The sequence below is a fragment of the Parasteatoda tepidariorum genome, chromosome 4, assembly GCF_982258835.1.
Source record: "Parasteatoda tepidariorum strain Cologne lab strain chromosome 4, Ptep-v5.0, whole genome shotgun sequence".
Taxonomy (NCBI): Eukaryota; Metazoa; Arthropoda; class Arachnida; order Araneae; family Theridiidae; genus Parasteatoda; species Parasteatoda tepidariorum.
In genome coordinates this window covers 98,604,789-98,747,405 of record NC_141758.1, presented here as the reverse complement: position 1 = coordinate 98,747,405, position 142,617 = coordinate 98,604,789, and the positions used below count along the sequence as shown (strand labels likewise).

The following is a 142,617-nucleotide window of genomic DNA, read 5'->3' as shown; positions in this document are numbered from 1 at the left end:
ATTGTGTTTGATACACGAAATACTAACGATTACGTTGTGAGCCTTAAAATACGCCGGAAGCGGTGAAACAGAAGTATAGGCAGTAAAGAACTTGCAGTGCACCCTAGTGGAGAAAACAGTATCCATTTGTGTATAAAAAAGAATCGTCATTTGAAGACGAGTCTCTTCAAAACGTCAGAATCGTAAAAAAAGAAGAAAAAAAAGAATCGGTATAATACACTTCAACACTTCTTACCTTGTCAACAGGGCCGGGATAGCCTGATCGGTAGGGCGCTGGGCCAATGTCCGAGAGTTCGTGGGTTCGAACCCCACCGGCCGAAGACTCCCCGTGTAGTAAAGTGACTGACACACGTTAAATCTGTAGAGTCTCAAAAGTCATCCATGTTCCCATAACAAATCAATACCTATGGGGGTACTGGATTGGAGATCGATCGTTCTCTGATTCAGGTCAAAATTATGATCTGTGGATGAATGAATGTATGAATGGGTCCGCCATATAAACGGGTGTGACGTACGTGTGGCAGAAGTCGAATTCTTGGCCACAGATGGCGCCACTGGAAAACGAGAACAATCGCTTCCCTTCTGCCTAAACAGGCATACGTCAACAACAACCTTGTCAACAATATGCAAACATCAAAATTCAGACCTAAATGATAATTTGCGCAAGTTAATAATATTATACTGGATAATTAAAAGTTTATAATTAATAAGGTTGAATTTCAATTATAAAATTTTAATATTGATGAGTTTAGAGATATTATTAAAATTTAATGATTTTTTTAAAAATTCTTTATTAAATATTGGAAGACTTTTTTGTCATGGATTTTCCCGAATAGGATTTTCACATGGTGAAAATATCAATTTAGTTCGCAAAGAAATGTTTAATAAATTTATTGACAATTATAACATACAACCAACTCAATGATTCTATACAGAGTTTAATTACATTAGTTAGATATCCATTTTTTTTTATTATTATCAAGTTTTAGAAGGGTTCGTAAAATTTGTTTTTTTTTTCAATAAATAAACATTACTGCAAATTCTTTTGATTTTATTCATTTGATAAAACCGTATTTAAATAAGTCTTTTCAGAAACATTAGAATTCCTTGTAATTAGTTTATTTATATTAAATTTAAAATCATTTCCTTTATTGTAAACATCAACAATTCAGATATCTTCTTTTTTTAATACTTAAATCCAAAAAATTAATATTATCGTCATAATTACGAAGAAAGATTAATTCTTCGGGGTAAATATTGTTTAACAAAATTGCATAATTTTGAAAATTAAAAATAATTAAATCAGCAATAAATCTGAAATATATTAAAAGTATAATTTTTTTTTCACAATAGTATAAAAATAAGTTAGCTAAGAGTGATGAAAAATTAGATCCTTGTGAAATTTCATCAATTTGTATTAAAATATGTTTCCCATTGTAAAGATAATTATTAACCCACTGCATGTAAAAATTAGTATTTTAACCTGCAATCTTCTCCGCATAGCAAAACCGGTAACAAATGTTAATAGATAGGAGAATAGTGTATAGGGGAGAAACATTCTTCCCAGTTTTGTCCATTTTGAAAACTGCCAGTGGGTAAAAAAGACAAATATTAGTCAGAATTTCCCAATAAACAAAATCGTAATTAAGGCTACTTTTATAATCATAGTAATAATTCAAAAGAAGACCTTTTAGTTTAGAAAGGGGAATGTTATTGAAGATATCTTGGAAATCATTGTGCGCAGGGCCGGATTAACCTATAGGCACACTAGGCACATACCTAGGGCCTACGAAATTCAGGGGCATACGAAAAACTTGGGAGAAAGAAATTTGTTGACAAAAATAATTTAGCTTTAAAAACAACAAGTGTATTTTGCACAAAATTATGAAGATACAAATAAAAATATAATATTTTTCGGTAATAAATTATTTTGCAGAATCTTATGATCTAATATATTACTTTTTTGCAATTTTTGGATTCAACGAAATCTTGTATTATGCTGTCGAATTCCAAACTACGCAAAATGTCGTATTCAATAGACATAAGTGCGTAAAATCCATATTAATAAAAATTTAAAAAAAATATGCAAGAAAATTTTAGCATATATTTTGAAAAGAGGGGAGGAGTGGGGGAAGGAAGGGAGGGCCCAAAAACGGCTCTGCCTAGGGCCTACGAAAGGTATAATCCGACTCTGATTGTGCGTGATCAAATCAAAGAGACTCTGTGTGTTCTCTGCGTGTACTTGAAGGCTATATTTTGCTTTTACATAAACCTTTATTTTTCAAAGTTTGCCCCATTGATTACTTCAAAAAAAGTCAACACGAATCAAAGTGATAAAATTATTTTGGCACAAGGGGCTGACAAAATAGTTTGAACACAAGACGTCCTATCTGTAATGTCAACGTTCCCTTCCTAATAGAAGAATATAGCACGTTACAACTGTGCATAATGTTCTACAACTTTTCTTAATGTAACCCATGTGTATTAAGTTCAAATTTATTGTTATGATGTATTAAATTACTACACCAAATTGCGAGATTATTGACAAGTTAGGGGCTTCACCATGATGCATAATGGTTCCCAGATGCACCCTTCGCAAGTTGAATATAGTACCGCAGTATGGTATGGAGCACCAAACAGCTAATCTTATGAGTGCGGGTTCGATTCCAGCGGAGTTTTGTTGTATCGTATATAAATCGAATGGTTAATTAAGAACCTTTTATATTTACTTTACTTTTTTTACATTTATCATTACTTTTTATTGCAGAATTAATTTTGGTTTCAGTTTTTTTTTGCAGTATGGTTATTATTCGCGATCGCAACACTCGAATACGCCATCTGGGGAGAGACCGGTTTCATGCCTTTAGCCCTTCTCCCTTCCCTCCTCTCCTTTTTTCAGTTGTATAGGAATGTACTACGATACTTTCCCTTTTCTTAATACTTTTCCTTTTTATATAATATAAATATTTCTTAAAATTTCCATGATACTTTTCTTTAGAACTATGTTTAATGTAGTTTTCAGTTCCATATAGTTTTTCAAGTTAAAAGATTTTAATCTATATGAAAATCAAGAGAGAAACTAACATACTTCCTTCCTCTATGACTTTCCACACGCTAATGGGGAAAGCATGTGAAGTGTTGCCATAGGAAAAGAGTTCTGCTCTACGCCACCTGCAGCCCATTTCGATCGCCAATAGCAAAATATTTTTTATTATCAATCTCAGTAACCTTTTATCTTTACTTTACTTTTTTTATATTTATCATTACTTTTGATTGCAGAATTAATTTTGTTTTCAGTTTTTTTTTTACAGTATGGTTATTATAGCAAAATATTTTTTATTATCAATCTTAGTATTCTCCTTTATAAAGAAAGCCTCTGGTCACTAGGAAAGCTTTCTGAAGATTTTTTTTGTTATCTGCATATATTTAAAAGCCTATACTTTTGCCTTTAGTTTTAAAACTTTGCCAACAGTTTTAAACCAATAGTTTTAAAACTTTGCCTGATTCCTTATTGCATTATGAGTAAACACGAGATTAAGCCTTGAAATATAGAAAAATTATTTCCGGCGCACAAAAACTAAAAAGTTCAGCCAATCATTTTTTTTTTATATTCTTTGCGTATACATAAAAGCATATACAAAAAAGCATACATTTTCTGTTTATTTTTAGGCGTTACCCCATTTGTTATATCAATATAAGTAAATATTAGAATAAGCAGAAAAAATATAGACCAATTAGTTCGGTTATATCAATCTTTTATTATTTAATTAAGTCAATCTTTTATTTATTATTTTTTTTAGCCCTCTGCTTGTATGTAAAAGCTATATTTTACTTTTATATTAACCTTGATTTTTAAACATTGCCGCATTTATTATTTCGAAATTAGTAAATACAAGGCAAAGCAGCAAAATTATAGAAAAATTAGTTTCAATACAAGGGGGCCTCATTGTATTGTTAATTTACTCATTGTATTGTCAAATACTCAAAGTGCAAAAGGTTAATAAATGGCTGTATTTCAATGAAAATTTTTTTATTGGTAAATGTTTTTTAAATTGTGCTTAAATGCTCAAGACCACACAATTAACAATTGATTGCATAATTTCAGTGAAGTGTCATCATTTACCTGATATACTGGTCTACTTTTGTTTCCTCAATTCTGAGAATTCTTTTGGCTACTTATCCTTCGAAATCCCAATTTTTGGCAATCAGCACAAAAGTTTATGGAAGCTGTTTGAGTGTTTGATCCACGGAACAGATAGCCAACTTAAATATTAATAAAGACTGCATTCAAATAAATTTTAAGGGTTGTGATGTTTTTGTGTAAACTATTAATGAAAGAGCCTGCGTTCTATAATATTAAACTTTTTCTGTTATTATGGATAAAGTTTGAAGGAAGATTCAGTTTGTGCAATTATTCTATTTTAATTATCGTTGATATGCTGTGCATAAGTATAAGATTACTTATTTAAAATCTTTGTTATAATTGAACATTGGAAAGTAAAACAAGGAGGAAAATGGAAAGTGTAGTAGATTGCAACCTAGCGCGTCCTCAAAATTTTAAGAAGTTGTTGCGCTTTTGGTGTACAATTTTACAGATGTGTGTCTGTGTAATTTATAAGACCCCATTCATTAGTAAGTACAATACAAATTTGATTGTCTTATATAAAGCAAAAGGTAAGAACAAATATTTCATATGCAATTCTAAAGATAATAATTTAGAGTACTTAAGTATAAAGCTTTACAATCATTATTAATGTTAAATACTTGTACAGTGAAACCTGCCAAGTTGACCACTCTTGTAAGTTGGGCACCTGCATAAGTTGACCTCAATTATCAAGAACGGAATTTTTCCTATATAATATAAGGAAGCAAAACCTTTGTAACTTGACCACCTGTCTATCTTGTATGTTGACCACTGAAATAAGTCAATTTTGTCTAGGAGTATTATGGAATTCTATTCTAAAACCCTCATAAGTTGACCAGAAAAAAAAAATCAGAAAATTTTCTGCCATTTTGGCAATGTGTGTTAAAATTTCACTTGTTTGGTGAAATAGTGTAAAAAGCTAATCTAAACCCTTTTGTGAGTTGACCATCAGGGGAAACTGTAAAGGGTCAGCTTTTGACCATTTCTTTCATCCGTTCCTTGAAAACAGATATGTTAGTTGAAAAGTTGCTCTTCCAGTCGCAATAGTGAGCATTTGAATAAATGAATGCTCTGAAATATGCTTTGATCCTTTATTTATGGTCTTTGATCTTCAAGGGTAGTAAATAAATTTTAAAGTGTTCAAATAATTTTAGTTTGTTAAAGTTTTGAAATTACATGTTCTCGTGTTCTGATATTTTAAGAAATTATATTTATTAAGCGCTTCACATGCATAACTAACAAAATAATTTTTTTTTTAAAAATTAGTTAAATATAAGAATTATATGTATCAAATTGAAGTTCATTCAGGTTTAAACGCATTTCTTAAGATATTAATTTGCATATTTTCTGAATAAATTTTTTAAGTCAAATAAAAAAAAAAAAATTAATTTATAGCAGCGAAAAAGTAAACAATGACCCACCCCCTCTATAAGTTGGCCACTTGTCTAAGTTGACCACTAAAACAATGCACCACAAGCGGTCAACTTACACAAGTTTTACTGTATTTATTACGAGTTATTGCTTTTTGGTGGTTATTTTTTAGAATTTAATTTATAACAACTAAACTCTAAGAATTCCATCATACCATTTTTTATACATTTAGATTGGCTATGTAAAAATAGATTCACTTCTAAACAGTGCAAAATCCACAATTGAATGCAAATGTCGAGACAAACATGATTATATGATTACATGATAAACATGATTATATGATTAAATGATTATATGATTATTTCAGAATTTAATTAAATTAATTATACTCTGGAGCTTTAGTAGTTAGTCATTTTCTTCTATTGCATCGTAACTGAATCGATTTACAACTTAATAACGCTCTCCTAATAAAAATTTGTATAATTGATATAACTTACAACACATTTTTTTGAAATTATAATCCAGGATAAAAATATTCTAGGTTAAGTTGATTAGTATAAAAGTTAAATTATTAAGTGTTGGTAATTTTTTTTTTAAAGCTTCCGTGTGATAAATATAGATTCTAAGGCAAATTATGTTTATTTTATTTAATAATAATTGAAACAAATTTTAAATGTAACATACACAATTTTTTACATCATCTTAAAGTATTTAATTTTACATGGCAAAATACAAAATTCGAGTGAAATTGGCTGAATAGTTCCTGAGTAATCAAATTGCAAAAAAGCTGTATATTTAAAAGTCGATTTTTCAGAAATTATTCAACCGATTTCTCGCTAGTTTTGTATTTTGCCATGCAAAATTAGATAATTTAAAATTATGTAAAAAATTGTAAAGCTTACAATTTAAAATGTCTTCGGCTATTATTAAATAAAATAATAAAAAATAATGAAATTTAGTTTTTTTAGAAATATCTTTGGGGTAAAAGAATTTCATAATTGTGTATAAAAATTTTTCAACTTGCTTAAAAATTTCTTGAGATACGCAGAAAGTAAAATTAACATTAAGGGGTCCAAAGTTTGGACTGCTCTCCTGAACAAACTATATGGACCATAATTCGAAGATTGCAGTTACCCCCTACATTTCGGTGGTGAGAAATCCGAATTCGTCGGGAAAAAAATTGTTTATTCAGAGAAAGTACGTTTTTGAGTCTGATTTCGGAACTTAAAATATCGTCTGCACTTACTAATTAGCTTACTAATTAGCTGTCCATGTAAGTTGATCTGATTTTGCTACTCGCTTTATAGTCCCCTTTTTAATGCTTTTTTCTTTTTCTTTTATTTTATTTTCTGTTTTTACATGTTACTTATTTTCACTTTTTGTGACCTATTTTACTTGTTGTTATTTTTATTAAACATTTTTTTGAGTGCTCCTCACACTATTGTATTAATATATTTTGCTTCGGCTTTATTGATACAATATCAGAAAGCACTCTGTTTTGCGGATATAATCGTGTGGGCTGAAGAAAAGATTATATCTTTTTTTTTCCGTCTCTTTTTTCTCCGGTTTTTTAAATAAAATTTCACCCTTTTTTTTATTTTATTTTTTAAACTGTTGTTTGTTATTTTTTTACTTATTATTTCCCTCCTTTTTTTTCATTTGTCTATTATTTTTCTTTGTTTTATTCTTCATTTTGAACATATATATATCAACGAGTAACCTCTGTGATATATATATAGCATAATAGATAAATACAAACAAACAAAAATTAAGAAAAATAACAATAAATACATATATATATGTAAAAGATGGGATGCCTAATTTCAGTCTGTAATTTAAACTACAACAATTACGTATTTTCAATGTTTTTTTTATTTTACTTTTTCTATTTTTAATTAATTTTTCTTCCTTTTAAGTGTTTTGTTAATATTTTCCAAATGACTTTTAATAGCTACATTTTTTTCATAGATGGCAGCACTGAAATGCCAATCGCCTCATATTTTTTCTACCAAATACATATACTTTTAAAATCATTTTGTACTATTTAAGCTATAGGCACTGTCTTTTATTCACTTCTTGGCAATTAATTAATTATTTCGCTCTCTCACACATTACAATAAAATCTAGAATCTAATTGATTGAAAAAATTTAACAATCCATGTGACTGAACGGATAGTCGCGTTCATTTTTGTCTAAAAGAACCAACTAAAGTGATAATAATGTATTTAAAAAAGACCACATAGAGTTGAAACATTCATACACATTTTAATTAGGTAATAATTAACAGACTTATTAGTGTTACCGGAATCGAACTCGTAAAAAGAAAGGTTTTCAATTTTATTGCAAATAATTTAAAATTTCTGCAAATTTAGCAAACTAATTTTGTTTTCATTTATGAAAAAAGAGTGGGCTTTTCCGTCAGTTTTTGTGACTCAAGGATTTTGGAAAAACTCTAATTGCTCTATATACCAATTGTATTTACCTTTAATTTCATTTTTTGCATCAGTAATTTTTTTATCGTTTATCTGGATTTTTTTCAGTGCAACAATTTTTTTTTTAATTCTGATTTCGGTTCTCACAAATAAAATCAAAATAATTAACCAAAATTTTTATTTTGGATTTTAAAAAGTTAAAAAAAGTTTTTTGGGTGTAAACACAATAAATAAACCAGTAGGTTATAGAATGATCTTACAAAATATATCACAAAATAAAATTATTCCGAAATGGGGATTTTGTTTGCCAACCGAAAGTTTTTAAACTATGTATTACGAAAAATATTTCTGCGAAGCATTTTTGAGTTCTTCGAGAACGACTTTTGTTTTTCACGAACTTTTCATTCATCCATTATTTTAATTATGTAAAAAGTCTAACTTTAATATTATAATCTCGAAATTGTCAGTTTAAATTTTTTCCAAAAATTACAGTTATGTCTATTTTTATTTTTTAAAATTTATTTATTTTTAACTTGTTATTTCATTCATCCATTTATTTTTGAAAAAATTAATTGGATTAAAATTAATTATTAATTGAGAAATTAATGTAACTTTTTTTATATAAAAATTAATCTGTGACAACTTGCTCTGGAAAGGTTCGATTTATCGCAATTACCCCGGTGTCTTTTGATATGTTAAACAAAACTATAATAAACTATTTAAAACAGCATTATTATTAACTGTAGACTGCATTAAAAATAAAAAATAAACAGTTAATTTCGGTAAAAAGTTTTATAATTTTATATACTTTATACATGAAATGGACCTGGTAGGTAGGGCGCCGGGCCCATGTCCGAGAGTTCGCGGGTTCGAACCCCTCCGACCGAAGACTTTCCGTGTAGTAAAGTGACTGATGCACGTTTAATCTGTCGAGTCGCAAAACTCCTGCATGTTCCCACAACAAATCAATACCTCTGGGGGAACTGGATTGGAGATCGATCGTTCTCTGATTCAGGTCAAAATTGCGATCTGTGGATGAATGAATAACGTATGGTGTGGCAGAAGTCGAATTATTGGCCATAGATGGCGCCACTGAAAAACAAGAACTATCGCACCCCATCTGCTTAAACAGGCATACGTCAAGAACAACATGAAATGGAACGGCAAAATCGAATTGTCATTTTCAATGATATAGGAATTAGTTCAAGATATATAAATTAAATAGTGAAGTGGTTTTTGGTTAAATTTGAATAAATAAATAAGCGAAGTTATTTATTTATTCTTAGGAATTTAGTTTTAAGTTGAACATTTTAGTTTAATGTAAGTATCAGAAGGTTTTATCTGAAATATTAATAAATATTACGGGATTGATATCCCCACTTCCTCTCCCCCTGCTTCAATGTACTGTTTACTTTTTTGTTTTTGTTTTTTTACTGTTTCAACTACTGAGAAGGGTAATAAAAAATGTTTTTATAATTTAGTAAGAGCCTTCCAAAATATTAAAATCAATCAAATAATATCTTTAATATTTGTGTTAATTTCTTTATAGTTTATCTGGGTGCGTAGGGTTTTTAAAAAGTGCTTAAAGGTGCTTATTTTCGATTTTCGTTTTTTAGAAGCCCTTAAAGGTGCTTTTTTCATTGGGTGTTTTCAAAAAGTGCTTAATTTTCCCTTTTCCAAATTGATATTTTTCCTTTACCTTGTTGATTTCCGCTACGAATTATGCAGAATGACACTGTTAACATTGTTCTATTCAACGTTTTCACAATTAATTAAACCCCAATCTATTTCGATGCATCGTCAGTCCGTAGCGTATGAAAACGCCATTCGATTTACATGATTCAAAAATTTTGACTTGACGGTTAAAACCAGATAAAACCGTCAATTGTCAAAAATTTTTCAAACCTGCTTCATTACGATATTTTTTTAAGTGCTTAAAATATTATTTGAGTCCTTGAAAAGTGCTTAAAGGGTGCTTATTTTTTGTTGAATAATTTGGTTACGCCTCCTGTTTATATGCTTTTTCTATGCAGAAATTTTAAAAACAACTGCTTTACTTTTGTTCTGTTTTATATAAATTTTTATTTTCATAACAAAATCTTTAGCGCCTGTGCGACTTTTACAAGCATTCCAACGTAAGAAATAAAAATAAGATTATTTAATAAAAATTTTGAAAAATAATGACGCTAATAATTTTTTTTTTTTTGAAACTTTTAGTAAAATTACTTCAGGCGAAATGTTTCACTTCAGAATGTAGAAAGAAGACATACAGTTTTCTTCGAATTTTTTTTTTTCGGCGGGTGCACAGTGGGCCAGAATCCAAGGTTTCGTGATCAAAATTACTATTTCGATAAAATTTGTTTAAAAAATTTGGGGGTTTTCATTTAGGGGTTTTTATGTGTAGGTAAATTGAATTCAGAGTTGAAATTTTGAAATACGCTAAAAATCCCCCCCCCCCCAAATGGCGGCAGAATTATGGCGAGCGAAAATAAAATAAAAATAATATAGTACGCTTAAATAATTAAATATAGCAATGAAAATATAATAATTTTCGTAATTTTACATTAAAACTGAAAAGCAAATTATATTTCCGAAATAATGTTACAAAATAACGTGGAAACATGAAAAAAAAAAAGATAATTTTTGTTTTTCGGTATATTTAGACCACCTTCGCGTACGGGCAAAATGGGGCAGGTTTCTTCGAAAGAAGAAACATCAAAGAAGACGACAAAAAAAACTTTACCTAATTAACTCGGGAAACTTTTTGGAATTAAGTTTCGAAAGTCATTCAAACATTGTAAAGTGTCAAATGATGAGATATAAACTATAAGTTTGTCAAGAGTATTAACTAATCCAACAAATTGAAAAATTGTACTATAATTTTAGACTATTTACTCTAATAAAAATGTAACAGTAAGGTGAAATTCCTATATATATTTCTGAAATAAAAATTTTAAAGTTATATTTAAAAGAAAAATTTTTAACGTATTTTTCATTACATTGTACTCTCGTCGGCCCAAAAAGTAAATTATAATGTTTGAAATGATTATGAATACTTAATTTGGGCGATATTAAAACTGCCTACACATGTTTTAGTTGAAAAATTAATTTTTAACTTTTGGCCAAAGATCATGGTCTTCTGGAACGCACGAGATAATGAAGTTTTGCAGACGTAATGGTCCGCATAAACTTCCGGAGCAACCGGAACTTATTTCTTTTCTAACGTATTTACTTAGGCTGATTCAATCATCGCTGAATAATATGAAAAATTCATTTTTAGGAAAAATACATAAAAGTTAAATAAAGGCTCTTTGAATGCATAAAAGTTAAAAAAGAAATAAAGGTTCTTTGAAGTGTGTTTGTTTTTAAAGTCTCTAAATATCTCAATATAAAGATCTATACTCAAACATTACCTGGAATTACTTCAGATATTATTACACTATCTTTTTTTAATTTTTTTTTTTTAACATGGGCTACATTTGTTTCTACTCAGTGATGAAGCCAATGGCCCATGTTATTCCTCTCCTGAAATTTTGAGTTTAAAAAAATATATAATCTCAACAAAAAGAACTTTTCTGTATATATTTCTTAAAATTTTTCCAAAGATAATTTTTTTATCTAATATATAGAGTACAGTACAGAACCCGTTATCCGGAAATCAGAAAACCGGAAAACCAAAAAACCGGAACGAAATTCGATAAATTTTCCCGCAATTTTTTTCAAAAAAAATTTTTTTTCCTCATAAGATTTTAGGATTTTTCTTTCTTTTTTGAAAGATGTTTACCTTACTATCATTTCAGAAATAATCATTAGTGTATTACCTCATCGTTTTTTCTTATTTTTAAGATTATTTCCAAATATATATAGGGCAATTCCATATGTGACGGAATGACATTTTGACTTGCATGATGACAATTAATTGAAGTTTCTATGCATCTAATTTAAAATAAACATGATTTTTTCTCATGCACATCATTATTATTGGTATAATGTGATTCATAAACTAAAAAAAAAGAATTTTGTATTTTTTTTATTTTTAATTTTATGAACTTTTTACTTGTGTGACGGAATGACATTTTGGCAACCAAGCTTTCGGCATGCCGCTTAGAACTGGTAGTTTCTGTGAATTTTGCAACTATTATTTTCCTGAACTATTTTTTACTTTTAGTATAATGTGTAAGCAATGTAAATTGTGAATTTGGAAAATTAACCTCAGGTTGGTTAGCAGTTATTAACATCTATTTGCTGTGACGGAATGACCGTGACGGAATGACAAAAAGTTTAGTGGAAGAAAGTCTTCATTTAAAAAATGTTTTATTAATATGTAAATGATAAACAGAATGTAACAGATAAACAGAATTAATATTTACGTAAGAATCAGTTAAAATTTCAACAATTTGAAAATTAGGCTGTCTCAGAAGAGGTTTTATATCTAACTTGCCAATGTCACATCTTATCTTCGTTCTCAGGAAATTTATGCATAAATCAATTTTTGTCCCATGTTCTTTAAATACTTTAACATCTAAATCGTCTTTGTTTATCAAAGTAATTTACGCTGCATATAAATGTGCCTTCCTTTTTTTCGCAGTATGGGACAATGATTAAAGAGCCGACCGCATATTCCTCAATCATATTTTCCATTTCCTCTTCAAAACAGTGGCTTTTTAAATCATACACTTGGTTTTGGTTAAAATTAGAAAGCATTCCAATTTTGATGATTCGCTTCTCAACTACACGAGCATCTAGTGCAGGTCTCTTGCTCCTGGCAATGCTAATGTAGCAAGTGTCTTTTGCCCTCTCTTAAATAGAATAGCTGGACAAAAACAAAACTTCAACGATTTGTTGCTTCGACTTTATGAAATCATAAAATTCTTTTACATATTATGTGCCGTTTTAGAGCAGCCAACATCTTGTTTGGCCTTTTAGAACAACATCACAATTACATGGTATTTATAGGTGCATGTGCTGTGAGGTATTAATGAAATACACTTAACAAAAATAAGAATAAGAACAAAAATGAGATAAGACACACTTTACATCAATATATGCTTCTTTATGAAAAGCCTCTTTTAAGGCCATAAGTACATATATTGCGTCTGCACTCTTCGTTACTCTGTCAGAGTTTGTATTATGACTGAATCCTTCATACTTGGGGTACTTGTAACTAACATCATCTTGACAGTAAAATTTTTTAACCAAATCAAACAGCTCATCAACATTACTTTTCTCACTTAGTTTCTTTTGAGTTCGATGTTAAATACTTCTAAATAAAGACTGAATTAATTTTTTTACCTCTATTGGTGATTTTGGAAGTGAGTGTACAATTTTTTTTATGGTGAGTGTACAATTTTTTTTATTGGCTTTACCAAGACTCTGCAGGAATTTGTATAGGGAATTTAAATTATTTGTATGTGAAGAGATTGGTAGAATTTGATTTTTTCTTTGTTTACACAATCTCTGCACAACAGCGTTTGCACTTCTGAGTTTTTTAAGTCCAACTTTTGTCGCGGAAGCTTTCTTCTCTGCCTTTCTTTCTCTGTTTTTTTTCTTCATCATATCATAGGGATCTTGGTCTTTTTCAACATTTTATCTGTCTTTCAACAGCTGTTTTAGCCATTAGGTTGATTGAAAAAAAAATTATTCCCTAGTTTTTGACTAAGCTTCTCAAGGACTCGTTTTGTCATTCCATCGCCGAAGATGTGTCATTCCGTCACGCTAATTATTGGAAGTTAATAATCAAATGCATAGAATTTTACAATTTCTCATTGATTCTTATGCCACATCAGCTTTATATTCCAAAATATATACATTTTCATTCAAAAACGCAGTTGCTATTTAAAAAAATATACTAAAACATGTGACGGAATGACACAAAAAAAAGTTACTTTTATTTAATATATTAAACTTAAAATGACTTAAAGGCTATGTTTTAAATGTTTAACTTTTGTACTATATGCATATTTTTATCAAAATATTGCAAAAGAAAGATACATTTCTTTTATTTTATAAGTATTTTTCAAGAAAACAATTTGAGCACAAATGTGAAGAATTCACTTGTCAGCCATGTGATTACTTTAGAATGCTGCCAGATTCAAAAAACTTAAAATTATCAAAAATTTAACAGTGGACTTTGGCTATTTTTGAACATATTTTTAAAATTAAAATATGCAATTCATGAAAAAAAAATTTCACTTAAAAGTTGACAATCTCGTGGAATTGCCCTATATATATTTTTTTTAGTTGTGTTTAACACTAAAAAAACGGCTTTTTGTAGCGATTCAGAAAACCGGAAAAATCAGTTATCCGGAATAGCGATAGTCCCGATCTTTCCGGATAATCGGTTCTCTAATGTATTATTATTCTTTAAATTTTAAGATTTCATCAAGCGTAATTTAAAATAAAATTGGTACTTTCCCATAATGCAATGTAAAATTTAAGGTAATATCTAAATATAGAAACATTGACTTTTATCACTAAATAATTCAGATTCGTGTGTGCTATGTTTGACATATAAAAAATAAAGTTACTTTTAACCAGAGGTGGCATTTTGTGTGGCACACAAACTCAATTTAAATTGAAAAAAAAATTTAATAAAAAATAATTAGTTAAAATTAAAACAATACGGAAATCCCATTAGTGTTTGTATCCTTGTAAGGTTTCTCCTTATTATTTGAAATTGTAAAATTGTTTCATTTAAAAAAGAAATAAATTAAATGCAATTTTCTGTTTATTATTTTCTTGCTCATTTAAATATATAAAATTGGCGAGTAAAAAATTGTTAAATGTTAGCCATTGTTTAAATTTCACTAGAAACAATTCAATTGCCAAGATTTTAAAGATAACATCTGTGATATCGATATATATAGTTCTCTTACACGGCGATAAAAAAAAGCATCATTACAACTCTCCGAATGGCAACGCTAGAAAATCAACCAATAATTGCCGCTAAAAATGTCACATGCCAAATCTAGTTTGGGTGGCTCAACATATAGCGCTTCTAAAAACGGAAACGGAAATAACCAGCGTGTAGAATATTATGTGCTTATGCGCATCGTATTTTTTGTTAAACAATTTATTTATTATATATCAGTTTATAGATGGTAACGAGAAGAGTTTCGTGGTTGCTATGGTGACTAATTAGAAGGTAAATTGTTTTTTTGAGTGAGTGTGAGATTTGTTTTTTGGAACTGCGATGCTGTAATTTTATTGTTTAGTTAATAAACCTTCCTTTTATATTAAACGTGATAGTAGTTTCCTTAATTATATGATTCCTTGGAGTTTTATTTGAGGTCAGTTTATTTTGTATTTTTTGACAAGAGCGAGCATTCTCACCAAACGAGATTTCTTCCGAAATTCAATGTTTTGTTTATGCAGGGTTTTTCCATTGCAATTTCTCTTATTTAAATTTTTAATAGACTTAATTATAGCCAAAATTTTAACCTTTTTAAAGAGATATCAGTTTTAGAAATTTTATCTTAAGATTTTATACTATAGCACATTTTTAATAGGTTTAACGAATTACATGTCATTTATTTGAATTCAAATTTATTTTAATGACTTAGTATTTACTAAAAAGATGTAATTTTTTTTTTAAAAAAAAGTTGTTATATGGATTTGAATGATTGTTTTGAATTCTTAGAATTTTGTGCATTTGCAATATACCTAAGTTAGTGGCGAGCGAAGCGAGTTTGGCTTGCTAAGCAAACCATATAAGATTGCGTAGCAATTTTCGGGGGTTGGCGAGCGTTAGCGAGCAGGGGGCACAGCCCACTAGTTTGATAAATTATTTGATCTAGAAAAAAAGTTACTGTACGTGTAATAATTCAATGAACAACATTAACACGGTAGCACTTATCGACTTGACATAAAATGTATATTAATAATCGCCATGTTCAATATTTTTTACACTAAAAGTGGTGCACAAAATGCTCAGTGTTGACCACCCCTGCTTTAAGCAATTAAACTTTCTAACGAAAAATAAAATAAGTGCATTTTAAGAAAATTTGATGAAATAGCATATCTCTTGTTTTGAAAATAAAAGAAAGAAAGAAAAAAAAATATTTCCATTATGAAATTTTATTTTTGGAAGAAAATAAAATTTCTGTTACAAATTGACAATGAAGCCTCATTTTGCACTTCTTTTAATGTCATATCTAAAAGTTACAAGTTTTAAGCTGTGCATGTTTTTAGAATGCCATGAATAAGTAGTATATCTGCTTGGTAAATATATTTTAACTTGATATTCAGTTGCTAGAGACCAGTGTCTTTTAAAAACTTAATTCCATTTCATATTTTAAACTTCAAAGTAACTCCCCAGAAAAAGGATCAGACAACTGAATATTATTATATAACAATTTTTTCTTGCTATCACCATTCAACTTGTGATAATAGGAAAAGCTCATTTCGATTTAATAAAAGAGATTTTTAAATTTCCAAACAACAAACGTTATCAAGATAAGAGAAAACGCCAACAATGTTTGGAAATCTAATGCAAAACATAATAATAAGAAGGCTATAGCGATGTAGCGGAAGTTCGTACGGACCGGGTGAAGTTACTTCCGCTTAACAAGCTGTTTGTTTATTTAGAATACCTTAGATTTCTTGTCTTCTGGATTGGGTTTAAAACTAAAAGCGTAATTGAAGTTGTAAAGTAAAGTTGAAAATTGGTAGATGTAAACCCAAAAATTGGGTCGGCTGTTCGGCGACGGTTATATATATACGATACAGAGCCCGTTATCCGGAAATCAGAAAACCGGAAAACCAAAAAACCGGAACGAAATTCGATAAATTTTCCCGCCATTTTTTAAGAAAAAAATTTTTTTTCTCATAAGATTTTAGGATTTTTCTTTCTTTTTTGAAAGATGTTCACCTTACCATCATTTTGGAAATAATCATTAGTGTATTACTTCATCGTTTTTTCTTCTATTTAAGATTATTTCCAAAAAAAAATTTTTTTTAGTTGGGTTTAACAATAAAAAAACGGCTTTTTGTAGCGATTCAGAAAACCGGAAAAATCAGTTATCCGGAATAGCGATGGTCCCGATCGTTCCGGATAATCGATTCCCTACTGTATATATAATTTACATTCAAAACGAATTGAATGAGAACTGTAAGACGAATATCAGCTACGTAGCTGCGAAAATAATGATATACGAAACAAAACACTTCTTGACAGTTAATAGTAAGAGTAACCATTTATTTTCTTCTGACTTTTCCTTGCTGAAAAGGAGTGCAATAAGCAAAGTACATTTCCTTAGAAAAATACGAGCCGGGTTTCATCTAGACATGAAATCACTATATTCTTTAATTTATTGTGAGCACTTTTGTTCCGTAGATGAAACAAATTCCGATTCAAAGGCAAAATGGATTAAAGAAGAAAAAAAAGAATCTGTGACTAACACTAATATTTAAAAACTTTGACAAATTAATATACGTTCGAATGAGAGAAAAAAATCTTTATATTACTGAAAAAATGAATTAAAAAAATATTTCAACAGCTTTATAATTCTTCTTAAACATAAATGTCAAACAATTGCTTAGAAATATTACATTTATACGGTTAAAAGTAAATTATACCACTAATTTCTTTTAACTTTAAAGAAAAAAAGAACTAAATCAATTTTTTTTAATTTGTAAATCATAAACGAACCATATATGGGTGATTCTTAGGAAACATGACAATTCGGACCAAAAATTTCTTCAAATTTAAAATTTTCAAAACATTCTAATTTTTTTTTTTTGTATATTTATTTAGTTACATTTATCAGTTATCTTACAGACAGCAGTGTAGTTTATTGAGATTTGCTTAAGAAAAAAATAAAATAGAAATTCATTACATTTTGAATGCCAGGAAAATGACATATTAGCTTAGAAGTTTGAAAAAACAGTCATTTTAAGCTATTAGTTAGTAACAAAATCTAAGCCTTCAATGTTAGATGGACCATGAATTACTTAAATTGATTATTTTATCTACTGTAGAAAGAATCAAAAAATTTGTTGCTGATACGTACAGAATAAAATTGTGTAAAATAATTAATCATTAAATAGAAAAATAACTTTGATTACATTCAATCTTATTACAATCATGCATAAACTTGGTATTAGCTTTCCCTCTTAGCAGTATTAGCAGTTAAAAAAAAATTTCTGGTTAAATGTCCTAGCCTTGACCAAAGAATACTTGAAGAATACCTTCTGATCTTTGTTCGCCAAGGTCCTAGCATTCATAAGCCAGGAAAATGACAAATTTGCCATTTTATAGCATATAACTTTACTTTACTTTAATAGTTTGGCCTATGACGTTTATATTCTGCAGAAAACAACAGGATTATTTTAAAATAACTCAGATAAATCTATGTAGTTTAAGTTATTAATGATTTCAAGAAGTCAGGATAATGACAACACAAAAACCTGCTCACCTTGAAAACATTTTTGAGATAGATTTTGAACCATAAAGTTGGTTCTTTATTCATGCAACAAGACATGTTCAGATAGGAGGGTATCTAATCAATTTATTAACATAAGATATTGATTGCTGGCTCTATCTATTTTGGTTATACACCACTAAATAAAGGTAGCCAGGAAAATGACAGATTTTCTTGTGACAAACAGATTATTGACAGAAAAAATTATTTTAAACGAAGTTTTTGTAAATAATACCCTCTGTGTATATTCTAGAAATGATTACAAAGGTTGAGATAAAAAAAAATTAGATATTGAAATATTTATAGGAAGTTTTGAAGCTAGTTTTTATTGGAAACATTGTTTGTGACATGCCAGAAACTTGAAATTTTGAAATTCAATTAAGTTTTTTAAGTATACAAAATAGTCGATGCTAGTTGGTTGGCGTCGTATTGAATCATATCTCATGGTGTGCTTGAATAGTCTTTGATATCTCTATGTCATTAAATGAATATAAATCTTCTTCTGTAGGGTAGTTTAAAAGGTGAAGGCCTACAACGACTGCAGGGCAGTTAAAAATATGATATAGTGTGAGTTCCACATTAAGACAGTTCCCACAGTTTTGATATTTTCTAGTCCCATTTGCAGAAATTTTCATGTTTTTCATGTTTTGTTCTTAATCTGATGCTAGTACTAGGTTATTTTAAAATGCTAACAGCAATGCTATTTATTAATTTTTTTTTAAAAAAACTTCTTTTAATAGTTTAGTATTAGATCTTGGTGCAAGTGACTGTAAATTGTCATATTTCGTGAGAATCACCCATATCTCTTAGAATACTCTCAAATAATGGTAAATTAAATCTTTCAAATAAAATTTGAGAACTTGTGGCCACTAGATGCAGAAATAGGTTTTGTTATAATTTCATTTAAAGTTAAGGAAGGCGATAATGGCGTCATCTGAAGGCCGCAGAATGTTCTTGCCTAAAAATGGTAAAGGCTGGGTTTTCTTAAGATGAAAATTAAGGTCTTGATATTACTCAGTTTTATTATTTCAATTATTATATTGAATAACATGAGATGTTGTGCAATAAAACGCTCTAAAAACGAATCAAATTTCATAATTTTGAGTGACGATTCTTTCCTGCTATAAAAAGTAATATTTTTGCTGTAAGAGGCCAACTTAGGGTGCGCATATTATTTCATATTGACTACTGATTTCTATGCAGAATTAAACACATAAGTGATTCCTCAGAATAAAAATAAACATTTTTCAAATATTATAGACAGAACGGTAGAGATAATTTCCAATATATGGCCTTCATAGATCAGTAAAGAGAAAGATTTAAACTATTGATATCTAAATATTATTTCCACATGTGGCATTATGCCTTTCCATTACTCTATCTGAATCTAATTGTGAGGATCACAAAATGTTATCACTCTAATATTAAATTCGTTTGTTCTAAGAGAATTTGGTTGGTAGATACTTTATTTACGTCGGACTAGAGTTGCACAATGGGCTAAGGCTGAGGACAAGCTCGCAACTAGATTCTTAGCTAGCAACTTCGATTCCAGCAATGAAACCTAAGCCCACCACAGGATTAGGACTTCTCTAATAAGGATGAAACAGGATGGGGTGTCAAACGTTGTGAGAACCACTCGTAGGGTCAGCAAAGGGGGAGGTAAGCATTAACAGATTTAAGAAGATTTAGAATGCAGAGAGCCTTATTTTTCAAATTGCTCTTGAGGAATGGAAGAATTTACCCCGACCCGCCCTTAATTAGGGCATACGGGTAAATGTTTATTAAAATTTTAAAAAAATCCAGAAAACAGTACAAACATAAAATACATAAAATACACATCAGACATGGCAACAGCCCATGAACATGGCGGGCGTAGAGCAGCTAAAATCATGTAAGGTGATAAACATTAAAGCAGCAATATATTAAAAGTGTCAATTAAAAGAATAATTTAAAAGAACAATTTAAAAGATAAACGTGCAAAATTTACAAAAGAAACATTTAATTTAAATTACATTAATTAAATTACATTACATTTAAAAACAGTACTTTTAAAACCAATTAAATAGTGCAAAAGTAAATATCAATAAAATTGGAGCAAGTAAAAGAAGAAGAGTTTATAAAAGACATAGTAAAAAAAAAAAAAAAATTAGACACCCAAGCTGGAAGGAACAAACTCCGAGACATTATAGACCGTCCCCCAATACATCCTCTAAAGTTTGTTTAATAATCTTTTTCATGATATTTCTACAAGTCAGGTTAGCATAGCATTGATGTTGACCAATATTATTAAAGTTATTGCCCCGGATTGTCTGGAATTGAGAATAATTCATTAACAAGTGATCAATAGATTGATATTCACCACAGTAATTGCATTCTGGAGTTTTGTGGAATAATTGCTCTTGAGGAATATAACATTTCTTAAAATTTGTTTTCGTGGGGTATCTATTTCAATGAGGAACGAAAAAGTTGTTTAAAAATTAAAGCGCAGCCTAAGCAGTGACTCGTAAGATGAACTATAAATTTTCAACCCCTAATGGGTTATTCCTCATACTTGACAATAATTATAAACTTTTTGTAGATTGTTATTGTTACTTGTTATCTACGAAAAGAAGGGGGAAATTCCGTGAAAAAGGTAAGTGAAAATGATGATTTCAATAACCTTGTCCTTTTGTTGTCACCTGCCTACCTCAGAAAAAAATACGACTTGTGATAAATCTTTCTTCTACCAACTCCTGTAGAGATAAAAGAGTAAAATATCAATGGAAATTGTAAATTAAAGCGCCTTACAAGATCTCACCTTCATAAATCTGCACCCCCTTCAACTGATTCCGAAAGCGTTGGAATTGTTGAATAAACCTCTTTGTTTTCCAGAATGTTATAAAAAAAAATATACCTCGGTATTTCGGGATTTCCCTTCCTTCCCTTTCTCTCTTCTGATTTCTTCTTCTCTTTCCTTTTAATGATTTCTGCTGTCAGGAAGAGGACATTGTCCAACCAATCCAATATAGATTTCGAAACTCTCTCTGAGATTGAGATGCCTGATATATCGATTAAGTCGGAGAAGATTGTCATCCAGCAGCCAGAGCCACAACCAGGTAAGAAACATAACTTTGGAATTTATTGAATCCATTGAAATTTAAAAAATTTAATCCCGGAAAAAATATTCTTTGACGTAATGTATTTCTCCCAATACTTGATCCAGGAGTTACTTGTCTTCTAGATTGGGTTCAAAATTACAATGCTACGTAGTTAAACATTAGTAGTCGTAAACAAAAATTGGATCTGCTGTTGAACGGCGGTTATAAAAACTTGAAAGAAAGTTAGACCATGGTGCAATTTTAGATTCAAAGAAGCAATATTCAAAGAAGTCATATTTTTAAATTTCAACTTTTCAAGAACTGTCGAATAAGTCAGACTTTTTATTTAAAATGACTTGTTTATATTGCAAAAATTTACTTTTCTTATAATCGGAACTTCTTTTTTTGACTATTATTAAAAAAATAAATCATTTTTAAAATTGATATTTTGTATGGAAGTAAACTGTAGACGAATAAGTTTGTAATTGGATGCAAAAAGTTGATTCGCTCAAATAATTCTACAGATGTGGCTCAAAAAGTGTAATTAACATTAATGACCACATCAAATTTTGATTATGCTGTTGGATCCTGTTTTCCAGTTTGCGACTACCTTCCATATATTTCGACAATCAAATGTCTGAATCTATTGAAAAAATGATTGCTTATTCAGAGATGCCAGATTTCGTTACTCAATTGTAGCACTGATCAGTTGGCATGATTAAAATCAACCCCTTGAGCTATTAAGAGCGTCATATAGTTCGTTATAATTGAACCAATAATTAATAATAATTATAATTCAACGTCATGCAGGTTTTTTTTAAAATTATTTTTATTTATTTGTTGTTTACAGAATAACACTGAGTTCGGTGCGGAATTATTAATCACTGATATCGCTGGAAGTCTGAAGGTTTTGTGATTAACCCCGCTTTAATGAACTCTTGGATATAGTGAACACACGGTTATACCGAATGTTTTTAGAGGTCCCGTCTGAACTATTACTTCGCACTTCTACAGTGAACAGCTAAGAGATTCGTTTATAATGGACACTTTTTTGTAAATATGTTAAATAAATGTTACACAAGTTGTAATTTATGTGATTGGTTCAGTAGAATGTTAAGCACAACTCCATATTTAAGATGATGTGATACACATTATAAAGAAGTGTTTAAAATTAATTATTTCACTAAAAGGAATAATCCGAGGCACATGGGAGAATGAATCGGTTGTACAAAAATTCAAACTTTTAAGCTCAACTTTTTTTTCAAAAATGACAGAAATAAAAAGAATGGCGAAAATTCAAAAGATAAACGGCTAAAAATGTCGTTATAGTAAGGCAACTTCTTCGTTATATTGAGAATATTTCGAATGCTATGCAAGAAAATTTCGCTGTAGAGAAACTCAATATCTTTCGGGAAAAATTCATTTATGTACTATTTCAACTGTCAACAATGCTCCTGCAAAATGCTAAAGAATATTTTTTGGATAAATTTGTTGCTGGGTTCATAAACGGTTTACTATATCGGGGTTCAACTGTATTCTGCTCTGTGACCAAAATTGAGGTAGGATAGTGTGTGAAAGCGGTATTTTCAAATCCTCACAGAGGTGATGTCAGACCGCTGCTCTTTTGTGTAACTCTAATATGACTTTTACTAAGGATGAAGCATTACTATAGATTCCTGCGTCAAATAACCCATTCTTAAATTACGGTAAATCTTGGTCTTGATGAAACTAGACAAGAAAATAGAACAGATTTAATTTATTTCTAATTATGCATTTTTGTAATAGTGAAACTTGCCTATAATTTTGGATCAATAACAGCAAAGTAGGCTTGATTTAACCTGAAATTCATGTATGCGTACTTTAAACTTATCAACTTACTTTCGTTTATGTAACGATATAACCTTGCAAGCTAAATTGCGGTAGCAGGAGCTAATTTTCCGATGACAATCCAAGCTTCAATCACCTCTTTAACAGATAAAAGTAAAATTTATAGGCATTTTATCAGCAAATCGAATTTTATCGTCAATCGATATTCCAGCTACTTTAAGATAGTTCTTAAAACTCAAATTTGTAAATCGTGATTTGTGCTGGATGACGTTTCCTCTTCTTCTGACCAGCAGAATTTATCGCGAAATTATCGCCATAGTGAATTATTTTTTATCAAAATTTCCAACTTCTTTACAATTAGCTAGAGCATTAAAATTTAAATGAAGCTCCGTGATGGATGGCATTACATGTTTCAACTGTTTCCTGATCGATAAAAGTATATTTTATCGTTATATTAGCGCGAATTAGAATTTATTGTCAATCGTAATTCCGAGTAGTTAGTAGACACAAATAGAGCTTCGTATTTGGAAAAAAGTTGTACTGTTGCTAATAAATATTATTATTTTTTTTATTTATACATTTTCTTTGATTAGATAACCGAAAGTGAACCAGAGTGTGTTTCCTTAGACTTCAACGCTTGAGATGGCCGATGATATTTCAGTGTTAAGATTAAAACTAATAATTTGATGAGAATCCAAAAAAAAAAAAAAAAAAAAAAAAAAACACGTTCAATTATTTCAGATTAGTAGTGCAACATTTTTAGTTGATGCTCAGATAAATTTAGCTGAGGAACTGAACTTTTAGTTTTCTTATAAATTAGGAGAAAAATTATAAAACATGTTAATAATCTTAACCTAGATAGCACAGTTTCCAGATAGCAACAAATATGTGACAGTCACGGAGATTCATTTGTGAAATCACATGTGACCTCGGAGATGACGATGTGACGATTTTTGAAGATTATTATGTCCGCCTTTGGGGATGTCACTTTTTGACGTTATCTAGACATCAACATAATTCACCAAAATGAGAGATTCAACTGTCGCAGTGCTGTCACCATCTGACTAGGATGTGACATATTCACGCCTCAACTTAGTCACACGGTGACCCTATCGAGACATAAATGTCAGTGTTTTGTCACATCGTGACAATGTTGAGGCGTGAATAAGTTCTATTTTTGTCACATAGTGACCCAGTTGAGACGTGAAAATGTCACATCTTTGTCACATGATGATCCAGTTAAGACATGAATAGGTCACATCTTCGTCCCTCGATGACCCTACTGAGACGTAAATTGTCACAGTTTCGTTACAGGGTAGTTCTCATTAATTTCGCCTTTGAATGCATAAATATTCTTTTTCCGATGGCCACCTGTGTTAACATCCGTCAATTCAGGCATATACAGGGCGATTTTGTTGGCCTCTCTTTCAGGGGCACCATATTAGGTGGGCCAACGTCGCTCCCACAGTGAGGACAGATAGCATAAAGAAGGAAAGAACATCCATGCTTTGTCCGGGATTCGAACCCAGAACCTTTCTGATGCAAGGACAGTTCCCTGCCCCCTACACAGGCCGGTCGGCGAATGCATAAATATTCTTTTTTCTATTCCATTACTATTGGTTTTAAATAAGTAATTTTTTCGAAACACGTTTAAAAGAGTTAATATAAATAAAATAAAAGTACGTGGTAACATAAAAAGCATAAATTTGGTGAAGTAAACCACGCGTGCTACCACGTAATGTTCATTGAATTTATCTGACGTAGCGAATATAAAATAATTAAATATTTAAATACGTGCAATAAACTATTTTTGATCAAATAGAGCTATAAGCTAGCAATTATCACTCATGTTATCTTTAAAATGCGTGAAAAATTGAATCGTTAAATTTACAACAATGGTTCACTCTTAGCTAATCAGAAAATTCCATTTCGTTTTTCGCTCATCACGCTTGAACGGTTTGTCATAGAACGTTTTTGTGTCGACAGTGACCTTCCTCGTGCTTTGAACTATCTGTATGACAAGTTTCATAGCTTTCGGTTGGATGGTTTAGGAGTCTATAAAGAACACAGACATTCATTTATATATATACTAGCTGAATACCCGTTCTACGCACAGGGTTAAAATATTTATAAGTGGAGGTGGAAAAAATTTGTTTCAATTCGAATTCATTGAAATATTAATACACTATCTTAGCTACCACTAAAAGAAATATTTTTTGAAACTCAGGAAAAACCGTTGTAGAAATTCTTATCAAAACCAATTAAACAAGTACCATAATACCAGTAATACATATTACTGTCAGTGATACATATGAATTAAGTGTCATCTGTGAAGGGCAATTTTTTACGAATTTCTTAAACGAATTCCTCATTAATCTTTCCTTCATGAACTTGGCTTTTTAGCACATAACTCATTTTGTTTTATTTCAATTAATTCACATCATCAACATTAATTAAGCACTAATGTCAATAATAATATTCAGATTTTTACCGTTACCCGAAACGCGAATAAGTATTTTTTCTCCTTTTTTTTGCTTTTTAGTTCAGAAGTTACTTTGTTTATTTTAATTAATACATTTAACCAACATTAATTCAGCATAATTGTCTTCAATGATAGCATGACGATTTCTTACGGTTCTTCTAGTACATATCTTATTTCTTTTATTTCAATATACATACATAACCTTAATTAATTAAGCCTCGTTGGAGTCTATCTTTTATGTTTCTCCTGAACAATTTAGTACTCCTTTCCCATTAATTTTGCTTTCGAATACATAAATATTCTTTTTCCTACTCCATTACCGTTGGTTTTAAATAAGTAATTTTTTTCGAAACACGTTTAAAAGAATTAATATAAACTAGGAGGCTTCGCCTCCTGCTCGCTGGCGCTCGCCAACCCCCGAAACTGCTTTCGCAGTTAATTTCGGATTGCTTCGCAATCCGATGCTCGCTTTGCTCGCTCATTGGATACGTTCTTAACGTCTAGCTTTTGTATATACTTTTTTGAACACTGAAGTTCCGAAAACTTTTCACTGTAGAAAATTCTAAACCTGTGCATTTCAATATTAATTAGAAATTGCAAACAGTTCGCATATTTTTCTTTATCACACTATTCTAAATTTCAGTTGTTGAGAAAAGTAACTGTTGTAAGTTTTGTTTTAAAGTCTTTAATAATTTTGTGAGATAATTTTGTGAGAATTTTTTTGATAACTCGGTGAGAATTCGCCCGATTAGACATATGATGCTCACTACGTGCTCTTGCGCGCCGAAGTCTATCAATTAAAACGTATTAGCGTTTTATATAATATAGATTAGCCATATGATGCTCACTACGTGCTCTTGCGCGCCGAATCATATCAATTAAAAATGAAAGCTGTTGCCAACGCGAGAAAAGAAATATCATCGGTTTTATTGATACATACGTATTAGCGTTTTATATAATATAGATAATATAAAAGCGCGTGGTAACATAAAAAGTATAAATTTGGAGACGTAAACTACGCTTGCAACCACGTAAAATTCATTGAATTTATCTGACATAACGAATATAAAATAATTAAATATTTAAATGCGTGAAATAAACTATTCAAATAGAGCTATAAGCTAGTAATTATCACTGATGTTACATTTAAAATATGTGAAAAATCGAATAGTTAAAAGTAAAACAATGATTAACGCTCAGTCAATCAGAAAATTCCATTTCGTTTTTCACTCATCCCGCTCGAACGGTTTGTCATAGAATGTTTTTATGTCGACAGTGACCTTCCTCGTGCTTTGAACCAAGTTTCATAGCTTAGGACTCTATAAAGAACACGCACACATCCATTTATATATATATATATATATATATATATATATATATATATATATATATATATATATATATATATATATATATATACAGGGAGAGAGACAGTTGAGATACTTCCGCGGCCCACTGACGAGATAATTTTGATAATCAATGGTAATTTTTTTTTGTTTCTACACGACATACTCCGCAATAGAGATTTGGACAGACGCACGTCAAACTTGGCAAATGTGCAAACAGTACGAAAGTGTAACTGGGAGGTAAATACGGGACTTTTCAGAAAAATAAATAAATTCATAAACACTTTTGGCAACTTATCGTATTGAAGTGGGTCGGAAAGCACAGAGATAAGTGAATTCTTTTTTCAATTCCGCTAGCCATTTTGTGAAAGCTCGGTAAGTGAAGAGCACACTCATAGATAAAGCATCACGAAATATGTGTCTGACATCACATTTTCTACTACTTTACTTTTAGACGCTCTTCACACATAAACCTCCTCTTTCATCAAATGAAATCACCGATGCAGCACTTTTTATTTTCTCTAGTTTTTCACCCAATAATGAATTAAGTAGCATTTTTAATAACATTTACAGCATTAATATTTTTTAGCGTCACTCTAAATTTTTTTTTACCTATTTTATGTTACGTAATTATTTTATCATTATTAGCATTTTGAATCTAACTACATTCTACGCCCTTGGAATTATGTATGGATACATATACAGTGTGGTTCATATACAACACCCCCCTGGCTTTTTTTAAACAATTAAAGAGGTACAGAAAGACAATTTTGTTATAATTTTTTTATTAAACATATTTTTATTGAAAAACAAATAATTAAGTAATTATTGATACATAACAATTAAAAAATTGTTTAATCAAACAAGAATTGTAATCATCTTGTTTGATGTCCAAATCTGTTTATAACTTTTTCAGTGAATTCTGAGTCATCTTTGATTATTTTCTTATGCACACTGAGCATGCAAAAACTTGGCAGATATCTAAGCTGTATTTTTAAATTTAATTTAATAAAATACAAGTAATATTATATTTTCTATTAGTTATTTAGTTTAACAAAGGTGTACTGAATTCTCACAACGGTTAGACTTCATCAACACAATAAATACCGATGTTAAGCGTGCACAAACACATTAGTATATGAAACTACTGTTTGTAGTTATTTGTGTTTCAAAGTCAGTAGCTATGCCAGTGCCATCAATACAGTTTCTCGTGGCAAAACTTGCAAGTACAAGAAATTCGTACTTTTTTTTTAATATCTTGTTAACAACAAAAAAAAATTTAATAAAAGAATAATTTAAAAAAAAAAAAAAAAATTTGGGGGGGGGGTAGTTTGTTAGAGTTTTGCCCCCCCTTTTATATTATTCTGGCGGCGCCTTTGCTAGATACATTACAGATGCAAGTTTACGATAGCTTCGTATCCAAAACTTTACACAGTAAAATGGTTTTTAAAAAAAATTTCGTATGACGACGATTTAATAACACTGTCATAAATTTATAGGATTAGTGACAACCTTGTAAAAACAACTGTTGTTCTCTTGAAATAAATAAATAAATAAATAAAGACTAATCTTAAGTAATACGACAACAATCACATTAGCTTCTTCTTTAGCAAAAGGGGAAAAAAAGGAATTGTTCAGGATATAAATGAGTTGTTTTTACGTATGTTGTAACTGAAGATCTAGATTTAGACTTAGAGGTTGGGCTGGTCTAAGAGCAGGGCACATCGCCCAGAGGTCTATTGTACCCAAACCTGAAATGATGATTTACAAACAAGCTTATAGCTAAAATGAAGTTCAGCAAACACCTGACAAGAAGCCTTACTGCAATGTTGCCCTAAACGCTCAAATCTCTGAGCAGAATTGACCTCACAATTCAAAGTATATGTCGTGATGTCTACTCTTCAAGATGACAACATCGACAAAGAGGATTAGATTCAATACCAATTATGTATAGGTGTGTCCTGAGGGTGTATCAGTGTCCAGGGAGAAGACCAATGGCCTGTTCCTGTTTAGCTTAAGGGGCTCATTTTGACGTACACTAGAACAGTCACGATTCAGATCTTTAGCTTGTCTCTGACCATCCGAGTTGCCCTACTGCTTATGGGCTGTTTTGCCATAGAGCTTGAATATAGATGCCCTGTAAACAGTTGTTGTAGTTCATTTAGTTCACACTAGAACTGCACAATGGCTATTGGCGACGGTCTGGGAAACATCCCTGAGGATGATCCGAAGACATGCCATCGCAATTTTGACCCTCTGCAGAGGGGATGGCCGCTTCGGTAGCCCGACGACCTGCACGAGAAGTCGAGCACTTTACGGTAGAACAGTTTAACGAGGACCCATACCGCACACCCTCGGTCCCTACGCAGGCTGATCCAAGTGGTCACCCACCCGCACACTGACCGTAGCCAGTGATGCTTGACTTCGGTGATCTGCTGGGAACCGTGTCTTAACGATCAGTCCACTGCGGGACGACTTTATTTAATAGTGTATCTGAAAATAATAAGTTAAATTTAATGGCTTTTGGAGTTACTTTTCTGCTTCGCTAGTTTGCCTCTACGTAATCACTACTGCCCCAGAAGAATAAGAAATCTGTTTGTTTGCTACACAGACAAATTCGAAATTAGTAAACAAACCTTAAAATGTTAAATATGCGTATAAATGATGTAAAAACTAAGTTAATAAAATTTATTTTTTAGAAAAAAAAAATATTTCGAATTAAATATGCAATTTTGTTAGCTTGCGTTGTAAAATTTTGTTACACTATTTAAATCATTTTGAATAGTGCTAAACGGTTTTTACATTGTCTCAATTCATTTTGTAAAGATTAATCAGACAAATAATTAAAAAATTACAGATTCACCACTTTGATCAGCCTGCGTAGGGACCAAGGGTAAGCTGTATCGGTCCTCGCTAAACTCTTCGACAGTAAAGTGCTCGACTTCGTGCGCAAGTCGTTGGGCTACCAAAGCGGAGGAGCCATCTCCTCTGCAGAGGATCAAAATTGTGATGGCATGTCTTCGGATCATCCTCTGTTATGTTTCCCAGACCGTCGCCAATAGCTCATTGTGCAGCTCTAGTGAGACGTAAATAAAAGTAAATACCTACCTATTATTATTAATTATGAGACCGGGAAGTAGTGAATACAAATGTGTTTTGGCTCATCTGTGTGCAAATAGTCAAATTAATTTCCCAGACCGTCGCCAATAGCTCATTGTGCAGCTCTAGTGAGACGTAAATAAAGTAAATACCTACCTATTATTATTAATTATGAGACCGGGAAGTAGTGAATACAAATGTGTTTTGGCTCATCTGTGTGCAAATAGTCAAATAAATTTCCCAGACCGTCGCCAATAGCTCATTGTGCAGCTCTAGTGAGACGTAAATAAAGTAAATATCTACCTATTATTATTAATTATGAGACCGGGAAGTAGTGAATACAAATGTGTTTTGGCTCATCTGTGTGCAAATAGTCAAATTAATTTCCCAGACCGTCGCCAATAGCTCATTGTGCAGCTCTAGTGAGACGTAAATAAAGTAAATACCTACCTATTATTATTAATTATGAGACCGGGAAGTAGTGAATACAAATGTGTTTTGGCTCATCTGTGTGCAAATAGTCAAATAAATTTCCCAGACCGTCGCCAATAGCTCATTGTGCAGCTCTAGTGAGACGTAAATAAAGTAAATACCTACCCATTTACCTATTATCATTAATTATGAGACCGGGAAAGAGTGAATAGCAATGTGTTTTGTCTCATCTATGTGTAAATAGTCAAATTAATATATTTTTTTATTTAATCAACATATTTAATGGTTTCTGTCAACTGTATTAATCTTTATAATTAATTTTGAACAGTTTAATTTTTTATATTATCAGGTGACAGACATTCCTGTTTTTTTTTTTTTTTTGTCTGACTTCTTTCTCCCCCTTTATTTTAACTCATAAATAAGAGTGACCATGAATTTTGTTTCCTAAAGACGAGCGGGGGGGGGGGGTTTGTTTCATGAGACAGGAAAATGACGTCACACACAAGAGAGAGAGAGAGAGATGGAAGCAAACATGAAGAGATAAATTTAAAGTGGGTACTTGGAGTTTCATCGGTGGGTAGGATTTGATGTGACCGCCCCGCTGATAAAGGAAATTCAGATTGTGTTTCCAATTCATCTTCCATTTCCATGTGATTCTGATTATTACTGCTGCCCCATCATTCTCTGATTAAATAGTTTTGCCAAACCTTTTCTCAGACCCTACAATGCTTGGTGCTTTGCACAAGGGTTTGAGCAAAATGCAATTGGGTACTTGAGCTTCAAAAAGAAGACCTTCATAATCATGTGACCTCTGACGTCAGCTAATCTTTATCAACAAAATGGCGTATTAAGGTTTATCTAAGTTTCTCTACAAAAGTTAGAAGGTTAATTAATAACATGTTTATTAAATATGGAACCGTATCGTGCATCGAATTAGTTGAAACATAATTCTTTCTCGTCTGCTTCTTTTACTTAACTTAGATTTATTATTTGCTTATTTATTTTGTTGTATCCGTGATATATTTTTGCTTTGTGTACCTGGCAACTTCGATACATATATGTTCCACGTGACTTCGTGTGTGTCTTTGAGTTAAGTCTCTGTGTAAATATATATTGAAAGAATAGAAATTTTTGCGAGGGAATTTCGAATGTCATTTAAGAGAATTGAAACTTAATGGTCTTGGCTTACACGAAATAGAATGTTACGAACAGGTGCTAACGTAAACAAATGCCAAATTTCAACGAGCAATCAAGAGCGAGATACTGACACTCCGTCACGGTTTGATACTAAGCAATCACGGTTATGTACTCTTGATTACCTCAATCACAAATAAATTTTGTCGAACTAGGTTTTGAACCAGTTGTTAATAGCTATAAACAATTTTTTCTCCTCAATATTTTAAAAAGGTACAAAAACAAAATTTTATCGATTCCACAGAAAGAAATATTTGACTAAGACATTTTTTTTCGTTTTTATTAACTCGCTTGTATTGATAGAATCTACCAATCAAAATCTTGTACACTATCAACTACCTACAATGCTCAAAGAATACAGAAGCTTTGTCCCTAACGACGTTTTTATTTTTTTTAACTATCATCTGAAAGCTATAAAAAAGAATTTATCACGATATTATCCCCAAAGACCAAAGACAATTTGTCGTCAAAGTTTATTTCTCTTCCAGACTAACTATAACTCTCAAATTTTAAATAAAGCTCTACGCCGGATGACAATCAGCTGAATTACTTTACTAACCACTCATCATCATCATAGTTGGCCAGACAGCCCAATGTGAGCCAATGCCTTCCTCTGAAGATTTCTCCACGACGACTTCCGATTTATCTTCAATCTACAATTCTTTTCATTAATTGCAAAAAAATCAGAGTCAGTCCATCTCAACCGCGGCCTTCCCCGCTTTCTTTTTCCAGTGGGTCTAAAAAGCAGTATCTTTTTTATTGTGTTATCACTCATTCGAAACACGTGTGCGATCCAATTCAATCCATTTATTTTTATGTCTTTAATAATATCAGGTTGTTTATGAATCTTGTGAAGTTCAAAATTAAATCTCCTTCTCCAGTTAATGTTTTCATTTACACCACCAAGTATACTCCGCAAAATCTTTCTCTCAAATATTGCGATACAATTTTCCTCCAGTTTTGTCATTGTCCTAGCTTCAGAAGCGTATGTCAAGACTGGCCGGACAAGAGTTTTGTAGATTAAGAACTTTGTTTTTCGAGAAAGAAATTTAGATTTAATAAATCTTCTCAGCCCATAGACAGCCCTATTCGCCAGATAGAGTCGGTTTTTTATTTCAGGAGTAATTCTGTTGTCAATGGTAATAATTGATCCTAAGTAAGTAAAACTCCTCACTGTTTAAAATCTATAAGAATTTATTTCAAGATAGGGATCTGGGACTCTGTTTTTTGAGAATAACATTTATTACTAACCACTGCATGAAGAATTTATCGTCAATCGAAGATTCAACCTCTCTACGATAAGCTAGAGTGCTCAAATTTTACGTGGAGCTCACTCTCTGATGAGAATAAAAAAAATTCCTAAATGTTCTAAGTTAAATTTACCTCCGTGCTGTCACCCATCCACATTTAATCCTTAACAGACATAAAAACAAAACTAAGGAAAATAAAACTTTAAAAATTACTTTTTCCCAGAGAATAAAAAAAAACATAATAATAAATAAATAAAATCGAAGGCATAGTAGTGCATCACTTATGCAATAAACCACTGAAAATCCTTTCTCCCCCTCCTCTCCTCTTATTTCAGAACATTTTCTGTCATAAAGTGTGGTAAAAATAAAACTGTTTTCTTCTTTTAAGAGTCCACTAGCTAAAAAAAATTTTGATTTCAACATTTTTATTTTATTTATTATATTTCTCTTTTTTTTCAGTATTATTGCATTTTCAGTAATAGATGTTTATACTAAAAACAATTCAATAAATGTTATACATAAAAAAAATTCTGAAAATTAAATTGTTCGAATGACGAATTTTCCGTTTTAATTAGTTTGTAAGCAGTGGATACTCATCATATAACAATTTTTTTTTAAACATTCAAAAATGCATTTTGATTCTTTCAATTTAATAATTTCTGTCTATCGGAAAGTACGGACATGTACAGTGAGAGCAAAAAATTAATTTTACGTAAAAAATCGTTTATGATTGTTTATTTTATTTTAACAATTAATATTTTTTAATAGTTAGTTTTTATTTTTACAGTGGTCGAAATTTTTTTTTAACTACAAGGTAGAGAAAATTTTACATAATGTAAAATTATATTATTTCAGATAAGAAAGTCGAAAATTTAAACGCATAATTAATCTAAAGTTCTTGAATAGATGTTGTTGTTAGTTTACGTCGCACTAGAGCTGCACAATGGGCTATTGGAAAGTCACCGGGTCAGGGAAACATCCCGGAGGATGATCCGAAGACATGCCATCACAATTTTGATCCTCTGCGGAGGGGATGGCACCCCCGCTTCGGTAGCCCGACGACCTGCGTCTTGAATAGAAAAAAAAGTACTATAGTTAAAAAAAAAAAAATTATTTTTTTAAATTAATACTTAATAATAGTTTTGTTTGGTGGATTTCATTCCAATTAGAATAAAGTAAAAACTCGTTTTCTCGCGCAATTCTAAAAAGAAAAGTCTATTTTGAATTATTTTAATATTTTATGAAAACAAATTAATTTTGGTATATTTAATAGCTCATTGATGTTGAAGCGCAAATGGTTTAAAAAAATTTCCATATTATGTTGTAGGAAATTCACACAAAAACTAGTCATTAATTTCGAAGATAAATCGAAAAATGAAAATGAATAATAATTGGAAGGGTAAAAAATATCGACTTACAACATAATATACGACAAAAAAAAATTAATAAAAACCTTTTTTTTTTTTTTTTGAAAACAAAGAAGAAAAAAAACAAAAGTCAAGAATCGGTCTTGAAACGCTTTGATTGAATAATATTTTGATTGGAAAATCGCGAACCAATGATTGAGTCACGTGATGGAGTTGCTAGTTTCTGCACGTTGTGCAACGTGAGCAGAATATCTATATTATAAGTCTATGATGATTACCGAGTCATTTCGCGGCAAGTAAACATCAAATTCTGTTTGTTATTATTTAAAACGTCTCCTAGTTTCGTTCGGCAATTAAACTGAATTTGAAGGCTTTTTTTAAATTTTATTTCGAATGCTCTTTTGAGATTTTTTCCTTTTCTTGCAAATTTGAATATTAATTGACGATCCTTTACGTTGTATTTTTTATCGACTAAATTTTTGTTGAGAATTTTAAAAATGCATATTACGGACGAGAATTATAGTTAAATTAGCTTTTTTCTTTTGTTCCTGCAATGATTATTCTTTTTTTTTCTGTGGCATATACACTATTTTTAAGTATTAATAAAGTTTAACATCTAATTTCACACTATATATTTAATGAACTATAGCTCTAAAATCCCCTATAAAAGTGGGATTTCCCTCGAGCTTTTAGATAGATAAAAGGACCCAATTTGTTTTAAAAACCTACTTTCATTCAAATCTAATTTATATTGCTTCTCGTTAAATGATGTTATTTTTTTTTCTGTGTTCTTTTCAGATAACAGAACAAAAATACGATCTCAAATACAAATTTTTTTAAAACAATGTTTGAACGTAGTGTAGGAAGAGTTTTAAAAAAGATAAAATACAACTGACGCAAATGCGTTTTTCTTTTATCGCACAGACTTCAAATGACATGTTCTCTACCCCAGTAAATCACTTGGATGTCGTCATAATAAACACAACAAAATCACAAGGGTTCAGGTACACATCGCTCTTTTCTAGAACTACTTTTCCCCCTCCCTCCCTTTACACCTTATTATAAATAACAAACACAGATAAATAAGAAACGTAAACAAGTCACCGCACTCGTTATACATACCTACAGCATCATCAAATTTGAAAGAAGAAAAAAAATATTAAAAATTCGATGCACGGGAGATTTTTTATTACTTACTTGTTAAGCAGTGCGAAAAACAAATCCACAAATTTCAGTTGGTTTCCTATAGTTTTTGGTGCCGCAGTGGACTGTTCGTAAAGACACGGTTCCCAGTATAATACCAAAGTCAAGCATCACTGGTTGCGGCCAGTAAGCAGGTGGATGATCACTCTGATCAGAATGCATAGGGACGAGGGTGCGCGGAATCGGTCCTCGTTAAACTGTTCTATCATAAAGTGCTCGACTTCGCGTGCAGGTCGTCGGGCTACCGAAGAAGGGGTGCCATCCCCTCTGCAGAGGATCAAAATTCCGATGGCATGTCTTCGGAACATCCTCAGGAATGTTTCCCAGACCGTCGCCAATAGCCCATTGTGCAGCTCTAGTGCGACGCAAATAACGTACCTACCTATAGCTTTTAACAGGAACAAAGGGGCCTCGCTGGCTTAGCGGTATGACCCGCCAATTGCTGTGCAAAGAGAGCGGGGAGACAGAGGGTTCGAATCCCGCTGTTACCCTGGATGCATCTTCTCTGTATTGTGCTATCTGTCCTTCTATTTGAAAATGGTTTATAAGTCAAAATTGAGCACACAAGCCTGTATATGTATGTAATTCCAATAAACCAATAGTCCCGCAGTGGACTGATCGTAAATTCACGGTTCCCAGTAGAACATCGAAGTCAAGCAACACTGACTGTAATCAGTAAGCCGATGGGTGACCACTCTGATCAGCATGCATAGGGATCGAGGGTGCGCAGTATCGGTCCTCGTTAAACTGTTCTATCATAAAGTGCTCGACTTAGCTCGTTGGTCATCGGGCTACCGAAGCAGGGGTGCCATCCCCTCTGCAGAGGATCAAAATTCCGATGGCATGTCTTCGGAACATCCTCAGGAATGTTTCCCAGACCGTCGCCAATAGCCCATTGTGCAGCTCTAGTGCGACGCAAATAACGTACCTACCTATAGCTTTTAACAGGAACAAAGGGGCCTCGCTGGCTTAGCGGTATGACCCGCCAATTGCTGTGCAAAGAGAGCGGGGAGACAGAGGGTTCGAATCCCGCTGTTACCCTGGATGCATCTTCTCTGTATTGTGCTATCTGTCCTTCTATTTGAAAATGGTTTATAAGTCAAAATTGAGCACACAAGCCTGTATATGTATGTAATTCCAATAAACCAATAGTCCCGCAGTGGACTGATCGTAAATTCACGGTTCCCAGTAGAACATCGAAGTCAAGCAACACTGACTGTAATCAGTAAGCCGATGGGTGACCACTCTGATCAGCATGCATAGGGATCGAGGGTGCGCAGTATCGGTCCTCGTTAAACTGTTCTATCATAAAGTGCTCGACTTAGCTCGTTGGTCATCGGGCTACCGAAGCAGGGGTGCCATCCCCTCTGCAGAGGATCAAAATTCCGATGGCATGTCTTCGGAACATCCTCAGGAATGTTTCCCAGACCGTCGCCAATAGCCCATTGTGCAGCTCTAGTGCGACGCAAATAACGTACCTACCTATAGCTTTTAACAGGAACAAAGGGGCCTCGCTGGCTTAGCGGTATGACCCGCCAATTGCTGTGCAAAGAGAGCGGGGAGACAGAGGGTTCGAATCCCGCTGTTACCCTGGATGCATCTTCTCTGTATTGTGCTATCTGTCCTTCTATTTGAAAATGGTTTATAAGTCAAAATTGAGCACACAAGCCTGTATATGTATGTAATTCCAATAAACCAATAGTCCCGCAGTGGACTGATCGTAAATTCACGGTTCCCAGTAGAACATCGAAGTCAAGCAACACTGACTGTAATCAGTAAGCCGATGGGTGACCACTCTGATCAGCATGCATAGGGATCGAGGGTGCGCAGTATCGGTCCTCGTTAAACTGTTCTATCATAAAGTGCTCGACTTAGCTCGTTGGTCATCGGGCTACCGAAGCAGGGGTGCCATCCCCTCTGCAGAGGATCAAAATTCCGATGGCATGTCTTCGGAACATCCTCAGGAATGTTTCCCAGACCGTCGCCAATAGCCCATTGTGCAGCTCTAGTGCGACGCAAATAACGTACCTACCTATAGCTTTTAACAGGAACAAAGGGGCCTCGCTGGCTTAGCGGTATGACCCGCCAATTGCTGTGCAAAGAGAGCGGGGAGACAGAGGGTTCGAATCCCGCTGTTACCCTGGATGCATCTTCTCTGTATTGTGCTATCTGTCCTTCTATTTGAAAATGGTTTATAAGTCAAAATTGAGCACACAAGCCTGTATATGTATGTAATTCCAATAAACCAATAGTCCCGCAGTGGACTGATCGTAAATTCACGGTTCCCAGTAGAACATCGAAGTCAAGCAACACTGACTGTAATCAGTAAGCCGATGGGTGACCACTCTGATCAGCATGCATAGGGATCGAGGGTGCGCAGTATCGGTCCTCGTTAAACTGTTCTATCATAAAGTGCTCGACTTAGCTCGTTGGTCATCGGGCTACCGAAGCAGGGGTGCCATCCCCTCTGCAGAGGATCAAAATTCCGATGGCATGTCTTCGGAACATCCTCAGGAATGTTTCCCAGACCGTCGCCAATAGCCCATTGTGCAGCTCTAGTGCGACGCAAATAACGTACCTACCTATAGCTTTTAACAGGAACAAAGGGGCCTCGCTGGCTTAGCGGTATGACCCGCCAATTGCTGTGCAAAGAGAGCGGGGAGACAGAGGGTTCGAATCCCGCTGTTACCCTGGATGCATCTTCTCTGTATTGTGCTATCTGTCCTTCTATTTGAAAATGGTTTATAAGTCAAAATTGAGCACACAAGCCTGTATATGTATGTAATTCCAATAAACCAATAGTCCCGCAGTGGACTGATCGTAAATTCACGGTTCCCAGTAGAACATCGAAGTCAAGCAACACTGACTGTAATCAGTAAGCCGATGGGTGACCACTCTGATCAGCATGCATAGGGATCGAGGGTGCGCAGTATCGGTCCTCGTTAAACTGTTCTATCATAAAGTGCTCGACTTAGCTCGTTGGTCATCGGGCTACCGAAGCAGGGGTGCCATCCCCTCTGCAGAGGATCAAAATTCCGATGGCATGTCTTCGGAACATCCTCAGGAATGTTTCCCAGACCGTCGCCAATAGCCCATTGTGCAGCTCTAGTGCGACGCAAATAACGTACCTACCTATAGCTTTTAACAGCAAGAAAAGGACCTGCCTAGCCCAGCGGTATGACCCGCCAATTGCTGTGCAAAGCGTGGAGGCAGAGGCTTCGAATCCCGCTGTTTCCTCGGACGCATGTTCGTGCAGTCCTTCTATGCATTGCGCTATCTGTCCTTCTATTTGACAACTCCTTCTATTTGACAACGGTTTATAAGCCTAAATTGAGCACACAAGCCTGCATATGGGTGTAATTCCAATAAACCAATAAATAACAACGTTATATCCAACTTTGAAATAATGATCTTAAATTTCCTCTTCGGATTCTTTCACCTGTGTCTCATCTAAAATCATGTCTAAGGAGTTTCTCCTGTTCGGATCTCTCGTTTTAATACTGGTAGGACTTTTTTTAACGTTGTAGCCTTCGGTGCTTTTCTAAAGTGCATCAATAAATTTGAAAGTTTTTGAGGTATGATTCTAGGATAGTTTTTTTACTGCACGTAATGATTGTTTCATTGTAAACACGTGTATTTCTCTCTGGCCATTACTCTATGGTTTACATGAAGATTAAGTTTTGTACTCAATTCCATCTCAAGAATTGTTCATATTCTTCAGGAACTAACTGCAGACTATTAATATACAGCTCACAAGGAAACAGCGATATTGCGTACAAGTAACAGTTCAGAAGAAACGCAATGTCATTTACCAGGATAGCAAATCCGGAAAAAGAATCTCGTAGACAATCGATACAGGCCTGGATAATAATAATTTTCATGGGATAAGCTTCAAGCCACTTAGAATAAGTATCGATTATTATGAAGTCCCGCAGTTGTTGTTGTTGTTAATTTACGTAGCACTAGAGCTGCACAATGGGCTATTGGCGACGGTCTGGGAAACATCCCGGAGGATGATCCGAAGACATGCCATCACAATTTTGATCCTCTGCGGAAGGGATGGCACCCCCGCTTCGGTAGCCCGACGACCTGCGCGCGAAGTCGAGCACTATACGGTAGCACAGTTTAACGAGGACCAATACCGCACACCCTCGGTCCCTACGCAGACTGATCCAAGTGGTCACTCACCCGCACACTGACCGTAGCCAGTGATGCTTAACTTCGGTGATCTGCTGGGAACCGTGTTTTAACAATCGGTCCACTGCGGGATTAGTTTATCATGCCAAATTTATGTAAATCTAAATTTTGGATTTTTTTTGTCGCTTACTTTGATTTTTCTTTTGCATGGCAATATTACGAGCTCACATGCAAACTATGGGTACTTTGAGTAAAGCACTTGTCCTCGTCTCGTTGAATTTTCACATAGTCAACACAATTTCGCTCTAGTTCGCCAGTTTTATTTCAACCACTCCCGAGTGTCTCGCATGAAGTTCTTGTTGAAGATGATTTAGAAATTTTTTTGGAATATTAACCCTTGAACCATAAAGTATGCAATCCTCATCCAGATCGTATTTTTCTATCTATTACCTTCTTCCCCATAAAAATCTCTTTTTAGAATCTAAATGTGAACTTGACTTATCGTCAGCCAACCGAAGTAGCTTTTGCGAAATCAGTTCTTGGAAATGTCCCTATTTTAGGAAACTGGTGAAGAGTCGTTCCATTCCTGACTTCTAACTGTTCTGATTTCATTTGGAAGACAAAAAGTCGGCATTTCCATGAAGTTTCCGACATTCGATATCAAATTGGTAAGATTGCAAAATGAGTGCATAATTGCAGTAATCTCGTAGCCGTTAGAAGAAGGCATTTTTTTTGCAAATAAACATGGTTTATGATCTGTAATTAGGGTGAATCGTCTACCCTATAGATAAAGGTAAAACTTCTTTACAGCCCAAATTATAAAAAGAGCTTCCTTATCAATCTGTGAACTATTTTTTGTTCGTTTGTTTGATAAAGTTACGTAAAAATTTTAAAATAAAAAAATAAATAAATAGAGAATGAAATAGCACCCTGATAATTGAAATTAACAATGAACTTACAATTAATATTTAGACAAAATAAGTTTGTGCAAGAAATAGAGTAAAAGAAAAGAAAAAGGCATATGAGAAGTCCGCAATATTTAAGTGAGATAGTGAAGAAAAAAACAACATTTTCAGTTCAATATTTAAGTAAAATAATTATTAAAAAAACTATTAAGGTCAGACAAAAAATTTGCTTGTTTAACAAAATCTGTAGTTAAAACTAATTTTCGTTTATTTAGCATAAGCTCTAATTATAACCAAACATGAAAAAAAAATTAAGTGTAAGAAAGTATATAGTTAGTTTTTATTATGCATGATTAAATAAGACTTAATATAAGTTATTTTGAGTATGTACAGTTGAAATACTTAAAAAGTAATGATTTAGACTTGTAACTAAAAAGGAAAAAGTTCAAATTACTAATTTTATGGCTACATGCATGCATTTCTTTTATTTATAGATTTAAACACGTAAAATTGAATCAAGCTTTTCTGTCAAAAATGTCAATTTTTAAATTTTAATTTTTCAGAGGCGTTAATAAACGAAAAAAAATTATACGTCTTTCTTTTCTTTTGTTTCTTTATTTTTGAAAAAGGCTCATTTATGTTCCTTTTATTGCAAAGAGCAAACTGTTTTATTATGTTGTAACACTTCGCCCCTCGATATTTACTGCACATTAAAAAAAGTTTCAATAAAATTATTAATGTAAAAAAATAAATATAATATAAAACATGCATACACACGAAAAAAAACAATAACAACTTATGTAAATACTTGACGTAACGAGGAAAATTTGACGGCTCCAATTTCGAAAACTAGCTGTAAGTTTCAGTTATTTACAAGTAGCTATCGAAATACGCAATAGATTCCACAAGAAATATACCCTTGCTTTCATTGTTAAGTTCAATAACATGACATAACTTCGAATTATGCATTTTTCTTTTCGGCTTCTTATTCAAATCATGTTCATTTGAAGGTTAAAAACACGCAGACATTCTCAATAATATTTTGATTCCTCGCAAAACAAAGTATTCAAGAAATAGTAAACGCGCTTCCTTGGCGCCGAGCTGCGTTTATTCAAATGAGACAAAACAGATTCATTTTCATATGAATAATTTAAATCTATTTCGCTCACTTAGAATGGCAAATCTCCCCCCTCACCTTTATCACCCCCACTTCTCGTTAAAAAAGAATATGTTCTCGAAATTCCTTTTATTTTCTGCCGACCTAGAATGATACCTTTCTGGGTAAATAATTATTGACCTGTTATCAATGAGAGAGCGTAATTGCGCCAAATCTTCGTCATGGATTTTTCTCACAATAAAGGACGAAATTTAGTCTTACCTTGTTTGATGAGTGACGATGTTTAGATAGAGTGAATTTTTTGACGCCCGATTGGATGACTGCTCATAATATTTCTCCCCCCCCCCCTTTACCCAAATCGATGCACACACATACTTCATTTCAAAATTATTCTCCGTACCGTACAGAAGGCAAATTATTTCCTTTTTGTGTTTAAAATTCGATGGGTTATCAGCACTGGCCGACAGATTTCTCTAACGAGATCAGGACTCCTTTATTGGTCAAGAAATCAAAGAAATCATCCCTCAGAGGCAAGTCTATTAGAATTATTCTTTTATAATCATTATTTTGATAGTAAAAAATTAACTACAATCGGACCTCTATTTAACGAAGTCGCTAAATCCCGATAGTAAGTTCGCTATATGGAAAATTCGTTAAATAGGAAATCACCTTTTGAAATACTTAAACAACAGAAAACAGATTTTAAATTTATAAACCCTAGACATAATTAAAATAGTAATTGGTGCACCTTTATCTTTTAAAGTAGTATCTATTGTTTATTTTACAAATCTTAACAATATGAGAAATCTGCATGGAAAACAAAAATAGGACAAAACATTAACCCAGTGTTACACTATCATGCTACATACATTTTTAACTAAAACAAAAAATCTAAATTTATGTATAAAATTATATCTGCATTTATTATCATAGTTATATATATATATATTATGCGTTCTTAAATTTCATTGCTACTGATGAAATCCGGTAATTTTATCTGAGTCTTTCGTATCTAATGCGAACAAAACTGGAAAGAGATTTTACTGCTTTCTCTAAAAGTTAAGTGGTTTCGAAAATCAATTTCTCCCATAAAATACGTTAACAAGTTTGAAATGTTCTAAATTATTTTGGGAAATAGGGAAAGTGGATCTTAAAGAAAAGTTCGTTAAATAGGAAATTCACTTCGCTATTTGAAAGTTATTTTACGAAAAAATTTCCAAAATGTTCTTGGTTCGTCGAAAAAAATCGTAAAATAGAGAAATTCACAAAATGGAAGTTCGTTAAATAGAAGTTCGACTGTATTTTTAGTTTGATTAATATCTATATTTTATTTACTGATATCATGCAGGGCCCCCGGGCACGGAAATGTTATAACATATCATATTGTTTAAAATCGAACTAAAAAATTACCTATGCATAAAATAAAGCATTTTTAAAACGTGCAATAATTTTAACACATTTTGAGTATAACAGTAATTCAATGTATATAAAATAAAACATTTTTAAAATATGCATAATTTAAAAAAAAATAGAGATGGTTCAGTTGCAATCTTAGAATAATGAAATAACTTTGAAAACCATGAAAGCTAATTAAAATAATTGAATTTTAAAAAAAGCATAAGGGTATAACAAACATAAAAAAATTTAAAAGGTATGAAATATTGTGTCAAACTTAGTTATTAAAACATCTTTCAATGCACATAACCAGTTTAAAAATTGTTGTCCAATATTAATTCTAAACTCTTTCGATTAATACTTTCTTAAACTAATTGTAAATACTAAACAGAGTTGGTGGTGGTCAAACATTTTTACAGACGTTATGATTTAACATAAGACTTGCCCACATTAATTTATTTTACATAGATATTTTTTCAGGAACACAATGTTATGTCAACATTTGCAGAAAGTGAGAGTCGAGTAACTAAACACTTCACTCGCAATGTAGAAAAATAGATTTTAAGTGCCTTTTTAAGTTTTACTGGTGATAAACTACCTATTCAAATTAGTGGCGTGTGTTATGATAATCAATTACTATTCGTAGAAAAAAAAAGCAAAGTATACTTTTTAAACGTTACAGTGGTAGCTTAAAAGAAGAAAATCTTCCTATTATTAGCGGAAATTAACAACCACTATTAAAATTTATTACTCACTTTTGTCCAACTTCAAATCCAAATGTGTATAAATATTTTGAAATTATAATTACGGTAAACAGAACCGTCTTGTTTCGACAAAATAAATCCTATTAATAATTAAACACTTCATCAGAAAATGAATCTCTAATTTACGAATACACAAAAAGGCAAATTTATAATTAAAACATTAAATCAAAGTGGAAAAGCGCCTATAGCAGCTAAAACCGAATCTGCTTTATTTTAATTCAGATATTCAAACAAACAATTAAAGCTGGAAAAAGTAATAAAAAGAAATGAAATAGAATATATGTGTGTTTTTAAGAAAGCACTTCTTCTGGTGACACACTGTCTACAAACACACAGGAGCCTTTCTGTTGTCAGTGGAAAAACCAAAACTGACAGTCCCATTATGGATAGACATATAAAAGAAAATCATGAAAAGAATTGAAAAGCACAGAAAAGTAATGAACCAGCAAACACTACTTAAAAGTACACATAGTAAGACTTAAAAATAAAACGCCCACTTATAAATAAAAATAGTTACAGTTAGAATGGCCAAATCAAAATAAATTATAAATTGCCAAATCAGTAGGAAAATATTACAAATAAATGAAGTGCTGACCCCTATTTGAAAATATTGAATAATGAAACAAAAAGATATTCAATGAGCAAAATCTTTTCACAAGTGCTGCCATCTGCTTTGGAAAAGAAGTCCTAAATTTCACCGCATAAGCCTATTTATGCGAGCTTCAATATCGGCTTTTGAACGTTTTTAAAATATTTTGAATTAAAACATCATAATTATAGTAATTAAAAGGAAAATTATTATTCTTTAAGGTAATCCTCAAAGTTCCTATAGCTGAAAGAAAATCTGTTTTATTATTACAAATAAATTTAAATCTAAGAATTTGACTAATAACAATATTCTTAAAAATCTTAAAGTAAAGGTTGGAAATAAAATGTGTTTAATTGCATTAAATTTAAAATCCCTTCTTTTATCGCATAATCCCCAATGAAAATTTTGTTGTTAAGAATTTTAATATCAAGATCTAAAAAATATGCTCAATTATCTTTTGACTTAGCCTTAATTAAATTTAGTTCTTTAGGATAAATATCATTAATTAAATCAAAATCATTACAATCAAAAATAATTAAGTCATCAATAAATCTAAACCCAATTACTAAATTATGTTGTAAAAATTTATGTTCATAATAATGTAAGAAAATATTAGCGAAAGCACTTGAGTAACAATTACCCGTTGAAATACCTTTAATTTATCTGTAAAAACAAATACCATTAAAAAGACAATTTTCGAAAATGTCAACATTACATAAATTTATCCAGTCCTCTTTATTAACGTCTTAATTAATCAAATAATTATCAAAAATTTCTAAACAAATATTCTTTAAATTGTTGTGTCGGGAAAAGATTTTCAAAATCACATGTAAGAATATTATTAATATTATTGTAATTTAAATACTTAATAACGTCTTGGTTGTTAATAATAATAAAACGCTTATCATTTGAAATAATCTTATTTAAAATAGTATTTAAATAATTAAAAAAGATCGTTTACCGAAAACAGAATTCTAACAATCAGTACTGCAAGTTACAAATCTAAATTTAACTGGTGTATTGTGAAATTTAACTGCAGGAAATAAATAATGGTAATTTAAACTATTGAGTTTTAATCCTATTTTCTGGGAAAAAGCTAAAATTCTATAATCAATTTCTTTTTTGGAATTATTAATTTTGACAAAATTGTTATTGTTTTCATATTCTTTACTCATTAAATGTTTAAAAAAATTTTTGCAAATAAAGCAAAAATTATTAGAGGCTTTATCAACAACACAAATAATAAAATTATATCTCAATTCCTTGATATATTTAATAATATCAGAATTCAAATAAAAACCCTGGTATTTTATATTATTGTTCAAAAAATTCAATTTGAAATTATACAATACATAAAATTTCCATTCACTAAGTCATTCTACTGGCCAATTAAATTTTCTTGAGCATTTTGCAATGAAACAATTTAAATAAAGTTTAATCTAAGCAAAAATGAAATTTTAGTGATTTTTTTTTCTTTGTCTAAGCTTAGTCCCATGAGAAATTTTAAATCCTTATTATTAATTAGGTTTAGTTCCCCGGTGACAATGTGCTAAGGAGCTGAATATTGTTAAACTCATGAATTGGATCAGCTGTTCAACAAAAGTTATAAATTAATATGAAATAAAATAAAATGCTTACAAAAAATATTTGATTGAAAAATTACTCTTAGAAAAAGTTTTAAATGTGAATTTAAATTCAAGAAAAAAAGTCAGAAAAAAATTCTTCAACAAGTTTCAGATAACAAGAAGAAAATACAGATTTCTTCTCAAAATTCTATAAAACTGCAATTAAAAGTTTTGTTGTATATTTTTTTAATTTGAATTTAAACCTAATAAGGCTGGAAAAAATGGGAACTCTGGTTTGCTTTTATTTAAGCTGCAAATAAAAAAGCGTAGGATGTAGTATTTGAACGACCCCTAAAACTGACATGAAATTCTCTCGCGAAGTATACTTTAAATCAGTTTCTTTTAGCGTATTCCTCAATTTTTTTTTTTTTTTTTTAAAATTCAACCCAACTTTTAGGGATGATAATAAAATTTTTCTAGAGCAGTAGTGGCTCGACTAATAGAGCGTTCGTCTTCCAATATAAGGTGAACCAGGTTTGAATCCCAGCGATGGCTGGTTGATACGTATTTCGCACCCAGCTCGCACCGACCATATTGCTGACGTAAAGTATCCTCAGTGGTAGACAGATCAAGTGTTCGAGTCCCCTTACCCAGTGTTTCTCAAACTTATGACTTTTGTGTACCCTTTCTAAATTTTTCGTTGCGCTGTGTACCACTAATAAAAAAATGAATGTATTTTTTTAAAAATATGTTTATTTTTCATATTTGGTACAAAGTTTTGCAGATACTAACCAGCGATCCATATTCTACGTTAAAGATAAAAATTATATTTTATAAAAATAATCAAAATAAGTAGAATTTATAACAAACCTTTACTATAAAAAAATTGCACAAAAGTTAAAAAACACAACTGGCTGTTGACACCACTAATTATTCACTGTCAACTCTGTAAAATATAGCCAATAGAAAAATACGCAATCGTAAATTTTCATGGCTAGCTTTATTTAAAAAAAAAATTTTTTTTTGAAATTTCCGTGTGTTGCAAGATATTTGGCATAAGAACGCGTACCCCCACTAAACTGTTCCCGTACCCCTGGGGGTACGCGTACCACGCTTTGGGGAACACTGCCCTTACCAATAGGCTAAGAGTGGCATATTTTGTGGTTTTCCTCTCCATGTGACGCAAATGCAGGTTAGTTCCATCGGAAAGTCTCAAACGAAGGCGAATTTCTCCTATATACTTGATCCAGAAGTTCCTTTGTCTTCTGAATTGGGTTCAAAATTTCAAGGCTATGGAGTTGAACCTTAGTAATCGTAAATCCAAAATTGGGTCGGCTATTCAACAACGATTATAAAATAAAGTAAAATACAATCCTTCTACAAACACGGATATCACACGGGAGAAAAATATGAGCAACCGTAAGCGGAACCACCTCTCTATCCTCAACTCTAAAAGCGATTACGCTGTACAGAGTTGCCGATAGGGTTGCTTAATTGCCTAAACGGTTGATCGTAAAGGGTTACTATTTCTGTTATTTATCTTAATTTTTGGCTAATATTATATATTTTTTCGCCTGATGCTATTTCTCATAGTTTTTGAACACTGTTAGTAGAAGGAAGGAAAGGAAATCACAGACGTTGTAGAACATTGATTGATATGCGTTAAATTTTGTGCATTTTATAATCTTTATTCACCTGCAAATTAAAAATTCGGAACAATGCACTTGCACATTAGGGGAGTTGCATATTATAAAAATGATTTTTACTGATATGAAAACGATTTTAAGATATTGGAGCATTTAAAAAAAATATTCCATTTCTAAAAGGATTAGGAGGTAAAAGGGGATAGACTTAAGTGATATCGAGTAATTAATATTTCAGAAGTTATTTAGGTTTTATATATAAAAGGGACAGCTTTTATGGTTGGTTGGTTGGTTCTAGTGCCACTTGCCACACGGGCAAGTCTGCTTGGTGAAACCGAGCAAGTTTAAGGCAGAGTGTGAGTTTCTTGTTTTTCAGTGGCGCCATCTATGGCCAAGAATTCGACTTCTGTCACACCGTGCATCGCACCCGTTTATCGGGCGAACCCATTCATACATCCATTCATTCATCCACAGATCGTAATTTTGACCTGAATCAGAGAACGATCAATCTTCAATCCGGTACCCCCAGAGGTGTTGATTTGTTATGGGAACATGTAGGACTTTTGCGACTCGACAGATTTAACGTACATCAGTCACTTTACTACACGGAGAGTCTTCGGTCGGCGGGGTTCGAACCCACGAACTCTCACAGTTTTTATACATGTACCTATTTACGTATCTTAACAATGCAATCTAAGCAAGTGAGGTATCGTTATGATACCTATAGGTATATAGGTATACCTATAGGTAGCGTAATGATACCTATAGGTAGCGTAATGATACCTATAGGTAGCGTAATGATACCTGTAGGTAGCGTAATGATACCTGTAGGTAGCGTAATGATACCTATAGGTATATAGGTATACCTATAGGTAGCGTAATGATACCTATAGGCATCATTACGCTAATTGGAATGATAATAAAACCATGATGTTTGATGTTATAGTTTATAAGTCATAAAAATTTTTAAGATTTCGGGAGTTCTGAGTAAGTACAATTTTTGCTTAAAACAATTTACTTAACTGACATACCTCGGCAATTGAGGCATTGCTCCTAATGTAATTTTTTACGTGAAATCCAATAAGATCAAAATTAATTCCTTGAACTAATAGCCTAAAAGAAATGAAGATTTCGTGCATAAAATACATAATTTTTGATATATCCTTTACAGATAAAATACTTATAGCATAAAAACTATTAGATCTACTATATAGATCTCTTTTTTTTTTTAAAATTTAGTCTAAAAATAATGCCTGAACGTGCCAATATAACTATGTCTTTCAGTTTTATTGCCATATAACTGTTTAATTGATATTACATTAATTGTAATTATCATGAAAAATATCACTTTCACAAAGTTCCATTTTCTAAAAATTGATTTTCAACCACAGAGAGATTGGTTTTGGTGAAATAAATATAGTTTATTATTGTAAAATTTAAAACATTTCTTATTGGTATAATATAATCTAATTTAAAATTAAAGAATTTATTTTAGGACAAATTTTGATGCTATGAGATAATAGCATCAGACGAAAAAAAAATATATATAAGCCAAAAGTTAAGATAAATAACAAAATATGGTAACCCGTTCGGGCAATTAAGCTCTACCTCCATACCGCGAAATTGCCTTTATAGTTCGAAATATAAACTCTTTATCATTTTAGGGTTTAGTTTTTTTATGATTTTTTTCCCCTTTTACATTTTTTGTATGTATTGATATTTTCCTTCGGCTATGCTGGAATATATTAACAAAATACTTGCCTTTTTTTTGTTAGTTGCATACTTTTTTGAAATCGTTCTTTATACTGTTACTTAATCATTTTTTTATTTATTTGAAAATACTAAATATACTCTATATACTATATCAGTGGTTTCCAACTGGCTTCCCGGGGGCCGCATCCGGCCCGTGAAACTTTCTTTTGTGCCCCGCGAACTAAAATATATTAGTTGTCATTTTTTTTAGAGCAATTTTCGTAAAAAATCTATATGGGCTTAAAATACTTTTCTCGTTAATAAAAACCTGATTTCTTCGTTTCTGTGAAATTTATCTTACCAATGGAGCAAAAAAATTATGTCTGAGATTTTGCATCCAAAAAAATATTTATTCAAATACAAAAATAATCGTGTTTGTTGCTCTTTTTGATTTCATTTTTTAGTATTTTGTGAATATAATTTACCATGTGTGTATCAGAAATTTTTTCGAAGAAATTTTCCGATTTAACTTTTTGAAACCACTCATTTTGGACGAAAATGTTTACACACACGTTTGTAAATTTCAAATGTAAATATCTATTCTCTGGTGGTTGCAGCAGACAAACCTCAATTTTGTCATTGAACATTTTGTGTGCTACTATGTAAGTTTTAATACCAACCTTTTTAAAGTTTTATGTCTTAACTATTAGATATCTGTTGCACATTAATTGTTTAATACATGAGTGCACATTAAAGTTATTGTAACCTGAATTTTTTAATATGCAATTAAATATTTTTAAAAATCTACTTCTTATTTTAATTTGTAATTCAACACTTTTGTTTTGTACAACTTGGTAAAAATCTGACAGTAATATTTAATGTTCCTTCAAACATAAGAGTCCTAAATAAAATTTTGATAAAGTTGCGGCCCGCCATTTGATTTGTGTTTTTAATTGTGGCCCCCGGCCTCATGTAAGGTGGAAACCCCTGTACTATATAAAGCTCAAAACAAAAATTTAAAAAAAAAACATTGAAAGGAATTTTCATAATATATATATATATATATATATATATATATATATATATATATATATATATATATATATATATATATATATATATATATATATATATATATATATATAAGGGGGACCGGGAAGTGATGTCGTTTCGGTACATTAAATATTCGTTAATCTTAAAAATCAAATAATTTTTTTCGATCCATTTCAATTCATTTTCGATCCGGCATTAAAAGGGTTTCAGTTAACGAAAGTGACTACATTATTGATTAAAAATAAAATCTTACTAACAAATATCAAATGCACCGAAACGACATTACTTTCCGGTCCTCCTAATATATAGAATGAATGAAAACTGAATTGTAGATTTTTTTTAACACACTTATTTTAAAACTAAACACACTCTGAAAATTACATTAGAAAAAAAGAGTATGAGAAATAGAGCTTAATAAATCATTTATTTAAACTGGAATATGAACTATTTCTATTACAAATGTAACAAAAGCAATTTAAATGTTATCGCAATCATTTTTAGGCTTTTTTTTACACATTTATCAAAGGTTACACAATTTTGAGTCATCGAGTGACTCCTTAACTGCCATTTGAAAGTCTTTTTCGAATTCAACTGTTCTTTGCAAGTCTTTTTTCGAATCATTACCAACGCATCAACCAGTGCATCAGCTGTTCCAGTGTATCAATATTATCCAGCTCATTAATTCTCCCATACATATGAGCATTCTTATTTCCTGCAACAAGTGCATCATCAAGAGTATCCTCCTTACGAGCCATCTTGGACTTCATAGATTCAGTCATCGTTTGTTCTTTGAGAACCTCCTCCCAATCTCTCAACTCAAACTCCGCATATGCCATTTGTTCCCTCAGAACATTGTTCCAATCTCTTATCTCAAAATAATTCTCGTCCTCATTTTCACCCTTCTTAAAAACTTTTGCACTAAAAATGAAAACATGTTTTAGCACTCTTTCATACACTGTATTTACCACAACATTTACCTTTGACTGACAAATGATTTTATATCAATTCTAGAAATGAGCCGCGATAGCTCAGGCGATAGTGTTCGCCTCCCAATGAGCTGAACCGGCTTCGAATCCCAGAGATTGGTACACGGATCATGGGTTAGTGCCCCCTTGCCATCAGGCAAACTGTAGGAGGTTTTTCGTGGCTTCGTGTGGGTTAGTTTCATTGAAAAGTTCTCCACTGATATCCCTAATATATGATCCAGGAGTTTTCTTGACTTCTATATTGGGTTCAAAATTACTAGTGCATAGTTAAACTCACCTTTGTGAACATTATTCGTAAAAGTTAATAGATAACTATAGATTTTAGTTAATATTACGATTGAAATAAGTGTTCTTGTAAAAGTGCACTTAGCTATTTTATTGAATTACTATTTACGGTTGAGTTTAAAATTGAAGTTTGAGCTAGCGTTGATTTTCTATTCGAGGTGAAAAATACTTTTATGGAAGAAAAAAAATAGTTCAATTAATGCTACTATTAGATAATATTACTAATATCTGATACTTACAACTTTTTTCGCAAAAATCTCAGCACATTTGCCATTTTTCTAATAATAGTTTAAGCAACTGTAAAATAATCACCTACAGATAGCACTTAAACTTTAGAAATGATGAATTCCGCTGTAAAACAATGCATGCTATAGTTTGATATGCAGCAACAATTAGTTGGTTCCTTTAAAAAATTTTAACAATGTAAAAGTAACACTAATTGAACAATGATATTGTTATAGATCGAATTAAAGAAACATTGTTGAATACCTAATTTTTGCAAATAGCATTGTTTAAAATTGACATAATTAATGCAAGAGGATAACATGCAAAACATGAGGGGGAACAAGTTCAAAGAGAGCAAGCAATAATCTTACAATTTTGAGGATTTTATTACTTTAAAAAAGAATTGTAAAAAAAAAAAAAAAAATTTAAATATTGGAATTTTTTTAGGGAATTTTTTTTGGAATTGAACGTGAGACGTTCCTTACTAGTATTATATATCGTTACAAATAAAATTGATTTTTTTATGAAATTATGATTACTATTATTTTTTTGTTAGGAAATAATTCATGCACATTTTTTTTTTCGGGGACACAAGTTATTTAAAATACCAGTTTATGAAAAAGGGAATTAAATCTCTGTTTTTTTTAATCTAATATTTGAAACATGCAAATACTTAAATTTTTATTTCGAGATCTTCTTTTTTAATTTACTGTATGCTATTTTAAAAGACAAATGCACCGTTACAAGAGTCAGCCAGAACCAAGTTGATAGCTTTGTCAAACGAAATTTGAATTTTTAAAAAAAATTACGCCACAATTAAGCCGCATTTTTAACAGGCGTCATTTTGTGAATTGCATTAAAATATTTTTAGTTCATTCGATAACAGCTTAGAAGATAAAAAAAAAAATGTGTCAAATTCCTGGTATATTCGACTAAAGTTATCGTGTCAGCTGTGTTATTATTTATGGAAATGTCTTTACCAAAAATTCCTCGAAACAGAAAAAACAACAAAAAAAAGGTAACATTTATTTACAAAAAGAACGTTTTGTTCTCGAATCTTCGAACCATTCCTATTGCATCTTAGTGCGTGAATGTCCGATTATCATATCAAAAGATAATTAAGGTGTTTCCTTTCTTTTATTTCGAACAATAATTTTTCATTTGTACATTGCGCTATCAATAAGCCAACCACACTGACTAAGGTTTGATCGAATGATCAGATCTTCACGTTTTAAGACTCAATATTAATGTTTCGAAAAAGTTACCTGAAATATGTGTTAATTAATTAGTGAATAGGTACTATACTTACGAAATCAGGCACAAAAACGTATTTTTTCTGAATAAACTTACCTTTTTTTGACGGAATCGGATTTCTAACCCCAAAAACATAAGGGATAGCAGCAATCTGGAAAATGTGGTTCCATTAGTTTGGTAGAAGAGCGATCCAAATTTGGATCCTTCAATGTCAACTTAATTTGCGTAATTCACCATATCTCGAGAACTTTTATGGTGCATTGAGTAATTCTTGCACACAATTTTAAAATTCGTTTATCCAAAGGTAATTCCATTTGAAATATAACTTTTATTAAATATTTATTATTCTTCATTATTTTATTTAATAATAGTCGAAAAAAATTTAAATGTATACCTTAAATTTGAAAAAATTTAAGGCATACAACTTTTTACGTCATTTTAAAGAACGTTATTTTAGATGACGAAATACAAAATTTGAGCGAAGTAAATATTTCGTCGAACTTTTAAAATTGAGTCATAGATTGTGAAGATTCGATCATTAGATTAAAGTTATTCAGGGTCGTTCGTTTTTTTTCAATTATTATTTTGCGCACTGTATACATTGTAATAAAAGGTATTTCGTTGTCCAGGATTGTGTGTTAATAACATTTTGTACTCAGATGTTTTTGTGTTGGCAGTAAAATAACGTCGAAACAACGCTAGCAACACGAACACAGCTCTGATACAAAATATTACAATTATTGAAAAATTCACTTTTTAAATGTCTGTTGCAGGTGCACTTTATTATTTTTTTAACTGTCATAAGTGTGGTTTACTTTTTGGAACTCGAGATTGAAACTTAAATTATGAAAAATAACGATTTAAAAACATTATCACCTTTTTTTTCTTCCATTTCCCATACAAATGTCTTACACTGGATTGACTTAGGCCGAAGTTTTCGGCCTCCATTGCATCAATCATTTCTAAAATTTCCATTCTTTCGATATTGTTGTAAGGCTTGGCAAATGTTTGATTCTAAATAGTTTGTTATGCAATGACTCGTCATTGTATTTATTCTGGAATATCACGTATAATGTTCTATTTAAAAACAAATTCCAAGAAAAGAAAACGCAGAAAAGATTTCTTGTTAAAATAATCGTCTGCAATAAATTCAAAATTTTAGCAATCTACTCATTAAAGATTAAAAATAAATATTACCTAGCATATTCTAATAATTTGGACCAGTTAAATTAACTATGCAAATATTTTGAGAGCAATATTTTTTTTAAAATAATTATCATCGTTTAAAAAATGAGCAAATTCTATCGAAGTTTCATTGAAAACAAATTCCGCACAAAAAATCGTTTGCGTATATGCTGGAGATAATACTTAAGCATAACGATTGATAGATTGGGTGAGAAAAAGCGATTACAGTCAAACCTCGTTACTACGAATTCGATGGAACTATCATAATTATTTCATGTTAACCATATTTCACCCTATCCGATATAACATGAAAACAATATAATTATATACCATACAAAATCAGCTTTAAAATGTTTACTAAATGTTGAACTATTTTATTAAAAATAACGAATGAAAAATATAATGTAATTATCAGCACTTTATACATTTTATTTCAACTTAAATAATTTGCAAATGATTTACTTTATTTACAAGCTTATTATCTGTTCTTACATAAACATTTCTGATTTCCTTTCATGTTAAGTGATAATCAGCTTGAAAATTTGATGTTAAACGTGTTAAATACAATAGTAGTTGATTGTTTACTCACGGGAACGCGACATGTTTCATGTAAAGCAGTATTTCATACTAAGCCATTTCGCGTTGGTGAAGTTCTACTCTGGTATTTGAAACATAGTTGTTTACAGTGTCGAACTGTACTCATGACGTTATTTTAATACGTTATAACCTCCATTACCGGAAAAGGAACAACAACCTCAAGATAGGAAAAACAATAACAATTCTGTGGCCTTTAAGAAAAAAGTAAATGAAAGAAGGCAGGTTGTTGCCTTTCACTACACAAACATCCGGCTACCTTAAAATACACACTTGTTTACTTTTTTACACAGGTGAGACTCATTCCTATATAGCGCCTAGTTGTTTTTCCTCATAATAAAGAATGCAACTTGATATCAGTAAATGATTTAAAACTATAGATCTTTCTTTTTTTTTTCCCTTTTCTAAAAAGGATGGAATATCCCAAACGAAATACTTCTGTATTATTTATTTGTACTTTTGATGAGACTGTCCATGCATCACTTATTGCTCGTGCAGATAGCTTGACTCTTTTATTTGTCAACTCTTAAAAATGACTTCGTTGATCCATAAAAACCGAGCTCGTGAGTATGATTTCAGGGGATAGAGCGTTCGCCCTTCAATGAGGTGAACAAAGGTTCGATTCTGGCGATGGCTGGTCGATACGAATTCCGCATCCGGCTTGCACAGACCACGGTGCTGACGTGAATTATCCTCAGTGGTAGACGGATCATGGGTTTGTCCCCTTGCCATCAGGCTAACCGTGGGAGGTTCTCGTGGTCTTCCTCTCCATGTAACGCAAATGCGGGTTTGCTCCATCAAAAAGTCCTCCACGAAGGCAAATTTCTCGTACTACTCGATCCAGGAGTTCCTCAGCCTTCTGGGTTGGGTTCAAAATTACAACTCTACGGAGTTGAACATTAGTAGTCGTAAACCCATAAAATTTGGTCGGTTGTTCAACGACGGCTATAAAATTAAAAAAGTAAAATCGGTAGTGACACGATAATTAAATAACACAAGTGTAGTTTCTTCATTTCGTCAGAATTTAAATCAGGCCTTTCAAAATATGTAGTAGTGGTCATTTTCAACTAAATATGTAACTTCAAGATATGAAATGAAAGCAAAATTTCTAATCCCATTTAATGTATGAATAGGCCCGGGATAGCCTGGTCGGTAGGGTGCTGGGCCCATGTCCAAGAGGTCTTGGGTTCGATCCCCGCCGGCCGAAGACTCCCCGTGTAGTAAATGGTGACTGATGCACGTTAAAATCTGTCGAGTCTCAAAGTCCTCCATGTTCCCATAACAAATCAATACCTCTGGGGGTACTGATCCAGGAGTTTCCTTGTCTTCTGGATTGGGTTCAAAATTATAAGGATACGGAGTTGAACATTAGTAGTCGTAAACCCATGAAATTGGGTCGGCTGTTCAACGACGGTTATAAAATAAAATAAAATGTGTGAATAAAATCTTTAGAAAAAACGTACAAGTTGGCGTTTATTTCTTTATTATACTCTATTAGAGATGATGTAACAGTTATTTTTTACTGTTACATAATCGTCCTGTTTTTTCTGTATTATAACATTTCCAGAAGTCTATTTACAGGGCGAAAGTTAGATTCGAGGGAGTATCGTATATATATTGAAATTAAAATATTTTCGTAGCAAGATTTTTGGCATACAAAGTATGAAAACAGACGCGCAAATGGAGATAAAAGCGCAGAGGACTTCTGTTTTCTGATTCTGGCAATTTTATTATGAAAATATTTTAAATCATTCTTGAAAGTTCCAAGTACATGTAAGTTCATTTGAATTCGCTACTCGCTTTATAGATTTTATTTTGTGTTTTGTTCTGTTTTTTCTTTACATATTATTTTCTGTTTTTTACGTGATATATTATTTACTTAATGTGTTCTGTTTTGTTTCAATTTTTTTAGTGCTCCCAACACTATTGTATTGATATATTTTGCTTTCGCTATATTGATACAATATAATATTAGAAAGCACTCCTTTTTGCGAATATAATCGTGTGAGCTGATGAATAGATTATATCTTCTTTTTTTTCGACTTTTTAAGTTTAAAAAAAATTATAGTATTTTATTTTATTTACTTTTCTTCCTTTCCTTTCATTAATCTGTAATATTTTCTATGTTTTCTCCATATTTTTTAACTTATTTTATGAGTTTTATATACCTGCAGCTTATGCGCAGTAAATAAAACTTATTAATTTTCTTAATTTAATTCTTTTTTCTTTTTATCTTTTTTGTTGTGCTATTTATATATTTACTTCTGTGATCTTTTTCCAGAACGTATACCTGCTCGCTATGTGTTGACTCTGCTTACATTCCTTGGCCTGGGTATCCAGTATACCCAGAGGGTGAATCTCAATGTCACCATCGTGGCTATGGTAGACTCTTCTGTTAATCAGGTGCAAGAAGACAACTACACATCAGAATGCCCAAACCTATTTCTAGATGACAACGACAACGATACTTTAACCACTTTCAAGGAGGTAATTCCTTTTCTTTTGTGTCTTTTGAATCAGGAATTTAAAAATAATCATGGTGGACTCGGTCTAAGCTAGTAGAACTGCTGATGATTTAATTGAAACTGTAATTTAGTGCAAACAGAATAGTCAATTTTAAAAAACATATTCATTTATTAATAAACTTTTAGAATACACCCCAAAACATTTTTCGTTCTTCAAAACAAAACGCCAGTCTCGTTCTATTCTAAAGAAATGAAAAACGCATTTCTTGTTTTTTGATATTCACGATGCAAATTATTTTGTTTTCTTCATTATTTATCTTGCTTCAGCGACGTTTTTCACATTTTGGGCTAAATTCTTTTCGTTTTGTCCGAATCAACAACTGTATTTATAATATTTTCATTCAATACATTTGCAGAGTATTCGTAAAAAAAAAATTTCTAATTTATATACAGGGTTGTTCATAATTCCCTCAGGGGTTTTGAAGCGTTATAGTAAAAAAACGAAGACGAATATGGCAAAAAAGAACATATGAAATTATTCCGAAAGTATTCAAGTTTTAATTTAAGCAGTTGCCGATAGATGGCAGTAACATGTAACACTGAAGCCAGTTGTAGTAAAGAAAAATGGCGTTTACAGGCGGAGGGAATTATGAATAACCCTGTATTTAAAAATATCTATCTTGGCCAAAGATCAAAGGATTATTGTGAGTGATAAATGTGACTATTAAAAGTGGGGAAAAAAATTGTGATTCATAATTATGAAGAAAAAAAAAACCTATTTATGTTATAAATTTTATTTAAAGTATTAAGTAGGACGCCTCATGGATTGGGCTATCTAACTTGCAGTTTTCACTGTGCATGAAATCCGCTTTCCTATTATTTTTACCACCACTTCTTAACCGTTTAGTAATTTTCCCTGTTTTCTACATGAGCATAAAATATTGCCAAAATGACAGTTAATTATAATGTTTAATATTTTTTTTTTTTTTTTTTTTTTTGTCTTTTGATTTATTTATGTTATATTCGTGTGAAAGTTATATTCATGGATTCAACAACTATTCAACAAAATATTTGTTTAGAAACAAAAAATTTTGCGCATGTAATATAGTACATATTTTATTTTTGTTCTGTTTTATTTGTTACTGTTTCCAAATCAAAGCTTAAAACCAGTCTTACATTTTAACTATAATAGGGAAGGGAAGGGAAGATAGAATGTCTCGACAAAAATAGGACAATGTGTAGTCTAAAAGCGGTGATGCACTCGAATTTTATGCATTAATTCTATACATACATATTTATAATTATGTATAATATATGTATAATTATGTATAATATATGTATAATTATGGGTAATATATGTATAATTATGTATAATATGTGTATAATTATGTATAATATGTGTATAATTATGTATAATATATGTATAATTATGTGTAATATATGTATAATTATGTATAATATATGTATAATTATGTATAATTTATGTATAATTATGTGTAATATATGTATAATTATGTATAATATGTGTATAATTAAAAATCGATTTGACGATTTGAAACATTTTTGACCTCCCGAGCTTTGTCTTCGAATGTAGGCTCGATTTTACCACTCAAATCAGCTTGATGTGAAGTCAATTCATTCCTATAACTACTCATTGCGTCCTTTTTCATGTGGCTTGCCAATTTGTAAAGAACATGTAGCGCCATCTATCAAAAGACGATTGAACTACATATTTTCACAATATTGCTGCCAACAAATAATTATGTATAAAAAACTGTCTTTAAATGAATCATAGCTAAAAAAAAAGTGAATCGAAATATTCTTCTTATTAAGAATGGCAATAATAAGTCAAACGATAGCTTTAACGCTTAAATCATTATCAATAATATTTTGTGTTTCATTTCATTCGTTTTTTTTTTTTTTTTTTTTTTTTTTCTTCTTCTTCTTTTTTTCATTTCATTTTTTTCCCCATTTCATTTTTTTTTATTGTTTTATTTTATACTAAATATAAAAATATGAGCATTTTTTGCTCTTATTTATTTAATTGTTTATTTTTATTTATTCGTTTATTATTATTGTTATTATTATTTTGCAATTTCTTAGAATCTTAAGACACTTTTATTTTTAGATATCCTGTTAAAAAAAAATATCAACAAGGGTAAAGTTTTATAAAAACAGGATATAAATAATCAATTTAAAAATATTTTTCCTTCTTAAGATTTTTATTATTAAGACTTATTTAACTTGAGAAATTGTTTCTTGTGTGAATTTTAGGGCCAATACCAATGGAGTCCATCTACTCAAGGTGTTATACTTGGTGCCTTCTACTACGGTTACGTTTTCACTCCTCTACTGGGAGGAAGATTATCCGAGCTCCTGGGAGCAAAATGGCTCCTGGGAGGAGGCATCTTCTTCACTTCACTTCTTACCCTTATTACACCTATGGCAGCTGACTGGGGTGTCGCTGTTATGGTGGCCCTCAGGGTCATCATAGGCGCTGCTCAGGTCAGTTCCCTTCTTCCTGCTTATCTGTATAGGAAACTGGTTATAAAAAATAAAAATAACAAAATTAATGTTTTGTGTTTATATATATATACACAGTTAACTTCAGGAGTTCAATTGATATTTTATAGGGTGTGAATTCAGCCTCTATGTATGCAATGTTCTCGAGATGGGCCCCCACTCAAGAAAGGAGTCGATTGCTCTCTATATGCACAATTGGTCAGCACGTGGGCACCATAGTCACCATGCCCACCAGTGGTTTCCTCATACAGTATGGCGTGGGTGGTGGATGGCCATCCGTCTTTTATTTATTTGGTATGTTCATTTCACTTGCTCATTTATTTATTACCTCTTGGCCCGGTAGCAGAATTTGCAGAGTGAATCTGCAGCGCTGGGTTCATAAATCGAAATATGTATAGGATCTGAACGTAGCCAAACAATCATTATTATTGTGAAAAATATTTTAATCAAACACACATGCAACAATATTTTCAAATAGTTGGTTCTTACAATTATACATAACATTTTTATGTTATTTAAATTTAAATGGAATTTTGTACAATGATACAAAAAAAAATGGAACAAATATTTTTATAGTTGCGCCTGCAATCAAATGTAAAGAATATATTATGTATGCAAGTTATATTTATACCTGCCTATAAGTATCAGAAAAGAAAATTCTGTACTTTTTGTTCCTTGCGGTGTTCTTTAAATTTAGTATTTGTATTTTCGTTAGAAATTAGTTTAGAGATGTTTTAAAAAGGAGTCTCAGCTATTCACCCCTCCATTTGTTTGTTTTCTTTTCAAAAAATGAAAAGAAAAGTTTGAAAGAAAATAATCTGCAAATATTGTTTTATTTGCAGCACCCTCTGGCGTGCTGGAAAGTTAGTACTCTGTTGGTAACCAATTTTTTATTCTTCCTGCGTTTAAGTTTTACTCAGTGTAGAATCCAATTTGTCCTCAAAATTTCTTATTTTACATAAAAATACATCTTGATAATTAAATTAAATTTCATAAATCATAATTAAATTTACTAAAAACTTTTAGCTAGTTTATAAAAAAAATTCAGCGAGTTCATTAAAAAAACTAAAACTAAAATTTTTTTTAAAAATAATACGATAATATTTTTAGTAAAAAACTAAACATCCATCAAGTTTTTACTTCCAGAAATTGTCAATCTAGTTTATGAAAAGACACCTTTACATGAATTAAAAATATAGATCCGAAAATCAGAAAGATAAATTGAAATTTTTATTATTCATTAATCTGTTGATTGACCGCCAGACATTTCTTTAGATATAATTTATACTGAAAAAAGTTAGTTCGATAAACTGGAGTCCAATTAAAGATTATAACACTTTCTTTTATTAGTTTTTAATTTTCTTTTATTTCTATATCTATATTTACTTGTTTTTTACTAACATCTGATACTTTAATAATTAATTTTGCTCCCTGTTCTATATTTTTAAATGTTTATATAGTTTTGAAATTCTCTTGTGATATTTTGTAATTTAATAAGATAAATAGTGTAAGTACATACAAACTATTAATGACATTTAAATGTTTTAAAGGAAAACAAATTACTAGGTTTTTAAAGAGTTAATCATTTTCCTTACATTTTTTTTTTATTTATTTATATATTTTCGTTGCCTCTCGCAACACACGAAAATATCACTAGGCACTTTTCTTTTAAAATATTGTCACTAGATGACAGAACCAAATTCTATTTTCTCTTGAATTTTTTTATTAGCAATGTAAAGTTAAAATTTTCTATCTATAAACGTTGTTAATTTCAATATTTAATTTTCAGCCGAAATAATGTTTGTTTAAAAGTCATAATAAAGTTTGTATAAGTAATTATAATTGTATTTATCGTCATTTTAAATCATGTGAGAATAATACATTAAAAATTAATAATATATTGTAGTGCTGCCATCTAGTGCTAAATAAAAAAAAGTAACGTAAATTAATGCATATAGTAAGATGCAATAGTAAATTTTAATGAGACATTTAATTGACAAAACAATGGGCAAAATTTAGTTCCATCTTGAAATGAATCCACGATGAAATTTTTGTATGTGCCTCTTATCCAGTAATTTATATGTTTAGCAAAATACTGTTTTGATCATTTTACACATCTGAGTATAGATTCTGAGGGAAAAAGCCTCTTCAACATATTAAGTCCGTAGGAGCCTCTTAACTTTTCCAGGGTCTTTTTTTCATAGTTAATTAGGTTTTTTTTTCTGTCTTTCAAATGTTTCAGTCTTAAAATTTAAAAAAAAATTTCGATTATAAGATTTAATAAGAATAAATAAGATTTTTCTACTTTTAATTTATGGATGATTCTACAAATACACATAATTTGTGTCTGATGTATTTCTTTTAATTTTGTCTCAAAATAGAATTATGCACCATTTATTTTTATTCTAATAATTAAGAAAAATAATTTTGAAATTAATTAAGAAAAAATAATTAAGAAAACTATTATTGAAAATTTATTATCATTTTAAAAATAAAAACATGCTATTTAATGAGAATGTCATTAATTATTATTATAATTTAGTTTTACACATTGGTGGCATCAGATAAAATTTATTGGAGCTGGATAACATAGGAGCCTTATCTTATACTGCCCTTTAAATAAATTTTGTGAAGCAGAACTGAGCATCATTGCTCACTCAATAATTTTAGAAAACCTCTTGAATGAATGATCATTGAAACAAATTATTTCTCAGCAGATTTTCTCGCAGCAAGCAGATTTTTTTCTCATCCTACCATAACAAAATTTTCTTCGTGTTTTTCTTAAAATGCATAATTATTTCATTATTAATTGAAAACAAAGTTGCTTCATTTTCATGATGATTGAAATTATCAAAACCTTATTAGTTTTAAAAGTGTATAAAACTAGAATAAATACACATGAGTTAAATCTAAAAACGTGAACTATTTTAAATTTACGAAATTGCCAGTTTGGTGTAAGATCCAATTCTATTATAAAAGAAATTCCACATCTGCTTTATCATAAATTGTTTTAATACAAGCATTTGTTTTCATCCTAAGGAACTTGAAGTGTTCTTACTATAGGTGAAATATTTTATTTAGATTTAAAAAATAAGAATGGGATGCTTGCAAATGACGTAGTGTGGGTATCTTGATCCTGATTGGTTGTTGAAACGTTGCATTTGTTTACGTTTGCAACTGTTCTTTCCATTCTACTTCGAGTAAGCCAAGTTCGTCAAGCAACAATTCTTTTAAGGAGCATATTCTAAATTCTTTCTCCAAGATTTCAGTTCTTTTACTATATATTTAAACAGAGACTTAACACAAAGACAGGCACAAAGTCATGGGGAACATAAACGAACTAATTATGCATTGAAGTTGCCAGCTATACAAAACAAAAATGTATCACGGCTACAATAAAATGTGAGAATATCACTCAACTCTACCGAAACTTTCAGACACTGAATCTGGCAACACCATCGCCGAGACTCACCTGATCAGTCTGTTTACAAACACCGCGTCGATTAGACGCTCATGTCATTCATTCGTAATTTCCATTCTATTTTTATTTACATCAAATAAATATTTTCAGTTGATACCTGTTTCCTACGTATCATTGCTCAAATTAAGCTCTCACTAACAGGTCACGGGCCCAGAAATGGAAATACTAATCAACTAAAATGAGCATTTAAGAACGAATTCGGAAATCGGAAGTGTTGGAAATAACAGAACAGGTCAGTTTCTTTTTCATCACTTGTTCGCTGAAAACACTTCTGACATCGAAAAATGGCTGAAGCAGAAGCAATTAAAGAATTGCAGCAACAAATTGAAGATTTACAGACTCAATTAAATGTTCGAAGAACACCCGTTTCTACGTCAAGTGGGGGACTTCCAGAATCGAAACATCTTGATGGCTCGAACTATTCCGATTGGAAATTTCTAATGAAAAATTTCTTAGTTGATGCTGGACTATGGGGATGCATTGAACCGATAAGAAATGAAGAAATTGATCCAGAATTAGATAGAAGAGCACTGGCAAAAATAAATTTATCGATTAAACCGATAGCGTCAGCCGAAACCAAGAAAGCGAAAACAGCTAAGGAAGCCTGGACGTCATTGCAGAATACCTATGAAGATAAAGGGGTAATTAGAAGAATTGGACTGTATTCATCACTATTTCGAACAAAATATGAAGATTGCTCATCGATGTCAACGTATATTGACAACATAACGAACATCTCGGAACAACTCGAAAGTATCGGAAAGCCACTAGATAGTGAAACTGTTGGCGGAATAATACTTGGAGGACTACCAGAAAAATTCAGACCACTCATTCTAGGAATACAAGGCTCAAACCAAGCCATTACAGTTGATTTTGTCAAAAATTTGCTTTTACAAGAAAATGTGAAAGATTTGTGTTCTACATCGACAAATCATTCTGAAAGTGCATTTTATGGAAAATCCCGGAAATTTGCTCATAAATCGAAGAATAAAGACACTAAAAAACCAAGATGCTACAATTGCAATGAATATGGACATTATAGTCATTCCTGTCCAAAACCAAAGAAACAGAACACACGAAAGAAGGTTGAAAACAGAGAAAATACAGCTGGCTTTTTCACATCTGTAGAATCCAACTCTAAAGATAACCTGCCTACAGACTGGTATCTGGATTCTGGTTGTAATGCTCATATGACACCGAGAGGGGACTGGATACAAAATTTAAAACCTGGTGGAAACAGGAAAATTGATATAGCCAATGGCAACGTGGTTCCAGCAATAGGTATTGGAACAGTGGATATTGCATTAAAAAACAGCACTATCACAGCTAGTGATGTTATACATGCTCCGGAACTCACCACTAACCTGCTCTCCATTTCTCAAATCGCCAAAAAGGGTAAGTCAATAATTTTTGACTCTGAAGGATGTAAGATATTGGATTCTAAAATTATAATTCCAAATAAAAATGTAGTTGCTACTGCATCAGAAAATAATGGACTATATGTGTTAGACACTGCTAACTTTTCTGCATCAACTGCCATACTAAACTCTCAAAACATCTGGCACCGTAGACTTGCTCACTTAAATAGAAGAGATATGAACATTTTAATAAATAAAATGTCCACTGGAATTAACTGCAACACTAATAAATCTGACACCTGTATTACATGCATCGAAGGAAAACTTTCAAGAACACCTTTTCCTAAAGAATCTAAAACCAAAACTAACTGCATTCTAGAACTTGTGCATTCAGATCTGTGTGGCCCAATGCAAACATTGTCTATTGGGGGAGCTCGTTATTTTCTAACATTCACCGATGATTTTTCAAGAAAATCTTTTGTTTATTTCCTCAAAAGTAAAGATCAAGTAAAAGAAACTTTTGTGAACTTTAAAGCTCTTGTTGAGAATCAAACCAACGGTAAAATAAAAACCTTAAGATCTGACAATGGAGGTGAATATGTCAACACTGATCTTAAGAACTGCCTAAAGCTTTGTGGCATCAGACATCAAACAACTGTGCCAAGATCTCCAGAACAAAATGGGACATCAGAACGCTTGAACAGAACTTTAGTTGAGAAAGCTCGTACTATGCTAATTGATTCAGGACTCTCAACTGAACTATGGGCTGAAGCTGTTTACACAGCTAACTACTTAAAGAATAGATCACCCACAAAAGCATTGAAAAACATGACACCTGAAGAAGCCTGGTCAGGAAAGAAACCAAACCTCTCCCACCTAAAAGTCTTTGGATGCAAAGTCATGGTACATATCCCTGATGTGAACAGAAAAAAGTTTGATCCAAAAGCCAAAGAAGGCATCTTTGTTGGATACAGTGAAGAAACAAAAGGATACCGTATTTTTAATCCTTCTACAAAGAAAGTTTTCATTAGTCGAGATGTCATATTCCTTGAAAATGACTTTTTAATTAAAGCAGATGACTCAACGTCAACAGAATCCCAAACTGCAGACATGACTGAAATCGAAAACATTTCCAATCCAACCACAACAGAGGAACCAGACACCACAGATAAGTCTTCAGACTGTGAAGATGAAGATCCTTACAATCAAGACGCAAATAGATACCCGAAGAAAGCTACTGCACCTAACAGAAAATTTTTTAACGATGACTTCATTGTGTATCAAGCAAATCTTTGTAGAGCTCAGGATCCAGAAACTTACGAAGATGCTATGCAATCTGACGAAGCTCAGAAATGGAAAGCTGCCCTGGAAGAAGAGATCGAAGCTCACAAGCTAAATGGTACATGGGAACTTTGTGATTTGCCACCTGGTAGAAAAGCCATTAAGAGTAGATGGACATTCAAAACAAAATTCAAACCAAATGGGAAACAGAAAGACATAAGGTACGCCTAGTAGCTAAAGGATGCTCTCAAAAATATGGAATAGACTATGAGGAAACCTTCTCACCTACAGTCAGAAACAGTTCTATCCGTTTTCTCATTGCTCAAGCAGCCAACTTGGATCTGGATTTAGATCAAATGGATGTTGTAGCAGCATTCCTACACCCAAAACTGGAAGAAGAAATTTACATGGAACTCCCTGACCTCCCTGAATATTTTCCTCACAGATACTGCAAACTGAAGAAATCCATATACGGACTAAAACAAGCAAGTAGAACTTGGTACATGGAACTAGCTGAAACCTTCAAAGACATAGGACTTTCCAGATCGAAAACTGATCCTTGCATCTTTGTTTCAAACAAGAAAGGAAAAATTTTAATAGTTGCCGTCTATGTAGACGACTTGCTGATTCTGTCGAATGACTGTAAGCAAAAAGAGAACCTCAAGACGAAGCTAAAACAACACTTTAAAATGAAAGATCTAGGAGAAGCCCACCACATTCTTGGAATGACCATCACAAGAGACCGTACAGAAGGAATCATCAGTTTAGACCAAAGCACCTATATCAGAAACATGCTCAAAAGATTTAACATGCAAGATTGCAAAGAAACAGCAACACCTTTCCCAACTGATCAAGTACTATCCAAAGAAATGTCTCCGAAGGACGAAAAAGAAAGGCAAGAGATAGGACAGATACCATATAGAGAAGCAGTCGGAAGTCTAATATATGCAGCTCAAGGAACACGTCCAGACATTGCATTTGCAGTGGGGGTAGTTAGTAGATATGCCAACAACCCAGGAAAACCTCATTGGATGGCTGTCAAAAGAATTTTCAGATACCTAAAAGGTACATTATCCAAAAGGCTAACTTTCCGGAAAAATGGACAACTACAAGGTTACACTGACTCAGACTGGGCCAACGACAAAGACGACAGAAAATCAACAACAGGTTTTGTCTTCTGCGAATCAAATTGTGCCATAATTTGGAACTCCAAAAAGCAACAAACAGTCGCCTTATCAACAGCAGAAGCTGAATACATGGCAATTTCTGCAGCATCACAAGAATTACTGTGGATTAAACAACTCAAAGAGGAACTGTTCAACCAAAAGATGGATGCAATAAAATTATACTGTGACAATCAAAGTGCTATAAAGATCAGTACCAACCCCATGCTATCATCTAGAGTGAAGCACATAGACATTCGTCACCATTTCATAAGAGAAAAAGTCGAACTTGGACTGATCCAGTTGTGCTACATTGATTCGAAATCCAATACTGCTGATGTACTCACCAAACCGGTGACTAGTGAACAACTTAAGAAGTTCAGTATTGTATTGGGACTTTCGTGAAGTGGGGGTGTGAGAATATCACTCAACTCTACCGAAACTTTCAGACACTGAATCTGGCAACACCATCGCCGAGACTCACCTGATCAGTCTGTTTACAAACACCGCGTCGATTAGACGCTCATGTCATTCATTCGTAATTTCCATTCTATTTTTATTTACATCAAATAAATATTTTCAGTTGATACCTGTTTCCTACGTATCATTGCTCAAATTAAGCTCTCACTAACAGGTCACGGGCCCAGAAATGGAAATACTAATCAACTAAAATGAGCATTTAAGAACGAATTCGGAAATCGGAAGTGTTGGAAATAACAGAACAGGTCAGTTTCTTTTTCATCACTTGTTCGCTGAAAACACTTCTGACATCGAAAAATGGCTGAAGCAGAAGCAATTAAAGAATTGCAGCAACAAATTGAAGATTTACAGACTCAATTAAATGTTCGAAGAACACCCGTTTCTACGTCAAGTGGGGGACTTCCAGAATCGAAACATCTTGATGGCTCGAACTATTCCGATTGGAAATTTCTAATGAAAAATTTCTTAGTTGATGCTGGACTATGGGGATGCATTGAACCGATAAGAAATGAAGAAATTGATCCAGAATTAGATAGAAGAGCACTGGCAAAAATAAATTTATCGATTAAACCGATAGCGTCAGCCGAAACCAAGAAAGCGAAAACAGCTAAGGAAGCCTGGACGTCATTGCAGAATACCTATGAAGATAAAGGGGTAATTAGAAGAATTGGACTGTATTCATCACTATTTCGAACAAAATATGAAGATTGCTCATCGATGTCAACGTATATTGACAACATAACGAACATCTCGGAACAACTCGAAAGTATCGGAAAGCCACTAGATAGTGAAACTGTTGGCGGAATAATACTTGGAGGACTACCAGAAAAATTCAGACCACTCATTCTAGGAATACAAGGCTCAAACCAAGCCATTACAGTTGATTTTGTCAAAAATTTGCTTTTACAAGAAAATGTGAAAGATTTGTGTTCTACATCGACAAATCATTCTGAAAGTGCATTTTATGGAAAATCCCGGAAATTTGCTCATAAATCGAAGAATAAAGACACTAAAAAACCAAGATGCTACAATTGCAATGAATATGGACATTATAGTCATTCCTGTCCAAAACCAAAGAAACAGAACACACGAAAGAAGGTTGAAAACAGAGAAAATACAGCTGGCTTTTTCACATCTGTAGAATCCAACTCTAAAGATAACCTGCCTACAGACTGGTATCTGGATTCTGGTTGTAATGCTCATATGACACCGAGAGGGGACTGGATACAAAATTTAAAACCTGGTGGAAACAGGAAAATTGATATAGCCAATGGCAACGTGGTTCCAGCAATAGGTATTGGAACAGTGGATATTGCATTAAAAAACAGCACTATCACAGCTAGTGATGTTATACATGCTCCGGAACTCACCACTAACCTGCTCTCCATTTCTCAAATCGCCAAAAAGGGTAAGTCAATAATTTTTGACTCTGAAGGATGTAAGATATTGGATTCTAAAATTATAATTCCAAATAAAAATGTAGTTGCTACTGCATCAGAAAATAATGGACTATATGTGTTAGACACTGCTAACTTTTCTGCATCAACTGCCATACTAAACTCTCAAAACATCTGGCACCGTAGACTTGCTCACTTAAATAGAAGAGATATGAACATTTTAATAAATAAAATGTCCACTGGAATTAACTGCAACACTAATAAATCTGACACCTGTATTACATGCATCGAAGGAAAACTTTCAAGAACACCTTTTCCTAAAGAATCTAAAACCAAAACTAACTGCATTCTAGAACTTGTGCATTCAGATCTGTGTGGCCCAATGCAAACATTGTCTATTGGGGGAGCTCGTTATTTTCTAACATTCACCGATGATTTTTCAAGAAAATCTTTTGTTTATTTCCTCAAAAGTAAAGATCAAGTAAAAGAAACTTTTGTGAACTTTAAAGCTCTTGTTGAGAATCAAACCAACGGTAAAATAAAAACCTTAAGATCTGACAATGGAGGTGAATATGTCAACACTGATCTTAAGAACTGCCTAAAGCTTTGTGGCATCAGACATCAAACAACTGTGCCAAGATCTCCAGAACAAAATGGGACATCAGAACGCTTGAACAGAACTTTAGTTGAGAAAGCTCGTACTATGCTAATTGATTCAGGACTCTCAACTGAACTATGGGCTGAAGCTGTTTACACAGCTAACTACTTAAAGAATAGATCACCCACAAAAGCATTGAAAAACATGACACCTGAAGAAGCCTGGTCAGGAAAGAAACCAAACCTCTCCCACCTAAAAGTCTTTGGATGCAAAGTCATGGTACATATCCCTGATGTGAACAGAAAAAAGTTTGATCCAAAAGCCAAAGAAGGCATCTTTGTTGGATACAGTGAAGAAACAAAAGGATACCGTATTTTTAATCCTTCTACAAAGAAAGTTTTCATTAGTCGAGATGTCATATTCCTTGAAAATGACTTTTTAATTAAAGCAGATGACTCAACGTCAACAGAATCCCAAACTGCAGACATGACTGAAATCGAAAACATTTCCAATCCAACCACAACAGAGGAACCAGACACCACAGATAAGTCTTCAGACTGTGAAGATGAAGATCCTTACAATCAAGACGCAAATAGATACCCGAAGAAAGCTACTGCACCTAACAGAAAATTTTTTAACGATGACTTCATTGTGTATCAAGCAAATCTTTGTAGAGCTCAGGATCCAGAAACTTACGAAGATGCTATGCAATCTGACGAAGCTCAGAAATGGAAAGCTGCCCTGGAAGAAGAGATCGAAGCTCACAAGCTAAATGGTACATGGGAACTTTGTGATTTGCCACCTGGTAGAAAAGCCATTAAGAGTAGATGGACATTCAAAACAAAATTCAAACCAAATGGGAAACAGAAAGACATAAGGTACGCCTAGTAGCTAAAGGATGCTCTCAAAAATATGGAATAGACTATGAGGAAACCTTCTCACCTACAGTCAGAAACAGTTCTATCCGTTTTCTCATTGCTCAAGCAGCCAACTTGGATCTGGATTTAGATCAAATGGATGTTGTAGCAGCATTCCTACACCCAAAACTGGAAGAAGAAATTTACATGGAACTCCCTGACCTCCCTGAATATTTTCCTCACAGATACTGCAAACTGAAGAAATCCATATACGGACTAAAACAAGCAAGTAGAACTTGGTACATGGAACTAGCTGAAACCTTCAAAGACATAGGACTTTCCAGATCGAAAACTGATCCTTGCATCTTTGTTTCAAACAAGAAAGGAAAAATTTTAATAGTTGCCGTCTATGTAGACGACTTGCTGATTCTGTCGAATGACTGTAAGCAAAAAGAGAACCTCAAGACGAAGCTAAAACAACACTTTAAAATGAAAGATCTAGGAGAAGCCCACCACATTCTTGGAATGACCATCACAAGAGACCGTACAGAAGGAATCATCAGTTTAGACCAAAGCACCTATATCAGAAACATGCTCAAAAGATTTAACATGCAAGATTGCAAAGAAACAGCAACACCTTTCCCAACTGATCAAGTACTATCCAAAGAAATGTCTCCGAAGGACGAAAAAGAAAGGCAAGAGATAGGACAGATACCATATAGAGAAGCAGTCGGAAGTCTAATATATGCAGCTCAAGGAACACGTCCAGACATTGCATTTGCAGTGGGGGTAGTTAGTAGATATGCCAACAACCCAGGAAAACCTCATTGGATGGCTGTCAAAAGAATTTTCAGATACCTAAAAGGTACATTATCCAAAAGGCTAACTTTCCGGAAAAATGGACAACTACAAGGTTACACTGACTCAGACTGGGCCAACGACAAAGACGACAGAAAATCAACAACAGGTTTTGTCTTCTGCGAATCAAATTGTGCCATAATTTGGAACTCCAAAAAGCAACAAACAGTCGCCTTATCAACAGCAGAAGCTGAATACATGGCAATTTCTGCAGCATCACAAGAATTACTGTGGATTAAACAACTCAAAGAGGAACTGTTCAACCAAAAGATGGATGCAATAAAATTATACTGTGACAATCAAAGTGCTATAAAGATCAGTACCAACCCCATGCTATCATCTAGAGTGAAGCACATAGACATTCGTCACCATTTCATAAGAGAAAAAGTCGAACTTGGACTGATCCAGTTGTGCTACATTGATTCGAAATCCAATACTGCTGATGTACTCACCAAACCGGTGACTAGTGAACAACTTAAGAAGTTCAGTATTGTATTGGGACTTTCGTGAAGTGGGGGTGTGAGAATATCACTCAACTCTACCGAAACTTTCAGACACTGAATCTGGCAACACCATCGCCGAGACTCACCTGATCAGTCTGTTTACAAACACCGCGTCGATTAGACGCTCATGTCATTCATTCGTAATTTCCATTCTATTTTTATTTACATCAAATAAATATTTTCAGTTGATACCTGTTTCCTACGTATCATTGCTCAAATTAAGCTCTCACTAACAGGTCACGGGCCCAGAAATGGAAATACTAATCAACTAAAATGAGCATTTAAGAACGAATTCGGAAATCGGAAGTGTTGGAAATAACAGAACAGGTCAGTTTCTTTTTCATCACTTGTTCGCTGAAAACACTTCTGACATCGAAAAATGGCTGAAGCAGAAGCAATTAAAGAATTGCAGCAACAAATTGAAGATTTACAGACTCAATTAAATGTTCGAAGAACACCCGTTTCTACGTCAAGTGGGGGACTTCCAGAATCGAAACATCTTGATGGCTCGAACTATTCCGATTGGAAATTTCTAATGAAAAATTTCTTAGTTGATGCTGGACTATGGGGATGCATTGAACCGATAAGAAATGAAGAAATTGATCCAGAATTAGATAGAAGAGCACTGGCAAAAATAAATTTATCGATTAAACCGATAGCGTCAGCCGAAACCAAGAAAGCGAAAACAGCTAAGGAAGCCTGGACGTCATTGCAGAATACCTATGAAGATAAAGGGGTAATTAGAAGAATTGGACTGTATTCATCACTATTTCGAACAAAATATGAAGATTGCTCATCGATGTCAACGTATATTGACAACATAACGAACATCTCGGAACAACTCGAAAGTATCGGAAAGCCACTAGATAGTGAAACTGTTGGCGGAATAATACTTGGAGGACTACCAGAAAAATTCAGACCACTCATTCTAGGAATACAAGGCTCAAACCAAGCCATTACAGTTGATTTTGTCAAAAATTTGCTTTTACAAGAAAATGTGAAAGATTTGTGTTCTACATCGACAAATCATTCTGAAAGTGCATTTTATGGAAAATCCCGGAAATTTGCTCATAAATCGAAGAATAAAGACACTAAAAAACCAAGATGCTACAATTGCAATGAATATGGACATTATAGTCATTCCTGTCCAAAACCAAAGAAACAGAACACACGAAAGAAGGTTGAAAACAGAGAAAATACAGCTGGCTTTTTCACATCTGTAGAATCCAACTCTAAAGATAACCTGCCTACAGACTGGTATCTGGATTCTGGTTGTAATGCTCATATGACACCGAGAGGGGACTGGATACAAAATTTAAAACCTGGTGGAAACAGGAAAATTGATATAGCCAATGGCAACGTGGTTCCAGCAATAGGTATTGGAACAGTGGATATTGCATTAAAAAACAGCACTATCACAGCTAGTGATGTTATACATGCTCCGGAACTCACCACTAACCTGCTCTCCATTTCTCAAATCGCCAAAAAGGGTAAGTCAATAATTTTTGACTCTGAAGGATGTAAGATATTGGATTCTAAAATTATAATTCCAAATAAAAATGTAGTTGCTACTGCATCAGAAAATAATGGACTATATGTGTTAGACACTGCTAACTTTTCTGCATCAACTGCCATACTAAACTCTCAAAACATCTGGCACCGTAGACTTGCTCACTTAAATAGAAGAGATATGAACATTTTAATAAATAAAATGTCCACTGGAATTAACTGCAACACTAATAAATCTGACACCTGTATTACATGCATCGAAGGAAAACTTTCAAGAACACCTTTTCCTAAAGAATCTAAAACCAAAACTAACTGCATTCTAGAACTTGTGCATTCAGATCTGTGTGGCCCAATGCAAACATTGTCTATTGGGGGAGCTCGTTATTTTCTAACATTCACCGATGATTTTTCAAGAAAATCTTTTGTTTATTTCCTCAAAAGTAAAGATCAAGTAAAAGAAACTTTTGTGAACTTTAAAGCTCTTGTTGAGAATCAAACCAACGGTAAAATAAAAACCTTAAGATCTGACAATGGAGGTGAATATGTCAACACTGATCTTAAGAACTGCCTAAAGCTTTGTGGCATCAGACATCAAACAACTGTGCCAAGATCTCCAGAACAAAATGGGACATCAGAACGCTTGAACAGAACTTTAGTTGAGAAAGCTCGTACTATGCTAATTGATTCAGGACTCTCAACTGAACTATGGGCTGAAGCTGTTTACACAGCTAACTACTTAAAGAATAGATCACCCACAAAAGCATTGAAAAACATGACACCTGAAGAAGCCTGGTCAGGAAAGAAACCAAACCTCTCCCACCTAAAAGTCTTTGGATGCAAAGTCATGGTACATATCCCTGATGTGAACAGAAAAAAGTTTGATCCAAAAGCCAAAGAAGGCATCTTTGTTGGATACAGTGAAGAAACAAAAGGATACCGTATTTTTAATCCTTCTACAAAGAAAGTTTTCATTAGTCGAGATGTCATATTCCTTGAAAATGACTTTTTAATTAAAGCAGATGACTCAACGTCAACAGAATCCCAAACTGCAGACATGACTGAAATCGAAAACATTTCCAATCCAACCACAACAGAGGAACCAGACACCACAGATAAGTCTTCAGACTGTGAAGATGAAGATCCTTACAATCAAGACGCAAATAGATACCCGAAGAAAGCTACTGCACCTAACAGAAAATTTTTTAACGATGACTTCATTGTGTATCAAGCAAATCTTTGTAGAGCTCAGGATCCAGAAACTTACGAAGATGCTATGCAATCTGACGAAGCTCAGAAATGGAAAGCTGCCCTGGAAGAAGAGATCGAAGCTCACAAGCTAAATGGTACATGGGAACTTTGTGATTTGCCACCTGGTAGAAAAGCCATTAAGAGTAGATGGACATTCAAAACAAAATTCAAACCAAATGGGAAACAGAAAGACATAAGGTACGCCTAGTAGCTAAAGGATGCTCTCAAAAATATGGAATAGACTATGAGGAAACCTTCTCACCTACAGTCAGAAACAGTTCTATCCGTTTTCTCATTGCTCAAGCAGCCAACTTGGATCTGGATTTAGATCAAATGGATGTTGTAGCAGCATTCCTACACCCAAAACTGGAAGAAGAAATTTACATGGAACTCCCTGACCTCCCTGAATATTTTCCTCACAGATACTGCAAACTGAAGAAATCCATATACGGACTAAAACAAGCAAGTAGAACTTGGTACATGGAACTAGCTGAAACCTTCAAAGACATAGGACTTTCCAGATCGAAAACTGATCCTTGCATCTTTGTTTCAAACAAGAAAGGAAAAATTTTAATAGTTGCCGTCTATGTAGACGACTTGCTGATTCTGTCGAATGACTGTAAGCAAAAAGAGAACCTCAAGACGAAGCTAAAACAACACTTTAAAATGAAAGATCTAGGAGAAGCCCACCACATTCTTGGAATGACCATCACAAGAGACCGTACAGAAGGAATCATCAGTTTAGACCAAAGCACCTATATCAGAAACATGCTCAAAAGATTTAACATGCAAGATTGCAAAGAAACAGCAACACCTTTCCCAACTGATCAAGTACTATCCAAAGAAATGTCTCCGAAGGACGAAAAAGAAAGGCAAGAGATAGGACAGATACCATATAGAGAAGCAGTCGGAAGTCTAATATATGCAGCTCAAGGAACACGTCCAGACATTGCATTTGCAGTGGGGGTAGTTAGTAGATATGCCAACAACCCAGGAAAACCTCATTGGATGGCTGTCAAAAGAATTTTCAGATACCTAAAAGGTACATTATCCAAAAGGCTAACTTTCCGGAAAAATGGACAACTACAAGGTTACACTGACTCAGACTGGGCCAACGACAAAGACGACAGAAAATCAACAACAGGTTTTGTCTTCTGCGAATCAAATTGTGCCATAATTTGGAACTCCAAAAAGCAACAAACAGTCGCCTTATCAACAGCAGAAGCTGAATACATGGCAATTTCTGCAGCATCACAAGAATTACTGTGGATTAAACAACTCAAAGAGGAACTGTTCAACCAAAAGATGGATGCAATAAAATTATACTGTGACAATCAAAGTGCTATAAAGATCAGTACCAACCCCATGCTATCATCTAGAGTGAAGCACATAGACATTCGTCACCATTTCATAAGAGAAAAAGTCGAACTTGGACTGATCCAGTTGTGCTACATTGATTCGAAATCCAATACTGCTGATGTACTCACCAAACCGGTGACTAGTGAACAACTTAAGAAGTTCAGTATTGTATTGGGACTTTCGTGAAGTGGGGGTGTGAGAATATCACTCAACTCTACCGAAACTTTCAGACACTGAATCTGGCAACACCATCGCCGAGACTCACCTGATCAGTCTGTTTACAAACACCGCGTCGATTAGACGCTCATGTCATTCATTCGTAATTTCCATTCTATTTTTATTTACATCAAATAAATATTTTCAGTTGATACCTGTTTCCTACGTATCATTGCTCAAATTAAGCTCTCACTAACATAAAATAGATAAACAAATAATAAATCTAAGTTAAGTAAGAGAAATAGAAGAGAAAAAATTATATTTAAACTTGTTCGGTGTCTAATAGCATTAAATTAACTTATCAGTGAATAACATTTTAACTTACGTAGAGAAACTACAAGAAATTGACTGATGTGTTCATCTCTCCTCGTAATCCTTTCCGATAGAAAAATCAACAAAATGAATTGTATATTTCAGGTCTTATTGGGTGTGTATGGTTCATGTTTTGGATATTCTTGGTGTACAATACTCCGTCAGAACATCCAAGAATCTCAAAAAAGGAACTCCACTACATTCAACAGAATCTACCACAGACGTCAGCCGACAGACAGGTAAAGTGACCATATACAGAGACATTAAGTCAGTTTCAAAATTTTGAAGTCTTGTTAGATATTATGTGCTTATGCGCACCGTATTTTTTTGTAAAATAATTTACTTATTATATGTCAGTTAGTAGATGGCAACGAATAGAATTTTGTGATTGCCATGGTGATAGTTTTGGAATGTAAATAGTTTTTGTGTGAGTGCTATATTTTTTCTTTGGAATGGCGATGCTGTGATTTTGTTGCTAAGTTAATTAATCTTCCCTTTTATTAAACGTAATCATATAGTTTTCTTAAATATTTGATTCGAAATCCTTTGAGTTTAATTTGAAGTCATTTTTAATTTTTTATTTTTTGACAGTCCCTTTTGTGCATTTTATGTCATAACTATACATATCTAAATTGTAAAGACCAGCAAAATAGCTTTTCTTTCAGATTTTTTCTTTTTTAATTTTTCGTAAAAATTAAGCTATATTATGACAAGGATTATGACATAAAATGCACAAAAGACATCTTAAACTTTGAAGCTCGCTTGTTATCTCTGCATATTCCTGACAATAGTAATAATAATGATAATAATGATATAAATAATGGAAACCATTTTTTACATCATTTGTAATTCGCGAAGATCAACGAAATGATAATTTAACTGGAAATTTTCTTGAAGTAAATTGTTTCAAAATTGTTGTCTCATTTTCCTTAAGACTTAAATTACTTAAAATTACCAACAAAAAAATTGCGTCCTCCTACAATTCAAAAAAAGATAAATCTACTTACTCCTATTTATTATTAAAAAAACATTACTCGTAGATATAACAAATTTTAAGAAACATTGCCATTCTTGTAAAGTAAATAAAAAACCTAGGGGAAAACGATTTGGTTTACTTCAAGAAATGCCGACAGCTGACAAACGTTTTGAAAAATTTGCAATAGATAGCGTAGGTGGTTTTAATTATTGTAATTCTACTAAATATATTTAACTTTATTAATTGATAATACTCATGTGGTCCTTTGCATCTAAATCTATAACAGCAGACACTTGTAGTAACTATTTAAACTCCCCTGTTTAAAATCGGAACAGGAAAATCATTACATCTTATTCATTTGTTAGTCTCATGTACACAAGTGTCTCATATTAATTATTACATGATTTTTATTTTTTTTTCTCCTATATAGACTCGTCCCATTCCATGGGGCTTGATCTTCCGTTCCAGGGCCGTTTGGGCCGTCACCATAGCCAAGTTTGCGGGCACCTGGGGGTTCACCTGTCTTCTCACCAAACTACCCGCCTACCTTGCAGACGTACTTCATTTTCCCATTCAGAAGGTAAGCATTATTCATTTCCGGAAAAACTATAGAAATCATAGTGATAATTTTCCTCAAAAATTTCTTTTGTTTCGAATTTTGAAATGATAGGTTAAGAAATATGTCAATGATTTGCATTTAATCATTTGAAAAAGTTTATGTCATGATGGCTACTCCCGCGCCTATTAAATTAAACTCAGTGGCGCGACAGCCCATTGAGTGCCAAGGCCTACTGTGCCTATCTCAGTTTTCTTGACCTTGGGCCCTGGGGTGCAGATGTTCCGGTTACGTGGTCAGCCTACCTAGAAACCCCAGTGTTTAATCACCAACCATGCCTGGTACTCGTTTTATCTACACACTGAAGGGATCAAAAGCTGAATCAACCTTGTCCGCTCCGAGGATCGAACCCAGGACCTGTAGCACAAGAACGCGAAGAGCTACCACTCATCCACCGGGCGTTTTAATACCTAGTTTTAAAGCAATTGATTTTGCAATTCTAAAGAATTTAGCAAAATATTTTTTCACCGAAAAATCTTAAATTATGACATAAATTTTTTTTATCCAAAAATACGAAAATTAAATGAAGTTTGAAGAAAGATTTGCTAAACAGAATTAACCAGAAATTTTACCACAAGTGTTTAGAATTGTTTTTCAATACATTATTATACATATCGATGTTATGTGGTTCCACTTCCTCAAATAGAAATTATAGTTCAAAACAATTTTTTTTTATTAATAATTATGAAAAAGTTTATTATGTATTCTCATTTAGAACTAAGATATTTCATAAATATATTAATAAGTTCCATGTTTATGATCCGATTAGTTCTGACGAATCAGATCAAATAAATCTTATCAATAAAACGAGTCTTATCAAAATAAATAAAACAGATGTATCAAAATTAATGTAAGCGTTGGGAAAAGTAATAGTTTATAATCACATCACATTAAAAAAAGTTTATTTTAAAATAAATTCTAATAAAATATTAAAAGTTCACAGAATAAAAATATTTTATTCGGTAATATAAACTCACATTTCAGTATTTTCATCAAAAATTATTTGGTTTTAAGTGAATTGAATTAAAACAAAACCTTTGTAGCACAAAATAAAAGCTAATTGAAAATAGATTTCAGCATTAAAACATTTACAGTACAGAACCCATTATCCGGAAATCAGAAAACCGGAAAACCAAGAAACCGGAACGAAATTCGATAAATATTCCCTTTATTTTTAAAAAAAAAATTTTTTTTTCCTCTTAAGATTTTAGGATTTTTCTTTCTTTTTTGAAAGATGTTTACCTTACCATCATTTTGGAAATAATCATTAGTGTATTACTTCCTCGTTTTTTCTTCTTTTTAAGATTATTTCCAAATATATATTTTTTTTAGCTGAGTTTGACAATGAAAAAAACGGCTTTTTTTTGCGATTCAGAAAACCGGAAAAATCAGTTATCCGGAATAGCGATGGTCCCGATCGTTCCGGATAATCGGTTCCCTACTCTATTATCTTAAGTCAATTTTAATGGGATGTGAAATAAAATACTTTTCAAGATTTTTCTTTCATCTTTTTTCTTCTGCTTTCGAAAATAAAACTAAGGAAAACGAATGAAAATAATCACTGAAAATGTATTTAACTGGATTCAGATTAAGGAATTTTTTTAAAATTGAATTTGGACAATTTGGAACGTTTTCGACAAGGGGTGGTGGGTAGAATATTTGTTTTGAACTATTGTATAATATTCAAGTTCTGGCTGCTAATATATTAAGAGGACGCCATACTGCTGAAGAAAACTTTTATTGCAAATTCTCTTTCCTCTTCATTGCTAATTTAAAATTTAAAAGAGAAAAAAGAAGAATTTCAAGCAAGTTTAGAGTAAGTCATGTAGTTTCAATTGCTTAAACAAATACAGACACATATTAAAATACAAACAAAATTAGAAGAGAACTTCTTCGTTGCGTAATCCTAAGTTATCATCTCATCATTTATTTTCATTTTGATATGTTGACATTTTCTTTTTAGTATATGAAACTTCATGGTTTACACTAGTTTTGTTTGAACTCACTTTTTCTACACTTTAAATTTTAAATTATTAATGAGGGAGAAAGAAAATTTGTGACGATAATTTTCTTCCGCTGTATGGCGTGCTCTTAAGTTGAATGCAAATATTTAGCTTAGTCAAGATGAATGCTAATTATAAAACTGTTTCGCAATCAATATTTATCTTTTTCAAGAAAATGTTTCAGCTGTGCGTTCAAGAGTTATGACTGTTGACAGAATAAAAAAGCAAAATATGCTGATCGAACGTGATTTTCGGCTGCGTATCAGTCATACAGCGGAAGATTCGAAACTGAAAATGATCTTAAAAAGCTTTTACTTTTTCTTCTGATTCACGCATTTAAGCTTTTTTTTTTTTTTTTTTTTGAATTTAAGACTGAGTGATAATCAACCTAAAAATTATTTTACAAAAATATAGACCCGAGATGCCCTTCACGAATTATCGTTGGGACGAATTGTGCCTCCCACAAATTGAATTTTTCAAATCTACTATTTTTTTAAGAAAAAGTTAATTTTTTTCAAATTAAACTTTTTTGGCAATTATATTATTAACAAGAAAATAAAATAAATGCATAATCGTTAACGATATTTTAATTAGTTTACACAAATTCTAAAATAAATTTTTATGATGAAATTTCAAATTTTAAAAAAAAATTTATTTTTGCAATACACGTGATTGTGTAAATCACCACAGGTTGAAGCTTGGAGGACAAAGAAGTGTTAAAATAGTGTACCGAGTTTTATAACCTTCGCTGCCCTAATTTTTGGGTTTACGTTTACTAATGTTCAATTCCGTAGTCTTGTAATTTTGAACCCAATCCAGAAGACAAGGGAACTCCTGGATCAAGTATTAGGAGAAATTTGCCTTCGTGGAGGACTTTTTTGATGGAGCTAACCCGTAATTGGGTTACATGGAGAGGAAAACTAAAAGAACCTTCCACGGTTAGCCTGACGACAAGGGGACTTGAACCCATGATTCGTCTACCACAGAGGATATTTTACGTCGGCACTATGGTCGGTGCCAGCCGATTTCGGAATTCGTATTGACCAGCTATCGCTGGGATTCGAACCCGGTGCACCTCATTGGAAGGCAAACGCTCTATCCCCTGAGCCATCACGACTTTCGTGTACCCAGTTTAGTAATCTGAAAAGATCTGCAGGGGTTGTAGCCCCTAATATTGTGGGGAAAAAAATTTAACTTCATAAATAAAAAAGAAAGTTAGTAATAAAAACGCCGATGACGTGTTATTTTTCACTTAGCTGAAAATTATTGAAACCAATAAAAATAATTCTCCATTCATGTTTATTTTTTTGAGCCTGAATATGAGAGTCGCTTTTCACTTATTAAAAAACTACAGCACGAATGCTTTTCATTTTCACAAAACTATTGCATTTTGCTCCATTGATACGATTAGCATAAATGACCAAATGGGCAAAACGTTAACTAAAGCAAAAAAGAACGCGAATAAGAACAAATGAAAAGGGACCTTTCTAAACACAAAATGACAGTAGAAAAGTAGGATGTCAAACACGTGGTTTAACGAGAGGGGACAGATGCTTGTACAAGATATGAAAAAGGTGTGAGAGTGGTTGCAAAAAATAGAATTAGAATAGATTTCCGAACGTTTTTAAAGTATGGGATATTAGAAAGATCATTGACTTCATTAAAGGTTAGTGTTTTATTCACGTTGATTTTTGCTTTAGACAACGTAGCACTAAATATCTTCTTTTTGCAACACTTAACTCACTACAGCTGAGAAAAAAATAATTACTCATGAGGCTTTTAAGGAACAATTTTCGGAAAGGTCTGATTTTCATTGTTGTATGAAACATAACAACGTTGTTTTTGTTTACTTGTAGAATGGACTGATCAATGCATCTGTGTATACGGCAGAAATCATCGCCATGTTTCTCTCTGGATTTTCATCCGATTACCTGAGGAAGAAAAACAAGCTCTCCAACACAAACATCAGGAAGTTATTTGAAACCCTAGGTAAACCTCCTTCATTTTAATTCATTTAAGTGGATTCAATTTTTAAAATTCGAGCGATTTGTGTTGTTTCTAATGCCACTTGCCACAAGCCTGCTTGGTGAAACCGAGAAAATGTAAGGCATAGTTTGCGTTTCGCATTTTCCAGTGGCGCCATCTATGGCCAAGAATTCGACTTCTGACACACCATACGTCGCACCCGTTTATAGGGCGGACCCATTCATACATCCACATATCGTAATTTTGACCTGAATCAGAGAACGATCGATCTCCAATCCAGTACTCCCAGAGGTTTTGATCGGCCAAAGGCTATCCCGGCCTAGCGATTTGTAATGGCTTTTAACCAACCTCTGTCTGGTCGGGATCAGGATGAAACTTGAGGATGTAACACCAATTTTTCGAGAAGATTCTCAACGCACGCAAACATATATATGTGAGTGTGTAACACAATAAAGTTACAAATGAGAAAGAAAAGAGGAACTTTACAAATAAAATTAAGTATTAATAATAATATTATTTTTTGGTGCTCCTCACACTATTATATTGGTCTATATCAGTGTTTCCCAAACTTAATTTTTGTGTATCCTTTCTAAAATTTTCGCAATGATGTGTACCACTAATAAAAAAATGAATGGATTTTTTACTATAAAAAAATTGAACAAAAGTTAAAAATCACAACTGGCTGTTGACACCATTAATTATCAACTGTTAATTCTGCAAAAAATAGCAAATAGAAAAATACGTAATCGTAAATTTTCATGTCTAGCTTTGCTTTTAAATAAAAATTTTTTAACTTTTCGTTCGTTACAAGATATTTCGCATATGAACGCGTACCCCTGCTAAACTGTTCCCGTTACCCCTGGGGGTACGCGTACCACACTTTGGGAAACACTGGTCTATATCATTGGCTATATTAATACAATATCAGAAAGCACTCTATCTTGCTGACGACGAGATTATATCGTTTCGTTATTTTGTTTTGAAAAAGTGATCAGATAAGTATTTAAGAAAACAAAATGCCCCATCTGATAATATTGAATATATCCGTCATATTTATTTATAACTTGAAATATATAGTTCTGCGTGCCATTTACTAAACCCTGGAGGACCATTAGTCCATTTGGTCCCAGGATTCAATGATGACAATCTTAAATTCTGCAACAAACTGAAACTGCTACTTATTGATAATATAGCCCTCACGTTTTCTTGGAGATATAGGTCAAGTAAAAGGACGGACCATTCATGAAATGCCCCTATTATCCAAAAATCAACACTGTGAGGATTTTAAAAAGTAAATGGAGGCTTTATCCTGTTGGAAAATCCGATATAGGCTGCCAATTTTCTCAGCAAATGGCAATATGCCCTGAGCGGAATTCGAACCCACAACCATTTGCTTCACAGTCAGGCACACTGACAGTTCGGCCACCAGGCCGATGGATATGAATGAATCAAATGAAAAAACAAAAACTAGAAAATCTCATTCAAATGGATAGCAATGTGGATACTCGTGAATTCTGTGGGAAAACTTTGGACATGGTGGTAAATTTAACGCAGCCCCACACATCAAGAAAGCTACCAATGACCAAGAAAATGCTAGAATCCCATTTGGAGCGAGAATAGTCAGATCAAGTCAGATTTCTCAGCATAGGAATACCTTCATTTTAAGCTGCAAAATCTTCTACGTGTTGATTTTGATATAATAGGGTGCATGTCATCATTACTATCTTAATTCCCAAGAAAACGTGTAAAGTACAGTAAAGCTGTCTATACAAAAACAAAGCAGTTTGTGGCAGTAATGAAGACTCCTGAAATCGGTAAATGATATGTAGCCTCACATATTTTAAATCATATAGAAGAAATATAATTGATATTTTGGGTATAATATAATGTTTTTTTTTCTCGTGCCTCTTCTTGTGCATCGATGTTTTTCTTCTATCCAGAGAGTGAGTTACTCTTTGTTAATATGAGTTTAGATCAGTACCGTCTTTATGCATGGGTACACCCGGGTAGTGCCCAGGTGCTCAGGGGGCCCTTGAGAAACTATCTTTTTATAAACTTTATTAAAGAAAGCTTAGAATAAGCAACATAACCTTATATATATTTTTTTAATAAATATACTCTATTGTATAAAGTGAGCATTTTTTTCTACTATTAGTGATTGATTATCATGCAAACACCAATAATTTAAATAGTTTATCTTCAAAAAAACTTATTAAGATAACCAAAATCTATTTTTCTACGTTCCAATGAACATTTTAGTTAACGAGTTAACATCTCAAACTTTTTTTAAAATATGCATGGTTTAAAAATGCTTTATTTGAGTCAAAAAAGCGTTTACATTTGTTAAAATTCTTGCATCATATCTTAAAAATGATTTATTTTATGTATGTTAAGATTTTTTGTTGTTCGTTTTTAAACATCATGGCAAGTTATAGAGGGTTAAAGCATTTTTGTGCCCGGGAGCCCTACATGCTACTTAGGTGGCCCTGGTTTGCACATATATATGCTTAATACATATGTAATGTGTTTAATACATATGTTATAATGCATATGTTTTGTTTTCGTTGGTTTTCTTTGAATCAAGCAGTGGCAAAGGATTTATTTAGTTGGGACACACTGACATACACATACATATTATTGCGATCTATTTTAACAATGGGCTCTTTTAATAAACAAGACTGATGAACGAATACAAAGATGATTGATTTACAGATGAAGGCGACAGACACAGATGACGAACAGATGTATCGTAACGTGCGCTTATTCGAGCAAAGATTCTTTAATCTAACATTTACAAGCTATCCTTTGCGTGTTCATAATTCCATCTCCGTCTAAAAGAACATATCTGACTCGCGATTATGGTTTAAATTATAATAGGTAACAAAATATAGGTATTTATGTAAACACGCTGTTTTATACTTTAAAAATGTTTACAGTGTTGCAAAATGATTTAATGGTAGTTATAATACTTTAATGTTGCATATTTACAAGGTAATAATATTTAGAGTTCGCCAAAATTGGGGTTTTTAAAAAAAAACCAGCCTACGTGGGGGTTTTCATTAAAAGCCTATTTTGTCAGGTGATAAGTGAATTTTTTCAAATATATTCTACATGCATATTTATATACATTAAATACAAGTATAATATATATAGTACACTCGCAATATCTCGAACTTCGATAAAACGAAAACCTTGTTATGTCAAAAAAAATATTTTTCCCCTTGGCATTATATATCCACCTAATGTTAATTTTAATTCTCATGTCGAAAAATCTTTCGTCATGTCAAATTTTTTTCAAAATATGAATTGAATTTTTCCGGAAAAATCACAAAGTTAGTTTATTTGTAAACCAATTCTGTTCTATTTAATGAAGAATTATTCTTGCCTTACTTTCAAAAATAAAATTATCATTGTTGTATCTAGACTTATAGTCAACTATCATTATATACATAACTAATAGTAGTTTCATGACTCTACTTTTTAGAGTAATATTTTAGAATGTATTTATTTTTCTACTTTTTCGAACATATTTAGTTCTGTTATCTCGAAAATTCGCTATCTCGAAATTTTTTTGGCGTCTCTTCAACTTTAAGATATCGAGAGTTTATTGTCAAAAAGTATTTCATGATTGTTACAAAGAGGATTAATAAAGAAAATAGTCATCGGGACAACTTTTTTCTGCCTTCTAAATGTACAATGAGTAGCATAATGATGAAGTTATGGAAATGATTATTCGTAAAATGTCAACAAAATACGTTATGGGATTAGTTTTAAATATAAATAACGTAATTAAGTTGATGAATGAAATTCCTAGAAGCATTGTATACATTCATGAAATAAAATACGCATATATTTTTGTAAAACACATGATATGTAGTTCACTTGTATATTTTTTTAGTACATATAGCATGTTCATATGTATTTTTTAATGTATGAATCCTTTATGTGTTTTAAAGTGTACGAAAATTATCAACTTTTTCCATTTTTTTATACTTTTTGCTCTTAAAATGAATGGGAAAAAATATAAAATTAAATTAAAATGCAAAATATAAACATAATCTGTAATGTCACAATGATTTTCTTAAACTAAAAATTTAAAATGTCAGAAAGTCTGCATTTGCTTATTTTTATTGAAAGATTTAAGCCTAGCAGAAAATTTTTCTGATCCTCAGTCTATAAGCAGTTTGAAGTGAATTAATCAAAAATTTTAAAAAAAAATATTCTTTCTAGTTTAGCTGTCATAAGAGAATCAGTGAATAATTTAGTAATTAAATGAGATGTGTTGACTTTCAACTAATATTCTAAATTATGGTTTTCCGACAAATTTTTGATTCAATATTTTAAACATTATATTTTTTTATATAATTACCGTCGTTGAACAACAGATCCAAGTTTTCGGATTTATGACTACCAATGTTCAACTCCGTAGCCTTGTAATTTTGAACCCAATCCCGAAGGCAAGGGAACTCCTGGTTAAAGTATTGGGATAAATCTGCCTTCGTGGAATCCTTTTTGATAGAACTATCCCGCATTTGCGTTACATGGAGAGGAAAACCACGAAAACCTCTCAAAGTTAGCCTGACGGCCAGGGGGCTGCCACCCATGATCCGTCGAATCTATCCTACATGTATTTTTTTTTACAGCCGTCGTTGAACAGTCAGCCCAATTTTTTGGGTTAACGATTACTAATGTTCAACTCCAAAGCCTTGTAATTTTGAACCCAATCCAGAAGACATGGGAACTCCTGTATCAATTATTGGAATAAATTTGCCTTCGTGGAGGACTTTTTGATGGAACTAACCCGCTTTTGCGTTACATAGAGGAAAACCTCCCATGGTTAACCTGACGGCAGGGGGACTGCCACCCATGATTCGTCGAACCTATTCTATGCGTATGAGAATATTTTATAGGCAGTACGCCAGAGCCAAAACTTGTTTGCAAAATTTTTATCCGGCAAAATTTCGATTAAGATGCACGTCGCCTATTTAAGCTGAAGTAGACACACTAAAGGCATTAATTGATGCAAAAAGGCGAATAACAACTTTCGATTGATCACTGCGATATTCAATTTATAGCATTCGACCGATCACTTTGAAAAGCCGGGTTGCTCCATGCTCTTTCGGAAAGAAATTTGCACCTTGACGTTTGTGATGTACCTTTCGAACGTCAAGATCATCCTATATATTTAGCAGTATAGTATAGTCACATTCATATGTGCTGCTCTTACTATGAGAAACAGAGAAACTACTATAGAAAAAAGCTTTTAACACATCTATTCTTCCATTTATTTAAAGCATATCAAACATATAAATGTGAATCCAAAAGCATTTAAGATCAAGATAAATAACATCAAGCGAAAATCAATTTAATTCAGATATCACTCTGCTTTCATTAAAGAAAAGAAACACTCAAGCATTTTATGGGATGAAACCAACTAGTCAAGAGAATTTCATTACAATAATTCAATTAAAAGTAATATAAGAAGAAAACGATAAAAACCCAATGATTAGTATCTGTGGTCCAAATGAATTCTGATCCCGCCAATCACAGTGCTGACCTAAAATATCCATAATAATAAACGGATCTTATAGGTTAGAATCCTCTTGCTGTCGGGCTAACCATGGGAGATTTTCCTCTCCAAGTTAAGAAAATGCAGTTTGTTCCATCAAAACGTCCTCCAGGAAGACTAGTTTGTCCCAACGTTTTATCCAAGAATTCAGTTGTCTTCTAAGTTAGATTCAAAATTACAAGGTTACATTGACAGACGTAAACTCAAAAATAAGTTTGCTTTTCCAAGAAGGTTATAAAGTTAAATAATATTTATGGGAATAAAACTTTTAAGTGTTGTTAATTGTATGTTTTGATACATCAATAAAAAAGTCCATCAGAATGTCCTCCGCGATGACTAGTTTGGCCTAATGTTTTATCCAAGAATTCAGTTGTCTTCTAATTTAGGTTCAAAATTACAAGGCTGCATTGATAAGTTTGCTTTTCCAAGCAGGTTATAAAGTTAAATAATATTTATGGGAATAAAACTTTTAAGTGTTGTTAATTTTATGTTTTGATACATCAATAAAAAAGTCCTTCAAAATGTCCTCCACGATGATTACTTTGGCCTAATGTTTTATCCAAGAATTCAGTTGTCTTCTAATTTAGGTTCAAAATTACAAGGCTACATTGATAAGTTTGCTTTTCCAAGCAGGTTATAAAGTTAAATAATATTTATGGGAATAAAACTTTTAAGTGTTGTCATTTGTATGTTTTGGTACATTAATAAAAAAAGTTCATCAAAACGTCCTCCATGATGACTAGTTTGTCCTAACGTTTTATCCAAGAATTCAGTTGTCTTCTAAGTTTAGTTTAACCCTTTCTATCTCAACATCTCTGATTTTAATAAAAATTACTCATACATTAGAATACATCATTCTAAGCATGTAAAAAATAATAAAAAAATTTACAACATAAAATAAAAAAAAATTTTGGAAAAATTATTTTTGTTGCATTTCTGCAATCTTATGCAAAATGACAAAAAAGTGCTTGTTGCATTCCTGCAACATTGTGAAAAATGGCACTAAGATTGAAAGATTCAAAAATTTTAATTCATATGAAAATTTTTAAAACAGTTGTTACTTCCGTTGTAACAAAGTCCTACACCACATTTCTCTCAAATAGTTTGTGTAAATCCTTTGCATTTTGGGTATTTGCATCTGATTCTTTTGTTAGCCCAATTAGGCCAGTGCCCAATTTCATCTTGGCGCACTGGTTTTGGCCGACAATCGCCGAAATCGTCCTTCAAAATTTGTTGAGGCAAAGACATAGGCTTTTTGTGTATGTTGCAGATATGCAATAAGGTGATATAAAGGGGTAAAATTACAAGGCTACATTGATGAAAGAAAACTCAAAAATGAGAGTACCTTTCCAAGCCGATTATAAAGTTATATTTATGGGAATAAAAATTTTAAGCGTTGTTAACAATATGTTTAGATACATAAATGAAATGCGTTTTGTTTCTTCCTTGTAGCTCTCTTAGGTCCAACTCTCTGCCTTGCACTAGTTCCAACAATGGGCTGCGATCACTGGCCGGTGGTGAGTCTCATTGTCATGTCTATGTTCTTCTACGGGATGGTGGGAGGGGGTGACGTCCCCACATTCGTCGATATAGCTCCCGAACTCGCAGGTCAGCCATTCGGACTATTACCTACGATAGTATTTATGTTAATGTATTACCATATTTTACCAAGGTTTTTCCGTTCCCGCAGGTACGATATTTGGAATGGCAAATTGTTTAGCTGGAACCACTGGATTTTTGTCACCGCTTGTTGCTGGTATTTTCTTAGATTCAGATGTAAGTATATATTGTTGATCAAAAGTAGAACTATTGAAGTTTTTTCAGCAAACACAGTCGTGAAAAGAAAAAAAAAATTTGTATCGATTTAAGCTATTGTTGAAAATAATTAATTCCTGAAGTTTTCTCATAGCTTTATTTAAACAATCAAATATTGACTCTAAGGAACATTAAATTTATGAAAAAATGATTGCTAATGAAATGTAAATATTTCAAACAACAGTGTTATATAAATACAATTATTATTCTTTTATTATTGTTAGGCAAAATCATATTGTTGTAACTATTAAGTTGTTGTAACTAAATTCAAAAAATGTTCACATCCTTACTGTTTGTTTCATTTCTCTATCACACAAGATTTTTATAATTGAAATCAGTCAGTCCTACACATTTGACTGTCCATGTATTCGCAGTTATTCATGGTTTGTTTGTTTTTATTGTTAATTGTAGCATGGAGGAATGCAGCAGTGGGCTAAAGTGTTCTATACTTCCTGCGGTATCTATGCAGCAGGTGCCATCGTCTTCCTTCTGTTCGGTTCAGCGGACCCAGAACCGTGGGCGTCCAGCTCTGATGAACCGGAGAATTCTCTGGAAGAAGAATTCGCCAGAAAAGCTTCTGTTCGATCGGACATTGAAATATCGCTCAGTATTCACGCATCCATGCGCATGCGTCGTGCTCCACTTGAAAGTTGAAGAAAAACCTTAGGTCATCTGGGAACTGTGGTTAGTTCTAGGCGACCTATCAGAACTGAATCTTCTAGTGGTCGGTCACAGATTCTCCTACGAGAGGGTGAAGTGTGCCACACTCGCAAGGAGGGGACATTTGTAGTGTGTTTCATTCATAATTCGAAGGGTATTATATTTCTTCCCAATATTTTACTGATATTCCTACGCCAGCCCAATGATAAGTGTTCAATGGCTCAACGCCCTCAATCCAAACTAAATAAGTCTTTCTTAAACAATATTCGTTGGTGAATCCCTTGTTAACGCATTTGAGTCGCAAAACTAACAAATATATAGAATATGTGCCAAATAATTTATCTTCGGACTAACTATATTCTCGATTATTTTAATGGGTGGTGTTTAAAAATTGATTTGCTAAAAATTTTCCTTTTACTTAGAATTTAAAAAATTCACTTTATTGTTTCCAAAGAACATTTTTAAAAAAAAGTTCTTACTGCATATTCACCTTACAATGTTCAATTTACAATCATATTGCCACCCGAAGAATGGATTTATGAGCCGAAAGTGAATACATATCTTATCTAAATTAAAGCCCTGGATATGCAGCTTGAATAGCGACACGCCGCCATTTTGGTGATCACAACTGGATGTAGAAATACGGACTTTCTACCCGAATTCTTAAAATCCACTTTTTATTGATCTATAGTTTCATATTGCTCAAACTAACTAAAATATTTACTATTTATTCTTTTAATTCATTTTTTTTCTCCCTGAAATGATATATTTTATTCTATTTAGTGAAAATAATATATTTTCTATAAATTAAAGCTTTCACATTCTATCTTTCATTAAGTCTTATTCAAATTCTGACTCACTATTAAATAACACATTTATTTTGCACTGTTACATTATTTTACAGTAATGCATAAAATATTTAAAGTAATAAAAAATAAAGAAACCACTAAGAGTTCAAATAGGAATTAGATCATCTTATTAAATCATAGCAATTTTAAATTTTTTCAGTTGAAAAGTAATTAATATGTTTTCAGGTGAATATGCATTTAAATTTGTTAAACTTCTAATTTGAAAAAAAAAAAAAACGTAATATATTTGCTATACATAATTAATAAATAATATCATATAAAATTTGAAACAATTGAATATAAAAATTTAATTTCTAACAAACCTCACATAATCTGCTGTTTTCGTTTGGAGTCCATTTATCTCTGCCAATTCTATGCAGCCATACTTTCCGTCATTCTTTATTGCGATCTCCAACAGGTAAATGATATATTTTAAAGTCTAAATTTGACCTATTAGAACACCTAATATGCGCGACAATAGGTAATTATTAGTTTAAAAATATGAAACAAACATAGTTAAAAAAAGTGAAAATAGAAATAGCAGATCGAGCGCAATGGTACTTTACCTTTCAAATTAATCACCAAAATGGCGATTGTTTTCCCATGTGATCGGCGACAGCCAATCTAAATTGAAAACGTCACGGGAAAAAGAGTGACGCTACTTGAGCTAGGTAATCAAGAGCTTTAATCTAAATGTATGGCGTACCAAGGGGAGGAAAATCACCCACAATGAGATTCGTAGTCAAATGATCAGATAGATATGTGTGCACAGTTGTTAGATTTTGTTAATCAATTTCAATAGTTTGTCTAAAAATAGATTCAAATTGTATTAATAATGGCTGTGTGACGAATACGTATGAAATTTATGTAACGAATATTCATGTAACAAAGTAAGACGCAGAAATATATTTTCTCTAAACTAAATGTACTTTTTTTGGCGGATTCAGATCTTTGAACTTCAAAATACTGTGCATAACCGTAATCTGGCATGTATAATTTCAAACGATTAATAAGGAGATCTGTTGAAAGTTTGAGCCGCTTATTTCAAATCGCCCCATAAATTTAAACGAATAAAGTTTTGCCCACAATTGTTTATCTAAAAATAATTCTTTTCAGAAAATTTTTTTCTTCTGAATTTTAACATAATTTTGAATTACGTAATATTCAATTACAGAATCCAAAATTTTTAGAATGCTGAAATTTCTTTTAAGTCATACTTTTCATTCCTCGAGAAGTTTTCGACCTCTCACGTTTTGCATTTTATAATTAAAATAGAATAATTATAAATAAATTTGTAAAGATTATTTGATAGCTTGCATTCAATATACTATCATTCCTGTCATATGTCACTTTCTATATCATTGCAGTGTAGGTATTTACTACGGGAAGAAATATTTGTTTTCTAGATTTTTACTGGCTCGTTGTTGCCATCCTTTTAGAACAAGAACAGTACTTTTATTGAAATGGTAATTCGTGGCCATTAACATGATTTCATTGTTCACATTTATCATTTGTATTCAATATGAAATATTTATAATAAAAACTTTTGTACATATAAGGAATTCTGAGTATATTCTTCCTTTTTTAACTTATAGCCGAAGCTAATGTTCGCCTGGTTTATATGTTAACATATGACCACCTTTTTGAAATAAGCGTTTACTTCAGCTTTGAAATTCGTGCTCTAATGTGCGAAATATAATCTGAATTCATTTTATTATTATTTTTACCATTCAATGGGTCATTTATTTCTAGTTAAAGTAAAATAAAATATTTTTCGAATTGAAACTGATACATGAAAAAAAAGTTTGCTTGGTTAAAAAAATTGATTTAAATTTTAACTCCATTTTGCGGATGGTAAAGTACAGGGGTTGGATAAAATAATGAAAACACTTCCTTAATAGCTCATTTTTTTCCCTTCATATTTCTCAAGAATTGCTTCGAGAATTATTTTAAAACTGCCTACCGGTCTGTGTAGTGATCAGGGAGTTGACCTCACATCAGGAAGGTCCTGGGTTCAAATTCCGGACAAGGCATGAATGTTCTTTCATTCTCTGTGCTTTGACTTTGGGCAACCTAATATGGTGTCCCTGAAATAGTGGCCAACAAATTTTCCGTACTAATACCTAAATGGCGATTATCAATCGAATGGGCATTGGAGGAAAAAAAAAATTAAATCTTAAGTGTTTAGGTCACGCAATTTCTCACACATATCAATATCAAAGTTTCACATGTGTGCAATCACTCGCAGCAAAGCTTTTAGAGGTTTGAATAACAATAGAACGGTTTAAAGCTTTTAGAGGTTTGAACAACAATAGAATAGTTTAAAGCTTTTAGAGGTTTGAATAATAAATTACAAATGAAAAATAGTATTTTTGAACACCCTATGCCATACGATATAGCGACAAGCTTGTAACTTATTTATATTACATTGGTTATTATATGCAATAACTGCCCAAAATTTCAAGAACCTAGCTTAAATATCCATGAAGATATAGACATTTTTATATAAAAAAAAAACTATGTGTTTTGACCTACATTTTCTTACTTTAACTGCTGAAATATTAATAAAATTTTTAAAAAAAATTAGAAGGATTTTTAATGAATAATAAAAATATCCTTTTAAAATTTGAAAAAAAGCCGTCCAAAAATTAAGAAAAATATGATTGTTTAAAGTAATACTTTTATATTGCGAATGGGCCGAAAATATTTACAAAATGTTTGTTTCATAGTTCTGTTTAAAATCGTATCTGTTAATTTCTGAAAATGTCCGATTCGAATATCTTGAAAATGTAAAAAGTTTCCAGAAAATTTTTAAGTAGCTTTTTTAGTATTTTATTGAAAACTCTAAGTGAAAAGGGATTTTCCACAAATACAATTCTGTAGTATAAATTAATAACAAATTATAATACCCTGAAATGATGGTTCGAATAACAAGATGTGATGGTAATAGGAAATAAAACACGTGAAATGAAGCATAATTTAACAGCGTCTGATCCTATATAATGTCATTTTCAATAAATCTTGTTTCTTAGTACAAATTTGCGAAAAATCTTATACTATTCAAAGCTTTTTTTTCCCCAAATTAACAAGAACTACTGAGAAAACAGCTAGAAACTTTTTAAATTTTTTAGATATTAGAACCATTTTTTTTTTAAGTTACTTTATACGGTTTAAAACACAAATTTATGAAAGGAAATATTTTTTTAAATATTTTCCGCGCTGGCTAAGTGTAAAAAGATTACTTTAAATCTTGAACAATTTTTTTACGAATTTTGTTTAGAATTTAAAACAATATTTTTATTGTTAATTGAAAATTAACAATAATACGATAACTCTAAAAATTATATTTAATTTTATCGAATATTTCCGCAGTTTTAGTACAAAAATTTAAGTAAGAAAAAAATTAGTTTTTTTTCTCTTTTTTTTATAAAACTGTCCATATCTTTATTAATATTTAAGCTAGGTTTACGAAATTTTGTGCATATAATAATCAACGTTAACATGGGTTACAAGCTTGTCGCAATTTTTTTTTCCTTTTTTTTTTTTTTTTTTTTTTTTTTTTTTTTTTTGACATAGGGTATTCGGAAACATTTTAATAGGTATGTTTAATGTAACAGAATTATTTTTACTTTAATCTCAACATAACTAATCCACATTAGTTCTTAAATTATCTCTAAACTAGGCAATGGTAAATTAAATAAGACAAAAAATTATTAGTTCCACGATCTAATAAATCGGTATTAAAATAGTTTGGAGGGCATTTTGTTTCCTTCTAACCCTGATTGTAGCCTCCCAGAAAATAGTCACTCTATCTTTTTTTTCTACTAAGCTCTTCAACAATAAAGCTAAAATAATTTTATTTCTTTTATTTATTACTAGGAAGCTTCGCCCCCTGCTCGCTGGCGCTCGCCAACTCCCGGAACTGCTTTCGCAGTTCATTTTGGATTGCTTCGCAATCCGATGCTCGCTTTGCTCGCTCATTGGATACGTTCTTAACGTCTAGCTTTTGTATACTTTTTTGAACACTGAAATTCCGAAAACTCTTCACTGTAGAAAATTCTAAACCTGTGCATTTCAATATTAATTTGAAATTGCAAACAGTTCACATATTTTTCTTACTCACACTATTCTAAATTTCAGTTGTTGAGAAAAGTAACTGTTGTAAGTTTTGTTTTAAAGTCTTTCCCACCAGAGGGCTAAAACCATGTGTTGTAAAACAATATGAAATAGTACTGAACTCCGGATGTAAAGCATTCGGCTTCGATGAAGATAATTTTGTGAGAATTTATTTGATAATTCGGTGAGAATTCAACCGTTTAGACATATGATACTCACTACGTGCTCTTGCGCGCCGAAGCCTATCAATTAAAACTTATTAGCGTTTTATATAACATAGATTAGCCATATGATGCTCACTCCGTGCTCTTGCGCGCCGAAGCCTATCAATTAAAAATGAAAACTGTTGCCAACGCGAGAAAAGAAATATCATCGGTTTTATTGAAACATACGTACGTATTAGCGTTTTATATAATATAGATTATTATTTGTTGCCTTTCCTGGTGGCTTTAAGTAATTATATTAAGCAAATCGCATTTTTTTTGTTGTTCATTCCATCAAAAACTATACATCATTGGATGTGATGATATTACTCGCGGCCAACCCCAAAACTGCATATACTATTTACTCTACTGTATACTATACTATATACAATACCGCATACTATACTATACTATATACAATACTATATACTATACTACATACTATACTATAATCAAAATTTCTACGGTACATATCCCTTACAAGAAGCAGTAAGACACTTATTTCCACAGTAACTGTATTAAAACTTCTTAGTATTTTGGAGCAATTTTAATGATCACTAAATATATCTATATAATACTTTATATATAAAATAGTATATTTGGTACTTATTGCTTAGATATAACTCTGACATATTTGAGTTTTTCGAACATTTGGTTTTATAAACAATGTGGAAAAGATAAAAAAAAAGATAACTAACAGCAACAAATGCTGAAAAATTATTGGAAAAAAGATCCTGATTTACGACGACATAAACGCGTAACGTTTAAACGTTTTAAACACGTCGATAGGTGATTATTCAATTTTGAAATTCATGGTAATAACATTGTATTAGAAATGTTTTTATTTCTAATGCCTACCTGAGTTAACATTTCGTCAATTCAGGCATTTTACAGGGAAGATTTGTTGGACACTTTTTCACCATATTAGGTGGGCCAACGTCGCTGCCGCAGTAAGGACAGATAGTACAGAGAATGTAAGAACATACATGCCTTCCCCGGGATTTAAACCCAGAAGTTTTCCGATGCAAGGCCAGCTCCCTGATCCTTACACAGTCCGGTTGGCACATTAAAAATATCGTTCTTTGAAAGAAAAAAAAAAACGAAATCCTAGTGGAGAGTCTGCTTTCTTTTCCATTTTGCAAACAGAAGAATACATAAGCAGACTTACTACAGGCATATGTGGCAAAATTTTTAAAATTGATATTCGTTTCTTGGATCCAAATTTAATGTTTTTAAATTGAAAAATCTTAAAATTTTAGCCATGCTGTTTGAATTTTATGTTTTAGGCTACCGCTGGACTTACTCTTTTTCTCAAATGAAGAAATTAGCATTTCGCCAAACACAGGTGTTTACTTAACATCATGCCCACTTATTAAAAGAATCCTTTTCTTGTGTAAAAACTATATAGCAATTTTAAGAAAAAATAAAAACAATTTTACAATTTAATGAGAAAAACTATTTCGAAGTTTGAACTATGCGGCATTATAACAGGGTGTCCCGTAAATATTGCGACTAACTTCTAGGGAAAGTAGGGCACATCATAAGAATTAAGAATTTACCTAGGAAACCATGACCGGAAATGTTATCGTAGGCAGCTAAGAGCACTTTCCTATTATGAACTGTTACATCGTGTGCCGTTGAACATCAGGTACTTTCATTTATCTAAATTATCTTAATTTTTTCTTTTTTTATTATTTATCGTCAATAACTGCTTTCAAATAGGTACAGTATTAGATGTTTTATCGTAATTTAATGATTTGGCGAATAACTAGATAAGCTCGCCTAATCATCAGATTACGATAACTCTCGACAATAACTAATAGTAACATAGAAAAGTGCTCGCCTTCCAATGAGGTGAACCGGGTTCGAATCACGGCAATTGCTGATTCATTCGAATCCTATACCCAGCTCGCACCGACCACAGTGCTGACGTAAAATATCCTCAGTGGTAGAAGCATCATAGGTTAGAATCTCCTTGCAGTCAGGCTAACCATGAATGGTTTTTATTAAATTTTTGTTATCGTATAATGTTTGCGCCATAAGAGTGAATTCTCAAATCTTGTGATAGAGAATGCGATAGTAAGTTTTATTTATTACTGTAAAGTAATTTTTAAGCTTACACTATGTGGTAGATAGTGGTTCAAAATAACAGAAATTGCCCATTACTGCTTCGAAAACTTATTAGAAACGCACTTCTTCTGAAACGTTGTGGTAAAAAATACAAGATGTGAAATACTTTTTAATTTAAGTATTTTGAATTCTGTTGCTTGACTCCAGACTTAAACCGTTATTAATTGAGTAGGTAGGTACTTTATTTACATCTCATTAGGGCTGCACAATGGGCTATTGGCGACTGTCTACTAAAACTGTCTACTACATCCCTGAGGACGACGATGACATGCCGTCGCAATTTTGAGCCTCTACTAAATATTCATGCCGCTGTCGCTTCGCGCTGTCGTGCCACAGGTCCTTGGTTCGATCCTTGGGCCGGGCAAGGCCGACTCAGCCTTTCATCCCTTCAGTGGGTCGATAAAATGAGTACCAAGCATGCTTGGGAACTAACACTGGGGGTTCCGCGTTCGGCTGACCACCTGACCGGAACATATGCTCCTGCACCCCAGAGCCCAAGGTCAAGAAAACTGAGATGGGCACAGTCGGCCTTGGCCCTCTTAATGTGCTGTCGCGCCACTGAGTTAGTTAGTTAGTACTAAATATTCATGAATATATAGACATTTTTATTTTTCAAAAAATAAATAAGAGAAGAAGAAAAAACTAAATGTTTTGACCTACATTTCTTATTTTAAGTGATAAAATATTAATAAAATTTTTAAAAAAAATTTAGACGGATTTTTAATTAATAATAAAAATATCCTTTTAAAATTTGAGAGAAAAGAAATTAAGAAAAATATGATTATTTAAAGTAATAGTTTTATATTACGCATGAGCCGAAAATATTTACAAAATGTTTATTTCATTGCTGTTGTTCTTTTGCGTCACACTAGAGCTGCACAATGGGCTATTGGCGACTGTCTGGGAAACATCCCTGAGGATGATCCGAAGACATGCCATCACAATTGCAGAGAGGATGGCACCCCCGCTTCGATAGCCCGACGACCAGCACGTGAAGTCGAGCACTTTACGGTAGAACAGTTTAATGAAGATCGATACCGCGCACCTTCGGTTCCTACGCAAGCTGATCAAAGTGGTCACCCACCCGCTTTCAGACCGCAGCCAGTGACGCTTGGCTTTGGTGTTCTACTGGGAACCGTGTCTTCACCATCACTGCGGGACCCTTATTGTTTGGCAAGACATGCTTTAAAATCGGTAATACAGGTTTTAAGTGAAAAGAACACATTCACACCTTTTAATCACCACTTTAAATGTAGATTTAAAGAGATTGATTTGAACAGAAATAATTTTACCTTCTTATAGACTAATACTAAGTACCCAGAAGAGAAAGGGTTTTTTTTTTCTTTTTTTAGTTATTTATTTTTAAATCTTACCTTTCAAATGTATTTATTTTTAAATTATTATCATTTCAAATTTTTTTTCAAAGATCTTCAAATTTAAAGTAAGTTATAATTAGTATTATTTGTTAATACTTATGTATATACTTGAAGACACCGTCCCTCTCTTTACTAATCAACGCTTACGATAATTTCACGAAAATTTTTGTCTCTTTAAACATAAAAAATATAAAAAATATATAAAAAATTTATAATAAAAAAATTTAAAAGATGGATTTTTTATGAATTCAATATTTCCCATCTCTCTACAATAATTCATAGAGGTGTTTGCCTTAGAATAATTTTCAAATAATTAAAAATGATTCATAGAGGTGAACCTTTGAATAATTTTCACATAATTAAAAATTTAAAAAGACGGATTTTTTATTAATTCAATATTTCTCATCTCTCCACGATGATTTATAGGCCTTTGAATAATTTTCACATAATAAAAATTTTAAAAGATGGATTTTTTATTAATTCAATATTTCCCATCTCTCCACGATGACTCATAGACCTTTGAATAATTTTCACATAGTAAAAATTTTAAAAGATGGATTTTTCATGAATTTAATATTTCCCATCTCTCCACAATGACTTTTGACTAGACCTTTGACTAATTTTCACATAGTAAAAATTTTAAAACATGGATTTTTCATGAATTTAATATTTCCCATCTCTCCACAATGATTCATAGACCTTTGAGTAATTTTCACATAGTAAAAAATTTTAAAGATGGATTTTTTCATTAATTCAATATTTCCCATCTCTCCACAATGATTCATAGACCTTTGAATAATTTTCACATAGTAAAAATTTTAAAAGATGGATTTTTCATGAATTTAATATTTCCCATCTCTCCACTATGATTCATAGACTTTTGAATAATTTTCACATAGTAAAAAGTTTAAAAGATGGATTTTTTATAAATTCAATATTTCCCATCTCTCCACAATGATCCATAGACCTTTGAATAATTTTCACATAGTAAAAGAGTTTAAAAGAAGGATTTTTTATTAATTCAATATTTCCCATTTCTCCACAATGATTCATAGGCCTTTGAATAATTTTCACATAGTAAAAGAGTTTAAAAGAAGAATTTTTTATTAATTCAATATTTCCCATCTCTCTACAATGATTCATAGACCTTTGACTAATTTTCACATAGTAAAAAATTTGAAAGATGGATTTTTTCACTAATTCAATATTTCCCATCTGTCTACAATGATTCATAGAGGTGTTTACCTTTGAATAATTTTCTCATAATAAAAAATTTAAAGTATTGCTCTTTTATGAATTCAATATTTCCCATCTCTCTACAATGATTCATAGAAGTGTTTACCTTTGAATAATTTTCACATAATAAAAAATTTAAAACATAGATTTTTTATTAATTCAATATTTTCCATCTCTCAACAATGATTTATAGAAGTGCAAAACATTTGAATAATTTTCACATAATAAAAAATTTGAAAATTGGATTTTTTATGCATTCAATACTCCCCATTTCTTTACAATGGATTCATAGAAACCTTCACATATAGATCGAGAATCCTCTGCATCAGAAAACATCTAAAGTTTCGTTAAGACATTTGGTTTCTCTTCTGAATTTAACGCTTCACAAACGTCCTTCCCTTTCCATTGATAGTATTTCTAAATATCTCGCCAACTAACACTCTCGATTAAGAAACAAAAAAGAACAAAGAAGAATCGCTTCAGAATCAAGGCAAAAATTTTTATTCCGCTGGGGAATAAATTATGACTGTTGCCACATGCTCACGACAAAAGTTAAATACACATATTTCTATTTTTCACGTTACGGAATCAAAAAGTAAAAACATTCTTTTCATTCTTAATACAAAAGGAGAGTAAAATCGATGCCACTTTTAACACTCAAGACCTCAAGGACATCCCTACCTACCTCAAAACGGGAACAATTTTATGATCCATAAATAATAGACAAACAGGCCTCCGATTTTGGTACTTTTTTGTTCTTTTTACAGTGTCATTTCGATATCGTAAAAACTTTTTCGCAATGTTCTTTTTTAGGAATATGAAAAATGGCAACAAGGACGATCGCTTGGTGACTAATTTAGAATACGAGCGAAGTACATGGATGCGATGTAGGAAACGGAAAAACAAGCCCAGGAAGTCGAAAAGCCGTTGCGACATCAGCCTTATTTGTCGAAATTAAGATAGTCGTTCAAGCATCTTCCCATTGTTTTGACCTTCTTTTATTTTTAAGCAAGGCTGATTTTTTATTTGCAGAAGAATGTAACGTCCTTTACATTTAAGTTATTTTGCAATATTTTATCTTTTATTAATTTAACAATTATCATCCGTTTAACATTCCCGGTTTTTTTTTTTTTTTTTTTTTTTTTTTTTTTCAATTTAGGAAAAAAAAACATTATATGCTTATTTATTCGCAAAGTAATTGTTTTGAAAAAAAAAATTTCTTTTTGAAGGAAAAAAGTGTTGAGTTTACACCAGAGGTGAAAATAACACCCCCGCAACCCCTGATGTGGGGGGTTTGAGGGCGTAACATCCAGAAATAAGATCCGATAGGGGTGCACAATCTGCAACCCCAATGCTCTTGATGCCACCCGTGTTATCACTTGAACGTAATAATAATATAATTCTTTTTTTTGAAAAAAAAAATAATTCGGAAATTCTGAGTTGTGGATTTAAGTTTTGGACTCAACAAATCTAAATCAATGTAGTTTTACGATCGCTTTTTTCGTTGGATATCATTACAGATTTCCATAGTTTAAAAAATCCCAAATATTTCTAATACGACAAAATTATGATGCGTGAATTTCGAATTTTAGTAATCACTTTTTGTAGTTCTTTATTAGCATCCATTATTTAAATAATCAATCTAAGTGACTTTTCAATCGCGCATTGGAAGGCCTTATTGTCGGATTTCACGTATTTCTGAAATAAAATCTCGATTTGTTGCCATTAAGGCACTGGGGGGGGGAGCTTCTTCTTGTTTTTCAGTGGCTCCATCTATCGTCTAGAAATCGACTTATGCCACACACATACGTCACAACCCGTTTATAAAAAGCGCACATTCATACATTCATCCACAGATCGTAATATTGACCTGAACCAGAAAACGATCAATCACCAATCCAGTACCCCCAGCGGTATGCTTTGTTATGGAAACATGGAGGACTTTGTGAAACGACAGATTCAACGAGCACCAGTCACCATTTACTACACAGGGAGTCTTCGTTCGGCGGGGATCGAACTCACGTCCTCTTGGACATAGGCCCAACGCCCTACCAACTAGGCTTTCCCAACCTTTTTAATATAATATTATAACGAATTTCGAATCGTGAAAATAGTAATCATTTTTGTCGTGTTTTTGTTTGCACCAATTTTATCGTGAATCCAGGATATTTTCCACCTTTTTTTCGGGAATACGCGTAATTCATTAAAGACAAATTCTTTAAGTTAAAAATATACTGAACTGAATGTAGAATCTTATTTTGAGCTATAATCTTTTTTTTTTTTTTTTTAAATCTTTTCTAATTTAGACAATTTCTGTAACTGAAGTATTTAGTTTGCATTTATGTTGCGCAATAAAATATTTATTTTTTACTTTAATTCAATCACATTTCAGTTAATTTATTTTAAAATTATACTTTTGTGTTACTTGCAAATATATTATTAAGTTGACTAATAAAAAAAAGAATTAATTAAAGAATTAAGATAATAAAAGGCTAGAACGATGAATATTTAAAGGAATTTAATTTCATGCAAATAAGTAGTTGACTGATAAAAAGACTTGCCTGAAACACTGAGGTTTTCATAAAAATAATAGTAGTTACCGTCAACTTGTTCAAATACTTTGGCACGCACCCCTACTATATGAATTACAATAAAAATAAATTACGGTTTCATGTAAATTACTTGTTTCATAAGATATTTTTAAATTCAATTTACAAATAAAAATAACTCTTAACTAAACTTTGAATAAGATAGTGAGTAATTTTCTCGTATTTTTAAGATTAATTTCATTTCAATGTGGTAAGTCTGTAAGTGTATATAACAGGGGTTTCCAGCTTACATGAGGCCGGGGGCCGCAATTAAAAACACCAGTCAAATGGCGGACCGCAGTTTTATCATAATTTTATGTAGGACTCTTTTATGCTTGAAGGAACATTAAATTTTACTGTCAGATTTTTATCAATTTGTATAAAACGAAGGTATTGAATTGCAAATTAAAATAAGAAGCAGATTTTAATATATTTCATGGCATATTAAAAAATTCTGGCTACAATAACTTTAATGTACACCTATGTATTAAACAATTAATGTGCAACAGATATCAAATTGTTAAGATATAAAACTTAAAAGTACTTAAAACCCATATAGATTTTTTTACGAAAATTGTCTGCAAAAAAATGACAACTAATATATTTTGGTTCGCGGGCCACCAGTTGGCAACCACTAGTATATAATGTTCCAATTTAATATTTTTTTTTTTAAAATTCTGCCTTTGCATCGCATTTAATTTCTCATTAATCAATATTATATAATTTAAATTACTGTTATTCAAATTAAATATATATAAAATAAAATAAAGTGAATTATTTTAAATACCCGAATATCTCTTCATTGTGTTCGTTTTTTATTATTATAATTAAAAAAAATATTTCAAGTCTGCGCCTTTTAAATCATGCAGGGGGGGGGGTGCACATAAGTCTGTCTATTTGCGCCACTGGTTATCACACATAATGCATCAAAGAACTATAAAAAATTCAGTCAGGTTTCATAATAGAAAAACGAAAGAAAGTTCATAATTTTAACGACTTAAACTTTTAATTCTGGTAATTTGATTTTACACATTAAATTAATAATTTTTTTTTATTGCGGAATTATTGTTCTTACATAATATGTTGGAGCGACTGAATTTTTCATTGCTCTATAAATCCCCTCTGCAGAGGATCAAAATTGTGATGGCAGGTCTTCGGATCATCCTCAGGGATGTTTCCCAGACCGTCGCCAATAGCCCATTGTGCAGCTCTAGTGCGACGTAAATGAATAACAACAATAAATGAACAGCATTGCTCTGTGATTCGTATCGACGCTCGGTGTCTGGGTAATAGAGTTTCGCACTCCCGTGCCACAGGTCCTGGGTTCAATCCGCAGCCCGGGCAAGGTTGACTCAGCCTTTCATCCCTTCAGTGGGTCGATAGATGAGTACCAAACATGCTTCGGAACTAAACACTGGGATTTTCGTGTTCGACTGACCACCTAATCGGAACATCTGCTACTGCACCCCAGAGCCCAAGGTCAAGATAACTGAGATGGGCGGAGGTGATGGTACAGTAGGCCTTGGCCCTCTATGGACTGTCGCGCCACTGAGTCTAGTTTATGATTCGTATCAGTTATCCATCCCCATGATTTGGAAGTCAATACTTCAACAAAAAGATCAGTTTTTTCCCCTAGTGAAACAGAAACAACCTTACCTTCATTTCTGGAATATCTTATTTTTAGGTTCACTCTATGATCCATTAAAAATCGAAACTCATCTGAGGTCATATATGACGTTCCGTTCCGAGTGCTTGGGAACAAAACGGAAAATAGTATAGAAAATCGATAAAAAGGAAATAAGAACCGGGATGACTCAGGGGATAGAGCGTTCGCCTTCCAATGAACCGGGGTTCGATCCCGGTGATGGGTGGTCGATACGAATTCCGCATCCGGTTTGCACCGACCACAGTGCTGACGTGAAATATCCTCAGTGGTAGACGGATCATGGGTTAGAGTCCCCTTGCATAGGTCAGGTTAACCGTACGCATAGGTCAGGTTAACCGTGGGAAGTTTACCTCTATGTAACGCAAAACAGGGTTAGTTCCATCAAAAAGTCCTGCACAAAGGCAAATTTATTCCAATACTGGATCCAGGAGTTCCCATGTCTTCTGGATTGGGTTAAAAATTACAAGGTTTTGGAGTTGAACATTAGTAATCGTTAACCCAAAAAATTGGGTCGGCTGTTCAACGACTGTTGTAAAATAAAATACACATAGCATAGATTTGACGGACCATGGATGGCAGTCCCCCTGCTGTCAGGCTAACCGTGGGAGGTTTTCGTGGTTTTTCTCCCTATGTAATGCAAAAGCGGGATAGTTCTATCAAAAAGGATTCCACGAAGGCAAATTTCTCCCAACACTTGATCCAGGAGTTCCCTTGTCTTCTGGATTGGATTCAAAATTACAAGGCTACGGTGGTGAACATTAGTAGTCGTAAACCCAAAATTTGGGTCGGCTGTTCAATGAAGATTATAAAAAATAAAAATTAAAAAAGATAAAAATAAAAAAAATAAAAATTATAATAATAATCATAATAATAATAATAAAAAATAAATAAAAGGCAATAGAGGTGATCACCGCAGAAATGCGAAATTCCCCTAACGAAAATTCACTGACCTCAGAAAACTTACTGACCGCAGCCAGTGATGCTTGTTCTACTGAGAATCGTGTCTTTACGATCATTTCTTTGCGGTACCGCCAATAATAAAAAAACCTGGGAAAATTTATGTGCATTTTTTTTGTCACAAAATTATTCAATTATTTGCCAAGAAATGTTCGTATTCATACTAAATCCGAGTACTTTAACATTTTGATGCGACTGTTTTAATAACAATATCCTTTAATAAGCAAATGTTCATGTATATCATAGATTCTCAACCTTTTTAACGTTACCGCCCCCTTAAGCAGCAAAAATCATTTCAACTCCCCCCTTTGTGAAAATCCAGTTATTTAGAGCATGGTGACGGAGCGAGGTGTGCTGAATTATAAGAGGCAACATTAAGCAATTTGTTAAGAGTTACATTTGTTTGGTTTTTAAAAAAAATAATGTGTACATTAACTCGATACTTTTCTCACGGCAGGTAATCGCAGTCTATTTGTTCTAATTAAAATAAATACGGTAATTAAAAAATAAAAAAAACCTATGGTTAAAATCAATTATTTATTCTTAATTAGATAATTAAAAACACACCCAAAATAGTTTTTTTACACTAAAAAGTAGTATCAACGAGACATTAGTTTCGTAACGTTTGGTTCAATACTTTTAGTGAGGTGAAGACGCAAGTCCCCTCGTTGCACAATTTCGAGTTGATTTCTCTTTTTTTTTGTGACAAGATCCATAACAGCACTGAATCCACGTTCGACAAGGTAGGAGGAAGGGAAGACATTAAAAAAATTTTTTAACGATAGTTCGCAGTCCAGGGTAGAGGCCACAAAATTCTGTGAGACGATCACCACTTCAAAGTTTCCTTAGTTGAAAGTTCGACCAATTCCTCATAATTCTGAACCTCTGCTGTTTCAATATTCACAAAAGTGTGCATAACCAATAACCCATTGAGGGACTTCCAGGGAACAAAACAGCTTCAAAACGGTCAGAAAAGTCCACTTGTAAAGAGTCAAGGTGTTGACAATATTCTTCGGCATCATCAGAGCGAATTTCACCTGCTTCACTGAACTCATTCCAACCAAAATTCTGCTTCCACAAAATGAGTTTTTTCAGAAAGGCAGAAATGACTGATTTTACAGGGATCAAATTGAGCTCGTCGCCATGAAGTTGTAAATTTATGCCATTAAATTTTACAAATAAATCAGCCGAAGTCTTTCTTAAATTCTAGCAATCTGTGCTAGAATTTAGCTACATCAATCAGAGCTACATCTCTGTTTTAGAGGAACTCAAGCACAGAGTCGAAAAGATTCCAAAACCTATTGAGACAGGCTCCTTTGGAAAGTCGGAGAATCTCGGTGTGTAGTAGCAAACGATTGAATTCTTCATTATACACAGCTGTCTGAATAATCAATGGTTGAGAGCATTACTGCGAATTTTGTTCACAGCAAATATAACATATTTTAAAAACTAATGCAAACGGTCTCTGAAATTTTTTCCCACTTAATGCTGTCTGTGAATCAGGCAGTGAACAGCAAAAATATCTGGTATTTCCTTTTACAAAGGGCGATAAGCCCACGATGTCGACCCAACATTGCAGGGGGTCCATCAGTGGCAATCGACATAATATTCGGAAGAGGAAAGTTTTTCTCTGTAAAATAATCTTGGACAGTATTAAAAATAGATTTACCTTTAGTATTTACAATCAAGCTTCTTGCAAAAAGCATCTTTTGACTATGATGAATCAGAGGCAAAAACTAGACTCATGAGCTGCGCTGTGTTGGTTCGGATCGGAGAATAGGTGTCGTATAAGTTCGTTTTATCAGTGGTACAAAAGGTGTATCGGATAATCTTAGTTTATAATGATAATTTAATCTTTATTTTTCTTTAATATTAATTTCAGATTAATTTTATTTATTAAATAAATATAATTTAATAATTTTATTTGTAAGTTTTAAAATTAAATTTGCAAACATGCAAAACATGCTCATCGCCCCCCTACCGCCCAAAACATACCCAACGCCCCCCTAGCGCCCAAAACATACCCAACGCCCCCCTAGCGCCCAAAATAAGTTCACCGCCCCTCAGCATACTCCCAACGCCCCCGTTGAGAAACAATGATGTATATCATTTACGTAAGTTAATGCAATCGAAAATTTAATTATTATTGACAAATTCCACGTAAATAAAAATGACACGATGCAACCCTGATAATGAAATGAAATTAAATTTATAGAAAATTCAAGTACTTATTAAAAACAGCAAAAAATTAATTTACCAATTTTTTGTCTAAATTGATATAGATTATTATAGATTTTGTAGAGAAAAAATTAATTTGTGAAATCCTGTTATCTTCCATTATTAAAAACATCTCTTAAATAAAAAGGAAGACCATTAACTAGTTGAAGTGATTTAATTTGATTAAGTAGATCTTCTGTTTTTCTTTTAAAAATGAAAAAAAAATTTCAATATCAATGGGAGTTTTGTACGATGGATGCGGGAATCTCATTGTTTCAAAAACGATATAAGCGGGTATTATTATCACTAAAAGAATGGCATTTGTGATGAAACAGTTAACTCAAAGTGAATACAAAAAAACGAACTACGCGAGATCTATGGATTGATGTACGATTGTTCAAAGCTTATAATTAATAAAAGGTTGAATTTTGAAGTACAATATATTTAGATTGAATGATATTTGTAGAAATTATTAGTATTTATTGAATAATATTAGTTATTTAATTGAGTTTTTGAGGTTGGTTACTTTTAAAAATGTTAACCACTGATTTGCCTGAATTGGATTTGCGCAACACAAAAATACCAAAATAGATAACTGAAAAATTTGCATGTGAACTTATTCATTTATTAATTTGAATTCTCGATTAAGACAATGATTTTGTGAAGAATTTAATCGACATTTTTAGCATATTCTTTATTTTTAATCAAATTTTGGGAAATTTTGTCACTTTGTTTTTTAGATAAATAAACATTACCCCAAACTCTTTTAATTCTATATATTTTTTTAACAATAGTACCTAAGCATTGCTTTTAAAAATATTAGAATTCCATGTAATTAGATTATTTTTTATTAAACTTCAAACATTCATTTAATTGTATATATCAGCAATGCAGATATTTTATTATTTTTTAATATGTAATTCCAGAAAACTAAAATTAATATTATTGCCGTGATTAAGTAGCGATATTAATTCCTCGGGGAATACATTATTGAACAAAATTACATAATTTTGAAACATAATTAAGTCAACAAGTATTCAATAATAAATTTGATATTTAAAGTATAATTTTTTTCATAATAATGTAAAAAAGGCTTGAAGTGACGAAAAACTTGTGGTATTCCATCCCGTTGAATGAAGTCTTTCATTAAAAAGACGCTCATTGGTTAGAATTTTCGATTATTGAAATTAAGGATATTTTCATGCTCAAAAGAATATCATTTAGTGTTAGAAAGTTGGATGCTCTTAAAGCTATCTTTAAAAATCGTTTTTTCGCTATCTTAAAAATCGTTTATTTACGTCTTACTAGAGCTGCACAATGAACTATTGGCGACGGTCTGGGAAATATCCCTGAGGATGATCCGAAGACATGCCATCACAATTTTAATCCTTCGCAGAGTGGATGGCTCCCCTGCCTTGGTAGCCCGATGACTTGCGCTCAAAATCAAGCACTTTACGGTAGAACAGTTCAACGAGGACCGAAACCGCGCACCCTCGGTACCTAGACAGTAGACAGGCTGATGAGAGTGGTCACCCACCCGCTTACTGACGGCAGCCAGTGATGCTTGGCTTTTGCGTTCTACTGAGAATCGTGTCTTTACGATCAGTCAACTGCGGGACTAATAATCCATGATAGTAATTTTATTTTAGTAGTTGGAGTGGATATAATCACGTGAGCTGATGACAAGATAATATCTTTTCGTTGTTATATTCTTTTATAATTTTGCTTAATTATTATTTTTTATTATTCTTAATTTTTGCTTAATTATTATTTTTCATTATTTTTTATTTTTGCTAAATTATCATATTTTATTTCTTTCCTTTTTTCCCCCGGCATTTTTATATGCATGGATGATTACACTGGGGAACAAATGTTTTGTTGTGTTTACACAAATACTTGATCTTATAATTCAGGATTTCGAATTTAAAATTGATTTTGTTACAAAAGCTACAGATTTTATTTTTTTTAAATGGTATTTTTACTTTAGTTTACCTTACATCTGGGTGCTTATAAAATGAACTCATATACATACATATACATATGTTTGCACTTAAAATAAAGACGAAAGACATATGACCTAAACGTATCATAAACTGAAATATATGATCGCCTTCTTCCTACATTTGAGGACCCCGTAGCATTCTAACGCGAATGAATTTCAAAAAATCCTGCTTAAGAATATATTATTAAATGGTATAAAAACTGTAGAGAGAAGCCTCTTTCAGATTTGGAATATATAAGATTTGTTGAAAAATCTCATGCTTGTAAATAGTTTATTGTAGATTATTTAATTATTCCCCCTCCCTATATCATTTCAAATATTCTAAAATCAATTTATGGTGATAAATTTCGTTATTAGGGTACCCTTCCCCTTAGCGGGAAACTCTCGTAAACGAACAATTTTTTCGATCAAACTCTGAATTTAACTTTACCAGTCAGAGGACCTATCATATTGGCATCTTGTTGTTGAACAGTTCACAATAAGGATTACAAACAATAAGGAAGTATTAACAAAAAATACGGATTTAGCCCGATAATTAGCACTGACAGTTTCTAGGTTGACAGTTTCTAGGTCGAACAGTTGAGTTCCGACAGTCCTCATAATTTTAGTTACCCGATCTTACCCCACTTTCTTTTTTAGATGTTTTTGAGAGGCAAAATTTAAAAAATTATTTTTGTTCACGATGCATTTTTAAATTTAGAATAATTTTTTTTTAATTTTGGCACACTTATACAGTTATGAATATAAATATAAGCAATTATTAAAAAACCTCAAAGCATACTTTAATATAATTATTTTTATTTATTTATATATTTATTTTATTTTATTTTATTTTATTATTTATTTATTTTTTCACAAAAAAATCGGACATAAAATTACGATTAATTGAAACTAAAAGGAATGAAAATAAGAAAATAAATAAATAAAATAAAAAAATAAAAAATTATTTGAAAATTCTATATTCACAAAACATTACTACTTAGAAATGTTTTATTTATTTTAAAAATTAATATTTATCGGTAATTCTGTTTAAATATTAACTAAGTGTGGGAATTTTTTTCCGCTTGGAGTGCTGTTTTTTTTTTTTACCTCATTTAAATGTTATCAATCGAAAGGGATATGAAACTACACGTGGTTGTGTTCTAGATATTTGTAATGCATGAAAAACTTCACAACTAAAGATGAACAGATAGTAAAAGTAACATTTTAAAGATCAAAAAGAGTTAAATATTTGTTATTTAATAACTTTTATTATGTTTTTAAAATAAGATAATTTAACGTTCTGGAATAAAATTTTAACCAGATTTTTAAAGAAACGAGAATTTCAATTTTTTGAAAATGCTGTAGTTTTTTCCTATTGAATTTTCTTATTGATTAACTGGAATTTACAATTTTTTTTGAAAATTGCATCCAATGCATTGGCTAATTTGTGTGAACAACAGGTGTGAACAACAGGTGTGGACAACAGTTGTGCGGACAACAGTTAATTCATTAGTCTCAGCTAAAAATTCACGTCTTGAATCACTTCTGAACAGAGAATGAATTTTATTAACACAAAATCAATAATTCGACTAAACCATTTTTTTCCCGTGATGTTTAATGCAAGATTAGTTTTTCTTCAAATTTTTGGACTTAATTTTTTTTTTTGCGTTAAAAAAAATAAAAAATAAAATAAAGCGCTTCACAGCGTTATTGCAACTCTAATTTTGAAACTAAGAATAAGATTTTTACATGCATTTTCAAAATGAAACAAAACACTAGGAACAAATTTTTTGTTGCATTTATACAAATACTTTATCTTGTGTAACTCGGGTATGACTATTTCAAATCTGAAATTAGTTTTGATCCAAAGATATCTTTTTAAAAATTACTTTTTTAGTCTATTTTTGTCGAAACGTACAAGCCTAAACACGTTATACATAACAAGGGGTCATGTTAATGTTGCAACGAACTTCTAAGGGAGTTAGGGCACATAATCAGGATTGAAAATTGCATTAGAACCCATGCCCAGAAAGGTGGTCAGTACCGTCTTTACACCAGGGCAGTGCCCGGGGGCCCGATACACACAAGGAGTCCTTGAGAATCTTATTTTTCATAAAGAAAAAAAAATTATGGATAGACAACATTGCCTTATATTTTTTTAAAAATATATATATATTTTAATGAATTAAGTGTATTTTGTTTTTCTTTTTAGAAATAGTGATTGATTATCATAACACACATTAATAATTTGAATAGTTTATCACTAGTGACAACATAAAAAGGTACCCGAAATCTATTTTTCTACATTGCGGTGAAGTTTTTAGGTACTCAACTCTCACTTCCTGCAAATGTTATCATATCACTGTGGTCCTGAAATAAATTAATGAATTAATGTGAATAATGTAAAATAAATTAATGTGAGAAAGTTTTATGTAAAGTCATAATGCCCCTTAAGATATTTGACCACCACCAACTCTGTTTAGTATTTAAAATTAGTTAAATAAAGTAATAATCGAAAGAGTACAGAATTACACAGCACTACGGGACAACAACTTTTAAACGGGTAGCGTCTGATGTGGGTTGAAAGATGTTTTAATAACTAAGTTTGACAAAATAATTCATACCGTTTGATTTTTTTTTTTTCATTTTTTATACCTTCATGCTTTTTTTTAAAATTTAATTATTTTAATTAGCTTCTATGGTTTTCAAAGTTATTTTATTATTCAAAGATTGCAACTGTATCATTTTTTTTTTAAAATCATGCATAGTTTAAAAATGCTTTATTTTATATACATTGAATTTTTGGGGTAATCAAAATCTGCTTAAATTTGTTAAAATTATTGCATATATAAAAAATGCTTTGTTTTATATGCAATTTTTTAGTTCGATTTTAAACAGTATGATATATAATAACATTTCTGTGCCTGCATGATATTAAGACGGCTCTGAAGGTGGTCGTATCCGGCTAGAGGCTCTTCCTTATTATGATTTGTTCAGAAGCACACGGAGAAACAGTTCATAATAGGGGAAGCTCCCCTAGCAGCGTATAACGAAATTTCCGGGCATGGGATCCCTTCCTATGCAGTTTTAATCTTCTTTTTTTTTCCAATGCCCACCTGGAGAATGACCTTTCGTCATACAGGCATCTGAAGGACAGATTTGTTGACCACTCTTTCAGGGGCACCATATTAGGGGGGCCAACGTTGCTCCCACAGTAAGGACTTATAGTACAGAGAAGGAAAGAATATCCATGCCTTTCCTGGGATTCGAACCCAGAACCTTTCTGATGCAAGACCAGTTCTCTGACCCTAATATAGGCCGGTCGGCCAGTTTCGATATTGATGAGCCCTATTCCTCATAGAAGTTTCTCACAGCGTTTGTGCGACCCCTTGTATATAACATTTCTAAACTTGTACATTTCGGCAAAAAAATAGATTAAAAAGGTTATTAAAAAAGTGTATAGCTTGAGGGGAGAAAAAACCAATACCAGTTTTGAAATAATTGATGTGAAAGAATCTAAGATCAGTTGAAAAATCTCATGCAACCGAAAAAAAAATTTTTTTTATCTTTTATTACTCATCTAAAAGCCTATCCTTAATAATAATAATAAATAAACAACGATTGTCAAATCAATCTGAAATCCTTGGGCCTTAAAAAATTGTGCAAATAAAACAAAAAAAACAAACAACAGCAGTCTCACAATTCACTAAAAAATAGGTCGATCAAGGAAAAATTTCGAAGGAAAATGAAATTGAATTTTCGACACTTCGCCTTCGATTAAAGAGAGAGAAATAAAACGAATTATAGATTGCGAACTTTCATTTCGCTCTTAAACAGAATGAGAAACAATATTGCAATAACTCATCAAAAAGCAGAAACGCTTCGCTGCAATACACAATGTCGGAAGCCTAGTCTTGCATCAATACTTGGACAGATTAAACAATTTCTTGCTTCTGTCTTTCTGTAGATGGCGCCACACACATTCAAGGTCGCCTGCATTCTAAAAAATGAAATGCGCAAGAAGATTTACTTATTCATTTATTATTTTTTCTTAATCCCTATTGTTAAAAGGGTATAACGTAGCTTTTCTACATAATGCGTTGTAGATTTTACCTTCGCAATAGTAGTGTTCGGTGTGGAAACCTTGGTTAATTTCTTTTTCCGGTATATACGCACCCGTTTTTTTAAATCTTTAAAGCAAGAAATTAAAAATCATGTAGTCCCTTAGTATAAAAAAATTCAAAACTGTCGGAAAAAAATATTGTTACCGCTAACTTAATTTTTTATATCACAAATTGTGTTTTTTTATTAAAATGCTTTTAAACATAATACATTTGCTTGATTTCCATTTTTTGCATTTTCTTCAAAAAAATAAATAAATAAAAACATTGCTCAATTTTTATGTATTTCTTAATGCATTGTTATAGTTTTAAAATGAAATAAAAATTATAATTTTAATTTTGGAAAAACCTCTTGCAAGAGGTTTTTTAAAAAAGAATTGTATTTATCACTCTTTTAATAACAAAAATTATATTTTTAATTTCTTAAAAAATTGTTCTTGCAGAAGTATTTTAAAAAAGGATTGTATTTTTCCTACTATTAGTTCACATTCTCCAGGGGCCCCCATCAGGGGGGAAGGTGGGCGCACGATGAGCCCACTTGAAACTTGGGGGAGATTTTTACACTATATAAAACGAATAGTTTGGGGGGGGGGAATTTAGACGAGAGAATTTTTTTTTTAAGTACATAAATAAAAGAAGCCACTAGCAATGCAAGCAAAGTAGCACTATTTCGGCTAACATGGAAGGGGGAAGTTAGCAAATTTTTTTTGGGGGGGGGATGAATGCACCCAAGAGCTTTGGGGGGATGGGCGCCACTGACACTCTCTCTATACATATCTTGTTCAAATTTTTAATCGTTAATAAAATACTTTTTATTCATCCACTCACGTTTAAATAAATTTTTTTTGAATTTGTAGTGGATGACAAGTGATATTAATACAGTTTTTTGCTAATATTTAATTCATTTATTAAATAGAGATGAACGAAAAACGAAATAGAATTTTCTGATTGGTTAAGCGTTAGTCATTGTTTTAAATTTTACTATAAGCGATGCAGTTTTTGGTTTACATCACCAAATTTATACTTTTGTAGTTGTCCGATACCATGCGCCATTTTTTTTTTTTTTCAATTTTCAATAGTTAAAGGGTAGAAAATTTTATTATGTAAAACAAAGAATTAATGAGTAACAACAATTTTGTAATAAAGTAAATTGAATTAAGTGAAAATGAAATCCAGTTGTGCAATACTAAATACAAAGGCAAAGAGACACAAAAAAGAATATATAAACGTTATCAGTTCTACTTCTATCTCTATTTACATTTCGTCAGTGAATGTGAAAATGGCATCGTACTATTTTTATTCAACACTGTTTCAGAAATAAAGAGGAACTTTCCTCATTTTGGTGATAAAATAAGTAAATAAAAATTCTTTGAAAGCGAAACACGCACATCTAAATTAGCCAATCGATAAATAAAGAACAAATCGCAACTATTGCCAAAGATTGCGAGATATAAATATATACTTTTAGTAATATAGATTTCTTTTTTTTTTTTTCTTAAACTGACGTTAATACGGCTATTATGTTCCTTTAAAAGCTTCCTACTGTTTTTCTCTCTTTTTTTTTTAAAGAAAAAAAGAAATGCATCAATTGTATACTACAATAGACCAGCGGTACTTAGGATGCATGCATGGATCCTCCATGGAAACATGGAAGGGTGGGTTATAGGGGTTTCCGGAGTTTCTTCTTATTTTTTTTCTTAAGTAATAATAATTTTATGTATATCCTATCCATAATTAATCTCATATTTTAGTTACATAAACTTATTTATGCTAAAGTAGCCTTTTTCCCCCATTACAGAACATTGAATAAATTACAAAAAGGGTATGCATTTTTTAGATATTTCAAAATTATTTTTCCTCGAGGTTTTCAATTTAAAATAATAAAAATTCAAGAATATTAAGACAAGCAAGGGGATTTTTATCCTATGATCCGTCTAATATTGAGAATGTTTTACGTCAGCACTACGGTCGGTGCGAGCTGGATGAAGAATTCGTATCTACCAGCTATCGCTGGGATTCGAACCCGGGTCACCTTATTAGAAGGCGAAAGTTCTATCCCCATAGCCACCACGGATCTTTACTATACCATTTATATTTCCGTCCTTTTCAAGGTTATTTAATCATCTGTAATTTTAAAATTAATTATAGGGGGGTGAGGAAGATAGGGCTGGCCCGTCCATACAAAAAGTTTTAAAGAAATTTGCAAATAATTTCTTTCTTCTTCGCCCCTAAATAAATTGATTTTTACTTATCTTAAGAGTTTTATTTTTGCAGCTTAGAAGAAAGTAAAATGCAACAAGAAAGTTTATTTGAAAAATTGATTAATTAAACTTAATTATTATTTTTGAGCTATTGTTTAAAAATTATAAGTTTCAATAATTAGCAGTTGAACAATGGTGGCTCGGGGAATAGAGCGTTCGCATTCCAATGATGTGAACCGGGTTCGAATCCCAGCAATGGCTGGTCAATACGAATCCCGCACCCGGCTCGCACCAACCACAGTGCTGACGTAAAAATAGCCTCAGTGATTGACTGTTCATGGGTTAGTGTCCCCTGGCAGTCAAGCTAGCCGTGGGAGGTTTTGGTGGTTTTCCTCTCCATGTTACGCAAATGCGGGTTAGTTCCATCGAAAAGCCCTCCACGAAGGCAAATTTCTTCTAATACTTGATCCAGGGGTTCCTTGTCTTCTGGATTGTGTTCAAAATTTTAAGGATACGGAGTTGAACATTAGTAGTCGTAAACCCAAAAAATTGGGTCTGCTGTTTCAATAACAGTTATAAAATAAAAAATATGAAGAAACACTGCTCATAAAAATTCATTTATTACGTAAGAAAAGAAAATACTGGATGATTTTATATGTAACGATCAGATCTCGATATTAAAGGATGACATACTAATGATTTGAGGGTTGGATCTTAAGTATACTAATTTATTAATTAATGCAGATGAAAGTAATTTCTTAAGCGAACATTTTTTTTGTTGTAGCGGAGCTAGTTTGTCTTAGTGGTGCAGGGAGTGAACTACTCTTAATATTTGTCTTTATATCTACTTTCTTAATCATCATATCTGGCTAGACAGCCCAGGGTGGGCCAGTGCCTTCCTTTGAATTCGAATCCACTTCTCTCTACTTGTGACACTTGTTCGCCAGTTTTTCTCCTTTAGAGTAAGGAAATCAGTCTCAACTAAATCCAGCCATTTCAGCCTGGGTCTACCTCTTTTCCTGTTCGTTAGGGGTTTGTGTAATAGGATTTTCTTTAAATTTGAGTTATCATTCCTTCTGAAAATGTGAGCTGCCCAGTTCATTCGATTTATTTTTATGAATTTCACAATATCTGGCTCTCCGTAGATTTCATACAGTTCAGTATTATATCGTCTTCTCCAGGAATTATTTATTTTTATCCCACCAAGGATGGCCCTCAAAACTTTGCTGTTCCTACTTTCTTAATAACGCATGTTATATCACTCCTTAAATGAAAAATAAATAAAATAATTAAAAATCAGATAAAATAAATGAAAAATAAATAAAACAAATGAAAAAAATATTTATCTAAATCTTTCTTTTTAATTTCATGGTATAAAATGTGCTTCTTGCATTTCCTTTTTTTCAAATGACTAAATATTATCAAAATCGGACAAATAATTATAGATTAATAAATATTTTTTAGAAAAAAGGCATTAAGGATTTAAGTCCCTGAAAACTTTGGAACAAAAAAATAATTTTTTTTCCTTCTTAAAACTGAAAACGGTTTATTCTCAGAAATACTATCTCAAAACAAATAGCCCAAGAATTAGTAGGATGCCTTCAAAATTTTGATTTTTACAATACAAAGAGTCTAAGAACAAAATTTTTGAAAGATGAGATTTGTTCCCATTTAACAGAGATAAAAAAAAATACTATTAAAGTACAGTGCAAATAAACGAAGTTATTTCAAAAGGTCATTAAAAGAAATGTAATTCGAAAACATAAAAATTCTAAATATCTTTTGAAGGCTTAGGTTGGTAAGGAATGTTAAGGAAATAAACTTGTTTTATTAGTGCTTGCACCACTGAAAATGTACTGGTTTACATTTTTATTTATTTCAAGCACCATTCGTTGGATAATATTCGGTTTCATTTTATCATTTTTTTTTCTTTGTTTTAACAGAGCGCTTGTCTAGGATTGCTTTCGTTCATCGAAGTTACTAATGACAACGAATTCTATTCTAAGTAACCTTTTGAACAGTTTTATATCCGTGATCTTAGTGGAAAACAACCAAGTATAAGTATACACTGTAAAAAAATGTATAGTAACGGCTAATTATTTGTTTATAGTTATAACTGTTATTTGACAGCCGACCCAATTTTGGGTTTACAACTACAAATGTTCAACTCCGTAGCTTTGTAATTTTGAGCCCAATCCAGAAGACAAGGGAACCCTTGGATCAAGTATTATGAGAAATTTGCCTTCATGGAGGACGTTTCGATGGAACTAACCCGCATTTGTGTTACATGGAGAGGAAAACCACGAAAACCTCCCACGGCTCACCATATTTATTTAAAAATAATAATACTATGCCCAAGAGGAGCATTTTCGAGGAAAAACATGACAATCAGGTGTCGACTGGCAGACAATTTTTCAACCACCATATGTTATATTTGGTCACCTTTTAGCCGGTGGCGACCGTTATTTTTATCCTATACCGTCCACACAACAATTTTGCAAAAAAAAAAAAAAAAAAACATATAGTGCCTGTTACTGGCATATCATGAAAACTGCAGTTCTGTCCCCCCTGTTTGTAAAATTACTAATAAAAAAAGAATAATAAGATAAAATAATAAAAAATAGCAGAAGAGGGGAAACAGTGGTGGAGGAAATTTGAAACGAAGTATCAGGAGATGCCGCAATATACAAGGTCAACCAAAAATTACGAAATAAAAAGTCTCTCTCTCTCTCTCTGAGTATTTCATAACATCCATTTTGAACATACAAGGTCGATTGGAAACACTGATAATAATAAAATCACGCGTCAAGAAGAAGGGAAGGGGGGGGGGGAAACGATTTTGTAATGGACAAAAAAAAATATTGCAGCATAGCGCACCCTCTCACCAGTTCCATCTCGGATCCTAATGCATATCAATAAATTAGTAATTTTCAAAAAATTTTATCGGAAGATTTTTTTTGCTAAATTTACTTTCTGAATAAATAAGAGAACGATAAGAAAAAAAAACTGTGATGAGATTTCCTTTTGTGGCGCTCATCACTGAGGAAGTTATTTTACGAGGAAAGGTACTGACCAGGTCAAAAATTGGACAGGTCAAACTTCTATAATAATTCTATATTGCAATCCATGTTAAAAGCTAATTTATGAAAAAAGTTTAACGAAAATGTTTGTTTAATTTCGATGCATTTATGAGGAGTCGTGATGGCTCAGGGGATAGAGCTTTCGCCTTCCAATGAGGTGAACCGGGTTCGAATCCCAGCGATGATTGGTTGATTCCGCACCCGGCTTGCACTGTCCGCAGTGCTGACGTTGAAAATATCCTGAGTAGTAGACGGATCATGGGTTAGAGTCCCCTAGCCGTTAGGCTAACCATAATAGATTTCGTAGTTTTCCTCCCTATGTAACTCAAATACGGGTTAGTTCCGTCAAAATTCGAATTCCAACGATGGCTAGTCGATACGAATTCCGCACCCGGCTTGCACCGACAGCAGTGCTGACATAAAAATATCCTGAGTGGTAGACAGATCAAGGGTTAGAGTCTCCTTGCCGTCAGGCTAAGCGGGGAGGTTTTCGGGGTTTTATACTCCATGTAACGCAAATGCGGGTTAGTTCCATCAAAAAGTCCTCCACGAAGGCAAATTTCTCCCAATACTTGACCTAGCAGTAAAAAATATCCTCTGTGGTAGACGGATCATGTTAGAGTCCCCTGCCGTCTGGTTAACCGTGGGAGGTTTTCGTGGTTTTCCTCTTCATGTAACACAAATGCGAATTAATTCCATCAATAAGTCCTCCACGAAGGCAAATTTCTCCCAATACTTGATCCGGAAGTTCCCTTGTCTTCTGGATTGGGTTCAAAATTACAAGGCTACAAAGTTGAACATTGGTAGTCGTAAACCCCAAAATAGGTCGGCTGTTCAACGACGGTTATAAAATAAAATAAAATGTATTTATTTGTTTATTCAATAAAACATCCAAAAAAAATATGTTTACGAAGTACGAAAAAATAATTTGCTCTAGCAAGAGAAGAAAATTTTTGCTCTAACAAGAGAAAAAAAAATATTTTGCTCTAGCAAGAGAAGAAAAAAAATTTGCTCTAGCAAGAGAAAAAAATTTTTGCTCCAGCAAGAGAAAAATTTTTTTTGCTCTAGCAAGAGAAAAAAAATTGCTCTAGCAGGAGAGAAAAAAAAATTTCGTGATGAGCGAATGGTCTTAATTACAACCGTTAAGAGTTTTCACAGAAAAACAGTGATAAAATGTCATAGTTTTAACTTCCAACTGACGTTCAATTCCATGTGGCAATAATTGGAAAAAGGTATTTCAGAACACGAATTAAAAGTGTTAAATAAAAGAAAAGTGATAACGCAATCTATGGAATGACTAATGAGAAAGGTTGGGCAGCACTTAAAAGCATGCCCGATTTTCATGAGGCGAATTAAATATAACCTTGCCTTCCTTACTAGTGATCCTCGTCTAAACTTGTGACTCTTTGGACGATAAGGATTCCACTAAGGACGGTGAACATCTGATAAATTATCTATTTTCAGGACAGATAGGGACTAATAATCCATAGTGTGAATAAGATAACCTTAAATGTTATGAACGAAACTTTGTTCTTATTGAGGCTACTTGAATTTTAGGTTTAATTTTTGGTTTTCTTAATATTTCTTTCTGCATAAAAAAAACTTTCGATAGTATATATCCTAAAAAAAATTCTGGAAAATAAAGGAGGGTCGCTTCGTAGCAAAATAAAATAATGTTTGATAATTTTTAGAGCCTTTATAGACTTTTCCTCAAAACTTTAGAGCAATAACGGTTATGAGTAAGTATTTCCAAAACTAACATCATAAAAGTACCTATTTTTCTTATTCAAGTAAATTAATTATTAAAAAAGGTGCATGTACAATATATGTATTTATTTTCAGAATTTTTAGCTTGAAATTTGAAATTCCATTGGTACTCCATATGTTCATGTAACACTTACTCCATAATGTATGCAGTATTAAAAAATCCTTTATTACAGAGGACAAACCACGTGTATTCACAAATAGCAAAAGTAACTGAGCTAAGAGTACGAAATACATATATTTGGATAGTGCAGAAATCTAGTTTAAAATAACTAGTATAAAATAAACTAAGTATCACCAGGTACATTAAATAAAGTTTATTGCAGCCATCTGGTGTATGAAATAAGAAATTTAAAAAAATCCAGGCGCAAGATATGGATATATTTAGACCTTTTTGTTGCATTAATTTTGAGCGCTTTAACCCGGAAATATCACGGGCACGAGAAATATGAGACAGATATTTTGATGGGAGCAAAAGAGAAGAAGTTTTAAAAAAAAGCTTCATTGGCTGCAAAATTATTCAGCTGAAAATAAAAATCAACCTTTATTTCTATCTGCATAGATTTGAAGCCAATGGAGTTTTTTTTTATCAAGTAAAACCTTATCGCCACAGTTTCTCGGGATTATTCATTTAATACACATTTGCTAGTTTTTAATTTTTTTAAAAAAAATTTACTTAAAATACATTTTAAACGGATGAAAGCAGGCTTGAATGATACTAAAAAAATCTTATAACGTTAATTGCACAAAAACCAAAATATAGTGAAACCTCTGAAGAGCGACCACTCTCTGTTCTGCAGTAAAATAGTCATTAATGGAGGTTGGTCGTACTTAGGGGTTAGTTACCTCCATTGATTTCCAAATATTATCGAAGGTACATGATTTTTTGCAGACGATTTTAATTTTAGACAGTGCCATTTTCTTCGTGTGGAAATGCCACTTACGTTGGCGTTATGAAAAACTAGATCTGTGAATAAGATTTAATCCCAATAAAAATGATCCCAACTGATATAATTATGTGTAAAAGCAAATTTACCTGAAATTCTAGTTTAATTCTATACACGGATTGATTCTAGTCTAGTCCTATCATTTTTAAACAAAATTTAAAAATGATAGGGCTTTTTTAAATGAATTAACAAGTATGTGTTTCTTGAAGTTAGCTTTTAATGTTATACCATAAAAACTAAGAGATTTGTTTGCTTGATATGCATAGTAATTTCCAAAATAACTTTTTCTTCTAATTTAACTTTCAACTCTAAAAATAAATCAGTGATAGCATCGTCTTTAGTAAACTCTGACTGCAATAAGAGGTTGTTGATCTCTTTCAGGGATCGTCAAAATTTGCGCTCTAAATAAGAGTCTCGTACAAATATTGGGTATATGCAGAGGTCGGAAAAACTACATTATTTTTGTAGTTTAGTACAACTACTTTATTGAAAATGTAGTTAACTACAAACTACTTTTGAACTGTAGTAACACTACTACTTCACCACATTAAGGAGACGAAATTTGCTGGAGAACTTAATTTACTCTATGCTCAAAATTGTTTCAAATAAAAAAAAATTGGCTTACGTTAAAAATAAGGGAATAATTAAGAAATATTTATCAAGTTTACATAAGCCGGTTTGTTATTCATAAACATTATTTTTTCGAATTTGTTCATAGAATCTTCAACATTTTATAAATTTTTCGACAGCAAATATTCAATTTAAGAATGCGAAATTTTCAAATACAATATCTGAGAAATTAAGTAGTACATACATATCTAAGAAATTAAATCATCTATGTAGAAAATTGGCGATAGTATTGGTCATACTGATTGAAGATTGCATCATCCAGGAGTTCCATTACATCATCCGGGGATGAATTACATTATCCTGAATTAATTAGAGGCGCTGGCCGGGATAGCCTGGTTGATAGGGCACTGGGCTCATGTCCAAGAGGCCGTGGGTTCGATCCCCGTCGTCCGAAGTTCGATCAACAGGAGTTGGCACTTGGCTCCACCTCTTCGGAGGAAGAGTTCATTTAAGGACGGGGAGTATAGTGAGAAACGTCACCGCGCTTGAAATTGTGACAACCCTTACTGCTCGCCAAGCATAAACAGTGAATTCTTTTTCAGTCACTTACTTCGCTTTATCATCTGCTATTATATCTTTCGTTACTCTATCTAATTAAATATATTGCAGCAAAATGGCTGAAAAAGGACATACTATTCACTCAAAAGAAAGAAATGTCATTAAATTTAAGAAATATTTAATGTTAAATATTTCTTAAATTTAATGCACATAAAAACTGTAAAATAAATATTTTTGACATACGATCGCCAAATAGCAACCTTATTCAGATTGTTCACAGCCTCCGGATACCACGTGATGAGGGCGGAATCAAGTGCCAACTCCTGGTAAGCAAACTATAGTAAATGGTGACTGACGTACGTTAAATCGGTCGAGTCACAAAGTCCTCCATGTTCCCATAACAAATCATACCTCTAGGGATACTGATCCAGGGGTTTCCTCGTCTTCTGGATTGGGTTCAAAATTACAAGGCTACGGAGTTGAACAATAGTAGTCGTAAACACAAATTAGGGTCGGCTGTTCAACGACGGTTATAAAATATAAAGTATAAAAATTCGAGGTGCTGCATTAAAATGCGAACTGAAACTTATATTTCAGCTTTGAGCAATTTAGATGCTAGTAGTTGATTTCCTGGTTGCACCTCGAACAGGAGGGGACAAATTGTAATCCATTACTTTTTTTTTTATTTGCATTTGTTATTTGTTCATAATTTTAATGTAATTATTTGAATATTGATTTAATCATGTCTCCCGCCCCTTTTACACTTGGGGACTTAGGCCACGGGATGTGGTTCGGAAAATAATAATATTTGTCATCTTTTGTCTATGTAAGAAATTCGTAGTAGTATTGGTCATACGGATGAAGATTGCATCATCCAAAGATTCCATTACATCATCCGGTAACTCCGCGGTCATTGCTATTTCCGAAAACGGCACAAAACAAGGAAGAAAACCGCAGTGACATTGAAAGTCGTTGGCGTTCTAATTTTTTAATATATTTGAAAATTGACTCTAACGTTGCATTATTTAGGCTCATAAAAATGTGCAATAACTGAATATTTTTCATTCAGTTTGATAATTTTCGTCTAGATGGAAAAAAACTCACCAAAATCGCGATTTTTTTTAAAAAAATTTGTAATGATGTTATAAATATTTAAGTTATATTTCTGTTCTAAAATATACATAATTTATTACGGCTATATCTGTTTATTACAAATTAAGGAAAAGTTACAAAAATAGCGATAACTCTCCCAAAAATCAAGCTAATTCCAATGAAATTTGAATATGTTGCCAGATAAGAATTGCTAAGTGAAACAGCTGTATGTTGATTAATGACGTTGCAGGTCAGTTGCAATTGGCCTTGTAATTTTGAGCTTAATTCAGAAGACAAGGGAACTCCTGGATCAAGTATTGAGAGAAATTTGCTATCGTGGAGGACTTTTTGATGGAACCACGAAAACCTATCACGATTAGCCAGGCGACAAAGGGACTCTAACCCATGATCCATCTACCACTGAGGATATTACACGACAGCGCTGAGGTCGTTCCAAGCCGGATGCGGAATTCGTACCGACCAGAAATCACTGGGATTCGAACCCGGTTCACATCATTGAACAGCGAACGCTCTATCCCCTGAGCCGCTGCCCAGGCATCATTTATCCGAAGAACTGTGATGGGGATCTGTGAAAAAGACTAGAGGACGGACGAAGTCAGACAAAACGCAACGCTCCACAGGGCTCGCCTCGTGGGTGATAATTACCATCAGTAAACGATTGTGTGCATGGTGTGGCCAGCTAGATCATCGGACTTGAATTCCATCGAGTGTGTTCGAGATTTAGTTCTCCTCCTTGTCACGCTTGCAACTGCTTTGCAGGAACAATGGCACACACTTACAACAAAACTGGTAGAATACATAATTGAAAGCATCACACGTTGCTGTATGTGCTGTATTTCTGCTAGAGCTGATCGTGGTCCATACTGATGGTACTTATTCTACTTTTTCCAAACTGATTTTTTCACATTTATTCCAAATAGGAGAGCAGTAGTTTCTCAGGGGATAGAGCGTTCGCCTTCCAATGAGGTGAACCAGGTTCGAATTCCAACGATGGCTGGTCGATACGAATTCCGCACCCTACTCTTACCAACCACAGTGCTGACGTGAAATATCCACAGTGGTAGACTGATCATGGGATAGAGTCCCCTTACCGTTAGGCTAACCATGGGATGTTTTCGTGGTTTTCCTTTCCATGTAACGCAAATGAGGGTAAGTTCCAGCAAAAAGTTCTCCACGAAGGAATATTTCTGCCAATACTTGATCCAGGAGTTCTCTTGTCTTCCGGATTGGGTTAAAAATTACAAGGCTACGGAGTTGAACATTTGTAGTTGTAAACCCAAAATTGGGTCGACTGTTCAACGACGGTTATATAAAAAATAAAAATAATAAATCCAAACATGGTAGTTATTCCAAACTGACACATCTGATTTATTCATTTCTTACATATGATAGTTTATGTAACTTAATAATATTAATATATACTTTTTACGACTTTTATGTTATTTTATATATGGTTAATATTTTTAATATTATTTTATTCATTATAATATGCACTATAATGTGTGCCGGTCTAATTAAATTCTATGCGTAACTTTTAGAGTCAATTTTGTGATTTTTGTTTAATTTATGATAACCAGTGAAGTTTAAGACCATATAGCTTTGTGTCGCTTGTAAAAGATACTTTTTTTTTTTATTTTACTAAATAAAGACTGATACAAATGTTTTTTTTTTCTTCATCCTTTCCATTCTATCAACACATTTTGAAAATTGCTCATGGCTAGCAATGAACAATTTTACAAAAACCGTTGCATACATAAATAATTAAAAATTCGAAAGCAAATAAATGAAATATAAACTTTAAATAGCGGTTGTACAATAATAATATAATTAATTTTTGAATTGAAAGGTATGAAAAATCTTTAAAAAAGAATTATAACAACGTAATTCTAATTGATAAAATTTGAAATAAATAAGTCGAATAGTTTCTGAGAAATAAATTACAAAAAAAAATTTTTTTTTTTTACGTTTTAAACCATAAGCCATTTTTAATTTGATTTTTCTGTTATTATTCGTATTCTTTAATTTGGGATTTTTTTCATTGAAAACTTTCTTTTTTGCAATTCAAAAAACTTTTGAATCGCAAAAAACTTCGCTTACTACTTCTTTATGAAAACTTTTTTAATGCGATTCAAAATTTCTTTGAATCATTATTATTAAAAATTGTTTGTTATTTAAATTATGGGAGTTTTATAATTGAGACAAAATTCATTTGATTTGCTTAAATCGTTGAGAGACAAGGAGAAGTGTGTTAAAAACCATAAATAACTGACGCTCTCCTGACCTATGTTGGGATTCATAATTTATAATAGAGGATTGAGTAATAAAAAAAAAGTTAAGGGAAAGCACTCCTGTATCGTCACTTAGTATCATCTGTTTGATTTATTTAAGGTCCAACCATTTTAGTAAATACAAAGCAAAGCAAATAGAAAGATATAAAATGACGATTAAAAGTCAACCACCCGATCGTCACTTTGTAATTCAATGTTATTTTTTTAAAAATAAATATAGAATTATTATGAATATTTCATAATATTCTAAAAATTACTTACCCTTCCGTACAATATCAATATTTCTAGATAAGTAATATCAATATTTTGTTAAAATAATTTCTCTTTCAACTGTTATGAGAAAATATACATATATAATAAATTAACTGTTATAATAAAACTGTAAAAAGAAAAATTCATAAATTCTGTTAAACTGTTATAATAGAAAAAATGTAACTTTAAATTAAACAATTTTTAATTCTAATGGCACATAAAAACACAGAAATATGTAATTTGAAATGGTAAATAATATTAATAACTTTAAAATAGATTTTTCAGTCGAATACCGATGTTTTTTCCTTTTTAATTCCATTACCATTGAGAGCAGAATAGGTTATCTTTTGTGTGAATTAAGTTTCCTTTATCTCTCTATGACTAAGCTAAATCATTGATATATTTTGCAAACAATGATTTTCACCTTTTCAAAACAAACACAGCAGCAACTTTTTTTTACGGGACAGACAAACACAAGATTGGGAAATTTCTCGATTCTCCGCTTCAAAAATTTATTTGTGATCGACATTTTTCGAAAATGTAATCCGAGAAAAAAATATTGATGTAAAACATCTGTCAATTAAAATGGTAAATAATATTAATAACTTTAAATTAGATTTTTCAGTCGAATACCGATGTTTTTTCCTTTTTAATTCCATTACCATTGAGAGCAGAATAGGTTATCTTTTGTGTGAATTAAGTTTCCTTTATCTCTCTGTGACTAAGCTAAATCATTGATATATTTTGCAAACAATGATTTTCACCTTTTCAAAACAAACACAGCAGCAACTTTTTTTTACGGGACAGACAAACACAAGATTGGGAAATTTCTCGATTCTCCGCTTCAAAAATTTATTTGTGATCGACATTTTTCGAAAATGTAATCCGAGAAAAAAATATTGATGTAAAACATCTGTCAATTAAAATGGTAAATAATATTAATAACTTTAAATTAGATTTTTCAGTCGAATACCGATGTTTTTTCCTTTTTAATTCCATTACCATTGAGAGCAGAATAGGTTATCTTTTGTGTGAATTAAGTTTCCTTTATCTCTCTGTGACTAAGCTAAATCATTGATATATTTTGCAAACAATGATTTTCACCTTTTCAAAACAAACACAGCAGCAACTTTTTTTTACGGGACAGACAAACACAAGATTGGGAAATTTCTCGATTCTCCGCTTCAAAAATTTATTTGTGATCGACATTTTTCGAAAATGTAATCCGAGAAAAAAATATTGATGTAAAACATCTGTCAATTAAAATGGTAAATAATATTAATAACTTTAAATTAGATTTTTCAGTCGAATACCGATGTTTTTTCCTTTTTAATTCCATTACCATTGAGAGCAGAATAGGTTATCTTTTGTGTGAATTAAGTTTCCTTTATCTCTCTATGACTAAGCTAAATCATTGATATATTTTGCAAACAATGATTTTCACCTTTTCAAAACAAACACAGCAGCAACTTTTTTTTACGGGACAGACAAACACAAGATTGGGAAATTTCTCGATTCTCCGCTTCAAAAATTTATTTGTGATCGACATTTTTCGAAAATGTAATCCGAGAAAAAAATATTGATGTAAAACATCTGTCAATTAAAATGGTAAATAATATTAATAACTTTAAATTAGATTTTTCAGTCGAATACCGATGTTTTTTCCTTTTTAATTCCATTACCATTGAGAGCAGAATAGGTTATCTTTTGTGTGAATTAAGTTTCCTTTATCTCTCTGTGACTAAGCTAAATCATTGATATATTTTGCAAACAATGATTTTCACCTTTTCAAAACAAACACAGCAGCAACTTTTTTTTACGGGACAGACAAACACAAGATTGGGAAATTTCTCGATTCTCCGCTTCAAAAATTTATTTGTGATCGACATTTTTCGAAAATGTAATCCGAGAAAAAAATATTGATGTAAAACATCTGTCAATTAAAATGGTAAATAATATTAATAACTTTAAATTAGATTTTTCAGTCGAATACCGATGTTTTTTCCTTTTTAATTCCATTACCATTGAGAGCAGAATAGGTTATCTTTTGTGTGAATTAAGTTTCCTTTATCTCTCTGTGACTAAGCTAAATCATTGATATATTTTGCAAACAATGATTTTCACCTTTTCAAAACAAACACAGCAGCAACTTTTTTTTACGGGACAGACAAACACAAGATTGGGAAATTTCTCGATTCTCCGCTTCAAAAATTTATTTGTGATCGACATTTTTCGAAAATGTAATCCGAGAAAAAAATATTGATGTAAAACATCTGTCAATTAAAATGGTAAATAATATTAATAACTTTAAATTAGATTTTTCAGTCGAATACCGATGTTTTTTCCTTTTTAATTCCATTACCATTGAGAGCAGAATAGGTTATCTTTTGTGTGAATTAAGTTTCCTTTATCTCTCTGTGACTAAGCTAAATCATTGATATATTTTGCAAACAATGATTTTCACCTTTTCAAAACAAACACAGCAGCAACTTTTTTTTACGGGACAGACAAACACAAGATTGGGAAATTTCTCGATTCTCCGCTTCAAAAATTTATTTGTGATCGACATTTTTCGAAAATGTAATCCGAGAAAAAAATATTGATGTAAAACATCTGTCAATTAAAATGGTAAATAATATTAATAACTTTAAATTAGATTTTTCAGTCGAATACCGATGTTTTTTCCTTTTTAATTCCATTACCATTGAGAGCAGAATAGGTTATCTTTTGTGTGAATTAAGTTTCCTTTATCTCTCTATGACTAAGCTAAATCATTGATATATTTTGCAAACAATGATTTTCACCTTTTCAAAACAAACACAGCAGCAACTTTTTTTTACGGGACAGACAAACACAAGATTGGGAAATTTCTCGATTCTCCGCTTCAAAAATTTATTTGTGATCGACATTTTTCGAAAATGTAATCCGAGAAAAAAATATTGATGTAAAACATCTGTCAATTAAAATGGTAAATAATATTAATAACTTTAAATTAGATTTTTCAGTCGAATACCGATGTTTTTTCCTTTTTAATTCCATTACCATTGAGAGCAGAATAGGTTATCTTTTGTGTGAATTAAGTTTCCTTTATCTCTCTGTGACTAAGCTAAATCATTGATATATTTTGCAAACAATGATTTTCACCTTTTCAAAACAAACACAGCAGCAACTTTTTTTTACGGGACAGACAAACACAAGATTGGGAAATTTCTCGATTCTCCGCTTCAAAAATTTATTTGTGATCGACATTTTTCGAAAATGTAATCCGAGAAAAAAATATTGATGTAAAACATCTGTCAATTAAAATGGTAAATAATATTAATAACTTTAAATTAGATTTTTCAGTCGAATACCGATGTTTTTTCCTTTTTAATTCCATTACCATTGAGAGCAGAATAGGTTATCTTTTGTGTGAATTAAGTTTCCTTTATCTCTCTGTGACTAAGCTAAATCATTGATATATTTTGCAAACAATGATTTTCACCTTTTCAAAACAAACACAGCAGCAACTTTTTTTTACGGGACAGACAAACACAAGATTGGGAAATTTCTCGATTCTCCGCTTCAAAAATTTATTTGTGATCGACATTTTTCGAAAATGTAATCCGAGAAAAAAATATTGATGTAAAACATCTGTCAATTAAAATGGTAAATAATATTAATAACTTTAAATTAGATTTTTCAGTCGAATACCGATGTTTTTTCCTTTTTAATTCCATTACCATTGAGAGCAGAATAGGTTATCTTTTGTGTGAATTAAGTTTCCTTTATCTCTCTGTGACTAAGCTAAATCATTGATATATTTTGCAAACAATGATTTTCACCTTTTCAAAACAAACACAGCAGCAACTTTTTTTTACGGGACAGACAAACACAAGATTGGGAAATTTCTCGATTCTCCGCTTCAAAAATTTATTTGTGATCGACATTTTTCGAAAATGTAATCCGAGAAAAAAATATTGATGTAAAACATCTGTCAATTAAAATGGTAAATAATATTAATAACTTTAAATTAGATTTTTCAGTCGAATACCGATGTTTTTTCCTTTTTAATTCCATAACCATTGAGAGCAGAATAGGTTATCTTTTGTGTGAATTAAGTTTCCTTTATCTCTCTGTGACTAAGCTAAATCATTGATATATTTTGCAAACAATGATTTTCACCTTTTCAAAACAAACACAGCAGCAACTTTTTTTTACGGGACAGACAAACACAAGATTGGGAAATTTCTCGATTCTCCGCTTCAAAAATTTATTTGTGATCGACATTTTTCGAAAATGTAATCCGAGAAAAAAATATTGATGTAAAACATCTGTCAATTAAAATGGTAAATAATATTAATAACTTTAAATTAGATTTTTCAGTCGAATACCGATGTTTTTTCCTTTTTAATTCCATTACCATTGAGAGCAGAATAGGTTATCTTTTGTGTGAATTAAGTTTCCTTTATCTCTCTGTGACTAAGCTAAATCATTGATATATTTTGCAAACAATGATTTTCACCTTTTCAAAACAAACACAGCAGCAACTTTTTTTTACGGGACAGACAAACACAAGATTGGGAAATTTCTCGATTCTCCGCTTCAAAAATTTATTTGTGATCGACATTTTTCGAAAATGTAATCCGAGAAAAAAATATTGATGTAAAACATCTGTCAATTAAAATGGTAAATAATATTAATAACTTTAAATTAGATTTTTCAGTCGAATACCGATGTTTTTTCCTTTTTAATTCCATTACCATTGAGAGCAGAATAGGTTATCTTTTGTGTGAATTAAGTTTCCTTTATCTCTCTGTGACTAAGCTAAATCATTGATATATTTTGCAAACAATGATTTTCACCTTTTCAAAACAAACACAGCAGCAACTTTTTTTTACGGGACAGACAAACACAAGATTGGGAAATTTCTCGATTCTCCGCTTCAAAAATTTATTTGTGATCGACATTTTTCGAAAATGTAATCCGAGAAAAAAATATTGATGTAAAACATCTGTCAATTAAAATGGTAAATAATATTAATAACTTTAAATTAGATTTTTCAGTCGAATACCGATGTTTTTTCCTTTTTAATTCCATTACCATTGAGAGCAGAATAGGTTATCTTTTGTGTGAATTAAGTTTCCTTTATCTCTCTGTGACTAAGCTAAATCATTGATATATTTTGCAAACAATGATTTTCACCTTTTCAAAACAAACACAGCAGCAACTTTTTTTTACGGGACAGACAAACACAAGATTGGGAAATTTCTCGATTCTCCGCTTCAAAAATTTATTTGTGATCGACATTTTTCGAAAATGTAATCCGAGAAAAAAATATTGATGTAAAACATCTGTCAATTAAAATGGTAAATAATATTAATAACTTTAAATTAGATTTTTCAGTCGAATACCGATGTTTTTTCCTTTTTAATTCCATTACCATTGAGAGCAGAATAGGTTATCTTTTGTGTGAATTAAGTTTCCTTTATCTCTCTGTGACTAAGCTAAATCATTGATATATTTTGCAAACAATGATTTTCACCTTTTCAAAACAAACACAGCAGCAACTTTTTTTTACGGGACAGACAAACACAAGATTGGGAAATTTCTCGATTCTCCGCTTCAAAAATTTATTTGTGATCGACATTTTTCGAAAATGTAATCCGAGAAAAAAATATTGATGTAAAACATCTGTCAATTAAAATGGTAAATAATATTAATAACTTTAAATTAGATTTTTCAGTCGAATACCGATGTTTTTTCCTTTTTAATTCCATTACCATTGAGAGCAGAATAGGTTATCTTTTGTGTGAATTAAGTTTCCTTTATCTCTCTGTGACTAAGCTAAATCATTGATATATTTTGCAAACAATGATTTTCACCTTTTCAAAACAAACACAGCAGCAACTTTTTTTTACGGGACAGACAAACACAAGATTGGGAAATTTCTCGATTCTCCGCTTCAAAAATTTATTTGTGATCGACATTTTTCGAAAATGTAATCCGAGAAAAAAATATTGATGTAAAACATCTGTCAATTAAAATGGTAAATAATATTAATAACTTTAAATTAGATTTTTCAGTCGAATACCGATGTTTTTTCCTTTTTAATTCCATTACCATTGAGAGCAGAATAGGTTATCTTTTGTGTGAATTAAGTTTCCTTTATCTCTCTGTGACTAAGCTAAATCATTGATATATTTTGCAAACAATGATTTTCACCTTTTCAAAACAAACACAGCAGCAACTTTTTTTTACGGGACAGACAAACACAAGATTGGGAAATTTCTCGATTCTCCGCTTCAAAAATTTATTTGTGATCGACATTTTTCGAAAATGTAATCCGAGAAAAAAATATTGATGTAAAACATCTGTCAATTAAAATGGTAAATAATATTAATAACTTTAAATTAGATTTTTCAGTCGAATACCGATGTTTTTTCCTTTTTAATTCCATTACCATTGAGAGCAGAATAGGTTATCTTTTGTGTGAATTAAGTTTCCTTTATCTCTCTGTGACTAAGCTAAATCATTGATATATTTTGCAAACAATGATTTTCACCTTTTCAAAACAAACACAGCAGCAACTTTTTTTTACGGGACAGACAAACACAAGATTGGGAAATTTCTCGATTCTCCGCTTCAAAAATTTATTTGTGATCGACATTTTTCGAAAATGTAATCCGAGAAAAAAATATTGATGTAAAACATCTGTCAATTAAAATGGTAAATAATATTAATAACTTTAAATTAGATTTTTCAGTCGAATACCGATGTTTTTTCCTTTTTAATTCCATTACCATTGAGAGCAGAATAGGTTATCTTTTGTGTGAATTAAGTTTCCTTTATCTCTCTGTGACTAAGCTAAATCATTGATATATTTTGCAAACAATGATTTTCACCTTTTCAAAACAAACACAGCAGCAACTTTTTTTTACGGGACAGACAAACACAAGATTGGGAAATTTCTCGATTCTCCGCTTCAAAAATTTATTTGTGATCGACATTTTTCGAAAATGTAATCCGAGAAAAAAATATTGATGTAAAACATCTGTCAATTAAAATGGTAAATAATATTAATAACTTTAAATTAGATTTTTCAGTCGAATACCGATGTTTTTTCCTTTTTAATTCCATTACCATTGAGAGCAGAATAGGTTATCTTTTGTGTGAATTAAGTTTCCTTTATCTCTCTGTGACTAAGCTAAATCATTGATATATTTTGCAAACAATGATTTTCACCTTTTCAAAACAAACACAGCAGCAACTTTTTTTTACGGGACAGACAAACACAAGATTGGGAAATTTCTCGATTCTCCGCTTCAAAAATTTATTTGTGATCGACATTTTTCGAAAATGTAATCCGAGAAAAAAATATTGATGTAAAACATCTGTCAATTAAAATGGTAAATAATATTAATAACTTTAAATTAGATTTTTCAGTCGAATACCGATGTTTTTTCCTTTTTAATTCCATTACCATTGAGAGCAGAATAGGTTATCTTTTGTGTGAATTAAGTTTCCTTTATCTCTCTGTGACTAAGCTAAATCATTGATATATTTTGCAAACAATGATTTTCACCTTTTCAAAACAAACACAGCAGCAACTTTTTTTTACGGGACAGACAAACACAAGATTGGGAAATTTCTCGATTCTCCGCTTCAAAAATTTATTTGTGATCGACATTTTTCGAAAATGTAATCCGAGAAAAAAATATTGATGTAAAACATCTGTCAATTAAAATGGTAAATAATATTAATAACTTTAAATTAGATTTTTCAGTCGAATACCGATGTTTTTTCCTTTTTAATTCCATTACCATTGAGAGCAGAATAGGTTATCTTTTGTGTGAATTAAGTTTCCTTTATCTCTCTGTGACTAAGCTAAATCATTGATATATTTTGCAAACAATGATTTTCACCTTTTCAAAACAAACACAGCAGCAACTTTTTTTTACGGGACAGACAAACACAAGATTGGGAAATTTCTCGATTCTCCGCTTCAAAAATTTATTTGTGATCGACATTTTTCGAAAATGTAATCCGAGAAAAAAATATTGATGTAAAACATCTGTCAATTAAAATGGTAAATAATATTAATAACTTTAAATTAGATTTTTCAGTCGAATACCGATGTTTTTTCCTTTTTAATTCCATTACCATTGAGAGCAGAATAGGTTATCTTTTGTGTGAATTAAGTTTCCTTTATCTCTCTGTGACTAAGCTAAATCATTGATATATTTTGCAAACAATGATTTTCACCTTTTCAAAACAAACACAGCAGCAACTTTTTTTTACGGGACAGACAAACACAAGATTGGGAAATTTCTCGATTCTCCGCTTCAAAAATTTATTTGTGATCGACATTTTTCGAAAATGTAATCCGAGAAAAAAATATTGATGTAAAACATCTGTCAATTAAAATGGTAAATAATATTAATAACTTTAAATTAGATTTTTCAGTCGAATACCGATGTTTTTTCCTTTTTAATTCCATTACCATTGAGAGCAGAATAGGTTATCTTTTGTGTGAATTAAGTTTCCTTTATCTCTCTGTGACTAAGCTAAATCATTGATATATTTTGCAAACAATGATTTTCACCTTTTCAAAACAAACACAGCAGCAACTTTTTTTTACGGGACAGACAAACACAAGATTGGGAAATTTCTCGATTCTCCGCTTCAAAAATTTATTTGTGATCGACATTTTTCGAAAATGTAATCCGAGAAAAAAATATTGATGTAAAACATCTGTCAATTAAAATGGTAAATAATATTAATAACTTTAAATTAGATTTTTCAGTCGAATACCGATGTTTTTTCCTTTTTAATTCCATTACCATTGAGAGCAGAATAGGTTATCTTTTGTGTGAATTAAGTTTCCTTTATCTCTCTGTGACTAAGCTAAATCATTGATATATTTTGCAAACAATGATTTTCACCTTTTCAAAACAAACACAGCAGCAACTTTTTTTTACGGGACAGACAAACACAAGATTGGGAAATTTCTCGATTCTCCGCTTCAAAAATTTATTTGTGATCGACATTTTTCGAAAATGTAATCCGAGAAAAAAATATTGATGTAAAACATCTGTCAATTAAAATGGTAAATAATATTAATAACTTTAAATTAGATTTTTCAGTCGAATACCGATGTTTTTTCCTTTTTAATTCCATTACCATTGAGAGCAGAATAGGTTATCTTTTGTGTGAATTAAGTTTCCTTTATCTCTCTGTGACTAAGCTAAATCATTGATATATTTTGCAAACAATGATTTTCACCTTTTCAAAACAAACACAGCAGCAACTTTTTTTTACGGGACAGACAAACACAAGATTGGGAAATTTCTCGATTCTCCGCTTCAAAAATTTATTTGTGATCGACATTTTTCGAAAATGTAATCCGAGAAAAAAATATTGATGTAAAACATCTGTCAATTAAAATGGTAAATAATATTAATAACTTTAAATTAGATTTTTCAGTCGAATACCGATGTTTTTTCCTTTTTAATTCCATTACCATTGAGAGCAGAATAGGTTATCTTTTGTGTGAATTAAGTTTCCTTTATCTCTCTGTGACTAAGCTAAATCATTGATATATTTTGCAAACAATGATTTTCACCTTTTCAAAACAAACACAGCAGCAACTTTTTTTTACGGGACAGACAAACACAAGATTGGGAAATTTCTCGATTCTCCGCTTCAAAAATTTATTTGTGATCGACATTTTTCGAAAATGTAATCCGAGAAAAAAATATTGATGTAAAACATCTGTCAATTAAAATGGTAAATAATATTAATAACTTTAAATTAGATTTTTCAGTCGAATACCGATGTTTTTTCCTTTTTAATTCCATTACCATTGAGAGCAGAATAGGTTATCTTTTGTGTGAATTAAGTTTCCTTTATCTCTCTGTGACTAAGCTAAATCATTGATATATTTTGCAAACAATGATTTTCACCTTTTCAAAACAAACACAGCAGCAACTTTTTTTTACGGGACAGACAAACACAAGATTGGGAAATTTCTCGATTCTCCGCTTCAAAAATTTATTTGTGATCGACATTTTTCGAAAATGTAATCCGAGAAAAAAATATTGATGTAAAACATCTGTCAATTAAAATGGTAAATAATATTAATAACTTTAAATTAGATTTTTCAGTCGAATACCGATGTTTTTTCCTTTTTAATTCCATTACCATTGAGAGCAGAATAGGTTATCTTTTGTGTGAATTAAGTTTCCTTTATCTCTCTGTGACTAAGCTAAATCATTGATATATTTTGCAAACAATGATTTTCACCTTTTCAAAACAAACACAGCAGCAACTTTTTTTTACGGGACAGACAAACACAAGATTGGGAAATTTCTCGATTCTCCGCTTCAAAAATTTATTTGTGATCGACATTTTTCGAAAATGTAATCCGAGAAAAAAATATTGATGTAAAACATCTGTCAATTAAAATGGTAAATAATATTAATAACTTTAAATTAGATTTTTCAGTCGAATACCGATGTTTTTTCCTTTTTAATTCCATTACCATTGAGAGCAGAATAGGTTATCTTTTGTGTGAATTAAGTTTCCTTTATCTCTCTGTGACTAAGCTAAATCATTGATATATTTTGCAAACAATGATTTTCACCTTTTCAAAACAAACACAGCAGCAACTTTTTTTTACGGGACAGACAAACACAAGATTGGGAAATTTCTCGATTCTCCGCTTCAAAAATTTATTTGTGATCGACATTTTTCGAAAATGTAATCCGAGAAAAAAATATTGATGTAAAACATCTGTCAATTAAAATGGTAAATAATATTAATAACTTTAAATTAGATTTTTTAGTCGAATACCGATGTTTTTTTTTTTAATTCCATTACCATTGAGAGCAGAATAGGTTATCTTTTGTGTGAATTAAGTTTCCTTTATCTCTCTATGACTAAGCTAAATTGTTGATATATTTTGCAAACAATGATTTTCACCTTTTTAAAACAAACACAGCAGCAACTTTTGTTACGAGATACGCAAATACAAAAATTCTCCGCTTCAAAAATTTTTTTGTGATCGTCATTTTCTGAAAACAACAAAAATAAATTAAAATTTTTCTCCCAGTAGGTTTATGTAAACTTTAAGAACAATATTGAACCGTTAAGTTTCAAATGATTTTAAAGTATTCCTCCTCGGAGCCCTTTACAAGTTTTTGAGTTTCAAAGTAGCCTGGTTTAATATTGGTCGAAATTGACATCACTACTTGTAAAAAGTGAAATGGCTGGCAATACACGCAAAATCAAAGGTTAAGATAGCGCTAATAAAGAAGGAATATTTTGAGAATTTTAAATTTTATGCGAAGTGGTATTGATTTGAAGCTTATTTCATAACTTCTAATAATACCCATATGTGTCTGAAATTATTTATAGAAAAGACTTTTAAAAAAATCTTATTTTGTCTAATGTGCGCAAAGCCATAGGCGTCATCCTTATGAAAGATGAAAAAATGTTTTTAAATTTTTTCAAAGTGGAATTTATTTTAAACATGTTTCCTATTAAGTAATGATCTTCATAATTTACAAAAAAATTCACATTTATGTATAAAACTATAGAAAGGCTGTAACAAACTTCTTATTTTATCCAATACACACAAAGACAAAGGTTGTGATATCACAAATAAAGAAGATATATTTTGAGAATTTGAAAATTTTTTGTGAAGTGGGATTGATTTGAAGGTTATTTCAAATTAAAATATGGGCCTCATAATTTCCAATATTACCCATATGTGTCTAGAATTATTTATAGAAAAGATTGTAAAAAAAACTTATTTTGTCCAATTTAGACAAAGAGAAATAATTGTCCAATTTAGACAAACCCATATGTGTCTAGAATTATTTGTAGAAAAGATTGTAAAAAAAACTTATTTTGTCCAATTTAGACAAACCCATATGTGTCTAGAATTATTTATAGAAAAGATTGTAAAAAAAACTTATTTTGTCCAATTTAGACAAAGAGAAATAATTGTCCAATTTAGACAAACCCATATGTGTCTAGAATTATTTATAGAAAAGATTGTAAAAAAAAACTTATTTTGTCCAATTTAGACAAAGAGAAATAATTGTCCAATTTAGACAAACCCATATGTGTCTAGAATTATTTGTAGAAAAGATTGTAAAAAAAACTAATTTTGTCCAATTTAGACAAAGAGAAATAATTGTCCAATTTAGACAAACCCATATGTGTCTAGAATTATTTATAGAAAAGATTGTAAAAAAACTTATTTTGTCCAATTTAGACAAAGAGAAATAATTGTCCAATTTAGACAAACCCATATGTGTCTATAGAATTATTTATAGAAAAGATTGTAAAAAAAAACTTATTTTGTCCAATTTAGACAAAGAGAAATGCGTCATCCTTATGAAAAATGAACATTTCGATAAATTTTTATAATTTTTCTAAAATGAGAATTCATTTGAAACAAGTTTCATATTAAATAATGAACGTCATAATTTCCAAGAAACACGCATTTATGTCTAAAACTATAGAATTCTTTAAAAAAAATTCTATTTAGTCCTATGCACGCGAAGAAAAAGGTGTAAGACATTTGCTAATAAAAGTGGGCGGATTGGTTTGAAACTTGTTTCAGATCAAAACACCAGTATAACTTAAAGAAATTTTCATATATGTCAAAAAATATTTATAGAAAGTTTTTAAAAACTTCTTATATTTTTCAATGTACGCGAAACAAGAGATTCATTTGAAAATTTTTCTTGTGAAAATATTGGCGTCATAAATTCCTAAAACACCTGTTTACGTCAAAAATATTTATTCAAAGGCTTTTATAATCATTTTTGTTTAGTTCAGTGCATGCGAATAGCCAGAAAGAAACATGCGTAAAGCTCATGTAGGGACCCTAGTCAAAATTCTTGATGGTCCCATCAAAATATTTTGATGGTTTATGCTGGTTTCAGTGCGATTCATGATGGTCCAACATCATTTGATGGTCACCATCATCCAACATTTATAATTATAACGTTCATGGTGTTTGATATGCCAACAAACTTCCACCGATGCTACTTTAATACTATGATGATTAATCATCAAGAGAAGTTTAATTCTCATCATTTATGATGATCTAGCACAATGGTCGGCAAACTTATTAGCCGAAATGCCAAATATGAACATTACAACAATTTTTAAAAAAATTGGGAACCAAATTTGCTTGTTTAGTAAACTTTTATTACACTAAATAAGTAGTACACTAAATAAAACTAAATTTCATACTTAATAAATATTTATTAATGCGAACAATGTGCTTGCATCTCCTTGGAAAGTTTGAGTAAGTCAGGTTTGTATGTTGTTGTTTTTAATTTTAGGCATGATTCCAAGTTCTCATCAATAAGACGACTTCTCAGTTTACTCTTGATAATGTTCATGCTGGAGAAAGATTGTTCTCATATATATGTAGAACCGAAAAGGAAAAGAACAGCAAAAGCTAGCTTTTTCAACTGAGAGTCAGGAATATTATTCCAAGCATTGAAAATGATCATGTCTTCCTTCTCCAGGTCATTCAAAGCAGACCACTTGTGTTGTGAACTAAGATCAAATTTTTTCTTCTCCAATATTTCCAATTCAACACAAAGACGTTCGAATTTAGAGTGCCATATCTTCTTGTTTTTTAAATCCAGCAATTGTATTTAAAGCTACCAATGTCAATTTCAAAAAGAGAAAATTTCAACTCGGTTATCGTAGCATTAAGTGGATTTTTGACAAATGCTAAAGTTGCTCTGCTGTTTTCCTATCAAGTTTTTTTTAAAAATTAAAATATTATTGCGCCTTCCGTGGATATTTGTGCCAGAGCCGCACTTAAGGAGCCAAATTCACTTTGCCGACCACTTGTCTAGCATAAGAATAGCAACTTGTTTTGATAGTTTGTTCAAGTTGAACCATCAGAAATTTCCATCATAGTTTCTTAGAAATCAAATATTGGAACAATCATGAAACTCCATCAACCCAATGTAGGAAATTCGGATTGATTTTTGATGGAGCAACAATCCATGATGATCCACGATGCTCCTTGATGGTTCCAACTGTACATTTCCATGATGGTTTAATGGGAATTTTTTTGTTGGTCCACAGGAATCTATCATCAAAAGAATTTTTTTTTATGTTGGCCCATCAAAAATCCTTCCAAATTCCTACATTGGGCTGATCGTGTTTCATGATGGTTGCAATATTTGATTTCTAAGAAACTATGATGGAAATTTCTGATAGTTCAACATGAACAAACCATCAAAACAAGTTGCTATTCATATGTTGGACAATCATGAATCAGTCCGAATTCCTACATTGGGGTGATGGTTACTTATGCCATCTTACCATCAAAAACATATTATTTCATGATAGAATTATTGATGGTTACCATCAAGATTATGTTGGTCCATCAATGGGAAATCATCGAAAATTTTGACTTGGGGATGGACATTTAGAGTTTTTTTTTTCTTGATAAACATTGTTTGCATTCTTTGCATTCTTTGATAAAAATTGTTTGTCTGGGTGTGTACTATCACTTCCTAAAATTTTTCCCATCTTTTTAGAATCACCCTGTATATATATTTTGCATAGGGGGATTCATATGAGCTGGGTTTCATATATAAGTTATGTTGCATGTAAATATATTAATATTAGGAAATAATAATATTAGGAAATAAAAAACGATATTTTAATAATTCATCGCGAGAGACATGACGTAGGGAGTTTTAAAAAAATTGCGAAATTGCCACAATTGTTTTATTTTTTATAAAAATTTCGGAACTTTTTGCAAGAAAAACTCAAAATGAAGGAAAATTTGATTAATGTATGATCATAGTATGTATGAAAAGTTACAAATAATCATTTTTTTTTTTTTTTTTTTTTTTTTTTGTCTTCAGAAAGTGACATTCTACCGAAAAAGGTTTGCTCGTCCCCATATCCAATAAAATAATATTAAATAAATAATATAATCGCGTTCCTAATAAAAACAAATAAATAATATAATCGCGTTCCTAATAAAAACAAATAAATAATTTAACCTAAAATGGCGTTGTTCATGAATTAGAGTATATAAGAAATAAATGTTCAAGGTGTTTGTTTCAATTGTAGGGGCTGATGAAGGGGTGGGGTGCAATACAATTTCCTCACTAGAGAGAGATAGGAGTGGACGGAAGGGGAGCGTGACCTCAGAGGCATGTGTAAGATTTCAGGTTTTGTAATAGGAATTACGTTATACCTTCTCCTCTCTTGTCAGGTGGCTGTTAATGCGAAATAAAGACGACCGACCTTTTACAGCAAAAAATAATAATAAGTATTGAGAGAATTGTTCAAATGAAGTGTGGTAATTTCATTTTCTTTGTTACGCAACATTGCAACAGGATTCTTCTGATCCACAGTCTTTTTTTTTCCCTTCTTTCTTTTTTTAAAGATAGCTCTTTCTTCTTTAAAGATAGTTTTTATTGTTATTTTACGTTTCGTAAATTTCTTTTTCTTTCTATTTTATGTAGCATTTCCAGAGCGATACCCATGTTAAATGTAATTTTTTGATTATTGTCGTAGCTACAGTGACGCAACATTATGAGGTCCTAACTTTGGATCGCTCTTCAGACCAAACTATGGGGATTGAGTTCTACAGTCTCTGGCCAAATTATTAGACGCACTATAAGATTCCGTGTAAAATTTTAATTATCAGGTGATACTATACAGCTTTATTGTTTTTACTCGGCCGAAACCGGTTTGCACTTGTTTACGTTCGTGTATCAATTGGTTAACATTGTAATACAATACATTAAAAATAAATACAAATAGGAAGTATATAAAAAAATCTCCTGAATAAAAACCCATTACATGTATATTTAGCTATAAAAGTATTGCATATAAACTCAAGTAAAACATGTAATTATATAAAAAATATAGTGAGTCTAATAATTTGGTATAATTATTATAATATACTAATATAATACCTGATATAATAAGTATTCTATATTTATAGAATATATCGTCTAATTAATTCAATCGTCGAGGTTATGTTATATATCAGTGGTTTCCAACTGGCCGGCCCGCGGAGCCTTTTTTGTGGCCCACGAACTAAAATATATTAGTTGTCATTTTTTTGCGGGCAATTTTCGTAAAAAAT

General features: G+C 31.9%; 1 protein-coding gene across 3 annotated transcripts; it reads left to right on the top strand.

Moving 5' to 3' along the window:
- The first annotated feature begins 21,231 nt into the window (after positions 1-21,231).
- Positions 21,232-92,677, top strand: LOC107440689 (sialin). 3 transcript variants are annotated; one of them, XM_071182787.2, is made up of 10 exons: positions 21,232-21,463; positions 57,316-57,521; positions 59,774-60,004; positions 60,133-60,316; positions 76,748-76,881; positions 78,049-78,198; positions 82,094-82,226; positions 89,245-89,400; positions 89,483-89,568; positions 90,019-92,677. In XM_071182787.2, exons 1-10 carry the CDS (start codon positions 21,328-21,330, stop codon positions 90,259-90,261), a joined length of 1,659 nt encoding a protein of 552 aa, XP_071038888.1. In that variant the 5' UTR covers positions 21,232-21,327; the 3' UTR covers positions 90,262-92,677. The 3 variants fall into 3 exon arrangements, with proteins under 3 accessions (XP_071038888.1, XP_087017910.1, XP_087017909.1); XM_087161784.1 differs by lacking the exon at positions 21,232-21,463 and adding an exon at positions 40,075-40,191 and having other exon boundaries at positions 90,019-91,210; XM_087161783.1 differs by lacking the exon at positions 21,232-21,463 and adding an exon at positions 42,059-42,334 and having other exon boundaries at positions 90,019-91,210.
- Positions 92,678-142,617: the final 49,940 nt, after the last annotated feature.

What these genes read in the sequence shown, in the direction of transcription:
- LOC107440689 (XM_071182787.2), top strand. Translation starts at nt 21,328, where the DNA reads ATGATTTCTGCTGTCAGGAAGAGGACATTGTCCAACCAATCCAATATA. An exon ending in AGACGTCAGCCGACAGACAG is followed by an intron (nt 76,882 to 78,048) that starts GTAAAGTGACCA and finishes TCTCCTATATAG; the next exon opens with ACTCGTCCCATTCCATGGGG. An exon ending in TTCATTTTCCCATTCAGAAG is followed by an intron (nt 78,199 to 82,093) that starts GTAAGCATTATT and finishes GTTTACTTGTAG; the next exon opens with AATGGACTGATCAATGCATC.